This window comes from Pelodiscus sinensis, chromosome 7 (assembly GCF_052426305.1).
Source record: "Pelodiscus sinensis isolate ZL-2025 chromosome 7, ASM5242630v1, whole genome shotgun sequence".
Taxonomy (NCBI): Eukaryota; Metazoa; Chordata; order Testudines; family Trionychidae; genus Pelodiscus; species Pelodiscus sinensis.
Genome location: NC_143058.1, coordinates 49,955,764 through 50,099,942, shown reverse-complemented (window position 1 = coordinate 50,099,942; position 144,179 = coordinate 49,955,764). Strand labels below are relative to the sequence as shown.

The following is a 144,179-nucleotide window of genomic DNA, read 5'->3' as shown; positions in this document are numbered from 1 at the left end:
TTATTATTATTTTGCACATTATAATATACTTAAGTACTGTGCTAGCTCTTTTAACAGCTTCATCTAGATAATCAATGTCGCCATTCCACTGAAGTGCTATCTTCCTGCTGTGAAGAAGCGCAATCCCCCTCACTGCCATAGCTCCCTGCTGACTTGTTTTACAACATTTAAGCAGGAAACTGTTAAACCTTCTTTCTTTCTTTTTTTTTCCCCCTGTGCAGACAGAAATCTGCTTTCCTGCTGTTTTCTCACTTGTCCTGAAACCCGTTAAAAAGTATCCTGGCTTCTACCCTCAGAACTGCCCTAATTTTAACCCTAAGCAACCGTTCTCTTCTTTTTACTCAGATTTCTAAAACTGACTCATCAGATAAGACAAAGTGTGAAAGTATCTGGTATAAGAACAAATTTCCAATAAAGCAAGGTGAAAAGGTCACTCGTGGTAAGTTCCCCATAGAAGTAAGAAACCAGCCACTTCAGTTCAGTCATTTGGAGGCCAAAGTAAGTACATTTTGGGCGTTTTCCTTTTACCATCAAGGGAGCTAAAAATAGAAAGGTCAGATCTTGAAATCTGTACGGACAATTCAGGGCATTTTTGTACATCTCTTTCTACTTCTCGTCAGCTGCACTTTTGGAAAAACAATGGAAAATGGTGACGTAAAGAGAAAACAACCTAATCAAACTGAATAGCCATCTTTAATAGATATTACATTTTACAGCTAGGAAGCTGATACAAGTATGTTTTTATAAATCCTACACTTTACTTTAACATAATGGGTAAAGTTAAAGCCTGGGGCATTTGCGTCATTATCAGAGGCTCTGTCAGCGAGAGCTGTAACCTAATTAGTTTTGATGCAGCAAATCAACAAAACCACTACTGGTTACGACCTCTGCCAAGATCACTAGAGAGCCAGACAAATGAAGCTTAAGATGTTATTAGTCGTTCTGTTGCAAAGTTCCAGATAAAATATGACAGGATGTTGTTGCTTGACTTCGGCATCAGTTCTCCAGATGGCACTCTGCATCAGCTTGTAGCAAAGCTCATCGGGATGCTGGCACATTTTCTCTGTCAAAATGAAAGTTTTCTAATTACAAAGAGATAATGTGAAGAGATGCAAACTTAATCTCCTGAACAAAAGGTTGCAAGCTGTGTAACAGCAATTGAAGGGAGAGATTTCACATAGTTCAGTTGCTTTTAATACTGCAGTTCAGGAAATCTTTGTTACCCTACATGACGAAAGAAAGAAAGAAAGATGCACTTGACCCTATTTATTAGAATGTCTTCTGCAATGTACACAATGGTTCCATGTAATTTCTCATAGCATTAATGGACTTGATTCTATAATCAGGTATACCTGGGTAAATCGGGAGTTAAAATAGTGTGAACCTATGTGAAAGGAGTGCTGAGGTTCCATGAATGTTTTATATCAAATTGCTTAAGTTGACTTGTCAAAAGATAGCAGGATAACTATTGCTCTAGCAGCTGGATGGTGCTGCTAAACAAAAATAAGCAAAGAATATATTTTCTTGAACAGTAATATATGAACTCCTTAAAGAAAAAAAAAGAATCTGTGAGAATGTAATGCAAGTGGCAGGGAGGCTACAAAACTTAAGATCATGGTAAATTATCAGCATGGTTATGAGACATTATCAAGTGGGCTGGAGATATTAAATTGCCAGAGTGACAGAGAGATAATGCTGACGTGCTAATAACCAACAACATTCAACCCCGAATAAAAATAATTCTGTGGTGATAACAGTACTGTAGGTAGAGTGCTCTGAGACTCATGGTAATTAATGTAACCCTCAGCTTGGCCAGTCTAAACAACACAGTCATATTTCCCTTTCTGTCAGTTTGTAGTTGAAAGCTGATGCAAATATGTTATACCAAAGAAATGGAACATATGCATGTCCTTTTCTGAAATGCCAGTAGGGACAGTCATAAATCGAACTAGGCAAATGTCTTTTAAAAAAGTATCATCATTGTAGATGCAGTACGAGACTGTTCTATCACGTAAAAATTTCATGTAGAATAGTGATAGAAATGTAGCTGTATTAGTCTGGTGTAGCGAAAACAAAAAACAGGACTATAGAGCACTTTAAAGACTAACAAGATGATCACCTAATAAACCATCTTGTTAGTTTTTCAAGTGCTACATAGTCCTGTTTTTTGTAAAAATTTCAGATTCTCTAAAATACAAATGATATCTAAATATACCAAATGCCTTCCACTATAATAGTGCCTTTATTTCTTGACTTATAGGAATGCACTTTGAGTCAAGCATGAGAAAATAGAAGTACAGAAAAAGAAAAATTAGTTTCTACTTTAAAGAACTTTAAAATTCATGAGATACAGACAAGACTACTTTCAGAGTTTCAAATAAAACCCCCAGAAAAATTTCTATGAATGCAGAACCTAGAATTAAAATATAAACTTAAGTATTTTTAAAAAGACAAGAGATTTATGCAATAATCATTAGTCATTTTAACTATATGAATTTGTTTACTAATGTAAAAAAAATGAATATTATGATATGGGTTCTTTAGAAGACTGAAGGGTCTTCAGCTGGCATTTAGGGCCATGTTAATCAGATGTATTTCCAGCATTTTCAGGGAAATTTGGTTAGTGTTTGGCTGGAAAAAAATATCAATGATAAACGAAGAATATATTCTCGCAAACAGTCTAAATCAGAACATTTGAAGAATTAAATCATACAAAAATATAACCAGGACCTTCAGAGCACTCCCACAGTCTCTTTTCCTGAAGAGTTAACTTCTTTTTTTTCCAAATAATGAGCATTTTTAAAAAGTCACAACATTAACATAAAACAGTCTGTAACTGCTGTTGTAATGTTCAACATCAATTTTATGTAAACTTAACTACTAAACAGCAATCACAGTGACATCCCTTAGGAAGCATGAAGGGACCTAAGTGTGTAGCAATTTTAAAACTGAGGTACAAAACTAAACAAGGTGGTAAGATGCAAAGTGTTTCCGGTTACATTCCTGTGGCACCATCTAGTGGTAAGTCTGGTCCTAGACTGACTTTCTCTGAGATGACAAACAAGAATTTATTGGGCATCAGATATCTTTATTATTATGTTTACCAGATTTTATTATTTTGTTCAAATGACTTTGATTGATTGATTGATTGATTGATTGATTGAGTTTGTAACTGAGCAAATCTCATGAACAGTACTATTAGACAAAACAAACCACAATGGCACTGTGAATTAGATCTTTTGTTTTCTCTTTACATAGCACTGTTGTGCTATGCTACTAGCAAAAGCATCCAATCCAGCCTATTATAATTCAGAATTCTATGAATACATATGATTTTTGAAGTGCAGTGAATACATATCACTTATTGCAGAATTGCAATATGTTATTTGAACTTTCACTCCTTTATGACGGAATATGTCTGGTGAATTCTAAAATATAACACATTATTTTGTGTGTGCTAGAGAGAGAAGCTAAAAGGACTGCAACAGCAAAAACGACCACTCACCCCTTCTAACTGCTGGATTTAAATGCAGAGATGAGCCTTGAAAAGGCTGGGTGAGGGCAGGCAGGCAATAATACTTGAAGAACAGGGCCTGCAGACATACTAGAAGAAGGTGTAGTAGGAAAAAAGCCTGAAACATATGCTCTGTATTGGAGGCTTGGGGCCTGTCCAAAGTAGTAGTTAAAGCTCCACTGATATAAAATAAAGACAAGCTGTGAGCAAGAGGCAGGACTTGCTCACAGAATCTGGCAAAATCAGAGCTGATATTGGAGAAAGAAGTGCTAGGCATAAAGTACACACGCGCGTGCGCACACACACACCCCAGTATCAAGTGGTACCAGAACATCCCAATATCAAGGATAGTATAAAAACATTCCTCCAGGAAAACAGGAACATGCTGGCCCCTCCTAAAAGATAAGGTCAGGATGACAGTGTGTAATAGAAATATTATGATTGAACCAGTGTGTACAAGGTGATGGGTAATAACTAGCCATGGCAGGACGCAATAAGTAAGTATATCAGAAGGGCAGTACATAACTTGTTTGTTGGGATATAAAGATGCATCTCAGAGAAAGTCTCTGAGTCTAACCTAGGGAGTAAGGGTATGTCTACACAGCAAAGTTAATTTGAAATACCAGCCCTTATTTCAAATTAACTTTAATAGCGTCTATATAGGCAAACCACTATTTCAAAATAAAATTGAAATAGCGGGGCACTTAATTCGAATTAGTTAAACCTCATTCTACAAGGAATAACGCCAAATTCGAAATAAGCTCTGTGTAGACGCTGATTTCAAAATAGGGTGCCTCCAGCCCTTCCCAGTTTCCTCTGGTGGCCACTCTGGGCCAAACCAGGAAAACTCTTCTCCTCTCCCCCAGCCCCAGAGCCCTTAAAGGGGTAGACTCTGGCCACAATGCACATGACACATCAAGGCCTTCCAGCAGTCGCTGCCCCTGACCCAGTGGCCCCAGGATGAGTTGGGCAGCCAGCGGTCCCCCACCCAGTCCCCCAGCACCCAGGAGCCAGCAAGGGGTTGTAGATGGTGGGCGCCTACCTGGACTAGTGTGGAGATCATGGACCTCATTGAGGTTTGGGGGTAGGCCCCCAATGTCCATAATCTCCACACTAGACAGGAACGCGGCTGTCTACAGCCACATAGCTGCCACCATGGGCAAAAAAGGCCACAGGCACACCCAGGAGCAAGTGCTCCTCAAGATCAAAGAGCTGCGTCAGGCATACGCCAGGGCCACTCAGGGCAGCTCTGCAGCAGGGGCAGACACCTGCCCCTATTTTGATGCCCTGGACCACATCCTGGGGGGGCAGTGCAGTCCGTGCCACCCCTGGGGGGCAGCGAGCCAGGACAAGAGGACCCTGAGCAGGGCATGGAGGAGGAGCCACTACACCAGCAGGACCCCCTAGCAGTCCCAGGAGAGGAGTCAACAGGGTCGTCCGAGGAGGCCACACCACGTAAGTGCCATCATTGTCCCCTTCCCGGGGAGGAGGGCGGGGAGGGAGACCAGGAATTATGCGCATGGCCCTTGCTTACCACGCATCATGCAGCAACCTGTGCATGTGCGAGCATGTGCCGTGCCACCCCTGGGAAGGTGGCTCCAGCAGCCTGCCACACAGGGGCCATAGCCTGCTAGCCACACATGTGTGTGACGAGACCTGACATGCTCCTGACCCCCGGGGCGGGACACAGCAGGACGTCCTCTCTTCACAAGCCCCCTCTAACCTCTTCCCCCACCTCGGCCACACTATACACAGCACAGGGCATGGGTGCGGTTTCGGGGCAGCTCCCACTCCCGGGGATAGCCGGACATTCCGACCACGGCCTCTGTGCAAGCACAGTAGCTCTGACAGTGCAGGGCATGGTTATCCTCACATAGCATGGGGGGCTGGACTTCACCCACTGTATCCCCAGGGAGAACTGACCACTTCTCTTCTTTCTCCACAGCCGCACCAGTTGTGCGTGCATGGCACCACCCTGCCTGGGACATCCTCCCATACCCGAGGGCTCAGCAGGTCCACCCGAACACTGCAGGGGTACCGAGACCAGCAGCTGGGGGCCCTGTGAGCCCTACACTGCACCATGAAGCAAAGGGTGCAGGATGACCAGGAGTTCCAGCGGGAGCTGCTTGCCCAGGGTCATGCCATCTGTGCCCATCTGCAGACCCTGGTGCAGAGCGTGCTGCCTCGTGCCGCTCCAGCGCCTGCTGCCTCCCCAGCTCCCATTCCTCCTCCCCCTCCTGCCTCTCCCACCTCAACCTCCACACCCTCCTCCCCATCCCCCCAGGGACGCCGAAGTCCCCGCACCCGCCATGCTGAGAGACACTTGGCCTCACGAGACCCCCACCCCTGAACCCTGTGCTTCCCCTACCCCTTGTTCCCCTTGCTTCCCCCTTTCAGCTCCCAGTTTTCCCCCTTCCCTCTCCCACCCTCTCTTCTCCCCTCTCCCGCCTCCTTTCCCCAGTCTCCCCAGAGTTTCATCCCCCCCCCCAGTTTTGTTAAATAAGGAGAGTTTATATTTTTGAAAATGTGTGTTTTTTATTTGACATCAGGAAGGGGGGTTAGGAAGGGGTATGTGGAAGGCAGGCAAGCAAACAGGGACACCTGAGAACCGGCTGTCTGGGGGATGCAGTGTCCCTTTAAGCACAGGCCTCAGATAGCCCCAGGCAACAGCCACACAAACACAATAATTACCTGATGCCCTAACCCTGACCTGGTTCCGGCCACCCTTAATTCCGAATCAGTGTCCACTGAATGTGGACGTGGTATTTCGAAATAGCCAAATGCTATTTCGAAATGTATTTTGTGTACTGATGTGTTATTTCGAAATAATTTATTTTGAAATAATGCTGTAATGTAGACATACCCTAACAGACAGTCTCACTATTCACTTTGCTGGTCCACAGTTATGAGCATACCTGTATTAGTGATCTGATAGAGTCTGTCTTGCTTCAGTCGAGAAGTCTGTAGGAATGCCTAACATAGTGAATGCTAGTGGGAAGGGGGTAGGTTTAGAAGATAAAATAAAAAAAAACAAATTAAAAATCATCTAGAAAAGTTAGATGCCTGCAAATCACCAGGGCCTGATGAAATGCATCCTAGAATACTCAAGGAGCTGATAGAGGAGGTATCTGAGCCTCTAGCTATCCTCTTTGGAAAATCATGGGAGACGGGAGAGATTCCAGAAGACTGGAAAAGGGCAAATATAGTGCCCATCTCTAAAAAGGGAAACAGGAACAACTCAGGAAACTACAGACCAGTTAGTTTAACTTCTGTGCCAGGGAAGATAATGGAAATCATCTGTAAACACTTGGAAGGTGGCAAAGTGATAGGGAACAGCCAGCATAGATTTGTAAAGAACAAATCATGTCAAACCAATCTGATAGCTTTCTTTGATAGGATAACGAGTCTTATGGATAAGGGAGAAGTGGTGGATGTGGTATACCTAGACTTCAGTAAGGCATTTGATATGATATGATATTCTTATCAATAAACTAGGCAAATACAACTTAGATGGGGCTACTATAAGGTGGGTGCATAACTGGCTAGATAACCGTACTTAGAGAGTAGTTATTAACGGTTCACAATCCTGCTGGAAGGGTATAACTAGTGGGGTTCCGCAGAGATCTGTGTTGGGACCGGCTCTGTTCAATACCTTCATCAACGATTTAAATATTGGCATAGAAAGTACGCTTATTAAGTTTGCAGCTGATATCAACCTGGGAGGGGTTGCGACTGCTCTGGAGGATATGGTCATAATTCAAAATGATCTGGATAAATTGGAAAAATGGTCTGAGGTAAACTGGATGAAGTTTAATAAAGACAAATGCAAAGTGCTCCACTTAGGAAGGAACAATCAGTTTCACACATACAGAATGGGAAGCGACTGTCTAGGAAGGAGTATGGCAGAAAGGGATCTAGGGGTTATAGTGGGCTTAAACTGCAGCAAGGGAGGTTTAGGTTGGACATTAGGAAAAAGTTCCTAACTGTCAGGGTAGTCAAACACTGGAATAAATTGCCCAGGGAGATTGTGGAATCTCCATCTCGAGATATTTAAGAGTAGGTTAGATAAATGTCTATCAGGGATGATCTAGACAGTATCTGGTCCTGCCATGAGGTCAGGGGACTGGACTCGATGTCCTCTCGAGGTCCCTTCCAGTCCTAGAATTCTATGATTCTAGTACCATGTTTTGTAAACAATGAATCAAGCTGGGTGCCCTGTGGTCATTGGGTGGATTGCTTGAGGTCAGCCGTATCAGCTGTCTATGCAGGGCTTCGGGTTACCATATTTGAACTTTCACAAAAGACAACACTTCTGAGAGGGAGTGTATCTGTAGCAGTATCTACCAACTCAAGTTGTATTCATCTGTTTTTATATATATATATATACACAATGAGTAACAGTGTATATGCAACATGAGAATATAATATAAAAAGTGTATGGCACACATTCAGAAAAGATACTGAATCACAGACTCACTGACTGATCTTGTTACCCCCTTTGTTCTTACCCTGTTGCCATGTTGCCCTGATGGACATGCCAGGTCCCCGGGCTCACTGGCTAAGCCTTCTTCCCCCATCACACTGCATGGCGGCTTGGCTGCACCTTACCTAGGTGCTGTTGCTGCAGTGGCAGGCAGGCTGGCTTCACCGGGGAGCCCCAGCTGCAAATCTGAGGGGCCTAAAGAGCAAAGCTTGTTATGGGAATTTGGGTGGGTGAGAAAACAAGATGTGGAGCCTTTAGGAAGCCAGAAACCATTGAATCCAGGAAGCAGGGAGCAGAGTAATTTGAGAAGTAATAGCCTCTTCCCTTTTCCCTCCCCTAGTCTCTACCCCCTGCTTTTGGCAGCCCAACATTGTATTCAGAAATAGGGAAGGGAATAAGCTGCTAAAAGGTAAGACATAGATCAGGGTCCCAAGGGATAAAGTCTCTCTCTCTCTCCCCCCTCCCTCCCCTTTTTTTTTCAGTCAGCTGCAAGTAAACCCAGGAGGAAAGGGGCAGTGGGGTAAGGAAGGGGCAAAGTGCCTCACCGACAAGTGATGCACCAAACCACATCTGGAAAAGAACTGTGCCTGTTCAGTCCAAACCAACAACAAACTCAGAGGCTTTGGCTTTTATTTAAATCAACCCAAAATACATGGGGAGAAGAGGGAAGGAATCAGAAGGGAGGCTCCAATTCAGTCCCCTCTCTTGTTTCATTGTGGGTAATTGGCTATATACAGGCACACTGCTCATGCATATATTTGCCAACATCCGTGTCATGACAGTGTTTAAAAGAATCTATTGATTCTCCTCTTTGATACCCTAAGAACATCCATAACCACTAATGGGAATTACTCCTGTGCATGAAGAGAAGAATAGGTCTCTCTCTGAATGAAATTACTTGGGCCTTATTTTGTAAATAAATGAAGGGATTATAAAATGTATATTTGTAAAGCCTATGAGTGACATTATCTTCCAAGATAATTTTACTAACTAATAAACTGCCTCAGTATTCTGGCCTACACTGCCCAATCCTTACTTCCCCTGATTCTGAGGGAACTTTTGCCAGAATAAACACTGTCACCTCATCCCCACTGTATGGAAAATAATCAGTTAAATAAAATTAGCTTAGGTTCCGCATTATTGTATCTAGGTTCTGATTCTGCTAGTTGTTGTGCATCTTCCCATTTCCTCCACTGAGAACTGAGGGCTCTGAGCATCTCTAGTAAGACTTCCGCTTCTTTCGGGGCTGGGCCCAGAACCTGTGGGCTACGTCTAGACTGGCCCCTAATTCCGGAAGAGGCATGCAAAGCAGGTAAGTCAGAATAGGGAAATCCGCGGGGGATTTAAATATCCCCTGCGGGATTTAAATAAACATGTCCGCCACTTTTTTTCCGGCTTTTCCCCAAGCCGGAAAAAAAGCGGCGGACATGTTTATTTAAATCCCGCGGGGGATATTTAAATCCCCCGCGGATTTCCCTATTCTGACTTACCTGCTTTGCATGCCTCTTCCGGAATTAGGGGCCAGTCTAGACGTAGCCAGAGGTGTTCAAAACCGGGGGTGGGTGGTGTTCATTTGAAGAGGTTTATAAGAGTATGTTCATGAATTCAAAGCATCATGCTTGTTCAGCTGGCTAGAATTTATCCTTTGGGATTTCAGGTTCAAACCACAAACTGGCCCAGGTTCTCTTGGAATTAGGTCCAAGAGAATTAGATAAATAAGGTTGTAGAGCAGATATGAAGTAGTAGTATTTTTTGTATTGCACTTGCACCAGAGACTGGTACTGCGGACTGCATGTAGCCCATCAGGGTTCTCTGTCTGGCCTGCAAGATCGTTTGTTTACCATACACACAGGGTTGCCAGATTCCACTGGTTTCTGTCCACACAGTTTTTTTCCTACTGGTACTACTAAAGCAACATGCATGCAAAGTGAAATGAATGCTAACTGCACACAACACTACCTGTGAGAGCCATGTGCACCCTCTGCAGCCAGTCAAAGCATGGCAATGGTTCAATCAGCACATCCTGTAAATTCTAAGTACACAAGCGCAGTTAGCAAAACTACCCTAGTCTGGTCTTGATTACAACATCCTTGCAACCCACTGAGATGTGGGAGGCTCCACTCATGCAGCCCACTCACTAGCCTAGGTTGACCATCAGTGCTCTGCACAGGTGGATATGGAAATCAGATCTTGGGAGCTCAAGGTTAATCCTGAGACGGTTATGATTATTGCATTATGGAGCAGCCACAGCGTATCAGCCCCCTAGCCACTATTGAGTATTTGGGGCATGTCGGTATTGGTAAAGTTTCAGGAGAGATTTGAAGGATAATGGATGCTGTGGGCTTTTACAGGGAACTTCATGCATAAAAGATGGCTTGAGAGAAAACGTGGTGCTATTTGTAGGAAAATTTGCCAAACAGGAAAAAAAGAGAGCTTAATACGGTATGGCTGTGTCTAGACTGGCCAGGAAAAACTTTTCAGCCATTTTTCCGGAAAAACTTGTCAGCTGTCTACACTGGACGCTTGAATTTCCACAAAAGCACTGACTTCCGACTGTAAGAAATCAGTGCTTCTTGCGGAAATACTATTCTGCTCCCATTCAGGCAAAAGTCCCTTTTGCACAAAGTTTTTGTGCAAAAGGGCTAGTGTTGACAGCTCAGATTTGTTTTCTGCAATAAAGCCCCGATCGCGAAAATGGCGATCAGGGCTTTTTTGCAGAAAAGCATGTCTAGATTGGCACGGATGCTTTTCCACAAAAAGTGCTTTTGCGGAAAAGTGTCCATGCCAATCTAGACGCTCTGTTCCGAAAATGCTTTTAATGGAAAACTTTTCCGTTAAAAGCATTTCTGGAAAATCATGCCAATCTAGACGCAGCCTATAAGTGATAGGGGTAAGTCTACAGTAGGAAAAGTAGGGTCTTAAAAGTGAAGACAAGTATTTAGCGCTGGAGGTAGTGGAACATGGAAGCCAAGGGAGGGATGCAAAGAGAAGGATGATGTAGTCAAAGTGACAAACCGATAAGCCAATTTTGTATCTAGATATTGCCTCAAAATGGTAGTTTAAAAGACAACTAGATCAACAGTCTGACAGTATTCCAAAAGACAGCTGTTATTTAAAGTTACAGAAAAAATAGAACAAGAAAAGTATATTTTTTCTCATTGCAACAGCAAAATGTGAAAGTCTCAGATACAATGGAAACAGGTCAGAAAGACAAGAACCACGGGTATGAATAAAGAAGTAGAAAAGCAGCAGAATTAGAAAGGAAACCCAAAAAGGGTACTTCAGAGAATATCTAAAATATATAAAGCAGAACTGTGTAAAGGAAGTGCTTCCAGTTCATATAGTTGTTTGTGAGCTGCAAAAGCGGTAGTGGGGAAATAGTGTTTAACGTGGCATAAACATTTAATGAGATAATGTGTTGAAGGCTCCTCTTAGCAATTTTAGCCAGGCTTACACAAACCTTTACCTTTTAGTCACCTCAAGCTCCATAAAATTTTCCTGACTCTTGACTCACCCCCTCTTCCCAAATAACACTTGTTTCTTACTCACTTGTCATGTGAGCTGCTTGAAAATTTTCTTGAAACCTTTCATGGGAATGTATTGATTTTGTCTGAAGTTTTGACATGAATTATTGAAACATTTAATTTGATCAGATCAAAGCACTTTGTCTCAATGTTACTATTTTGATTTCTATGTTATAATATATGTCAAAATGATAACACTGAAATAAAGCACTTCAACCTTATTGAAGCAAAATGTTCAATATGTCATCAGGATGTTTTCAAAACACAATTTGTCTGAATTTTCTTTTCATGAGGAACTCTGATTATCAAATTTCCATTTCAATCTGAGATGAAAGGAAATTTTGATACGTCAGAATTTCCAGCAGAATGGAAATTCTGAATTTCAAACAGCTGAATTCAACACACTATATTAAATGAATGAATAACACAGCTCCAGTAGTTACAGAAAAGTCTATGATAAGAGACTTGCCCACAAAAAATGAGGTGTGGCAACAACTAAGCCATTGGAGGATTGTGTGCTTATGCTGATCAGTTTTAGGAATTATATAGCAATTTACAAATGTTTATTTTCTAATTGTCATATACCCCATCCCCACACCAAGAGGAAGGCAAGTGTTGTTATCTCTGTTATCTCTGTCATTCTACTCCAATCAGGAAGGAGTTAATGAATCCAGCTAAGCACAAGTAACTCCAAGCCCATGCACCTGTGAGTCCTTCTGCACTTGGAAAGGATGGCTCTTTAAAAGGATAGATGCAAGACCAGTGAGCGATAGTACTCAGAGGGAAGAAATTAGGTCACCAAGCTCTCTGGATCTATGTATCAAAGGCTATGAGAGTTATTAGAAAGTCTCTGGTGTCTGTACCCTCTAGTTGAGTAGAGGGCCCTTCTTAATTCCTCCTCAACCTTAGAGCCTAGGAAAGCCAGCCTTTGCCTCTTTGATTAGAAATCCAGCCCTATTTAGAGATGACTCACTTAGTTGTCTTGCAGGGTGAATGGGATGAATCTAGACTATTTGTGGGCTATCAGACCATTCAACTTTTCCTTCCTAGTTTGGACTGTTGCTAACTCCCATGAGGCAGAAGAGGAATTGCCTTTTTGATAGATAAATCCTTCTCAGGCTGACTCTTCAGCAGCTCCTGCTACAAGAAAAAGGTGTTGGGGATGAAGGAAGCACTTCCATTACTCTATGGGGTCTTTGAGGTAAAGCCTATGATCATCTCTATTTACAGATGTGGAACCTGAGTCACACAGAGGATAACATTTTCAATATTTAGTTGTATAAATGTAAGTATGTAAATTCACAGCTAAAATTTCCTCTGGCCACAGTGAAGGGCAATTCAGTAGCATGAGGGGCAGAAATGTGGGTAGGTCTAGGTACTGAAATGAGAACAAGAGATTCCTGAACTTTGACTGATGCAGACTCCGATGCTGTGGGTCAACTCACGTACTTTTTTTAAATTTCCCTAGATACAAAATAGATAAATATAAATAGCCCCATCTCATTGTGATTTGAGAGGGCAGTTCATGTTTGTAGAGCTTTATTTATATGTTAAAATTCACCAGAAAATCCACAGCAACTGGGCTTGTTTATCTTTAAAAGAATCACTTGGAAAACATTTTGCATGTGGTTAGTTTTAGGAGCATTCTAAACTTTCATCCCCTCCCTAGATTGCTAGCCCAGCCCTGTGCACCGTGGTGTGAACTGGGCTGACAGGAAGCAGTGACCTTGGAATAATGAGGGAGGATGACCAAGTTTGTTTCTTTGCCTCATCCAAAAAAACCAAACCCAACCCCAAAATCCCATTATGTAATAAAGCTACATACTGGGTTTTAAAATGTTATAATGATGCCAGATATCATATTAATTCAGAATAAATAATAAAATTCCTTGTGTGCAATAAAACCCACAGACTGTGCTTTGCTTAATAGGGAGAATATTAAAGTGACCATGACCTCTTGTCAGGAAATGTGCTTTTTTTTTAATTAAGCCTCTAATATCAGAATCAATTTCACATTAACTGTCTGATTTATAGATCAAAAAGCAAGGAAATGTGGAGTCACTGTTAAAACTGCTAGCTGTCACTCTGGCTGAATTTTAATTCATACATATCCAAACTTTCTTGAAATCTGGGGAATTTCAGAGTTTCACATCTGGTATTTTGGGTCAAGTCCATCTCTGGAAGCAACTAGTTGTCCCTCTAGCTACATGGTTCTTGTGGTGGATTGTAAAATACCTATTAAGCCATCAGATTTGTAGAAAATGGCTAAACTCATGCAAGGTTTCTGTGGTAGAATTTCACACTAAATGCATGATCCAAATTATGAATTATGCATTTAGTGTGAAATTCTACCACAGAAACCTAGCATGAATTTAACCATTTTCTACAAATCTGATGGCTTAAGTGCTGGTGAATTTTCACAAATATTTAGAGTGACCATATTTCCCTATATCCCGTACTGGACACAAAGGGGAGCGGCTGGTGCTTGGAGCTTTAGCGCAAAGGGGGCGGGGGCCTGCCAGCACTCAGGACTCCAGCCCCATGGTGGAGAAAATGGAATGACGGTGGGGCTGTGCCTGGGAACCGGGCTTCAGCCCCCCCCCCCCCCCCCCAGTGGATCAGGGCAACTCCCCGTGGCAGCAAAAGGCTTCAGCCCTGTGGCAAGGGCCACCTGGGAACTGGGCTGCAGCCAGTAGTGGGGGCGCTAGCGAAAGAGGTTTCACTACCTGGGAGGGCACTAGCTGTCGGGCCTTCAGCCCCATGTTCCTGAAAGCCTAGCAGACTTTCCCCCTACTTTAGGGTGCACAGGGAGGGAAGACACACACTACCACCTGGTTTCTCTCTCTGCACCCTGCCTGATTCCACACACCACGTGCTGATGCTTACTTTATCACCAGCCACAAATAGGATGCTGGCTACACTGATGGGCGAACTCGAGGACCAGCAGGGGCCATGCAAATATGGGACATTTTGCCCCTTTTTTTAAAAAAAAAGTTAGGATGCCTATGAGACAGCTTAATATGGAGCAGGCCCAGTAAAAACAGGATAGAAGGTCACCATAGAAATCTTCCATTGTTTTTTAATGATAATCACGTGAACTATACATGAGAAATATATAAACTGTTACTTCCAAAGAGCTGACTTAACTGGATTATTATGACTATTCCTAAAATAACACTAAAGAATTATTCAATGCTATATTATATTTGCAGCCAGTTACTGAAAACTATTAAATAGATTTTGTTATGAAATTGGCTGGACATCTCACTATTAACATCTTCACAACTAAATGATACAATTCATGACACCGACTCACTAATTGATAGTATCTGCTTTCAATGTATTATACATGTATAGTGGTTGCGATGCCCTCTGCTGCGTGAACAACAAGGTCGAACACTGTTATAATAAAGAATGATGGAAAATCATTGTATAGCATAAATTTATTAATTTAAAACCAGTTATGTTTAGAATATTTTTTTTCTTTTCTTGAAATTCTGCTTAAATTAAAACTTACACGATAGCAAGCTTGCTCTATAATCTTGTTAATAATCAAACTTGGAGTTTACAAAAAATCATCAAACCTACATGGCTGTGTCTAGACTGGCCAGTTTTTCCAGAAAATCAGCTGCTTTTCTGGAAAAACTTGCCAGCTGTCTACACTGGCCACTTGAATTTCTGCAAAAGCACTGACACCCTACTGTAAGAAATCAGTGCTTCTTGCGGAAATACTATTCTGCTCCCGTTCAGGCAAAAGTCCCTTTTGCACGAAGCTTTTGTGCAAAAGGGCCAGTGTAGACAGCTCAGATTTGTTTTCTGCAAAAAAGCCCCGATCGCGAAAATGGCAATCAGGGCTTTTTTGTGGAAAAGAGCATCTAGATTGGCACAGATGCTTTTCCGCAAAAAGTGCTTTTGCGGAAAAGCGCCCGTGCCAATCTAGACGCTCTGTTCCGAAAATGCTTTCAACAGAAAACTTTTCTATTAAAAGCATTTCCGGAAAATCATGCCAATCTAGACGCAGCCCATATGTTTAATTAGTGAGCCAGAAGGCAAATTATACTAATTTTCTTCATTTAATAGCTAAGAGGATATTGCGGGTGTGTGTGTGTGTGTGAGAGAGAGAGAGAGAGAGAGAGAGAGAGAGCTCCCCCACCATTCATATGTGATGGTAGTACTTGTGTCATATATTGAGTACCCATGTGAAATAGACCAGCATTTCTCAAACAGGGGTCTGCAGTCCCCTAGGAATTTCTGGGGGGGTCAATGGGTCCCACTGATCAGCTTATCCTGTATCTTCTTTCCCTGATGGGGCCAAGGCAGGCTCCCTACCTGCCCTAGGCACACAGCCAACCAAGGAGGCTACAAGCGCTGCCCCCTCCCGTGTGCTGACTCCACAACTCCTATTGGCTAGGAACAGTGACAAACAGGAGCTGTCGGGGTGGCAACTATAGGTTCAAGGACAGTGCAGAGAGTATCCCTAGTCAGCCCCATGTCTAGCAGCTGCAGGGACCTAATGACCACTTCCTTGGAGCCATGGTAATTACCATATATCACTATATATCACCAGGACCTTTGACCCTAACCCCCTGCCTCAGCCTAGAGTATCCTGCATTCAAATGCCCTTCCTAGAGCCTTTAGTTTTGCACCCCTCCCAATACCCTATCCCAGCTGGAGCACCCTCCTGCACCCCAACTCTTATTCTCTGGCCCCATCCCAGAACCCTGTCCTCCCTGCCCCCACCACATGCCAGCTCTCTGCCCCAGTCTGATGAAAGTGTGTGAGGTGAAAGTGAGAGGGGAGAGAGGCTCTGGGAAGGGATGGAGATAGAGGCCCCCAAAAATTTAAATTCAAATGGGGGCCCTTGCATTGCTAAAGTTTGATTACAAAAGCACATGATATATTTTGTTTCATGAAACTTCAACCTTCTCAGCTGCACTCTACCCACAAAACTAGCTCCCCAAATCTATTTCTAACATATCAAACCAGAGGAATTTCAGGCAATTCCTATTTTTGTTTAATGACCTTCAAAAGATCTCTTTTCCTTCTAATTGTGGAATTTTCCCCTAAAATGATCACCTCATCAAAGCCCAGCACAAGAATATACAGTGACACTGGAACATGGATAGATTTAAGATCTGACATTTCACAATCCTTCATGGCTAGACTAATTATAGTATTTGAAAAGAGATACTCCAAGCTTTCCAGTGAGAGATTTCAGCCAAAGAAAATCCAAGAGATACAGATCTTAAAATTATCACATTTTTTTATGAATACAAACGCTCTTTTAGGTAATTTTTTTAGGTGTTTGATTTCTTGCAGTTGAATTGATAGTAATTAAGATTAGCACTAAGGTGTCTCAAAGGTGCACAACAAATGTCCCAATACAGCTCTATAAAATATGTAAAGTAATCTTCCTAAAATGTATGTGTCTATACAGAATGCATAATTTTGTGGTCTTGCATAAAAGTTGTTACCTTTTATATCAGGGCCTATCAAATGCTGGGATGGTTGCTATGGAAGAATTATGAAGTGTTTATTGCTGGCATTCATTTGAAATACAGTAACGTAGATAACTCATGCTTTGTTGTGAGACTGGGTGCCCATCTCAGATTCAAATTGCCAAAATACATTATTTTTATTTTAAATACATGACAGATGTTTATTGCAATATGTTCCAGCTATAATATTTATATCTAAAAAAATAGTATGGGGATAAGTTAGTTGCATATTTATATCTGCATCCTATCTAATAGCAGTTGAAACATTTAATGTTGTATACTATACCCAGCAAGATTTGACAAAAGTATGTTTTCACTTTCACAATAGAATATTTATAATATTCTATATAAATCAGTTATGTTAAATGAGACTTTGCAGTGCACTGTGTCTTAGCAATACTTTCCAAAATGTTATGTCCTTGTGATTCATACCACTCATCAGTGACTGACTGCTTTTGGGCCAGGTGAGCCTCAAAAAAGTCAGGGAATTGGTTAGGAAAAGCATCCAAAAGTCTGGACACTCATCCAAACTAGCTGAATATAGTGGAGTTGCAGTATTGGGTTAGAAGTGATTGTAGAGTAGGATTGTAAAACAGGATGTCACATAAGATTTGCCATGTAGTGCCAGGACCAGGAAGCACTGTTTACTCATGACCCTGCACTATTTTTTATTTCAGTGTGGGGGAAAAAAATAAGCTGAATCTAATTCCAAAAAATGCTTGATTTTTAAAATTTGGGGGAAAGATGTGTGTCACATCTGTCTAAAACAATTTGTCCACCTGCAGGACTCTGACCCAAAGGTGAAATTCTGACATACATTCCTGTAAGTCAAATAGCAGTCCCCCTTTACCCATTTTTGCATGTTCCAGTTTCAATGCAGCACTTTACTCTTCAAACTTGAACACACAGGATCAGAGAATTTCTCATAAAACACATTACAAAATTATTAATGTATTCAGTGACAAAATTCTCATAGCCTAATGTTGTATCTCTCTCTCCACATGTCAGTGGTATATGCCAAAGAATGAAATGCACAGAGCTGTGTGTCCTGGAACAAATGGGAAAATGTGCATACAACAGCAAACAAAAGGTAAGAAAGACACAGCATATACTGACCTCCATTCACTGGAACCTGCTTTCCAGTTTCTGAAAGACTTGGGAATTCACTAGTGAAAATGCTGTGTGCTGAAAGGCCAGAAATGGCTGGAAATAACAGCCATACATATGCTTCAGGGAGAAATTCAAATTCACTTTTGAACTTCAAAGACACAAATTTGACATAGACCAAAGACAATATAGAATGACTTACAACAGGCTTCAGAACAGGTGTCACACAGTAAAGCTGTGAATGAATACACAATTCATGTCCCAAAGAAAATAAATTACAGTTGTTTCCACATACATTCACTAAAGGGATGGAGGAAAAACACACATGCTTAACTTTTTGCGTGAGTTGTCCTATTGAATTGAATACCATGGTTTTTTAAGTACCGTCTTTGAACTTATGTTAACAAATCAGGAAAGACCAATATATACTTGATTATTAGCACACATTACTACTACTTAATTAATGCTACTTTGTTAATACAAACTGTGCCTTCACTAGCAAAATAAATCTGTGGCATTCATTGCTTCAGGAGATTGATATTAGGCCTGTTATGTCATTTCAAATTCTGCACAGGTTGGCAATGTCTCTTAACCATGGGCAGGTGAAAGGAACATATCAAGTCAGGTCCTCATCTGGTGTAAACTAAAATAATAGTAGTCTCCGCACACTTGGTAGCACTCCCTGTGCAGTGGAAGGTGTTAACTGGAGACTGACCTCTCACTGCAGCAAAAGAGCCTCTGGATCAGAGCCGAAATACAGCAGCGATAGTGTGTGGGAAAGGAAGCTTACATTCTGGCTTGGGCTGTGCTTGTACTGAAGTGCACAAGAGGAAGTCAGCCTCCGGAGTAGTCAATCAGACTGCTGTCAGCGGCACTAAGTTTAGTTATATAAGTTACATATTTTAAGGTGCGATGCATGGGTCTTTTTTAACGAGTGAAGTTAGTGTTCATTGAAAAAACTATCGGACAGGCTAGATAACTGAATTCCTTTGTTTGTCCATACAAAGCCTACAGCATGGATGATGGTGCAAAGTGCCCCACATCACCACTGCTGACACTCTTTGGAAAGCTTGCCATAGTTCACTCTCCATGTCCATTCTGTCCTTTACATCTCTGCTCAAACTGCCCACTTAACAAGGCTCCTCTTAGTGAGTCAAGGTCTTCTAAGCATGCACCCTTATGTCAAGACTGTGCTGGGTGCTTACCAGCACAGATGTGCAGGGCTGAAGGTGGGGGAAGTCCCTATTATTTGCTCTGTTTGGTTTTTTTAATCATGTGGCCAAGCACATCTGCCTTTTCTATTTCGACACTGATTTTGAATGAAATGCATTATAGAAACGGGGAAGGGGGAATTCTCCACTTTGTTACCCCAGCCTAATGCCACTAATTTCAGTGGAATTCCTCTGGCATAACAAAGTAGGCCCATAAGCATAAAAGTCCTCCCCAGCAGAGAGGAGCCTGGTCATTTGTTTGTTACCCATTTACAATCAGTTGATTGTTTGTCATTTTTTTGTAAGTCCAGAAAAGATGCCATTCATTCAAAACACCACATCCATTTCTTAGCACAGGAGGCATTTCATAGATGCATAGCAAGCAAAGCAATTGCATACAATGTTTTGTTTTATTGATTCTGATTTAACAATAGCAGATCTTAGCCTTTATCTCTGACAGGGAAAGGGCCCAAATCCTGTGGTGGTAACAACTTGATCAGAACTCCCATTGAAGCTGATGAAAGTTTTGCTTGAATAGAGGCTGGGGAGTTTTACAAGCTAGTATAATCATGCCATTGTGAACAGAACAAACTATCTTTGCTAATTTTTTAAAAATTCTAACATGTATTGTTTTTTCCTGTCTCTCTGTCTTGTACAATTAGATTCATAGTGACTGAGGATGACTGGCTCTAAAGAGTATGAAAGTGAGAAATCTAGAAGTGCTAAAATACTTCAAAAATAGGTCATTGATTTTTGAAAGCCTCTAATGCCATAGCTGTAAAGCATTTATTTGCACTCTTTAAGAATGAACAAAGTCACCAGAACTTGGGCACCTTATAGTGTATCAGAGCATCACTTATTTATATTGATTACATCCATATGTTGTCATGCTCTTTAGAACTGGTTTCTGTACTTCTCAAATGCTCTTGATCCATCCTAAGTATTTTCAGGGCACCTATCAGCATAAGATCCACTTGTGCCCTCCATTGTACTCTGATTTGCTACAAAGAACTCCATTGTCACTAGTGGGAGCTACTCAGTGCCTGTTTCAGACTCAATAACTGTGGTTGACTGTTGGTTTTCTCTGTTATGATGCCTTGTCTTCTGTCATTGTAGGGAGTCTTACAATGTGCTCTGAAAATGATCAGATGTCAGCTCTAGTTTTATCCCGTCTGGTAGGTCATTGCACAGTCAAGTGTCCTTTCCTGTGTTTCATGCCAAGCACTTGGCAGCAGCATTGCCCAGAGGAGCAGAGCTGTCACGGTGGGCCATGAGTGAATGGCTGATTGCTGAAGTAATTTGGTCCCAACCCATATAGGACCTGAAAGATTAATACCAGAGCCATAATTTAGCACCAGGGATGAAGTGAGAGCTAGTGACGGGTAGAGAGCCTGCATGATGTGTGTTTGTCACTTTCTTTCCTACTAAGGAGGCAGGCTGCTGTATCCAGCACAAGCTTCAGTATCCATTGTCTTCCCTGCTTATCTGAAGGTTCACCTAAGTTACAATAGCCCATCCTGGAGGGGGTGCATGAAGGGATTGGTATGACTAGGGTCTCAGCCAAGAGAAAGGAGCGGAGCTTCCTAGTAGGAAGGAGGTGAAAAAAGGTATTTCCATTGTTGTTCAAGATGTAGTTCTGAGTCTAGCAAGCCCTAAAGCTGAAGTGGTAGAGGAAGATCAGTGTCCTGACTAGATTCCTCCATGACCCTGTGTTATACACCTTCTTACCAGCCACACTTTTGAGCCAGCTCTTCAGTCATCATGGTGTTAATCTCATTCAGGCCGGGTGACATTATTCTGATGCTGCTGAGCACAACTGCAGGGCAGGAGATTTACAGCTGCATTTCATCAGAGCTGTGTTGACAATAAAGCTTGAGGTGTCTCAAACCTTTGACACTGAATTATAAGCAGAGGATGAGAATAAACACCTAAATAAAACATGCACTGAGGTTCAGATAACAAACATCATTGAGCTGCATACTACCGCATGCTCAGTGGAATCGATAGGAAAATATTTTGGCCAAAATGTGCAGACTTGGGTGCCAAAAGTTAAGCTTCTAAATTCCGTGTAAATACATGGTCCATTTTTCCAAGGGTTCTGAGCACTCACTGCTCCCATTACTGTCACCTTGCAGATTAAGGGCCACATGTTACTCTCAGATACATTGTTATACAACAGAAATGAATAGATTCCTGTTCCCTCTTGTATCCCTTTTGTAGAACTCAGGTAAGAAATGGAACCCCAACCCAAATATTTAGTCTAAGAACGTGTGTGATATGACACTTAGGCCATGGTTCTGATCCCACAGTGATTTAACTCCAGCAGTTGTGGTTGGGTTACTAGTGATTTAACATTTTGTAAGTAAGAAGAGAAACAGCTCCACAGGTCCAAAAATCTGTTACATTGTTGTAAACTGGGCAGTATTCCCTTGGTTTCAGCCTCACACCAGTGTAAGTTGGAGAAAATGTTTGCCCTTGAAGGCTGCAAGCTAAGACTGAAGATGATAAGCTCTCCTCATTAGTTGGGATTGGTCCTGCGTTGGACAGGGGGCTAGACTTGATGACCTCCGGAGGTCTCTTTCCAGCCCTAGGATCACTGTTCAGAAACAACTCGTACTTATGTGATGTGGGAGTTTAGGTGGAGTAAAGGCAGTAAATTGCTCATAATATGTATATGCATGACAATACTTACATTTGCATGATTATGAGATCTTGATCTCATTTGGAGTCTAACACCATTGGCAACCTGAATTACTCTCAAGTAGCAAAACAGAGGAATTTCACCACGAACCATGCACTCTGCTCAACTTCCAGACCCTGTCCCCCACAGTGCCTCCTGCCTAACAGTGGGCTCCACCAATGAGCTCCTTCCCCTCTCTCCCAATGTCTTCTACCCACTATGGCTCAGCTATTCAGTAGTGTGTAGGAGGTGCCGGGTGGGGAAACAGGGCAGGTAGTGGCAAGGTGCGGGGCTGGAGAAGGGGGTGGAGTGTTGTAGTGTGTGTGCATAAGGGAAGACTGGCAGCATGAGGCATAGAATGCCGCCTAACATTGCTAGGCATGGGTTGAGTAGGGGAAGCTGCCTTCAGAAAGGTTACTGAGCATGTGTAGTCTATGTGAGCATGCTCAATACAAGCCAAGCAGCAAATCGGGAGGGCAGTGGTGCAGAGAAGGACAACAGCATGGACCTGCATGTTCTGCTCCCACATGTTGGCTCTGGCATGAGGATGATGGAGGGGAAAGGGGGTTAGCAGGTGTGTGCAGGGCTCCGCTGATGCACTGACTCCCCGGGTGCTCCAGGGCTGAAACTCTGAAAAGGTCTTCTCTTGCCCAGGATAAAGAGGACTTTTTGTGCCAAGAATGGGGTCCTGGGGACTGCAGTGCTTTTGGCTTCCTTTCCTGACTTTGGGGATGTTTCTAGGCTTACTTTTCTTTGCATTAGCATGTGGTGAAGGTTCACAGAGCTGAGACGAGACAGATGATTGGCCTGATAATATAGTGAAGCTTTAGGTTGCCAGGTCTCCAGTTTTAAAAAGCCCCATTGAAAAGGAACCCTGATGGCTCTCGTTACCACCAGGCAGTTAAAAGTCTGGTCAGCGGTGCAGGGGGGCTAAGGCAGGCTCCCTTCCTGCTGTGGCTCCATGCGGCACCTGGAAACTGTGGCACATCCCACCCCCCACCAGCAACTGTGCTGCCAGGGAGCGCTGCACACTGCCCCCTCCCAACTGCCAGCTCTATAGCTTCTATGTCTGGGAATCACCACCAATGGGAGCTGTGGGGTTGGCACCTGCAGATGGGGAAGAGCACATAGACACCTAACTGTGTCTCTGCATAGGAACCTGAGGGAGAATACCCCACAGTTTCAGTGAGCTGTTCCATTTAAATGCTGCCTGGAGCCTGCCCCCAAACTCACACCACTGCCTGATTCCCCTCTTGTCCCCCAAACCTCCTGTCACAGAGCATCCTGCTGTACCCCAACCCCTCATCCTCAGCCCCACTCCAGAGTCTGCACCCCAGCTAGAGTCCTCACACACCCCTGCATCCCAAACTCCTACCACAGATCTGATCCCTCCACACACACTCCAAACCCCTCCATTCCTGCCCAGAGTACCCTCCTCCCTCCCAAACCTGTCATCATCTGCCTCACCCCAGAGCCTGCCACCCCCAGCCAAAACCCCCTCACCTCATTCCTCTTCCCCAGCCAGGTGAAAGTGAGCAAGTTAGGGTTGGGAGAGTGAGCGACAGAGGGAGGGGGGATACAGTGAGAGGGGTCAGGACCTCAAATGTAGGGCAGAACCAGGGTGTTTGGTTTTGTGCAAGTAGCAAGTCGGTAAGCCTAATGCAGTTGTGTAAATTCTAGTGCGAACAAACCTCTATGTAGCAGCTTCAAAGGTGAGCAACTACTTTGATTTGATTGAATCCTTGTTTCCATGATGTGCAACATTTGAAGGACAAGGGACTGGTGCGGTTTTTTCTGTCTCAGAAACCACACAGAGGAAAGGAGAGAGAGGAAGGATGGATATGCATTTGATCAAGGCAATGGAATACCGTTTTAGGTCTTCCAAGATAGCCAAAAAAAAGTAAAGTATAATCATATTTAACCATTGTGCTGCAATGTTTGAAGGAGAGTGTTACTTTAGTAAGATCAGTACATTCACGTCAAAAGGAGTGGGGATCAAGGAAAATGACGAAAGCCAAAAGAAACTAGCGGCATAATCAGAATCGCTGGCAGCACAACCGCATTACCATGAGATGATCATTTTAAGCCTGCAGTTAGTCTCATGCTTTTTACAAAATTGTGGAGTGCATGTGCCCACAAAGTGTCAGGACACAACCATTCTCCAACCAAGCCTGAGCCACAAGTGCCTGCTATATAATTCAGTCTCTCTAAACCTACTATGCCCGCAGGCATGCTCTGATTTAAAAGAGTTTCTCTCCTAACAGAAATAAGGAACCATGATCAAGTTGTAGATTACATGGCTCGCTGCCCACTGGATTTTTCTGACAAATCCCTTGATATGCTCTGTCTCAACTAGAAAGTCTTGGATCCTTGCCGTGCAATTTGTGGGACTTGGCAGTGATTCTGTAGGGATCCCAGCAATTTTGTAGTGCTATGTTGGACCCTGGGTGTAAATTTGAGCAATTTGCATGGATTTATCACTCTTTGTAGTTTGAGTCTGTAATTGGCTCCAATAAAGACCCCTTAAGGCAATACCTTAAGACCTTTGCAGTTTAATAGTTTCACTCCAGGTTCCTAATGTAAATTAATAGGTCAAATAAAGCCTGTAAGTGTGCAATGATGATTACATAGGTCTCACTTTTTAAAGGAATTCTTGCACTATCACATTTAGACAGTCTTCAAAGTATGTGAATTACAGTGCAGGTTGAGGCCTGAAAAATCAATGACCACTTTAATCATTCAGTTAAAACCTTTGCAAATCATTAGCTCTTTGGTATGTTTAAAATATTTAACCTTGCATCATAAGTCAACTTATTACTTTCTAGTATGACAACTGGAGAATAATCCATGACAGCTAAATAAGCAAGTATATCATCAAAACGGAAAGCACTTGAAACCTACAAGTCACCTATGTCAGCTTTAGCTGATTTATAACGTTTAGCTAAGGTCACTCTTCTAGTAACAAAATATAAGTGCCAAGAAAATCCCTATTCAATTACATAGTAACAGTTTATCATGACTTTCACTGATTAGCATAAACTCTTCCAAGATTTGAGCATTGGAACAGAACAGGGAGAATAAAGCATAAAACAAATCCAATGAAAGACAAACTGTTATTTAAATCACCTTAACAGCTATGTTCCTGACTAATTTCCAGATGGCAGATATGCATGAATGTGCATTAAAAAAAAAGAGGGGCTTTCAATCCCGGCAGTCTAAAGGAGTAAAGAAGAAAGCACTGAGCACTGTTACATATCATGTGAATGATAGCTATCTTTTGAGATTCCCTCCAAGATCTTTTCTACTTGGCTTAGCCAGAACACCTTGCCCAGTTCTGAGAGAACAGTTCATCCAACTCCCTGGAATCCAAAACACTCAGTTTGACTCTGGATGTCACCAGGTTCCTTTATTTTACATATAGCAAAAGTGTGCTGAGTTGATCATATTCAAGTGTAGGGGCATGCGTGGCTATTGAGCTTATCGACACATCCAAAATTACAAAGGCAACCTTTTCCTTTATATACATTTACAAATTGCATCACATTTTCTATGCATTAAAGCTTTACAATTTTGGATTGGTTTTGGTTACTTTACAGGAACCTGTCCCAGCCCAGAATGTTCTGTCTGTGTGCTATTTATGTGAAGCTTGATCTTTACATTCCAGGTTTGTGCATAGATCCCTAGCTTCAAGGTGTTGCTGCTTATCTTAGCTAGCCCAGACATCCTTACTCCAGCTAATGGTTTGTCAATCATGCTCCTATTTACATCTCAGCCTTCCATTCACCTTTCCTAAGTGTGCCCACTAAGAAATGAGACCAGTTACTTCTTGTCAAGCCAGGCTTACAAGAGCCATCTGCAGAATGTTGACATCAATAAGATCAAAATCCTTCTTGTCTACATTCAAGTTTCCCTTCTCTTTCGTTCTTTGCCTTGGCTGTTGTTTCAAGGCAGTTGTCTTTCAAACTAGACTATTATTTATCTGATATCATTTACTTTTTATTAGTACTGCTGCCAGTTGTCAATATTCCTGTGATGAGGTATACTAGACAAGCTGAGGCTCTCTGCTGGAGGCCCTGCTACCTCCTTTTCCAGAAAAGGGCAGTGGAGAGGGTCCGCCAAGCTACCTAGAGTGTCTGAGTGGACAGAGCCAATCTGGACAGTCTAACATAAGAAGAGCTGCAGGGCCAGTGGAAGAGCAGTTCCTTGCTGGAGCATGGATGGTGTGTGGGTGGCTGGAGCTGCAGACCCTCAGACAGGACAATGCTGCCAGAAGCAGGGGAGAGTGAGGAGGAGCCCGGAGCTGGTTGCCAGAACTCCATTAGGTTAAGACCATAAGGGTGAAGACAGTGCAAGGAAGTGGTCCAGGGAATTAGGGCAACATAGATAAAGGGACTCCGCAGAGGACTGCTGCTCAGGGCTGAGACTCAGAGTAGTGAGTAGGCCTGGGTTCCTCCCCCTCCCATTAGTCACTGGGGAAATTGACCTGGACAGTAAGTTACCCCAGAGGGAGAACTGAACTATACTGGCCCATCTGGAAAGCTGAGACTAGAAAGGCCCCAACATGCTGAAGACAAAACAATGTCACTGCTCTGAAATAGACCGGTGACCCCCGGGCTCCCTCCCTGCAGACAGAGTGAAACATACACATATGGCCAAGGGACATTTGTAAGAAGCGAGTGCACCACATAACAGTTCCAAATTTACTTTCTCTCTTTTCTGGAATAAAGATATACCCAAAGCGGATGGGTACAGTGTTTGGGGGGAGGGGAGTGTATGGCCATAGACTAGTACCCAAAATGTTTTGGGTCTTTCCCATCGTTCTTAGGTTCATAAGAATCATATTTACTCTTGTAGGTTTCAAACCTATATTTACTCTTATAGGTTTTTATGCATTTGGGTGAAAAATTAGTATTGTGCTGGATGCCTCTGTTTAAAAAGGCTGTAGCAGGTCTTCCCATTCTGAAGAAATTAAAATTAATACTTTTAAAGTGGATTTAGTGGTTATGGAAGATGGCAGCCAGGCAGCAATGAAGAACAAAACTTTGTTTACCAGAAGGCTGGGTAAAACAGAAGTGACAGGAGTACAAACATCATCATATTGTCCTACCAATAGAGCTCAATGCTGCTTTGGAGAGAGGTCCTCAAGAAGTCATTCAGTTTCCATGCTCGTTCTTTCTTCGGCATGTCTGCTGGTCCTGACAGCAATTGCGCTTGTATCTGTGCCTAGCAGGAATTCAGTAGAGCCAAGCTGCCATACAGCCAACATATGGAAACAATTTCCAGGCAATGCTTACTAGTTATCATTGAACTGGTGACCTAAGGGTGAACCTTGCACTATCCCCATTACAAATTACCTGAATCCCCAGCCTTTTATGGGCAGCTTTTCCTTCTAAAGTTATATTTCATATCCTATTTACAAAAAGGCATTTGGAAGCACAGCCACGTAAGCACAAGTACCTTGGCTTTTACAAAGCACCTTTCCAGCAGAGCCAGTGTGTTACATAACTTCAGGTGCTGTCGAGTGTATGGCTCTAAACTGTGTTACGCTGACATCTAGTGGAGATTTATTTAATCTTACATGATAAAGCTGCCAATTATTCGGCAGGAAAAGCTCTTACAATGTGATTAATCCCAACAAAGGGGAACCTCCAGGGAAAGCCTATTCTGAACAGAGGCAAACCCTTCCAATCTTTTCCCCACCTGTTAAACAACTACATAACCAGAGATCTCTTATCGCTTCCTGACTTAGAGAAACCAAGAGCAAATGGGAGGATTATTCCCTCTTCCTCCTCCCACTTGTACCCCATGTTGCATAGTTTCTGACTCTTCCCTTTTTCCCTGCATGTATAGTGGGGCCATAGGGTCATCCTTCTCAGCCCAGCACCCTTAGCATTTTTAAGAGGAAGAACACGACTTGGCTATTCAAATTCTCCCTCATGAAAGTCCAAGGGATTGACAGGACCATAACGACCAATGCCTCCGTGTTTTTGATTTGTCCTAGCTTTATTTTTTTAATTAATAGTTCAGCTTTTTTTATCGTTTTTCACATAATGGCTAGCTTCATATTTCTTTTGATTCATGTCAGTGCAAATCCATAGCAAAGCAAGCAACCTTTGGATTTTTCTAGCTGTCTAGTGAGTGTATTAGGCTCCTTCTGACACCATTCATATTCAGGACTGTAAAATAAGCTGTCTCCAAATCTGTGACAATAATATAGCTTAAAAATATAGAAATCTAATTTGACCCCTTCTGGATTCACTTAGTACTTCTTTCTTTAAAACAATCCAGGCTTTTTGTTTGTTTTTGTTTTCCTGAGATGGTTTAGAAATGCTTGGCTCGAATATTATACTGTAGGCAGTACAAAATTGTCTTTGCTTTCTAGGTAAATTAGTTGCCTGTTATACACCAAGCTCGCATCTTTGGGAAGGGTGACAAATAGCATAATCATTAAAGAAAACCACTATGTAATTTTGATTTGTGCTCCTAATGTAAGGAAAATAATTCCGATCAGATTCTATTAAGCTTTCTACTAAAACTATTTGTGCAACTTAAAAGGTAGATTATATGAATGTGTTTCTTACTGCCATTAACTCCATAATTATAAAAAAAGTTAACTGGATATTAATAGTAGTACAACTGTATGCCTGAAATGGACAACTCTAAAAACAACTTCAGAGATGCAACATTTTATAATTATCTGATTTCCTCTGACAAAGATTACTTAAGTACTGTAACGTAAGTACTGTAGTATATTTATAGATGAATAGAATCCGGTCTCTCTCTCTACAATTATTGTCTTCAGGGCTATTGTATTACACGTACATAAAAACTGCTTCTCCCACATCTATCCCCAGTAGTCAGGCTCTAGAGTAGAAAAGCAGGTGGGTTGGAGATGTGAAATTCATCCTCCAACTCACAGCCATGATGTGAAACTGAAAATAGAAGACACTAGCAGCAGAAGTAGAATCCAAGGAATTCTGAGGACCCAGGATTACTGTAGAGTGCAACTTGAGTTGCCAGTTCCTTGGTCTTCTCTGTGGTGGCCTAGGCAGGATCAGCAGGAAGCCCTATGAGGGTGCAAAGATACACCAGAAACACATTTTGTTAAATCATAAATCCCTTGAAGAAAAAAGGTGTCAAGTGCTGTCAATGCACCATTATAAAGTGCCCGCAAAAGGCAGGATTGCATCTTCAGAAATTAGGGTATCCACCTCACAGTACAGTCACAAAATGGGGGGTGGAACCTCAGGGGTTGTAAGTCACACGTGCGCGCGCGCGCGCACACACACACACACACACACACACACACACACACACACACACACACACAGAGGCAGGTGGTCAAAGGACAGAGCCTTGACTCGACGCTGTGTGATGCCATATCAACATAGCTGAGTCAGTGCATAGAGCAGTGGTCAGCATCCTGTGGCCCATGCCCCCATCTGCTATCCTCCTCCACATGCCTCTTGTGCACTGGAACCCCACACTTGCCTACTCTTCCTCCTCCCTCCCAGCACTTTTGGAGTGCCATGAATCTTCTGATTCATACTCTTTCCCCTTTCTCCCAGAGCTTGAACACCGCAAATCAGCTCTTCAGGCTTGGGAAGTGGATGGAGCGCAAATTAGCATATTTATGGTGCTCCAAAAGTGCTGGGAGGGAGGGGGAGAAGTAAGGGTACGTCTAAACTACATGGCTCCATCGACGGAGCCATGTAGATTTGTTTTTTTGGAAAAGGCAAATGAAGCCGCGATTTAAATGATCGTGGCTTCATTTAAATTTACATGGCTGCCACGCTGAGCCGACAAACAACTGATCAGCTGTTTGTCGGCTCGCGCGCTAGTCTGGACGTTCCCCCTGTCGACATCAAAGCCCTTTGTCGGCACCCCCGGTAAACCTCATCCCACGAGGAATAACGGGGCTGCCGACAAAGGGCTTTGATGTCAACGGGGGGAACGTCCAGACTAGCGCGAAAGCCGACAAACAGCTGATCAGTTGTTTGTCGGCTCAGCGCGGCAGCCATGTAAATGTAAATGAAGCCGCGATAATTTAAATCGTGGCTTCATTTGCCTTTGCCTATGTGTCTAATCTACATGCCTCTGCTGACAGAGGCATGTAGTCTAGACACAGCCTAAGTGTGTGGCTCTAGTATCCCAGTGCATGAGAGGCATGAGCAAGGGAGCAAAGAAAGGATGTGCAGGCTGCAGGTGAAACCTCGGTGGGCTGCAGATTGCCCACCACTGCAGCCCACTGACACAAAGTAGGGCCCCTTGTGTGGCCTACTCTCTAGCCATGGTTGCCCATCGCTGTCATAGAGAATGAATCTGCACTTGCTAATGGGCTAACACACGTGTCTTCCTAGAGGGTGGGAGGAAGGAAGCAGATTGCGGCTGTATGCAAATTCAGTCTCAAGCATACTTGTGAGGTGTGCAACTCCGGGCTGATTGCATTCCCACAATCCAGCCTCACGTGGTTCCCTCCTCTTCAAATGACGTAACTGTGATACTCACAGGGCATTACTGTGTTTGATCACATCCCTTTTAGCTAGCTGATGTTTTACAAAGATAGCTAGCGCAGACCAGGAAACTGCTGCTCTACGAATAAGTCAGGAGCTTCTGTACATATACAGATAAAGATCTATTAAAATATCAACTGCCTTCTGTGTCTTGAAATAATCTATCATTCTTCATAGGAAACTGAATACTACATCATTTAAAGCAGGCAGAGGCTGCAATGGGCAAGGAGTTGGAAGACTGCAAACCTTCATTTGCCCTGGCATATACCTTTCTTTCCCTCCCTGCCCTCCAACAAGCTCCTGATGAAAAGGGTGGCACAAAGCTCTCTGTGTAAGGATTCCCTGTGATGGGGAATCTTTGGCTGCCCTGTTAGCTTTCTAAATGGTGCAAAAGAGCTAGAGCCAGACTTGCCAGAATGCTAGTTGAGTGCATTGTTTGACCAACATTTCTGGAGAGGATAAAATGACCCAGCAAAAGAAGAGGAGAATTGCAAAACTTGTTTTTTTGTCAATGTCATGCTGACATTTTCCAACTAGCATGAGTCAACTGGAGACAGGAAATCACAGAACTGGACTTTTAATAAAATAAAAGCATGCGTCGCTACACTGATTTACCAGCAAGACAATATTTGCACTCTGAGAGCTAAGAAAATGGATTGTTATACATTTCAACTTCTCTTTTGATTTAGTATTTCAAATTAGATTCAGGAATCCTTGGATATAGTCAGGATTGGAGAAGATTTCTCCGATCCCCAGGGAAACAGACACACATGATTATTTAACAACTAATTGATTTATTTAACGATACAAATTTTGTTCTACTGCTTGGCTTAGCAGAGAGAAGTTGAGAAACAAAATTAGCTCATATTTTTAAAGTTTAAATGTTTACACAAATAACCTTTACTTCAGTAAATATAAAATTTACACACAAAAACTACATTTAGAAAGAACAGATTGACAAACCAACAAAAGGGATGGTAATTGTGTACAGGATCTGAATGTTTACGAAGATGAGAATGGGGCAAGGTTAAGGTGGCATCCCACCTATACATCTAGGTATCTGAAGTCTGAATGATGTGAAACCAAGTACATTAAAAGAAGAATTACATCTTTTATTTTATACCATGACTTTTTACTATAAATATCTGAAAATTCGGCAGGTCCCATATTTAAAATGTGAAATATATAATTTGCCCCTTATTGGAAATTCACTGAGGGTATGTCTACACTAGCCCCCTAGTTCAAACTAGGGAGGCTAATGAGGGTGACCGAAATTGCAAACGAAGCACGGGATTTAAATATCCCGCGCTTGATTAGCATGTTCCGGGGCGGTCGCCATTTTGGAAACTGACTAGCCCGGAATAACTGCCCGCGTCTACACGCGGCAGTGAAACGGGATTTCGAAGTAAACCCCTAACTCGAATCAGCTGTTAAACCTCATTCCACGAGGAGCAACAGCTAATTTGAGTTAAGGAGTTTACTTCGAACTCCCGTTTCACTGCTGTGTGTAGTCATGGGCAGTTATTCCAGGCTAGTCAGTTTCCAAAATGGCGACCGCCCGGGAACATGCTAATGAAGCATGGGATATTTAAATCCCGCACATCATTTGCAATTTCGGTCACCCTCATTAGCCTCCCTAGTTCAAACTAGGGGGCTAGTGTAGACATACCCTGAGTGTTGTGAATGTGTTTTTCTACATATGGTCATCAGAAAGGTCTCTCCCTTGTCTTGTCCTTTGTATGTAGCAAAGTTACTTGGTTCTTATAAGCATGTTTCTTTGCCAATATATGTTAATTTCTCACTATATGCAATTCTGCAGTGAGAAACTGAGGTGGCTTTATTCACTTGTACTAGTTTATTACCACACTAAGGTATCTCTTGAATCTGTCAGTTCCCTACTTGTTATTCCCTTTTGACCTTCACTGCCCAAGCTCCAAATCTACCTCACAGCTCCTACCCAGAAATATAGAAAATACAGTCTTTTTCAGTCACTGTGAGGAAATTATAGAAATAGTTGGAGGGCAAATGACACATGCTAAAGGCCAGCTGAACCGAGAACAATGATTTATAAGTCATACTTAACTTTAGATATCTTTCAATTGTGCTGCTTAGATATTAAAATATTGAAATTCTGCTCTCTATATATTTAATGTACAGAACTTCTTAATAATGGAAGAGCAGCAAATTATTTTAAAAGGATCAATAACCCTTCAGTTATATCTGCTATTACTGAAGTGTCATCACTATAGTTATCAACACCTTAACGAGAAAATTAGTGACTGTACTTTTCATAATGTACAGAATACACATATTTGTTACACACAAAATTTCATGGGAGGAGGGGAGTCTAAAAGTCTTTTCTAATTTTTAGTTTCACCTAAAATAGTGCATGTCTCCACAACTGTTTCCAATCTCTTTTATCATAACATAATCTCAGGTTAAATCTCTTAACACTTTCTTGCTCAGAGCTGACAAAGCCTCCAATCATGCTTTGGAAGACTCTTTTCAATGAACAACTGCAGTTCTCTGGATGGGTGAGTCTTCTTCTTGACTCAAAGCCTCAAGCTATTGAAAGCCTGGCCCTGCTCCAGTTGAACAAATTAATGGAAAACTCGTGTTGACTTAAGGATTCAGGATCGGGCCCATATCATTTAACCACAATAACTGCCATTGCAACCTCTCACTGAATGCTCTCATTTTAACTGAAAAATACCAAAATAAACAAAAAACCTAGGTAATTTTAAAAGAGTAATTGGTTTTTTAAAAAAATCCAGAGGAAAAATTTTACTTTTAAACAATCCACAAGTATACATTAAATATTTAATAGCAAGCCTTAGCTTGTGTATATTCATTTACCAGAGATCCATTAGGACCTGATACAATAGTGTTGCATCACTACTATATATCAATTCACTCAAATACTAATTTAAATTAGGAAAACAAGGAAACTTCTCCTTAGGGAACATGTTTATTGTGTTTGAGATGATACACTGGGTGCTCTCTGAGCTACAAAGGGGAAAAGGAAATCCTTTCATTACAAACTGACAAAGGTAAAAGTTAAAACAGTTTTCACAACAGCATGTACCACATATTGGAAATAGATCTGGGTTTAATACAAATGACATAATTCCTAGTAATCTACAGCTACCTTTAATAACTTCATACAGATAATGAATTAGGCTAAAATGCACTATAATATTTGGTTGACTTCAGGAACAGTATCCTTAGTACATCACAAAATACATTTTGATATCCCAAAGAAGCAAGACTTGCAAGTAGGCTTTTTAAACATAACTAATCTACAGCTACAAAATTCTACTCCTGATAGCATTTACCTTTTTTAGGGGGCAGTATCCCAGTCTTCAAAAGGATAAAAGCAGAGAGTAGAATCAGTATAACATATACACAGAAGTCCGTATTGTAAAGGCTATAAAGATTTGTTGCACACTGTAAAGTTGCCTCCTGCACCTTCACAGAGCACAAGTAGTTTATGTCATTTATGTTGCATATCTCTTGGTCCACTGTCTGGCTATCCTGTCATGTTCTGCTCTGTTGGTCAGGTACTGAGTGGCTATGCTTCCGACCAGAGGATCAGCTGTAATGGTTTGGGGTAAAACGAGAGGAAGAAGGGGAAGAAAAATAACATGAGAAATCATCCTACTAAAGAAGGCAATATTTTTAAAAAATATTTTGCTTCCCAATACATCTTCTTGCTAGGCCAGAAAATGCTAGGCTAGGCTAGCTTTGTAGAAGAGGGCTTGACACACAAGATATGTTCAAGAATAAATACCTGAACCAAAATGAATAGGAACAATTTAAATCTGTTTTGATCATCTACAGAAGCCAACATGCTGTTTATTTCAAAGACAGACAGACATCTGTATTAGAATTTCATAGCTTTTCATTTTAGCTGACAATCTGTAAGACCCCCTACAGGTGGAGAGTTGTGTAAAACTAGAAACAGCCATTTGTATTGTGAACCATTTGATATTAAGCAACACACATAATATTTTCACATTTTTAAAATATTAAACTTGAAAAAGATATAACCCTTAACAAGTTACATGGGGTCAAATTACTCCTATGCAAATTAACACATAGCCAGTTAGAGGTAAAAAAGTCATGACAGGTGAAAGATTTCCTCATTATCCCCTCAAAAGAACAGTTGGTTACTTCCAAGCATATTAAATACCACATAGTCACCTCAATTTTCATACACTCGCACCAGACACTATTGCTTCAGCTGGAAGCCTATAAAGAACCTCCTCACAGATCCCCCTTAGAATACGCAAACACTGCAAAAAAAAGCCCCCTGTAGTGAGTCACAGGCTCGCACTTCCGGGCTAAAAATAGTAACGTTAATGCTCCTATTTGGAGCCTGGGCTCTGAAACCTGCAAGATCTACACTGCTATTTTTAGCTCCAGTGCATGACCCTGAGTCAGTTGTTCCAGTTGCTGAGACAAGCTGCTGCAGTTTTCTAAGGTTTTTAGTTTTGATTTTTTGCAGTGTAGACTAGTCTTTAAATTAATCCTGATGGTCCTTGGTCAGAAGAGACCAGAGGAGCATAGATTAACTAAAAAATACAGCAGGTACACACTTAAATCTTTTTGCTTCTGAGAAATTTTATCAAGTCTAGTGGAACTTCCAAACATGGATAGGGAAACTCTTCGAAAACAGCAAAATACAGTATTCAAAACAGTTAAACTTGCTAAAAGTGCACTATTTCAACTTTGTCTCAAGCCGTCTCTCGCTGTCTCTCTTCATACACAGATATTCCAATTTGTTTATTGCAACTGAAAAATCTCCAGATGAGTCCATGTTTTTCTGAAAATAAAGTTACTAAGCCTGGACACTATTCAGCTGTTTTTCAAACTGTATGGTGTAGCATGCCCTCCCTGGAAGGTTGATGGCTGGGGGAACAATGAGGTTACAGTGGAGTGGACTACGGCTCTTTCAGTCTCACTACATTTCTGCTGTGGCTCCCTGTCCTGTTCAGCTTATTCCCCATTCAACCCCTTTAACAACCTTGAAATAAAAAAGAAGAAAAAACAGAGGAGATGAAATTTTGTTTGTTTAAAACAAACAGGATACACCACCTGCATTTCACCTTCTTTCTCCCTTCCCTCCTCCCCATGTATATGGAAACATCAGAATGTAGCTTCAAATGAACAAACATGAAACTAAGACGTTTCATATAATAATTGTGCATGCTAATTTACAGCATTTTCATGAATGCAAAGTGCTAGATTCAGAGCGTAGTGCATACTAACGAATTCAAGGTACTTTCATGATAAAGCTCTGCACCAAACCCAGAATAAATCTATTGATTTATTCCAGATTTACATTGGTGTAACAGAAAACAGGATTGGACGTTAGTCCATTTTCCTGGAGTTTTTTGAAACAGTTGCCTCTTAAACTGAAAATTCATATTTTTTTAACGCAAAATATATTTAAAGAGGCAGGATAGGAAGTTGTTTTTTTCATATAATGGTCCAGTGGATAAGGCCATGGACTGGGAGTGAGGAGATCTGGGTTCTGTTTCTGGATTGGCCATTAACTGTCACCTGTGCTTGGGGCGAGTCAAGTCAACGGAGGAGGAATATCCTTTTCTGCCTTCTGTAAAATGGGATAATGCTAATTACTCTCATTAGGGATGAATGAAAAGAACCATACAGGAGCGCTGGATTTATTTGTTGATGTGGTGCTGACTGCTCAAAAACTAGAAAATATATTGTGGTGAGAAATCTTGCCATGATACATATTGAGATGGAATTAAATAAAAGAGGGGTTAATGAATCACTTTGCAGCAAAATGAGCAGGAGTTCATGGTTGGTAAATTAGTATTTGCTTACCAGGGTTGCAATCTGTCAAGAGAGAACAAATAGACAGCAAAACCTTTGAAATAGTCAAAGCAGGGCTCCAGTTGTCTTTCAGAATATCCAGACAGATGACTCCCTGACTGTTGATGTTGCAGTGATAGATTCTGGTACGGAAAGTAACCTAAAGTTACAGACAAAAATCATTACATGCTACCTATGAATAGCTTTTTCCTACTCTTTGGATAGCAGAAGTTTTGAAGGGTGCACTCTGAAAGAAGGATAACTTCTGCAGAGATCTATCAGGTTCACTGCATATTTTGTAAAATGCATTTTGCTTCATTCATTGTAACCCTGTAGGATCCTTGACCTCATTCACTGCACATCTGGTAGGTAAATCACTTTTATATAGACTTTTGGCCAAACACACAGTCATACATAGTCTTACAAATACAGTGTATACTCTGTATAAATATTATATTGTGTTTGAGTAACAGTTTAATTATCAGCAAGAAGTATAACAATTATTGCATTGCATATGAACAAATGGACAGGGATTGACTTGCATGTGCAATCTTTTTCTCTTTTCCTTACTTTTCAGTACCTAATAGCCTTTTAAATTTGCTTTTTGGGGAATTTATTGCTACTGTCATCTTCAAAGCATTTTACAAACTAAATCCTCATCACATCCCCATTAGGCAAGCATTACTATACTTATAAACATTTCTAGTGCAGTAAGTATCACCATCCTTCTGTTTTAATTGATTTCAGATAACTATTTATATAGCATGGAAATTGTTTCTGTGCATAAACAAAGTATGAGAGAAATATTTCAATGCATTATTTGCAGAAGGCACAATTTATGGCAGAGATGTATAAAACATCCATTTTCATTTATACTCTGGAAGAGAAATCTGAATGTTTGAGGAAAGTCACCCAATTCATATCTATCTATTTATTTTAGAAACGTGCATGTCTGTCTTTCTGTGAGTCCGTTTGTTCAAGAACTCCTCCTAAGCAGTAAGAGTTAAGATCACCAAATTTGGTATGCAGCTTCCTCTTTTCCTAACTTACACAAGGTCAGGGTTTGGTTGTGCCAGGAAAATGAAGTGCCTGGAATGGGACTGTTTTCCATTATATGGAAAGGGAATGAGCTGTTCAAAGGGATGCTATACTGCAAAGAGACCACTGGAGGCAGCCTCATCACCAGCCCTGACACAACCCCTCCTCCCCTCACCACCCTCGCAGCCCTTGGCTGCAGCACCAGACTGGGGAGAAAGGGAGAAAAAAGGCCCCTCCCACATGGGGGGAGGGGAGGAGAGGGAAAAAAGGCCTCTGTCGGATGGAGTAGGGGAGAAAAAAGGCCCTTGCTGGAAGGGGGAAGGGGGAAGGAGGAGAGAAAAAAGGTCCATCAGGGTGGGGGAAGGCTCTGCTGGATGCAGTGGTGGAAAGAAGAGGCCCCTGCCAGATGGAGGAGGGGAGACTCCTTCCCTGAGTTTCCCCTCCTCACAATCCCCTTCTCTGATTCCTGTACCCGCACTTCCTGCCCTGAGTTCCTCCTGAACACTCCTCCCTATTCCTGCACCTTCCATATCCTCAAGGCCCTGCTCTGACTCTTGCATCCCCCAGACCACCAACCCCCTGCCAACGCTGGGTAAGTCTTCTCGTAATAGTTTAATCATAATGTGGCATTAAAAATATTATGTCAAAACTCATCATTTCATGCAAACATAAAATATTATGTCAAAACTCATCAGTTACATGAAAAAACATTGTGTGTTATGCTTTCTGGAAGTCTGAAAATGCATTAATTTTTACGTTGTAATGCCCTGAGCAGCTAAAATAAATAAAACAAGACACTTCAGTGTGCAGTGGCAGTCAAAAAAGCAGTAGAATGTTAGAGACCATTACACAAAGGATAGGTAATAAGACAGTAAATATCATAATGCCACTACATAAATGGTACACCCTCACCTTACATAGTGTGTGCAGTTCTGAGTACTCCATCTCAAAAAAGAAATGTTAGCAAAGAAAGAGATACAGAGAAGGGCAACAAAAATTAAGGGTAAAGAACAGATTCCATATGAGGAAACATTTTAAAGACTGGGACTATTCATCTCAGAAAAAGGTGTCTACGGGTGAACATGATAGAAGGTTATAAACTAATGAATGGTGTGGAGGATATGAATAAGGATGTGTCATTCACCCCTTCACATAACACAAGATTTTCAGGGGACTTTTTAAAGGGATAAAGTATAACTGAATTAAAAACATTTAGCAAGTTCATGAAAGAGAGGTCCCATCAATAGTTATTACCCAAGATAATCAGCGATTTAACCCCATGATATGGGTGTTCTAAGCCTTTGACTGCTAAATGCTGGGACTGGATGCCATGGAATGGATCCTTTGATGATTGTCATGTTCTGTTCATTCCCTTTAAACATCTGGCATTGCCATTGTTAAAAAACAGGATATTGGGCTAGAAGGACTATTGATCTGACCAGGCAGGGCCATTCTTATATTAATGACTGTAACAACAGAAGTGGCCAAAGCATCCACAGACTGCAGAAAATATAGGGTGGCAGAGTGTTGGAAATGTTAACAGTGTCCTTTCTGGTAATACTGACAAATTTATGAAACTCCACGTTTGGCTTTATAAAGGGTTTTGAATTCCTAATCCTCAATATCTGTTAGTTAATTTTGATTTCTGAACAAATAACTTATATTGGCATAAATTTTCATAGCATTCTGAGAGCAAGCCCATGAAATTTTCAGCTTATGCTTCAGTTTATTTTGAAGTGCATGTGTGTTTAATATGCTGTTTCTTAAAAATGATACCGAGTGCCGATCTAATCAATTTTTCAGATACACTGTTATTTTGTAATAGACACTGTCATAGGATTCTTAGCCAACTGGTGGATATAATGTTACATTTTAGTTGAATGTGTTCAGCTCTAATACTCTTTCCTTTTTCTTATTGCTAAAAGACACCTTTGTGTAAAGAGAAGCTTTCTTTCATTGGAATTTATTTTTCATCTGTTACTCCTGACCAAGTACTTCAAAATTGTTACTCAATTCATCACTAAGAAAGTTGGCAGAAGCGGGGAAATAGTATGGATTATAAAGTAGACATACTTCTTGAAAATGCTTGCTAAGATTTTCAAATGTGAGTTTGAAGCATTTTTAGGACATCTTACGGGGGCCTGATTTTCAGAAAAAGCTGAGCACTCACCATGTGAAAATAAAAAAAAAAATCACTCAACTTTTAAAAAAAATCTTGGTTGCTATAAATAAAACCTTATCCTTACCTTTGGTGGCTTGAATGGATAATCCGATGAAAATGTGATATCCAGGAAAAAAACACCTCCTTCATACACAGACCCTGGGGGTCCAAGTATAGTTGATCTCCATTCATAAATGTTATCGCCTTTAGGGCCAGCACTATTTAAAAACAATAAAAGAGGGAGAGAAAAATCAACTGTATCTTTAAATAACATTTGCAGTGATTACCTTTTTAACCCCACTTCTAATACCAATCATTTACTTGAATTCAGCAGGTGCCAACCTTTCGCAGACTTCAGTGGAAGATTTTTGTTTAAAACTACACATTGTGCATAGGTACCTCGCCGAATCAGGACTTAATGCTTTTGAATGTGTTGGCAATGGAATGGATTAAACATTCCATGTAATGGCAATGTAGTGGTTTCACTGGACTATCACCATATTAAACACAAATCCCATCTTTTATCCTGGAGTATTTAGCTGCAGTAGTGTCTGTGTTCTGTCTTTACAGTTACATGGAACATACATATACAAAAGAAATTCTCTCTCTCACTCTCACTGACTCTAGGGCATTAGAAAAAAAAAATCCCACAGTCACACTTTGTTTGAGGCGCTTGGTCTCAAAAATCCAAAACCAAACTGCTTCTCCATCAAGCAGACACTGATTAAGAAAATATAAGTGTCTCCAAAAAAGTAAGTCAAAGTAATATTTTGATTTTACATCTGCAGATTCCTCTCTTTACAAGATGGAAAGTAACATAGGTTGAGAGCTGGGCAGCCTGAGCACACATGTCTTACTATAAACCAGCTGCTTGTCTGCTCTCATACTCAGAAGGCCATGATGTTTGAGACAGCCAAATGCTGATTTTAATTATGAATTATCTTCCAGTTCTAATTCATAGCTTAGTCATGATGTTTGCTAATCAGTCACTGTTTTATGTACTAAATAATTAGTCTGTTTCAGGCATTTTCTTTATATGACAAAAATAATCAGGAACTCCAGCTAGCATTTTTAAATATATTTTTTAAAAAATCTCTGATGATATTGTAGCTATATTCCCTTTTGCTTATCTTAACTTTGTTAAAATAAATACTACAGATAAAGTCTGGACCCGTAAACCTTGACCATATTCTTTTGATTTGTAATCCATGTACTAAGGAGTTAACAGAAACCACAAATAAATGTTAGAAGTGAAAACTGTGTAGGAGGATGCCAAGCAATAGTTCTTAATGTTGCAGTAAATTGTTTGTACTTCACTTCGCTACTGGAGATTATTCCATTCATGTCTCCTAAAAAGCAATTAGCATAAGAACTAAAAATACTGGAACAATAATGATAATATTTAAAACCCACACATGCCACTGAAAAGTTTTAATTAATTCTTGATACTCATCGGGCTTATGGCTAATTAATATTATGCTTGGAAACTAACTTTCTATGAAGCAATTCAATTTCAGTATTAGTTGTCCTAATGGTTAGTTTATAGTCTAATGCAGAGGTTAGTGTTTTTGCTTCATGTCAGCTACCTTCCTTTCATACAATTCTAATGTCTGGATGGCATTCAATCAGATTAATGACATAGCTGAATTATAATAGCCACATACAGTATTAGAGCCAAATGAATCAGTCACAATTAAGTATTACTACAGCATCTAGCTTTGAGTCAAACTAACTAGTAATTAAGCACCATCTCGGAACAAGGCACCTATCAGTTAACAGCCCAGCATCTAAGTGCAATAACTTTCCATGTAATTATTTAGTGTTATCTTCTATACTACTATTAGTCCTATGTAAATGGATAAGATTATATTGGAGAAAGAGAATGCTATTTTAAAAGTTAAAATATTCTCTCCTTCATAAGCAGATAGAAAATGCCTTATTGGTACAATATTCAGCATCCCTTCTCTCAGTTGAGAAAACACTGCCACAACTTCAGAAATAAGATACAAATAGAACAGTAAATACACTCAAATAAAGGAGAACATTGTTCAATAAAAGGTCGATCCTTTCATTACTTTTAACTGAGATTAAGGAAATTTGTTACAACAGATGGAACAGTGCCCGATTCTCTAATGGTGTGAGGGATACTTTAGCTTCACTAATAATTATTGATGACTGAAGACCAGGCTAAAGAGTATAACACCCAAGACAAGATACCAGGCTACTTCCAGTCAGTTTTTTTCTACCACACATTCAAGGATTAAATACAGAACAGCAGTTGGCTAAATGTATCAAACTATACATTTTATTCTTTTCTCTATTGGTGGAACAAGTCAATGCTTACTTCCTCACAACTGATGGGAGTGTCTCCTCGTGTCAAAGCACCAATGTGCATAGTGTGAAACGTGTGTCGTTTGGGATGAACAAAAGGGTCTTTTTCACACTCATGAGCAATGTAAGTTAGATTGAATTAAGTGGTAGTGTAGATCTATCCTTAGGCCAGGTCTACACTGGGGGAGAAAGTCCACTTAGGATACACAACTCCAGCATAGCTGAAGTCAATGTACCTTAAGTTGAATTTCTGTGGCATCCCCATTGGGGGACTTCCTTTACTCCCCACAACCCGTGAAGTATCGGGGTTGCCATCTGTGGTCAATTTAGCAGGTCTTTACTAGACTCACCAAATCAACCCCCAGAAGATCAATCTCCAGGGTGCTGATTTCTGGGTAAGTATAGACAAGGCCTTAGGCAACTTCAGCAGAACCAACGCATCTCTATGAACCCATACTTGGAATTATGCCACCCAGTTTTTCTGCTAAGCATAGGTTTCTCTTGTCAAGACAGGAAAAGGAATATACACATTTCTCAGCTGACTGACAAATAGCAGCAAACAGGACCTCAAGATGAGTACACATGACCAGGGCTTGACAAGCGGCGGCAAGCCCTGTTCGCCAGCCGCACCGTTTGGCATGCTGCTCATGCGGAGATCGTGCTGCACATGCACTGATCACGCTGTGGTGCCATGCCGGGCTAAAATCTACTCACCACAGGTGAGTAGATTGCCCTAATTGTTGAGCCCTGCACATGCCAATCAGGTCCTATGTAATCCTATTACTGTAACCACTGCTCTCCCATACTCCTCTCTCCTGGCCATCCTTTTCTTGCTGGGAATCTACAATTAGGGCCTGGTTATATTAGTTTTTTCTTTCTAAAATTTCTCATGACTGCTAAAACCAGTGCAACTCCACTAAGGAGCTCTAGTGTAGAAAATGTGCCAGCAATTTATTTTCATATCTTCTCAATCTGCTCTGAATGAGATGACAATGAACAAAACCTCTGGAACCTGCAGACCCATCTAAACCATCACTTCCATCAATGCTGTCCTCATGAAGTTGTCACATTGGTTGCAAAGGTGGACAATTTCAAGGGAAAAATGTTTGTGTAGTCCTATCCCTAGACTCTTATCCTGCAATGAGCTTCATGTGAGCGTAGGGGAGTGTCTGCTCAGAAAACAGCACTGTAGTGTAATGCTTGGTCCTACACAGCTGAAATCAATGGACTCAGTAGCAGACTACTAGCCTGTAAGCTCTTGGTCTTTTCATATGATTCTGTAAAGTAACTCGAATATTAGGGATAAATTAAAAATAAACAAAAATAGTCTGATTTTTGGTCTGAGATTTGTAGCACTACAAGATTGGAGAAACAAATACCTTCCCTTATACATAATTAAGAATTGGTACAAAAGCTTGTCCAGAAGGTGGACTGATCCTGAGATTTCAACAGGAGCTGCCCATGATTGTATCTGTCTTGACAAAAACTGAAAACAAAGCCGACTTTGGTCATTTCTTTCACTCTTTTTAGGACTCTTCCAGTACAAAAGATAGAACCATAAGAAGCTTTCTGCCATCAAAGGCCCAAAATATTTAGACAAAATTTGGCCAAGGATTGTTCATCAATACTGTGGCACACTTGTTTTGTAGAAATTTTCAATGGCACATTTTTACAGACCACCATTCTGTCTTGACTAGTCATAATGCCTTTTTTTTTTAATTAAATACAGTTTGTATGTACTGGTATCATATTAATTTGGTCAAATTCAACAGTTTCTTAGGCACACAACCGTGCAAATCAGGAAAAAATATTCATGTACTTGTAAAAAATATGCTAGAATTACAGCATAAATGTTCTAATTGTAGGGATAACATATTAATGTATTGAAAATGATTCCTCCAAATGGAAGTGACTTCCCATGATTTGTTCCCCACAACTTAAAGTGTTTAGATTTATTATTAATTCTTATTCTTAATTCTTATTATTATTTGTTAAGATAGTTAAATGTTTAGATTTATTATTATTATTGCCCCTTTGGAATATAATGTATTAGGTCATGTAACTTAGAACTGTTAAGAATATAATCCTATGTAACCAGAAACAGCCCCCCCTCTGTGCCCCAGGGCATGCTCAAGCTTGTGCAAGGGTCTGCTTGAAATTGACATTGCAGAGATACATTGTAACAATGCATTGTCAAGCCACTAACTCTGCTATGGGAGCCAAGCCCTGTAATTGACTAAGGGCATTGTTACATAATTGACGCCTGTTCTCTTTAAAACATTGTAACTTTACTCAGCACTCAGAGAATGTTTTAAGCAATACCACCCAGAAACTTTTGTAACTACAACTTTTATTATTATACAAAATACTGTATGGGAAACATTAATTAGGGAATATATGTAAGAGAGAGAGACAGTGCTTGGACGATGAATGAATGGTTCTGAGAGGTGCCAGCCTGAGAATACAGCAACAAAGGGCTGAAGAAGGCATCAGGTGCCAGTGCAACCAAAAGGTGTCAAGTGGAGAAAACCAAGTACTGGAGGTCCACCCAATGAGATCACTGATGAGCACCTGGCAGCTACCCTGGAGACATCAGCATGATGCAGCAATTTCCATAGACTGGCATAGGAAAAAATTCCTATAAGATCTGGACTAAAAAACTATGGAATCAGAGTCCAAGGTTCTGCTGCCAGCCTACCAGGAGCTTCAGATGCGCATCTGATCAGGACTTCGCTCCCCACTACCATCACTTGTGTACAGAGTACCTGGCCAGTATTCTGTCACAAGCAACTTCCAGGCTGGTAACTATAACAAATACACAGAACCTGAATGAATGGATGAATGAATGTTTATATGTATAAGGGTTAAGTAGTTAAACAACGTTGTTTGCTTCTATCTTTTCTTTATTTTTTTATTATTATCTTTACAATAAATGTGGCTTTTTGCCTTATCCCCCTCATAAGATCCTGCTTGCTTTTATTTGGTACAACATAATGTGCTGCACTCTACCTCTCTAGCTTTTACTACTTCTCTGAGTCTAATGATGAGGATTCCTCAGTACAGTTCACTAAATGCATTCAAACCATTTACTGTGGCCAGCTGCAGGAGAAGAATTACTAACTTATCTGGTACAAGTGACAGTAAAATACCATATATTAGTAAGTATTCTTCCCCTGCCAATACTACTCATCTTGAATAATCAGACCTAAACTTGAGGTACAATTCATAATTTCACAGTGGTAGGGTAAATAGAAAGTAGGAGGGATGGGGATTGATAGCCACTTTCACAAAGTAAATTCTGTGTTGACCTTTATTATGAAAGGTAATGGGAGGAGGCTGTAACAAACAACAGCAATAATGAAATGTAATAAAGGGAATAAAAATTAGCTGAATACCAGGAAAACTTCCAAACATCTGGATCTGTCAGCTTCCCAAGTTAAGTACTTAAAATTAGAATGGACAAAAGGTAACTGAAAAGACCTTTTTTTATCTCTGACTTCCCAACCAGGGCACTGAAAAGTTAAAAAAAAACCCCACAATAAACCATAAAATACTACTCTATAGCCTCACTATAACTGCTGGAGTAGTGCAACAGCCATAATGCTGACATAAGTGGAGAATGCACCCAACATATGGGATTTATGGAGTGGCATAAAGCCACTTTCCTTTTGAGGCCTGGATCCTTTCACTTTGTATAAAGTGGCATGTATAAAGTAGTTCCCATTTGGGGATTCCCAAATGTCAGAAAGGCCCCTCAGAATGCTGGGTAGAGGTTAGAGTGAACTTAAGACATTCTCATTTATTGTGGGGAATGGCCTAGTCCCCAGTCAGGTTCCAGACTGAGGAGGGTGGGTGAAAAAAGAAAAACAGAAAAGGCACAAGAGTTTAAGCTGTACTGTACAAAGCACTACTTAGACCCCGCTCCTGGATCGTTTCTATGTTTCTAGCCGAGCAGTGTTTGTTGCATGCATACTACATGCTAGCAGGAACTATATTAACTCTAGAATAGTGGCAACACACCTGGTATATAAATAACTAATAATTAGTATTCAAAATAGGAAAATAAGATTATCGTAATTGTGGTTCTTGGGGAAGAATGGCAATTCAGAATGCTCCTCTCTCTTCCTTTAAGTACAAATGACTTTAATTGGTATCAGGTCAAATGTTTGGGAGCTAAAGTTCAAATAACTAAACCTTTTCCTGGTCCCACCCATTAGGACTGACAACTGAGCTTCATCAGGTACATCTCATAAAAGGAGCAGACAGGCAGCTGGGCTCTATGCAGCCAGTCACAGCTATCCAAGCCAAAACCTTCCTTCATGGAAAATCTATCTTAAGGTAGATTCCATCTCGGAGAAACTCCTAAATCTTTTTGTCGACTATTCAACCATGCTGTGTCACCATGGTTAATGCAACGCAGAAAGTGCTGCCAGTGTAGTCAGTGCTTTACAGCAAGTCTAAGATATTTCCCCTACTTTACCTACTCCTGCTGAAGTAGAAATAAAAGGAAGCAGTACATGTCTGTGCTGCAGCATGAGCTGTAATTATATATCTAACACATCCAGCACACACTTCTGAGAGCCAGCATGTAAATCTTTACAGCACACTAGCAACCTGAAAAAGCTTCATTTTGAGCTGTAATGCCCAGATGGGAGTATGATAGGAGCTCTTAGTCACTGTAATCACGCAGTAGGAGTGTGATTTTTGGCACAACTGGCATTACACTTTAACAAGATAACCACAGAGGGACATCCGCACCCAGAGCCAAGTTCCTAGCATCTCCCTGCTGTTAGGAGCCTCACAAGCAGCCTGCAATGCCCACAAAAATGGCAGCATTGAAGGATTGTGGTGGCTACTGCTGTAGGGCTCTGAGCTCGTTTGGCAAAATACCCCTGCTGTTGGGGCTCTTAAGAAAACCCCTCCTTGAATATTTAACAAACCCATGAAAATACTGGTGCTTCAAAGGGTATTCTGCTTCTGTCTAGCTATAGATATACTGCTCAGTCACGTTAATATGCAAATATAGGCAGTGGGGCTGAAAGCCAGCACCATGCACAAGGCAGGGGAGGGCAGCTCTGGGCCCCTGGAAGTGGCAGAGCTGGGGCTTGCTTCCCCCAGGCACCCTCAGTGCCATCTGGAGCACACTGCACCTACCCCAGGCAACCCTCTGTGCTGCCCAGAGGGTGCTGGACAGTGATTTAAAGGTCTTGGGGCTCCAGTCACCACTGTTACTCCAGTAGCAACGGTGGTAGCTGCAGCCCCAGGCCCGTCTCAATCATTGGGCTCTGGGACAACTGCCCCCCTTTATCTCTTCACTCTTGTTAGCAGGCCTCCGTGTGGGCAATTCACCCGCTAGTGGATGCAGAAAGAGTCTCTGTTCTGCCCAGAGTTTCAATTCCCAGGTTCAGATGCGGAGGACGATATATATAGCTAAGATACTGGGGACAAAATATACTGAAGTAGAATCCCTCTGTGGGCAGTAGCCTGTTCTGAAATGGGGTGTGTGTGTCTGTGAATTTGAATTTAAATTCTTGATTCTATTAAGTGTGTATGTAGTTTGGAAGCCACAAGAAAGGGATGGATCTGTAGTTACTTAAGGCCTGTATCTTGTTATACGTGGCCCTCAGCCAATTTGTAGAGTAAGCTGAGCATTAAGTTGTGCACCAGGTATTCGTGAAGGAAGATGTGCTAGTGTCATTCCTGTAGAGCAGTAAAAGTTGGTCACTCAAAAAGAGGTGTCATTTTGAAAGGTATAGTCATTTAGGCTGCTTACCTTCCCAATAAGTTACAGAACCTGACCTGGAGATAGAGTAGCATAAGGGTAGGTTAGCCATGAGTTAAAATCCTAGAGTGGTATACTTACATCACAGGCTTTCGTGCATATGTTTGAGAAGGAAAGGGAGATAGGAACCCATGATGTACGGTTTAAGCTAGCAGGCCTAAGAGAGATGGGTCTGACTAGTAAGACTGAAGGACAAGCTTAAAGAAGCAGGGAATAGAACAGTAGGGTTGCTGTAGTCCCAGACCTTAGCTGCTCGATGTAGGGTCCTGGACCTGAATCCAGAGTAGAGGGCAGATTTGCCTGAGTCACTGTAGAAGTGACATAGGGCGTCAAGTCTGTCAAGGACTGAATGACGATGCTTGTGCAGAGAGACTCTGAAAGCATTCCCTGGAAGGGAGAACCAGGATGTAACCTAGCTGAAGGCTCAGTCATGAATCCGCTGTATTGCATCTCCCTGAGTGACAGGAGAATAGCAATGGCTGGAGTGGCACTGACCTAGGCAGAGCTAATACCCATATTTGCCAGAAGCAGGTGCCACTGAACAGTGAGAAGAGACCCCTTTGGGGGCAAGAGAGCCCTTTTTTGAAGCCTCTGCTATGTTCTTCAGAGTCTATAAGTGCTGAAACTGTAATGTGTCAAAGTAAAATTTTCATGAATTTCAGCCCTGAGACACTTAATAAGGACCCAGCAGGAATGGAAATAAACTACTATGGATTTCTAGAGTAGTTATTATCATAGTATAAGCGTTCTTATGTCTAGAGTTCTCCATGGATACAAAATTTGTATCCATGTTAATCTGCAAATTATGGTCCACAGATAGCTGCAGATTTGCAGGGCTCCACTTACGTCCTCTATTCACCAAATGTTATATGGACAAAGACACACACACACCACGCAATTTTAACTCTACTGCAGACAAATTTTGAAAGACTGTCAGTTTCTTGTTCCTGCCATAGGACACGTTTTTAGGGAAGCAGGAGGTATACAGTAATTTCAGAGTTAAGAACTAACCAACCAACCATACACCTCCTTTGGAACCAAAGTATATAATCAGGCAGCAGCAGGGTGGGAGGATGGACAGATGGGAATGGAGGGAGGCGGAGGCAAACAAATACAGTGCAGTACTGTGTTAAACATGTACTACTAAAAAAAAGAAAAGTTTTTAAAATAGACAAATGTAAGGAAACTGTTTTTGTGCTTTTTTCATTTAAATTAAGATGGCTAAAACCAGCATTTCTGATCTGCATAGTAATGTTTTAAACTTGTATTCAGTTAATGTTCAGTTTAGGGATGTAACTGACTAGTCGAGCGACTACTTGACTACTCGATCCCCTCCCTCTGCTGTCTCTGCATGAAAGGCAGCAGGGGGCAGGGAGGGAGGAGTGGGAAGCAGGAGTTAGTGCTGGGGAGAGCGGTCTTAAAAGCTGGTTCTCCCCAGCACTCTCTCTGTGGTGTGGGGGGAAGGGAGCAGGGGAGGCAGAGCCACAGCAGTCCCAGACGCAGTGCTGATCTGCGGCTCTGCACTTTAAATGTAAGGTAATGCAGAGCCACATTGGTGGTAGCGAGCTCCCCCTCCCTATCAACTAATTGAATAGTCAATGGAAATTTCATTGACTACTCAATTAGCTAATTAACCATTACTTAAAATCCCTAATTCATTTGTAAATTTTTGAAAGAACAGTCATAACGTTTTGTTTAGTTACAAATTACTTCCATTTCCAAAGTATTCAGAATTCTTAAATTCTAGTGTATATGATGAATCTAATCAAAGTGCCTTTTGATAATGTGTATTTAGGAAATGTTTATGCTTAACTTGTTTAAAAGTTCCAGTCCACTGTGTTCTTTATATATCTGTAACTGTCATTATTTTATAGCTTATATTTTAGTGACAAATGTCTTTTGCCTAAACAAGAAAGTTTATTTACTGCTCTAAAAGAACTATAAAGACAGCATGTAATTGAAGAGTCTAGTTTACTACACAAACTCTTGTTTCTGTCACTCCTTGAGTATATCACACCCTTAAGCCTAAGGTCTAGAAATTACTGCTGGAAAAGCCTATTTCTTTGTCTTATGGATCTCCTGCTAGTTCAGGCTTGGTGGTGAAGTAGCATAGGACTGATTTCTGAGTATTTTAGCACTGAATACAGAAAATCCTCCACTAAAGAACACAGCATCATAATAAACACAGCTGGGTAATTTGTTAATCATTTGATACTGCTGTCAAAGCTACACTATGGAGCTATCAAGTAAAGTATTTTGGAAGGCTAATAGTTTTTCTCTGCCAGGAGACATAGGACAAAGACTCATTCAGATAAGTATTTCTACTGTAGTTCTGCCTTATTTTCACATTTGTATTTTGATCTAGTTTTTAATCACATCAGGACCACCACTTGCTAACCAAATTCAATCTCTTTTTCCAAAACACTTGTAAGAAATTCATAAACTTAGAGTTCTTGCCATTTTTCTGTTGCGTACACAATCCTGAAAAAATTAATTTGGTAAAATACAAAATACTGAGTTCAAGACAACAAATGCATTCCCTCATTACCACTAACAAGGGATACAATATTCATATTAGTCTACCTTCCAAAAGTAGACTTGTAATTAAACTGATTTACCCAAACAGTATATACAGTTTTATAATGCTGATAGGATACTTATTTGAATGTGACAGAAGAAATCCAAATCATGGGATTTATGGACATTCAGAGACCTACACCAAATCTGAACTTTGACAATTTAAAAAAATAAATCAATACTAATTTACTCCAGTAATGCTACAAGCACGTTTATAGTAAATGTCTTAAAAAATAATTTCCCCTCAAATCTAGTTTAAACAGAAAAACTATTTCCCGCTTTTTCAAAACATTTTTGTAATGGTTTAGTAGTTGACTCTGCTTAAGCAGACAATAAAATATTAATTTCGATGTCTCCTTACTATCAACCCACTTAACTATTCTGAAATCATTCTCTATGCAAGCTTGTTAAACCCTTACACTTAATTCAGTGGTATTACTCTATGTGGGCATTAACTTTTGAATGTAGCATCCAATCAATTCCAAAGCATGTTCCAGACATCAATGGTAAGCATCCCCTTGATACGGGAGATAACTGGAAAATGGAGTGAGGAAAAATAGGGGACAAATGAAGTCCCTGCCAGCAGTGTTCCCTTTAAGCTGAGTGTTTGGGCAGCTGCCTGAGAGATTCAAAGGCCGTCCAGCTGATTAGCAGAGCAGAGCACTCACATCTGGCAGCATGTGTTTCTGTTGATGGTGCACATCTACACATGCCTGGGTGCACATAAACATTACTCCACATGTGGAAAAATGAAAGGGAACATTGGCCATTAGCTTATGGATGAAACAGATTGATGGCATCCATGCCTTCCAATATTACAATATCCCTACCTCATCTTTCCTTATTCATCCAATAGAGTTGATATCCTGAATATCTTGCCTCTGAGTGAGGTTGACAATTCTGGTTAGATGTATTCCTGGAGGTGTCTTTGCACAACATAATATTTAATTAAAGATTAAAAGAGGGGTAAGGCTCAGGGATTTGTGGGGAATAATGGGGGGATGCAAAGAGCCCCAGATGTGAGCAGTAAGCTCAGCCTACAAAAAGATAGGAAGTGTGGGGACTCCCTCCCATACACACAGTCTATTCAAATGGGACTATTCCAGCAAGGAATAAAAATAAGAAAGATAATGTTCTTAGGGTGTATTTTTGTGCCTCTAAAATACTGGTAGCTGCAAAGTAGCTGCACCAGTGGAGACATATTTTTTTCATTTTTCCTTCTTCAAATGTGAACCCCACTTACACTTTGTCACCCACAGAAATTTTCTCTGCTTGGAGAATTTTATATTTTTCCCCCACTCGCCATTATTTGCTGAATACCAAATGTGCAGTGTTCTATACTTCCCTAACTACAGATCTCGAAATCTTTAATGTATTTCTCCTTAACACTCCTGGGAAGAAATGAAGTATGACTATCCCAATTTTTCAGATGGAAAAATGAATCACTGAAAGACTAAAAGACTTCCCCAAGGTCACACACGGCAGCTGTGGTGCAGCAGAAAATGGAACCTAAGTCTCTGAATTCCCAAGCTACTTCCCTAGACAGAGAGGACCCTGCTGGGATCTGAATCAACAACTCAATGGAGTTGCAAGGCAATAGGGAAACACTGTTGACTACAAGCATGTTATGCCATCTTCATTATTACTATTTATACTACTAGGGTGTGGGCCCCTACGGTGTGAGGCACCATGCCAACAGAGAACAAAGAAGCCATTCCTGCCCCCAAAGAGCTTACAAACTAAGTAGATGACAAAAGACAACAAATGGATCTACAGAGACTGGAGTAAAAGAAACTGAGCTAATATTTGTCTGATTGACAGGTGGTGGTCTCAGTTCAACTACTGGTTGAACATCCCAAATCCAGGACTCTCTGGTCTGGCAACACCTGTGGTCTGGCAGGACCATGGGTGTTGCTGACGAAAGAGCTACAGAGGAGGTGGGAGCAACGGGCTCCCAGCTGGGGAATCTTCAGCATTAGCAGGGCCAAGTGACGGGGGAGTCCCAGCCAGCTGGGGGACCCTTGGCTATAGCGGGGCTGCCTGCGGCCAGGCGGCCCTGGCCATGAATCCCAGCAAACCCCTGGTGGCAGCGGGGCGGGGGTGACTCTGCCGGGGAACCCCTCAGCTGAAGCAGGACTGGCAGAAGCAGGTGGCAGGAATCCCCAGCAGCAGCAAGGCCTAATATTTCTGCCCCCCTCCCCGCCACCCAGGAATAATAGCACAACATTCAGGCAATAACAGGAAATTCAAAACAACTCTACTCATGAAGATAGTGGTTTCAACATAAGACCTGCACAACTTATTACACAGTCACCCTAGATTATAGTTCAGGTCCAAAGGCTGGTTCAAGGAATGAATATCTGAAAATCATTACTATTGTAGAAATACAACCCTTTATCCTGACAAGGAAAGAAAATGCAATTCAGTGAACAGAATTTATTTTGGGACTTAGTGAAGAAACAAGAAAGGGAAAGTCACCGTGTAGTCACTTTCTCTTAAATTTATATGTATGTAGCTACCTGTCAGGAAACAAACATTTTCAGTTCTTGGTAGTACTGAAAATGGATTGTGCTACTCTGCTTTTGTAATGTTGCAATGTCATGTGGATACAAATTATTTAGCTCTCCATAAACAACCTTTATCTTCAGCAAAGCATCTCTATTTTACCCTTAGAATCAAATGTTGGCCTCATCTCAGAGCTTGCCTTCACTGCGCTGCCGTTTGGACTATGAGAGTGTGAATAGCAGCAGGCACCAAAGCGCTGCTCTGTTACTCCCCCATGTGGACACAAGCTAAAAGGTTCCTAGTTCATATTAAGGTAAACCTCTTCAAACAGGAGTACATCAATGCAAACTAGGAATGTTTTAATTAGCACTTGAAATGTCCACATGGGGGAGTTTCAGAGCAGCACTTTAGTGCATGATGCATAGTCCCAAGCCAAGGTAGCTTTAGTCAATTATTGGTGTAGTCTTCTTGGTCATGTAGGGCACACTTACATTTAAGTTTAATTCTATTCTTTTGAAAATGATTCTTTCTACTCTCCCATACTCCCCCCCCATTCAAGTTCCAAGACTAAGCATGGATGAAGTCCATGTCCAGTTCTGGGCGCCACATTTCAAGAAAGATGTGGAGAAATTGGAAAGGGTACAGAGAAGAGCGACAAGAATGATTAAAGGTTTAGAGAACATGACCTATGAAGCCAGGCTTCATGAACTGGGCTTGTTTAGTTTGGAAAAAAGAAGATTAAGGGGGGACATGATAGCGGTTTTCAAATATCTAAAAGGGTGTCACAAGGAGGAAGGAGAAAATTTGTTCCTCTTGGTTTCTGAGGACAGGACAAGGAGTAATGGGCTTAAAGTGCAGCAGGGGAGGTTTAGATTGGACATTAGGAAAAAATTCCTAACTGTCAGGGTGGTCAAATATTGGAATAAATTGCCAAGGGAGGTGGTGGAATCTCCCTCTCTGGAGATATTTAAGAACAGGTTGGATAGACATCTGTCAGGGATGGTGTAGACGGAGCTTGATCCTGCCTTGAGGGCGGGGGGCTGGACTTGATGACCTCTTGAGGTCCCTTCCAGTCCTATTATTCTATGATTCTATGATTCTAAGTTAGGGAAACAGAATAAGTAGGATCACAATTCACTAGGTAAATCCCTTGAGGCTGTAAAAAAGTGTCTCAGGGTATGTCTACACTACCCTTCTAGTTCGAACTAGGAGGGTAATGTAGGCATACCGCACTTGCAAATGAAGCCCGGGATTTGAATTTCCCGGGCTTCATTTGCATAAACCGGGCGCCACCATTTTTAAATCCCGGCTCGTTCGAACCCCGTGCCGCGCGGCTACACGCGGCACGGACTAGGCTTCCTAGTCCGAACTACCATTACTCCTCATTCCACAAGGAGTAACGGTAGTTTGGACTAGGAAGCCCAGTCCGAACTACCTAGTCCATGCCGCGTGTAGCCGCGCGGCATGGGGTTCGAACGAGCCGGGATTTAAAAATGGCGGCGCCCGGTTTATGCAAATGAAGCCCGGGAAATTCAAATCCTGGGCTTCATTTGCAAGTGCGGTATGCCTACATTACCCTCCTAGTTCGAACTAGGAGGGTAGTGTAGACATACCCTCACTGAATAGCAATAAAGGACTCGACTTGTCAAAAATAAAATGCTCACTCCAAGCAGCAGGCCAAATGGCCTTTACCATCCATTCTAAGAGCTATTTCCCCCAGCTCCATCAGCACCTATGCCTCAGTGAAGCAGCATTAGTTCAGTCTTTACAAGGATTAACACAGCCTTGATAGAATAGTTTTTGAGAAATCATTTTCTTGTAGAGCTCTTCCTTGTACAATATAACCTGCAATAATAGATTAAAGGAGGCAATTGTATGGGAATTCTGAAGTACAAATCTTCTACCCCTTTTGAATTCACTTAGTGTTCAACTATTTGAGGTGATAAGTAAGGAGATGTGAATTTCATCACATACTCGACCCTTTCTACCCTCTACACAATCTTCCTTATAGTCCTTCTGCTTCCCCTGTTTACAAATCACCTATTTTATTCCATGAACAGATAGGTTGTTTAAGTTTTACAAGTTACTGAGTCGGCAATTTTTCATACACCTATTATACATTTCTGAAGTAGGAAAGAGTTAGTTTTCCCGCTCCAAATCCTAATCATTGAAGCCTATATCACTAATGAAGAAAAACAGACAAAATACTAAATAGGTGTCTAGGGTTAAAATAGTAGAAAGACATGGGTAATAATAGCACAGCATAGCTATCTGATTCCCTCCAGGTTACCTCCTAGAATCTGTGATGGGTATCCACCCCACATAGGATTGGAAGGGATTAAGATGCCCCAATCAGGTCAATTAATCCTACAGGCTGCACCTGGGGGAGCAGTCCAGGAGCAAGTAGCTAACTGAAAGCAGGCACCAAGGGGCAGGAACAGATGAGGCCTATAAAGACTAGTAGTTGGCAATGAAATGGGGCTGTGGCTGGGATAGGCAGCCACTCTCTGGGAAAAGAAAGGCGGGTTTGGAGCTGGTGCACCCAGAGAGAGGAGGAGATCCAGAGCAGTGCGAAGCAGTCCAGGACTGGGGCAGAGAGTGGAAAGACCAGAACTGCTGGACTGGAACTTAGAGAAGAGGGCAGGCCCAGGTTTCCTTACCAGTTATGGAGGGCATCGTACGGCACAGGTGGGGCAGAGAACTGGAAGACTGAGTCCTTTGTGGCACAGTGACTCTCAGACAAAAGACTGTACTCTGGAAGGGGGAACATGGAGTGATCTAGCCAGAGGGCTAAGTCATGAAGAGGATACTGTGGTTGTTGGAGTGAGAGAGCGGTTACAGACCAGAGAGCTAATGATGGTGTATACATCATGGAAGAGCTAATCCTCAGATTGCCCAAGAGTATGTACCAGCCCAGTGAGTGAAGCACCCCATCACTGGATCAGACCTGTTGCAGTCTCTGTTAGGGATGTTAAATAACAGTTAACTGAATAGTCAATTAAACTCATGAATTCTTATTGGTTACTCGACTATTCTATAGTCCCCAGGGGGTGAGGCCGACAGCCAGCACGCTCCAGCCCCACTCTTGTGGAGCCCACTGCCACTCAACACTGCTGTCTCTGTCTCAAGTCAGCAGCATGAGGTGCCAGGCGGGAGCTGGTCTGTAAGGGAAGCCAGTTTAAAAACCAGCTCCCCTTGTGCACCCGCTACCTGTCACCACATGCTGCTGGCCAGCCTGCTAAAAGTTTACTGGTGTGTGTGGGGGGAGGGGAAGGAGATGTGTAGTCTATAGCATTAACCTATACGCTTTTGCTAATCTGTTAATTGGCTACACTATTGCATCCCTAGTCCCTACACTAAACTGTTCTTCCTTCAGCAAGAGAGCAGGATGGAACTCTGCCAGCACTGGTCATGGATGATGATTGTTGCAGTGACCCAAGATGTCATCATTGTCCTCCCTCCTAGCTTCTGAATGAACTAGCTCAACGCTTGCAGCTTCTGTCATTCTAGAGAGCAAGTCCAGACCAGGAAATTGGCAAGAGAACCCAGGTCTTTTGCAAATTTGTGCAGAGCACTAACCTAAAAGCGAAACCAAACAGACCCTTAGTGACCCAGCAAACCTGGACATTCAAATGAGTGCGACGATTTTTCACCAAAACTGAAAAACACTTGGGGGGGGAGGGGGAATCTGCATCTGGTTGGTAACCACTGACAAATGGCTCAGCTATGGTAACTGCAATCAAAGGGAAATCCAGCTGACAATGGTAGAGTTGCCAGACATCTTTTGAAAAGGGACCATGGTAGTAGCTCCAGCTGGCAATGCTGACTAGGGATGCAAAATCCCTTTTAATCAGTTAACCTATGTGGCAAGGTCAATCCTGGGTCCCAGACCCCTGCTCTGTCCAAAACCCTGTAGTCTTACTTGTCCTTTCCAGCATTTTGGGCTTCTGTTCCTTGGCTAAATGGGTGCTGGGGCAGACACCCTTATCAGCCTGGGCTGCGTAACCAGGCCTCAGTCAGCAGCTGGGCTCTCAGGCCTTAGGGAAGGGAGCCCAAACACTTATTTGCCTTCCCCGCCTACTCTGGCAGTGCTGGCATTCTGTTTATCAGCTTCTCTGTCTTGTTCCTTATCAGCTCTCAGGCTGTCTCTAAACTACATCCCTTTTTTGATAAAGGGATGTAGATTAGGCATGTTGATATTGCAAATGAAGCCAAGATTTAAATATCCAGCGCTTTATTTGCATAATGGCAGCTGCTGCTTTTTTTTTTTTTCAAAACGGGGCTTTTTCGGAAAAAAAACCTGGCAGTTTAGAAGGGGCATTTGTGACAGAAATGCCCCGTTTTGAAAGATCCTGTACTCAAAGCCCTGTTTTGAGAAAAGCAGCAGCTGCCATTATGCAAATGAAGCACGGGATATTTAAATCCTGGCTTCATTTACAATATTGATGTGCCTAATCTACATCCCTTTATCGAAAAAGGGATGTAGTTTAGACACAGGCTCACTTCCCTCTGCCTTCTCCAAACTCTTCCCCAGCAGGGAAGGCTTTTTATTTAAAACAAGATCGCCTAGCAACCTTAAGTAACATCAGCAGGTCCATAATTGATTTATAGAAGCCCTGCCTAGGCCATTCTCACCCCACCCCTGGTAACGCCAAGTGAGCTGTTCCTGGCTGCCCCAAAGTAGACTCCAGCTAATTAGGAGAAGGCATTTTCTGCTTTTCAAAGCTGTTTCTTCCTCTTCTAATCTAGCCCCCTAATCTGACCTTGTCACAGCAGTAAAACTTTGTTTAACCAGTTAACCACTTAAATGCAGGTAGGTAGGTGTTTTTCCAGCCTGGCTGGACCCACCTTGGGCAGGCAGTTGCTCTGGCCAGGCTGGAGTGCTCTGGGACTCAGCTGGGCTCGCTGTGGTTGGGGGCTGCTCCAACTGGATCGGAGCTCACCCTGTTCGTTGTGCGGCGGGCTGCTCCAGCTCGGTCAGGCTGTTAGTTAATGGTAACGGGTAAGCCAATAACCCAGGAAAGTGCGCCAGCAGGCCCCTGAAGCCCCCAAGCACATAGGTAGCCTGAGAGCCTCTGCGTGCTGCCTCTGCCCCAAGCACGGGTTCTGTAGCTCCACTGGTTGGGAACTGCAGCCCGTGGCTGCTGTGAGAGCAGCACCTGCAGGTGCAAGGGCAGCACATGGAGCCCCCTGGCCAATTATGTGCCTAGGGCCACAGGAACTTGGCGGCTGTTTCCTGGGAGTGACAGTAAGCACCACCTAGACTGGGGTTGGGAACCTAAGGCCCGGGGTCCAGATGTGGCCCCTGGCTTGCCTGCCTCCGGCTCCTGAGTTTTGGGTCTCTCCCCGCAGAACTGAGGAGACTGCACTGGCACACTCTCCTCCCATCCCCTACCTTTGGCAGGGCTAGAGCACACACAGTCTACTAGCTTGGTCCCCCCTAGGCTCTGATGTGCGAGGGGAATGTGGGGAGTGTCTTTCTCCTTCTAAGTCGGGAGGATGTCAGTGAGGGGTTGTTTTTTGCTTCCCATTTGTGTGAGGTCCCTGACTAATTTTTCTGTGGCCCCTGACTAAAAAAAGGTTCCCTATCCCTGGCGTAGACCCTGTACCCTGAAGCCCTTTCTGCACCCCCAACTAGGGTTGCCAGATGGTTTAACCAAAAATACAGAACACCCCTACCCCCCAAAAAAAATTCCAAGGGGAAAAAAAAAGAGGGGGGAGAACAAAAAAAACACCAAAAAAAAAAAATAAACCCAGCACGGACCCTTTAAGAAATGCTTTTGAGGCTTTTTGGCCCTAACAGATCTGCCATCTTGTCCCCTAGCTCCTGTGCAGAATCAGGTAAGCACCCAAGATTTTTGCTTCCTAGCCAGGAAAAAAAAATCAGAAAATGCCAGACATTTTAGGTGTCCAGTATTTTCTGAATGTTTTTTACCGGACAGGAGGCAAAAATACCAGACTGTCCAGGTCAATACCAGACACTTGGCAACTCTAACCCCAACCCTTGTCCCAGCCTTGAGCCCTCTCATGCACCCCAAACCCTTCATCCCCGCTCCCACCCCAGAGTCTGCACCCCCAGCCGAAGCCTGCATCCTCCTCTTGCAACCCAACCCTCTGCCTTCAGCTCAGTGAAAGTGAGTGAGGATGGTGGAGAATGAGTGATAGAGGGAGGGATAGAAGATGGAGTAAATGTGGGGGAGGAGCCACAGGAAAGGAATAGGGTAGAGGTGTTTGGTTTTGTGCAGTTAGAAAGCTAGCAACCCTAGACAATGGAAATATTGCAACTGGTGTGACTACAGTAAGAATTCACTGTGTTTTAATCATAAAAACAACTTACTTATTTACATATTTATCAGATACAGTAGCTAGTGTCTAAGTTTAAGCATAGGGAAATACCATGGGTCTCTCTGGCACCAGGAGGCAAACCACCTTATCAAAACAAGAAAACAGAAGTAAAAAACTAACACTTAAAATAATAATACAGCACAACCTTGTATACCTCATGAGGGTTTTTATGAAGATAAATACACTTTGGCTGTGTCTACATTGGCAAGATTTTGCGCAAAAGCAGTGTCAACACTGGCCGCGAGTATTTGCGCAAGAAGACTGACGTTGTAATGTACGAAATCAGTGCTTCTTGTGCAAATACTGTGATGCTCCTGCTCAGGGATAAGTCCTCTTGAGCAAGTGTTCTTGAGCAAGAGGCCAGTGTAGACAGGTAACATCAATTTCTTGCACAAGAAAGCCCGATGGCTAAAATGGCCATCGGAGCTTTCTTGCACAAGAGAGTGTCTACACTGGCATGGATGCTTTTGCACAAAAGCAAATCTTTTGGGCAAAGGCACATGCCAGTATAGACGCTCTCTTGTGCAAATATTTTTAATGGAAAAACTCTTCCGTTAAAAGTATTTGGGCAAAATCATGCCAGTGTAGACGCAGCCTATGAGATCCACTGCTGTAAAATGCTATGTAACACCTAGGCATTATCACTTGAACAAACAACAAATATCAGCAGCAAGGAACTCTATTGAACAGGGACAGGCCAGACAGTAAGAAAGCAAATTCTTTTGCTAACTCTGCCCTTGATCTGTCATGTGATGCTAGGCAAATAATTTCACTTCTTTCTGCCTCTGTTTCCCTTCCTACCCTTTGTCTGCCTTGTCTATTTTTAGACTGTAAGATCCTTTGAGCAGTGCCTGTCTCTTACTGTGAATTTGTACAGCGCCTAGCATAATAGGACCCCAGGCTTAGCTGCTTCCAGAATACAAAATTATGAATAATGAATTAAAACTGAAAAATTCTCCAACTATCTAAAATTATTGCACATTAGACATTTGAGAACATGAGCCCATTTTGTATACAATAAGGAATATCTGGGTTAGATAAATGTCTATCAGGGATGGTCTAGACAGTACTAGACTGGTCCTGCCATGAGGGCAGGGGAGCGGACTCGATGACCTCTCTAGGTCCTTTCCAGTTCTAATATTCGATGATTCTATTTTATAATTCTATGAACTTTATGCACAGCAGGCAATAACATGAACATAGGATATTGAGCTACCTGGATCTAGTATGACCATTCTTGTCTTCTGACAGTGGCCAATACTAGATGCCACAGAGGAAATGAACAGAACAGGGCAATTACGAAGTGATCCATCCCCTGTCATCCAGTCCCACCCTGACTCGGAGAGAGGCTTAGGGACACGTGAAACATGGAGTTTCATTCCTGACCATCTTGACTAATGATGGACCTCTCCTCCATGAGCTTACTTTTTAAAAAATCCTGTACAGTTTTGCCTTCCAAACATCACCTGGCAATGAGTTCTATAGATTGTGCACCATGTGAAGTACTTCCTTTTGTTTTCTGTAAACCAGTTTCTTATTAACTTCACTGGGTGACCCCTAGTTCTTTCTTTATGTAAAGGAGTAAATAATACTTCTGCCTTCACTTTCTTCACACCATGATTTTATAGACTTCTATCATACCCCCTCCCCAACAGTTGCCTTTTTTTCCAGAATGAATAGTCCATTTTTTTAATTCTCCTCACAGGGAAGTTGTGTCAAACCCTTACTCATTTTTATTTTCCAATTCTAATATAACTTTTTTTTGAGATGGAACAACCAGAACTGCATGCAGTATTCAAGGAGAGAGAGTATGATATATTTCTATAGCATCACTATGATATTTACTGTCTTATTATCTATCTCTACTGGTTCCTAACTTTCACTTAGCATTTTGAGTGCTGTTGCACATTGAATGGATATACAACTTAAATGTATCAAAAATAAAACCCCCCAAATATTAATTTTAAAACTAAACCATTACTTTTAAAGTGATTCAAGAAAGTTTTATAGATAGATAAGAGTAAATTAATTTTTCGCTACAAAAAATGTTCTGTGTTAAAGGCACGGGGGAAATTAATTGTCCCATTGCAGATGGAACACTGTCTTGTTCAGAAAAACATCATTTAAGAAAAAGAAGTCTAAAGAAAATGTACCTTCCTCCCAAATCTTTGAGTTCTTTAACAGTGTTAATTTAATGACATAGCTCTTGGAGGTGATTGTTCTATGTTGGGGCAGCAGTTCAAGTGCACCACACTGAATACTACATATTCAGTTAGGCATGAAAGCAGGGCTTCAAATACAGCAGGACTCCACTGAACAGCTTGCCAGCCACAGCAGAGCATCAAGAGGCACTTTCAACAGCTAAGAAGTCAGTGGCCTACAGAGAACGTCGTAGTAGAGCTGTCATTGATGGCAAGGGACCAAATGCCCTTACACATTCATTTCACCTTCCCTGTGTCATGAAGTGAGGCTATATCAGTACAACGTATGAATTCTGATTGAGGTTGTATTATTAAAAACGGCTGTGTCAGGAGTGTTCACCCAGGCCCATTAGTGCTAACTCAGCCTCCAGCAGGCACATACCAGACAGACACATGGGGAAATGCTTATTACTGTATTTAGTGCTATCTTTGTGAGGGCTAAAAGATGCATTCCAATTTTAACTTCACCCTCCAGCCCAAAGTGGGAACTTACCGGTGACATCAGGGGACCAGGAAAGGGGATAAAATAAAGAAAGACATAGGATCAGGGTGTCAGATGGGAAAAGAGAGTGCAAGGCAGGAGAAAACAAGATCATACTCAAAAAGTAATAGCAAAATATTTTTTAAGTACATCAGAAGCAGGAAGCCTGCTAAACAACCAGTGAGGACACTGGACAATCGAGATACTAAAGGAAGACTCAAAGATGATAAAGTCATTGCAGAGAAACTAAATGAATTCTTTGCTTCAGTCTTAATGACTGAGGATGTTAGATTCCTAAATCCGAGACGTTCTTTTTAGGTGACAAATTTGAGGAATTATTCCAGATTGAGGTGTCATTAGAGGAGATTTTGGAATTAATTGATAAACTTAATAGTAACATGTCACCGGACCAGATGGCATTCCCCTAAGAGTTCTGAAAGAACTCAAATGTGAATTTGTGGAACTGTGGTTTTCAACCTATCCTTTAAATCAGCTTCTTTACCTAGAGACTGGAAGATAGCTAATGTGATACCAATATTTTAAAAGGGCTCTAGAGGTGATCCTGGCACTTACAGACCAGTAAGTCTAACATCAGTACCAGGCAAATTGGTTACAACTTTATTAAAGAATAAAATTGTCAGACACATAGATGAACATAATTTGTTGTGGGGAAGTCAACATGTTTTTTTATATAGGAAAATCATGCCTTTCATATTAGAGTTCTTTGAGGGGGGTCAACACACATGTGGACAAGGGAGATCCAGTGGATATAGTATACTTAGATTTCCAGAAGGCCTTTGACAGGAACCCTCACCAAAGGCTCTTAAATAAAGTTAGTGTGTCATGGGACAAGAGGGAATGTCTTCTTATTGATTCATAACTGATTAAAAGACAGGAACCAAAGGGTAGGAATAAGTGGTAATTTTTCAGAATGGAGTGAGGTAACTAGTGGTGTCCCCCAATGGTCCATACTGAGACCAATCCTATTCAGCCTATTTATAAATATTCTGGACAAAGGAGTAAGCAGTGAAGTGGTAAAATTTGCAGATGATACTAAACTGCTCAAGACAGTTAAGACCAAAGCAGACTGTGAAGACCTTCAAAAAGATCTCACTAAATTAAGTGATTGGGCAATAAAATTGCAAATGAAATTTATTTTTGATAAATGTAAAGTAATGCACATTGGAAAAAATAATCCCAGCTATACATACAACATGATGGGGACTAAAAAGTGCATATATTTTTGCTGTCATTCTGGATCCGTGGTCACCAACAGATCAGCCAGTCGATCACGAGGCATCCTGTCTGCCCCGCTCCCATTTCCCTCCCACCCCGGAGAAGCCCCACTACCTACCTCAAGTGAAAATGGAGGTAGTGTTGGCTTCCCGGGAATGGATAGATGTCCCGCAGCTTAGCGCCACTTCTGGCGATTCCGGAAGTACACTAGCTGCTCTGCCAGGCGTACTGCAGGAGGGAGCATCGGCTCCCTGCACTGCACAGGAGGGGTGAGTCACCACGGGGCAGGCGCACACGAGGTTTCCATGCACCGGGGGTGTCAACTTCGGGGCAGGTGTGTGCGGGGCTTCCCTGCGCCAGGGGGGATGGGGGTGAGTTAGGCCCGGAGGAGGCACGCGCTGGCTTCCCGGCCCGGGGGGGGGGCGGGGAGAATCTGGAGAGGAGGCACATGCAGGGGACTCTAAGCCTCCATTGCCCCCCTGCCTCCTGTCCCCACTCCCCCATTCCCACTGCCCAAGTTCCCTCTCCCTAGCCACAGAACTCTGTCCCCACTCCCCTGTCCCCAGCTACAGAACTGTCCCCATTCCCATCCCCTGAACTCTGTCCCCACTCCCCGAACTCTATCCCCACTCCCCTGTCCCCAGCTACAGAACTCTGTCCCCATCCCCACTCTCTGAATTCTGTCCCCATTCCTCTGTCCTGAGCCACAGAACTCTGTCCCCACTGGCACCCTGTCCACTGCCAAAGCACCCACTAGCACCCTTCCCCAGTACTATGTCCCCTGTTCCCACCAACACAGTTGGGGCCACATTAGTGAAGCTTGGGGTGGGGAAGGGGTAGAGGAGGGATTTTTTGCATCTCACTTGTGTGGCCCCAAATGACTTTTCTTGGGTCAGTGACCACTGACTCAAGACAGGTTCCCTGCCCTTCTCAGAAATAAAGACAATGCAGAAACTTTTTGTTTGACACAATATTTTATTTAAAAATAAAGCCTGGCCAACCCCAAATTGGGGTTAAGAACCCATCTGGCCACAGCATCATAACACTCGTGCGCTCCCCTTTACCCCAGACCCTACATCAGAGCCTATCATACACTGGAACCCCCTGCCTGAGCCCCTCACATACCCAAATACCTGAACCCTCACATCCAGAAGTCTGTGGCTTGCTTAGTACCCTAACTCTACATCTGACCCCAACATTGCCCGGCCTGGCACCCTCTCCCTGAGCCAGTGTCCCCTTATCAACCTTCTCCTGCATCCAGATTTCCTCCCAGAGCTTGCACCTCTCACCCCTTCCCACACCCAAATCCCTCATTCCCACCCCAGAGTCTACACATCCTGTCTCAACCCAGCAAGGTTACGGCTAGACTGCAGGAATTTTTCAGGATTCCGGTGATATCCCAGAAAAACTCTTCTGCATCCAGAGATGCATTTGTTCTTCTACTTCTTTTAGTGGAAGAGCAAACATGATCTTTCCATCACCTCTATATTCCTCTTTCCATGAGGAATAAGGGGGCTACCAAAAGAAGGGGTTTTTATGACATTTGGTCCAGTCTAGACAGGCCAAATGTTGGAAAAACTTCTTCCTACAGAAGAATTGGGGAAAAGAGATAGCAAGTGATGGAAAGGAGAAGAATAGAGAGGGCGGAACTTCAAGGAAGGGGCGGGGCTTCGAGGAAGGGGCAGGGCGGTAGATCTTGGCTTGTTTTGTCATTTAAAAAGTGATCTTGGGTGTGAAAATGTTGGAGACCACTGCCATAGAGTTACACACGACTGCGCTGTTTGTAAGCGCGGATCACGTTCGTAACTCGGGGTCCGCCATTTATGACAGCTTCGGTCGTAAATGCAAACGGTCGACTTACAACCATCTGCAACTCAGGGACAGGCTATACATTTAAAAAGCAGAGGCGCAACGGGGGGGTGGGAATAGGAAGGGGACCGGGCACAAGCTGGGAATCAGCTGATTCCTAGCTTGCACCGTACCCCACCCCCGTGTTACGGCTCTTAATACATTTTGAAGGCAGAGCAGCAACAGGGTTAGCTCCCCAGCTGGAAGCTAATACCTTTGCAGCTCTGCAGTTTCTGCCCTTATTAAGTAATCAAGTAGTTGATGGAGTTTCCATCAACTACTCCCTTAGCTGATTACCCACAATTTAACATCCCTAGTTCAAGAAACTACACTCACACATTTCCTATAGAAGTACCAGAGAAGGGTGGTCCTAAATTGACAGATTTAATTAGCAACAGCGAAATGAAAAAGGAAGGGTTTATTTCTTGCCTTAATCTTAATTTCAGGAAATAAACAAGTAGTGCCTGAAAAATACAACAGACCATACTGTCTTCCCTGACTATATTACCCTTTTTATCATTCTTGTGGCACAAAGGTGGCAGAAACGCCCATATTTCCCCCAGCAGATGATATTCACCAGCTTCATGGCTAGTGTAGCTACTTCCAGCACCAATCCTAAGCATAAAGGCACTTTGATATGAAAAAGTGGTATGATTGCAATGCAGTGCTCTCCGGTTATTCCTAGTTGGTGTATGGGGGTATGTTTTCACTGCATTCCTCTTTCGAGAGAGGAATGCAAATGCAGCTGAGCGAAACTGCAAATGAAGCGCGGATTTGAATTTCCCACATTTCATTTGCACAATCGTGTCCGGGCGCTATTCGAAATATCCTATTTCAAAAAAAGAAAAGCTGTCTAGACGCAGTTATTTCAAAAGAAAACCCTTCTTTCGAAATTACCCTTACTCCTTATAAAATGAGATTTAAGGATAATTTCGAAAGAACGTTTTTCTTTCTAAATAACTGCATCTAGACAGCGTTTCTTTTTTCGAAATAGGGTATTTCGAAATAGCGCCCGGACACAATTGTGCAAATGAAGCACGGGACATTCAAATCCACGCTTCATTTGCAATTTCTTTCACCTGCATTTGCATTCCTCTCTTAAAAGAGGAATGCAGGGTAGACATACCCCCAGGGATTGCAGCAGGCTGTATACATTAGAGCAAATGATCTCACTAAATGGGAAAGTCAGGTTTAGTGTTGCTGAAGAAGCAAAGAACCATCCACCTGAATCACCTTTTTCTGGGAGCAGACTGGAACCAAATGGGCTCTGGGCATAAGTTATAGTAGCTACAGGCTTGCTTTACTTTAAAGAGCCCCTTAAGTATGCTTTGTCTACTCAGAATCACATTGTTCCCTGTCTTTGCCCCCTCCTTGCTCTGGAATATCTAATGCGCTGAGGAGTGAAAGCAGGATTGGATTATGTTCTGAGGTCCTACCATACCATAAAAACAAAGAATTTACTATTTTCACAGAAAGGATATTGCCTATATAAACACACAAGCTTTCTATTCTCACAGGAAAATGAGAGGATTTTTTTTACACCATGAAATGAGGAAAATTATCCTTTTCATATGAATAAATGTTACAAAATTGATTAATTCTGTTAGGGAAATACAAAGTTTATCCAGATTATATAAACAAATGTTTATTCTGATGTTTTTGTTTTGCTACAGAACAATGAATTGTTGGAATTTTTCTTTTGCTATACTATATAAATACAATTAAGTTTCCTGAAACTGACAGAGGGAAGCCAACACAAATGTATTCTCTTCAAGATGCACTCAACTCAAGTCTATAAGACTATTACCTGCAAACTCAGTGAAGCATGAAGCAGAAAGCAGTATGCACACTAAAAAACACAACCATACACATGTATAGATCAAAAGAAGAAAACACACTAACACTAACAGCACAAAGAAGAATAGGAATGAAGGCACTATATGTCTGAGTTCACTGGACCGCAACCAAAAGATGGCTATTACCAGCCAAGGGGTGACTCTAATTATGAAGTCACTACAAGGACGAGTCCCATACAAGTATGAGTTGGAAGGATTGCTTCACAACACTGCCATCTCCAACCTTATATTTTACCTAATTTTTATCAGCAGTGAGACTGTTTATTTAATATTTAAGTAAGTTATGAAGGCACAGTCAGAATTTTACCACGGTCAACAAAAGGCTGCCTTAGGAGACTGAGAGCATGCCTATTGATAGAAATACTAATTTTACAAGTGCAATTATCAGTTTTTTCTCAGACCTGGCCTCCTGCCTGTTAATAATAATCAATTTGTGATGGGTAAGGGTATTTACATAGCCAGAAATGTATATTTTTGTCATATTTGAATGAAAATGTTTATATTGAGAGAGAATCTTGTTTTCCCCATATCTCCTTTAGTTATCAACCAATTTTGATAAAATATGAAATGGAGTCAGTTTCTTCTTTTTTAGAGATTCCTCACACTGTAAGACTCTAAACCAGTGGTTCCCAAACTTTTCAGCTTCACACCCCGTTTTTGATTTTTGAGAAACCCTCACACCCTCTCCCCTCCCCCAATTGGCAGCAAAACTTGTTGAGAGAGAGAGAAAAAAAAAAGGAACTGACCGGGCCCAAAAAACAAAAATAGCAGCAAAACTTGGGGAGGGGGACGCTTCGTGCCCCCCCTGGAATTTCTTCATGGCCCTCAGTTTGGGAATCCATATTTTAAACTGTAAAGTTAGTTATTTTATTCCTTAATCAGGTACTGAAAAGGAGCTAGCTAAGGACTCTTTTGTGGTGAAGAATCTTTAACTGCCTAATTAGGACAGCTGAAACACTGCAAAAGAGTGTAACTCTAGGCAAATAATCTTGAGCACTGTATTTTAATTTTATACACTGTATAGGCATGTCATACAAAGCAGTTTGGGGAGAAAAAGCTTAGTTTTTACTTCTGTGCTATGGATTTTATTGCATAGAAATACATGTCTCAAGTATTCAAAAACTGAACATTGGCATTGATGCTGAATTTCCTATTGTTAGCACATAATGCTCTGACATGAAAGGTGTATTTTGCAAGTTAGTACTAGCATAAGTGCTTAAAATACTGTTATCAGCAGATTACACTCCAGAGAATATTCAGAACAAATCAAGCATAACAGCCCTGCCACTCTAGAATGAATGGTTTTCCCAAAAACCAGGAACACTTAGACGACAATCTTCATTTGAACTGCCATTGCTAGTAGAAGCCAAGGTAAGCTGAAATAATAAAGCAATATTAAGCACAAGCCTTCTACTGCTGAAAGTGTGCCATTTTCTGAGAAAATACCATTACAGAAGAAAAAATGTCCCACTGAAAAACTGATTACTTATGAGCTGGCCCCCTGAACAGGGGCACACATTTGCTAATAAAAAAAGGATTTAAAAATTCTAAATTTGTCTAAGTGATCACTTTGGTTTCAAAATAAACCCCAACAATACAGTGTAACATCACATTTCCTCAATCAATAAAGTATGCAAAGGAAGGAATGGACAAGTAAACCATTTTGTCTGAGAAGAGAATTTTTTGCTGTTCTGCATCTTCAAAATAAAAGCCTTGAATGGGAGCTGTCACAAAAGGTATTTCACAATTTTTCTAAAACAGGAATTAAAGTGTTTTCATTTTTTGTTGTTCATAAATTCTAAAATATATATTTTAATTTTTGTAAGAGCTTGTTTTCCTTTTTCCCCCCTCATGATTTCACCATTTCTCCCCACCAGAAAATGAGGGACACAAGGTTTGTTTGTTTGTTTGTTTAAATAAATGTTTGAGAGTGAATGTGGGAATAAACTTTCACTTGAATATTATTTATCCAACCTTTTTTTACGTAGTAAAAAAGGGGTGGCAGAATTTGAAAAATCTTGCTTCAAAAAATGCACAGAGGAAAAATAATCTGATGAAAATTAAGTCTCTCAAAGTTTCCACCGAGTCAAAAAGCAAATTCTGCCCAATAAACTACCATAGGATGGGAAAATTACAGCCTGGATACAGCTCAAGCCAATTTTGTTACAGCCAGCATAGATGACTGTGCCACTTGTCTATCCACTCCAAGATTAAGGCTCCGTAACAGGTTTCTCATCTTCTGTGTCTTCAGATTCCACCATTTTGTGACTTACTGAAACTCTAAAATAACCCCATCAGTTCAACATTTCTACGTCTAAACTTTCTGTGACTTTGTACCCAAATATCTTTCTCTCACAACTCAGTCCATGCCAATGAACATTTTGTGGTACCTTAAAATAAAAAGTATAATGAGCACCAGCAAAACAGAGGATTCTGTTTTCATCAAGGGTATTTTCCTCTGCAGGCCAATGAAGGATTTCACTGTCTTTTTTTTTTTTTTTAAACAAATAAGCATGGTCTTGTGACCTAAGGTACCACTATATATTTTCTATAAATTGCAATCTCACTAATTAAATAGCTGCAGGGGGTAGCCAAGTTAGTCTGTACAGGATAAACTTAAAAAACAACAAATGGTCTGGTAGCACTTTATAGACTAACAAAACATATAGCTGGGTAGTTTCCAAAGCCTCTTGATGACATTTATTTAATCTCTGGAGAAAGTTATCCAATATTGTTAAGCTAATTGATACAAAGGCAAATAAGTGATACAGGTTACACTTAACTCCTTTAATTCAACTTTGCTAGCCAGGTAAAGGTGAACTCCATTTAGAAATATCACTCCTCTTTTATACAGTATTTTCCATGGTAATTCCAAATGTTTGAGAACATCACAGTAATGTAATCCAGTTCTCTGAAATCAAAATTTAACATAGCTCACATAAAATGCATTATGATGTCCATTATACTGAATTCACAACTACAGGCTGCACCTCTATAAACCAAAACTCTCTGGTCCCAGCATGCTGTGGAGGCACCAGGAGCCTGATGGTAGGGAGGTGGGGGTGATGTGCAGCCCAGTTGGGCTGCAGGGGCAGAGGGAGGGGGAAGGGCAGGAATCAACACACAGCTCAGCTGGGCTGTCGGGGGAGCCAGGAAGCCCAGTGGTGGGGCATTGTGAGGGGGGGCAGTAGCAAGGTGGGCCAGAAATGATCTCCACTGGTCCAGAAAGATCCCTCATTCAGGACCAGTCAGGTCCCAAGAGTGCTGAATTATGGAGGTCCAACCTGTATTCTTTAAGCTAGTAATCTAAAATATCACTGAACTGATCTATGGCTGATACATGGCGTATCAATACAGATGCTATTAAATGATCAATAAACTATCAAACTTTTAATGTTTTCATTAATGACCCTATACTATATTTCAGTCTCCATATATGTTAGGTTCAATGCTATAGCATGGTAGTTGCTCAAAAACTAGCAGAAGTGAGAATATATTAATTGAGGCTTGGTGTAAATTTAAAAATTAGATTGACCTAGCTGAAGTGCTCAGGGCTGTGAAAAGATTGTGCTGTGAATGCTATGTAGATCCAACTGGACCCAACAGAAGAATTCTTCTGTCAAAATGGATGCTGCCTCTTTGAGAGATGGATTAACTACAATGGCAGAAAGCCCGCATCCATTGATGTAGGAAGCATCTATGCTACACAGTACAGAAGCCTGATCTTCCATCAACATCGTTGTATCTATACTGGAGACTGTCTCAGCATGGTGATGTTGGAAAGGAATCTAGTTTTTTCCCCACCCATGACTAGCATAGCTATGCAGATTTTACTCTGGGCTATTAAGGACCTTTTTAACATTGTTAACTGTAGACATTTATGTCACTGTCTATATAGTATACCTTATCCCAACTCCACTGAAGCAAATGGGTATTTCACTACTAAATTCAGTAGGCTTTAAATCAGTTCCTATAAGTAAAATGTTCACCTGAATCATATGGACTTCCAGTTGGACTCAGATGTTTTTCAAGATGAGACATAGGTGCCTGAGTCATTTAGAAGCCTAAGTGTCAGAGGGTATGTCTACACTACCCCGCTATTTCGAACTAGTGGGGTAATGTAGGCATACCGCACTTGCAAATGAAGCCCGGGATTTGAATTTCCCGGGCTTCATTTGCATAAGCGGGGAGCCGCCATTTTTAAAACCCCGCTGGTTCAAACCCCGTGCAGCGCGGCTACACGGGGCACGAACTAGGTAGTTCGAACCAGGCTTCCTAGTTCGAACTACCATTACTCCTCATTTCACGAGGAGTAACGGTAGTTCGAACTAGGAAGCCTAGTTCGAACTACCTAGTTCGTGCCCCGTGTAGCCGCACTGCACGGGTTCGAACCAGCGGGGTTTTAAAAATGGCGGCTCCCCGCTTATGCAAATGAAGCCCGGGAAATTCAAATCCCGGGCTTCATTTGCAAGTGCGGTATGCCTACATTACCCCGCTAGTTCGAAATAGCGGGGTAGTATAGACATACCCTGAGATACTTTAGAAAAATTTAACCAGTATGCTTACAAGTAACTTGTGTCACAATTGTAAATAACAAAGGTATGAGTTAATAGTCAAGTGTTCTAACCGGTAAAGCTCAGTGAGAGCAGATTGGACACCTCTGTCTTGTACATTCTATTCCTCATGCCTTCAGAAGTAGAATGAAAGATTGTGTCTGTTATTGAAGCATAAAGAACAGTGTAGAACATTTGCCCTTTTTCATAGAAGTAAAATTACAGCATAGGAAAGAATGTGCTGTTCTAGCAGTACAAAAATGTGAACTTGTCACTTATGTAGGAACATCATATGAGCCTTAAAAGTAATTCTCAGACAGCAGCTATGTTTTTTTTCCCAGTTGGATAAAAACATTATGCTGTTTAAAATGTATTTTCAGAAGAGGGACACTGTTAAATCTGGTGTCCCTCCTAAAGTGAGAACCAAAGCTGAGACAATGATACTGTTTCCATGTCACTATTTTTTCTACAGTCACTGAGAATCTCATCTGTCATTTCTAAAGAGCCCTGTGGCAGATGGGCCATTGTGTAGTGTCCCCTCATAAGTCCGATCAAGGAACTGAAGGCATTTCCTCCATCCATCCACTTGCTGTAGCCATGAGCTTGGCATCAACCTGTACCCAACTCAATAACAGTAAAAATAACAAACCTTTAGTGTCGCCAGCCTGCATCTTTAAATAAACAAATAACAAAACACAACTCCAAGTCAAATGCCCATCCAAAGTGCTTGAGGGCAAGACCTGGACCTGGCCATGAGGTCCTGGTTTAGCAATGAAGAGCTCTTCCAGTGTCCCAGCTGCATCCTGCACCAACCTGAGAAGCAGCAGCAAGCAAGCCTTCTTTACTAAACTATTGGCCCATGATTCATCAGTATTTTCCCCTAGCTCTTCTAGGCCTCTGGATGACTGGTTTGGTGGTAACCCTGGGGAGTAGATTTTCCTTCAACAGGAGATGTCAGGGCACCAGTGATTCACACAGAGCTCTGAAGAGGCCTGACAGCCCCTCCCTATGGTCTGTAGGCAGATTAAAGAGAAAATTAAAAAATGTATAATTTGTCTGCAATGGTCTCTATTCTCAGTTCTTCCTAGAACCAGTCAACTGCTTATTTGAGGGTAGGCACATGTTAAACCACTACAATGTCAGGTAATGCTTTGTTCAGCCACATGTTACTGGTAGGAGACATTGGATGAGTATGGCACCATACTGTACAAAAATGGTCAAGCTTGGACTCTTCCACCTGAGAGTAAAAAGCAGAGAACCTTTCATCCAGATGGTCCTACCCAGCTCTTGGAATTCTGACCCCAAGTTCCCATCTCAATCCTTTGTTCTTGTTCCTAGGCAACCCTGGTCTCCTTTCCATCTTCCTTTGTTCTGCAGCTGGTCACAAATGGCTGGCTTGCTGCAGAAAGAGCTCCATCCCCAGTCTTTAATTACAAGGTAGCAGTTCCCCTGGCCACTGATGCGGAGCAGACCCCAGACAGCTCCGCATCAGCTACACCTGGATCTCTGGTTCCTTCCAACTGTTAAAACATGCAGCTTTTAGGGAAAACTGAGGCATGCAAAACTGTCACCCAAAATATTATGAAAAATTCCCAATCCATCGCAACCTATTGATACTGCATATTTTAAAAAATAATTCTACTCAAAGCATCCATCCCAAGCTTTAAGTATCCTTTCCATTATTTAGTTCACAATCCTAAATAACTGCACTTAAAATAAATTGCTGTCCTTCCTACGTATAGACACGGGCAGACTTACCCAACATTGCCTAAATCCTTCGGGTCATGGGACTGGTGGAGTGGGAGGTGCAGGAGTCAGGGCAGGCCTCTGGGAATGTGGAAGAGGGAGAGCAGTGCAGTAGGGAGCGGATGGGGGAGTGCAAAAGTGAGGGGTTGGGGGGTAAGGAGGTGCTCAGGGCAGGGGGTTCCCATCTGTCACAGGCTTTTTCTCTCCTACCAGAGGAGCATTTTTTCTTAACCCTTCCCTGGCACTGTGGCCAAGGGAAGGTGAAAGGATTTGGAGGGGGGCGGGGGTGTGACTACAGTCCAGCATTTTAGCAGGCTAGATGGTGGAGCCCCAGTCCTGCTGGCCACTCCCTTGGTGGTATGGCTTCCCCAGTGGACACTCTGCAGAATAGCTCTGCCCTGCGGGATCACTGACCCCACTCACCACTCTGAACCACAGCCCCTCCCTTTGCATGTAATAGAAAACAGTCCCTTTTCTGGGCCTTCCAATTTTCCTGGCACAACCACACCCTGACCGTGCTTTAAGCTAGAAGAGGAATTTGGTGGCCCTAGCTCTTACTGTGTAGGACAGGACTGGACAAAATACGGCCCAGGGACAGAATCTGGCCCTCAAAGCCACCGGATCCAGCCCATGGACCACCCCTGAGACCCTTAGGTACACAGCTGCCACAGGTTTAAAGCTCAGTCTGGTGGCTCTCTGCTCTGGAGGGAGGGGGGAAGCTGCATGTGATCTCCCCGTCCCCAGCCCAGTCCTCAGCTCCTTTGGCCAGAGACAACCAGCTACAGTAGACTTCCGATAATCCAGCACCCTTGGGACCCAGGTGGTGCCGGATTATCAGAAATGCCGGACTATCAGGACGTACTCTGGCAGGGGCGGGTCTCGTCGGAGGGGAAGCGGGGGAGGGGGCAGGGGTGCGCCAAACCCTCCCTCCTGCGGCAGGGAGGCAGAGCCTGCGAGCGGTGGAAGAGGAGAGGCGGTGACAGGCAGGCAGCCGCATTCAGGACGTTCTGGTCAGTTACAGTCACTCCGGCTGGATCCACAGCCGACACGCAGTTAATGTAATTTTCTTCTCTACTGCCGGGAGGAGGGGGGGCAGGGGAAGGTAAGGGTCGGTGGGAGGGGGAGGGGAAGGAGGAGGGGGTGAGTTAAAGTACATTAACTGCGTGTCGGCTGTGGATCCAGCCCAAGTGATTGTAACTGACCAGAACGTCCTGAATGCGGCTGCTTTGGCACACCCTAGCCCCCTTCTCTTCCCCCTCCCCCTCCCCCTCCTCCTCTCCCTCTCCCACCGACCCCTACCTTCCCCTCCCCCCCCGGCAGTAGAGAAGAAAATTACATTAACTGCGTGTCGGCTGTGGATCCAGCCGGAGTGACTGTAACTGACCAGAACATCCTGAATGCGGCTGCTTTGGCACACCCTCGCCCCCACCTCCACCCCCTCCCCCTCTCCCACTGACCCCTACCTTCCCCTGCCCCCCCCTCCCGGCAGTAGAGAGGAAAGTTACATTAACTGCGTGTCGGCTGTGGATCCAGCCGCAGTTAATCAATTACTCTAACAACTTGAAGCAGCTGCCGGAGCACTTCCGGGTTGCAGTTGGTGCCGGACCATCAGGCGTACCGGACCACTGGATGCCGGACCACCCGAGTTTTACTGTAATAGGAATTAACCCCAGCCAATCTCTCAGCTCCTATTGGCTGGAAACAACCAACCAATAGGAGCTGACAGATTGGCCTGGGGAAAGGGGGCAGCGCAAGCCTCTTCCCCCTGCCAGAGCTGAGAGCTGCATGGAGGGAATAGCCTGCAGCTCTAAGTGATCTTGGGCTGCAGCAGGCAGGGAGCCCAGCCTGCGTTGAGTGTGCTGGCCAGGAGATGCTTAGATAAATGCCTCCCAGTCAGAGCCTGCCTCTGGCACTCCTACCCTCCCGCACCCAACTCTCTCCCCCAAGTCACCATCCAAACTCTCTGCATGTCTTTGCTCCAGGTCACAACTCCCTCCCATGCTCTATACCCTCTCCTACACTAATCCTCTCCTACACCCAAGCACTCTCCCAGACCCTGCACCCCAACCCCCTAACCCAGGTCACAACCCCGTCCTTTACCCAAACTCCCTCTCTAACCGCACCTCCTCTCCTGCACCCCAGTCCCTTACCCCAGGCACCCTTCTGTACGTAGCTTCCATCCTAGACACTGCATCTCCTCCACAGAAAAGTGAGGCCTTCAACATCTTTCCAACATCTTGAAGTTGTTGAAGATCCCTGCCCTCCCACCAAAAATTATTACCCACCCTTGGTTTAGGAGGAATTCTCAAAGAAATGGACTTGCAGACAGACGCACTCTAAAATATATAGAGAGAGAATGTAATCCCACTTCAGATCAATTATATTGTATTTACAAATACACCCACCGGCTCACCAAGGAGGAAAAGGAAGAACTTTCATAGAAAGTCTGGGAGAGTAACAAAACCAGGCTCTGGCAAACCAAGGGAAGGAGTGCCCCTCATGGAGAATACAATATATTAAGAAAACCAAAGTAAACTTCACTGACTGCTGTTGATGTATTATCTAACAAAGAGAGAGGCAGGCTCCCTGGTAACCACATCCTAAAACCTTTAAGACTTTAAAAGGTCAAACATACCACGATGAAATCCACTTTGAAGCCCAGAGGTAGTTTGTGGAGCTGCAGAGTTATGAAAAGTTCAGTTGAATAGTCACACACTAGATTTCAGCTTCTGAATGGCCTATAGCTATAGCTCTGAGGAAAATGTACAACATAGCCAAGCTGAAATATCCCAAAATAGCTATTCCACGTCTATTGAAAAAGCCCATTATTTCGACATAGATGTGGAAATAATGGAAGATCTATTCCGATATCATGGTAACCCTCATTCCACATGGGTTAGTGGGAATTTTGGAATAGCGAGTTATTTCAAAATTTGGTGCTACTTAGACAGTGACAAATTATGAAATAAGCTATTTTAAAATAACATCAAAATAAGCTACACAAATTGCGTAGCACAAATTGCGTAGCTTATTTCGAGCTAAGGGTGCTGTGTTGATGCACCCAAAATGACAAAGGTAGAGATGAGTGTAGCAAGAAGTTTACACTCAGTACACCAAGAACAAATAAAACTAGGTCTTCAACTAGGAATGTTAGGCAGTGGGCAATAGAATAGTTGAGTAACAGAATGAATTTTTATCAGTTACTCAACTATTCTATAGTCCTGGGGTGGGACTGGCAACCAGTGTGCTCCCAGAGAACCCTCTGCCACTCCACACTGCTGCCTCTGTATCAGAGGTAGCAATGTGGGGTACCAGGTGGGAGCTGGTCCATGAGGGGAGCACAGGGTAGCAGCAGCCTCTGTCTGTGGACAGCTCACAACTCCTGCAGACAAGGGCTGCTGCCATGAAGCAGCCTCTTCCCACAGTAGGCCCAGCCTTGCTGCGGACAGCAGAGCAGACTTCACTGCCCCCCTTCTGTCATGCTATTGCCTCTGATAGAGGCAGCAGGTTGGGAGGGCAGGCAGCACCACGGATCCGGTGGTGGGGGGCAGCTGGCGTTTGAGCTCCCCCCTCCACTTGCTGCCTCTGATACAGAAGCAGCAAAGGGGAGAAATTAGAGTAGTCGTGAAGATTAACTGATAAGCCTAGGCTTATTGGTTAATCATATACTCAATTATTCATTTACATCCCTATCTTCAATACCACTACCACTTGCACATCAATGGAAGAAGACACTTAAATAGATAACCGGATTTACAAATAATGGCTCATCTACATCATTTACTAGTTATAACTAATCTAGTTTTGAAAAACTCCTCCAGGCTAGCTCCTTTGCACCTCTGCACTGTCCCAGGATCACACTCATCCCCCTGCTTCCTGGCAGTCTGATCCACTTTCTTGAGCGCTCCTTTCACACTCTCCCAAACATCACCTCCGTTTGTTCACATCCTAATCCCTTTTAAAAACACAATGCAAATGGACATCTTTTGTTAAAACCTCAGGCTTGCTCTGCCTCCCACATGTCACAATTTTCCCACAGTTCCTCAGACATTTCTTTCCCTCTCTTGCATTCCCTGTCTCAGTCACATGGTCTTTTATCTGATCCTCTTCTCAGCTTAGGTGTACTTTTCCTTTTCACTTGAACATGCTCCCCTGAAATACTTCCAGGTCACTACTGTTCTTCCAACAGGTTTCCAGAGCTGCCCGTGAAAACAATCTAATTTGGCGATGATCTAGGTCTCAGCAAATATTCCCACACCCTTTAAGAACAATAATCAAGCTGGAGTACCTGATCTGTGGCTATCATTCTATTCCATTAAAGAACAAGCTACCTCTTGTTGACAGTTTAATCCTTTCCTATTTGTACTGGCAAGATTCGGTATAAAAAGCCCTTTCTTTGAAATACAAAGCATACCACATGTATTTGACACTTCTCAAGGGTTCCGGGGGGGGGGGGGGGGGGGGTTTAAGGCCTCTTACCACCTGCCTTCAGAGTGAGGAAGTCCTGTCTGTGACTGTGTCAGTGCCCTAATAATACTAGTCTCTGGCAACACAACTATGCCCTTCCAGCCCTCCACAGGCCTCACTCTCTCTGTCCAGGCTAGTGATAGATATGCCCCAATCCCTGAATCCTCTGAGTGTTCCCTGTAATATTCAGGCCTCTATTCACTGAATACTCAGAATTACCAGGCTTGCTCTTCTCAAAGAAAAAGTATATTGCAGCTTATGACTAAATTAAAAATTTTAAATTAATGGAGATTGCCTATCTCCTAGAGTTGGAAGGGACCTTGAAAGGTCATTGAGTCCAGTCCCCTGCCTTCATAGCAGGACCAAGTACAATCCCTGACAAATTTTTGCCCCAAATAGCCTCTGCAAGGATTGAACTCACAACCCTGGGTTTAGCAGGCCAATGCTCAAACCACTGAGCTATCACTCCCCTCTGATCTTAAACTTCTGAACTCAGCTTCACTGACCACACTGTACTTAGATGTATTTATAGTGAAAACAAGACTACATTTATTATAAAAGAAAAAATGCAAATTTTAGTGAATAAGAATACTGGAAACAAATGGTTCCATTAAAACACAATGATAACATGCTTTCTAGGGACTGCATTTCGCTAGAAAGGTCCCCTCCTGTCTCAAGAAGTTTCTCACTCAAAATTCTCCTTAGTGTTTTCAACCAAGGCTGGCTGAGACTCCCGTTTTTAGGAAGTGAACTTGTCAGTTTGCCTCCTAAGTGAAGGACCCTCAGGTCTCTTTGAAGTGCTAAGTATACCAGCACAGATCTCTGATGTGTACCTCAAGACAGAGACCTACTTCTGCTCCCCCATGCACCCGTTGTTTACATCTTCCTGTTTCATTTCTCTCTCTGAAGATTTCACAATCCTTCATTAACCTTTAGTTCAGATTTGTGAATGGATGCTCACTGTGAACCTTACAATACCTATTTTACAAGTAAACAGGCAGATGGTTAAAGATTTCTTGCATGAAAGAAAACTTTCACACCTTTGCTGGTGACCAATCCCTAGACACAATGCTAAGAACATAATGTTTGGTGACTATACATAACTCTTTAACAACATTCACACATGGGTGTTTGCAATAATAACAATGTCCAGTGTGACACAGGCTTTCACTAGAGCCCACGTGTCACTCGGTGGGAGAGCTAGAATAAAGTGCTGTAACCCTTAGGCACTCATGCTGTCTACCACTTGGCATCAAGGGGTCCTTAGGTCACACCAAAGTTAAACAAGTCAATTTAAATAATTAGAACTAGAAAAATTGTTGCTTATGTATTCCTGCTCAAGAATATGCTCCTCAACATTAAGCAGTTTGCAATATATGATAGTCATAATCTGTCATGTGTTCACTATCAAATAAATAAAAAAGGATCAAGCACTGCCTGCGACTGTTTTTTGTTGTCAACCAAGAGTCTGTTTTTGTAAGTCTGATATGGTTACCTGAAATACTTTGTCCTGGTACAGAATTTGCATTTTTACTGACATTTATTCCCTCTTTAAGTCCTTCCTTTTTGGTATAGAAATACTTCAATTCCAAGCTAAGGGAACATTAGATATAATGGGACTTACAAAACCCACAGAGAGCACATGCAGAAGAGACAAAAGTCTCCCCTGCTTACAGGTGACTTGGCTGCCCAGATCTCAGCACAGCTGCCAGAACTGACAATCCTGGAGGCATGCATCAGCAGCTGGGATCAATGAGGAAAACAAGCCCAGCTATAAAGGAAGGAGAACAAAGCTATGGAGGCAAAAAGGCCTGAAATAGTAAATGAGTAGCAGCTATATCATGCTGCTTAAAAAAAAAAGAAAAGACAAGAAAACAGGACCAAACAGGGAGATATAGTCTTAGGAATTGCAGACTTTTTTTCAGGGGCTGATAAACTCATTTTAGTTGTGACTGATTGATAGACAGGCTAAAGAGGAATGAACAGGAAACCAGTTAGGAGAAAGCTAGGACCTCTACCTACAGTGCTTTAGGACTAGCTGACATAAGTTTACGTGACTAAGTCTTCAGAAACCAGAAATTGTTAAAACTGCCTGTGCACCACAGCTGTTCTTAATTATATTAATTTTATTATCACATACTGTCTTGCCAACATTTTTCCAGGTTTTGATACAAAATCTTCTCATATCTTCCAGTTTATTCCACAATCCACAACAGTTATTTATATGAAGACCATTCAGTACATAGTTTTTACACAACTTCCTAGAGATTAAATGCATGCAAACAATAGTGAAAATCTGATGTTTCCTACAGATGACTTAAATTCCTACAGATGCAGTTAAATTAGTTACATAGTTAACTGACTGAGCTACAGAAATGTGCTTGAGGAAGAGTGGGCTGCTATTGAAATTAATTGCTTAATCCCAACAACACATAACAAAATATACCTTGAAGAAACACATGGGGGGGGGGGGGGAGAGAAGCTCTATAAATCAAAGATACACTTATAACATAAAAACACTATAAGCATACAAGAAGGAAAAGATTACAAAATCTGTGTTATGTTGGGGGAAGAACAGTAAGAGCTGTTTGAGAAATATGTAATGAAAGTTACTGTTACTGTAATACATACACATTCAACAGACTAAGGTTGTACATACAACCTTGTTTTAATCATTTCTTTAATATTATCTTAAATTTACTACAGAACACATGTCTTTATACCCTAGGACAAATATTTAGTTTGTTATATACAAGATAAGAGATCTTACTGCACAGAAGTCTTTAAAAACAAATAACTTATGTCATTTTTGGTTCATTCTACTCATAAGCACAGACAATTACATAAATTTTGGAAATGCTAGGGTATTTATTTGTAACTGAAACACTTTTGAGTTATATTTGTGCAGAAAAGCATCATGCACACTTGTGCTACAACTAAAAATGGCTAACCTGTTTAAGCGTTTGCCTAAAGCATTTTGGTATGAGTATTAGCAACACAGAATAGGGGGGCTTTAAAATAGAAATGCTACAATAATTTTAAAACACTGCAGGGAAATGTGATTATCATTTCACAATAGTGCTAAACCTGAATTTGTTCATTCACATACACTATTAATTGTTTTATACTCATTTGTTCAGTGACCCTGCAAAGTTCAACTTTTTTCTAAATATAGATTTGTCTGCTACTTTGCAGTAAAAACTGAACAGTGACAAGCCATTTCAAATCCAGCTTCCACCACTGCTCACACACTGAATTTATAGCCAAATAATATACAAAATGCTTGCTCTTATTACCCTGGTCATTACATATTATATACCTGATAAGAGTAGGAAATTGTTCCTTCCTTTCTCTTTCTTTCAGCACATACACAGAGCCAAATTTTGCTCTGGCCCCTGGCATGGTCTTCTCTCTCTCTCTCTCTCTCTCTCTCTCTCTTAAGTATAAAAAGGTTTAAAGACAAATGAAGCCAGGGAGCTGGTCTGAGACAAAGGGATGCAAAGACCTTGTTCAGTCCTGTCAGGGATGCTAAGGTGACAGATGGGAATAAAGGAAAAAAGGCTATAGGTTGCACCTCCCTAAAATCAGGACTCTCTGCAGGATCACAGATGTTCCTGGGCCAGGGAGCCCCTATAGCCAGCAGCAGCCCGAAAGAATAAGTGGGGCTGCAGCAGCCAGCCAAGCCTGGGCCAGCGGCAGGCAGCCTGGCCAGAGCCAGGGGCAGGGTGACCAGCTGGGGCTGGAAGCAGAGCTAGTGGTCAGCAGGCGGCTTCTTCTTGTCCAGTAAATTCCCTTGTTCAAAACTGGTCAGGTCACAAGGGTACCATACCAGGAAGGTCCAACGTGTACTTGGTATGGCTACTCTGTTGTCACAAGTAGCAAAATTAGTACTCAATTTGTTCAAACATCTTAAGTCAGTGCTTATTAACACCAATATCAATTATCTGCAATGAAAACAATTGATCTAGTAAAATTTAGCCTGCACAGATGCAAGTGTGAAGCTGATAGCTGCTTCTGCAAATAACTAGTCTCCCCTCTTAATTCAAAAGTGAAAATTGCTTCCCCATTTCCTTTTCAAAATGTTCCATGTTTATTATCTTCAGAAACAAATGGTGAGAATATTACCTGATCATCGCTCTCCTATGTTATCCCACCAGGCAAAAAATGGAGTCTGGAGAAAAATGAGCATTGATCATCATAGGGACCTTCACTGGTCTTCTAATCCAGTCTTGCACCCAAGGCAGGACTAAATATTTTCTAAACCACTCCTGGAAGGTGCCTGTCTCACCTGCTCTTAAAAATCTCCCTTGGTAGAGATTCCACTCCTTCCTCCCCACCCCTTCCAGCACAAGCAACTTATTCAAGTGCTGAACTCCCATGCCAGTTAGGAAGTTTTCCTAATGTCTAGCCTAAATCCCTCTTGCTGCAATTTTAAGTCCATTGCTTCTTGTCCTATTCTCAGATGTTAACGAGAACCATTTTTCTCCCTACTCCTTTTAAAAACTTTTGATGTACTTTAAAACTGTTATTGTGTGATATATATGTATAACACAATAGTTGCATCTGTGGATGTGAAGGAAGTAATTTGTCTGTAGACAAAAGGTATGTCAGACTGTATTAGTAAGACCTTTGATGATGAAGGACCTCACATGAAACAGAATGTATACAGAGCAGTTTCAAAAGTTAGGCTGCAAAAAGGGGACCTTCAACTATGCAGTGAAATCTGTTCTTGTCTTTGAGTCTATTTTACACTTACAACTATACCTCAAGTGGTGGCTTGAGAAATTTTTGATTGCTTTCCTTTAGTTAGAAGCTCATGTTATCTTAACTGCAGAAGTTGTCCCCACAGAGTTCATACCAAAAGAGATCCTCTTCTACAATAATCTGGATAAAAAAAAAGATGTGCAACCAGGCAGAAATTCTGTTTCTGGGATAGAAGGACTGTCATTTGGACCAAAGTTCTAGCATTTCATTTTTTGTTCTTTGCAATGAATCCAGTTCCAATTTTTTTAAGCACAGTAATGTAGGCAAATCCAGTAGTGTTAGCTGAATACAGTACATTACATCTGTTACTTGGGTCCAGTTTTGATGTGAGTCATTGATGTTGACAGCTTCCTTCTTTTCCCAATCCAAAAACTTCTACCCGCCATGTCCCCTAACTATTGATGAATAGCATTTATAAGCATATGTGATCAGATACTTTTTAGTTTATGTAATATAGGACTCCATAGAGCCACTACATCTGTATAGTTAATCCACTGGGGGGAGGAGGGAGGTGTTAAAATAAACCAGTAAATAAGCATTTTTTAATAATAGGGGTGCGGCAGGAAGCATTGCCCTGTCCAAACAGGAATCCTCAGTCAGAACAGAATTTACTACTACCCACAAACCTGTGGTCCTAACAGGAGCTGCCCTTCCCAAATACAGAAGTCAAACTGTGCCTATGATTTTTATGCATTTTCTTCTCCCCCCTCCCAATCATAAAATCATCAAGTTTAAGATAAAGGTGGGATTTGTTGCATTTTCCTGAATCTAACACACTTTTGTTTTCATATAGACATTTCTGCCACTTTTGGATACGCATGGAGTCATGATGACAAGCTCATGACATCCTGAGATAAGCATAAAGTCTGAATTCTCAGTCTGACAGCAGCTCCAAGACAGTAGTGAAGTTCTGTTTACCTCAAAGGGGGTATGAACTTTGAAGTTTAATGATGATCACTTAAATTTCAATACAACTGCTTCACTGCTGAACAATGTATCAAAAACACATCTAGGAAATTAGTTTGTTCAGTATAGCTAAGTATGCACACTTGGCATTGCCGGACGTTCTGTTCATTTGAATGGTTCCAGAACAAACACAGATTCAGAAACATTTACATAATTTGGAACAGCTGACTCCAATCTTGATTTTGACTTATAAGAACAAATGTTAAAAACGTCAGCCAAAAAAATAAAAATCACATATTAGGGCCCTACTTACAATTAAAAATTCATCCATTGATGGTAAGTTTGACCCAAAGGGTTCCCATTGGATAGCAAATGGTTGTACTCCTAGGCTGTGTCTACATTGGCACCCCTTTCCGGAAAAGGGATGCTAATGAGACACTTCGGAATTGCAAATGCCGCGGGGGATTTAAATACCCCCCGCGGCATTTGCATGAACACGGCTGCTGCTTTTTTCCGGCGCGGGGTTTTGCCGGAGAAAAGCGCCAGTCTAGACGGGATCTTGAAGAAAATAAGCCCTTTTCCGGAAGATCCCTTATTCAAGTAGGGATCGCTTTCAAGTAGGAATAAGGGATCTTCCAGAAAAGGGCTTATTTTCTGCAAGCAGACCATCACTTTCAGCACAGGTACAGAAGTTGAGATTGAGGCTTGGTTCTAGTGTAGATGGGAGCCTTGAAGTCATTAATACCACTTCAGTGGTCTAAACATAATCAGCAATAGATTTTGGCAGATATTCAGGTGACGTACTTAAACAGATGTACATTTAGCCAGCATAAAAATGAAAACAATACCTTTCGTAAAATGTTCATACAGCTATTTAAAATGTTTTTACCCCACTTCTTCCTAAATATTTACACTGTTTGTACTTGATGGTGCCATGTAAACAGAACCAAAGCTTTAAAACTTCAGCTACACTTAACTTGGATATTTCATAAAGAATTTCCATTGCTGTTGATGCTGCGTGAGTCATACCATATACAAAATTCCCATGGATGGTTTAATGTTTTAGTGTGGTTAGTTAACATAGTGGTAATAAACAGATGACGACAAACCGCGGTGAAATCCACTCGCCAGTCCTGCACCACGCATGTGCCAGACCCGCATTGCGCATGCACGCGCCGCTGGTGAACTGGGTGACCAGATGAAATCTACTCGCCACAGGCGAGTAGATAAACTGATTCGTCGAGCCCTGATAATGAAATAGTGGAAGTCACTAGAAACCTGTCTGTGCTGCAGTTCTCACTGGTTATAGTCCCGGTCAAGCTAAACCAGTAAAGATGACAGATGGTTTCAACAAAAATACCGGACACACTTGACATTGCATCACAATCTACATTACGTCTTATTTAGAAAATATCGGACATTTATATTTTCTCATTTATATTTTCCTCAATTTGTTTCCCGAAAAGAAAGCTCAAATACTGGACTGTCCGATTCAAAACCAGACACCTGGCAACCCTATAAACCAGTGGAAACTTTTCCGTAAAATGTAATGGTGTGGCCTTGCATATAGTGACAAATCCCCGTCAGTGCTACCAGGAATGCTGCAGTCAGAAGTGAATATGTCAATATATTATACCACGAAACTGCAATTAAATGAGAAGGCCACTTAGTCATTTCAAGTGACAAATCCTAATATGAAAAATTGATCAATATGCATAATAATTAAAAAACATGAAGGAGTTGATTCTACAGATGTGGAAGACACTTGCCTGGGTAAGCTGCTTGCTTTTCATTGGTGGGTGGATTTTTCAAAGTCAGTGTTATTGCCATTCTGGCTGTAAAGATAATCTGTCAAAGCTGGCATTAGCCAAAACCATGTGGTCTTCCTGTATCTGCATACAACTAGTCCCATAGACTTTCACTGCTGTTAGGAGCATCTTAAACAGCAGCAAAATTGACAAATTGGATCCATTTTCCTCTGAAGCTCTTTGGGAAAGCTATGAGCAACATAATGGAGGAGGCAAGCAATAGGATTATTCATTGGGGAGAGTGACTCAATAAAGCCTGCACGTGGGGGAAAGAAATAGAAACTTGAACTTGGCAGCAGCCAGAGAGCTGTGGGAAGGCAAGAGTAATAGAAATGCCACTCTCAATACTGTAGCAGGCAGGAGGCTTTGGACTGTATGAGGAGAGGCAGAAAAGTGGGCTTCATGTTTATTAGATGTCTAGCAGCTGAATGCTGATATGAAAGATGGAGCCCGCAAGTAGGGCCCAGGGAAAACATATTATAGGAATCCCAGCTGGAAGAGTTGGCTTCTCAACTGATCATTCTTGCCTGGGCCATGGTATCCCTTCATCTTTTAAATTAATCTTTCACTAGTGGGCTTTATTCTCTTATTATTGGTTAACTTGAAAGTTTCCAAGCCTTAGGAGGGTGGGGCAAAGGAAAAGGGGAGTAACAGAGGTGTTAAAATAGAAAAAAAGTAAAGCTCAAGCCTGATATTATATAGAGATTTTTTGTGAGAGAAAGAAAGACGGAGAGAAAGAGAGAAAGAAAGAAGAGATTATGTAATGCAGAAAAAGAATATAGGTATTTTAAAATCAGAGCATAAAGTAAAATAGGAGACAACTGTTTCATTCCATTAAATTGCATGCAGTGTGGCAGGCTAGTAATTTTTTGCCCAGGTTTGTATAATTCCCAGTGCTAATAGGTATGAGAAACATCTTCCTTATCCTGGATATGTAGAGAGGTATTAAGACTTAATATGACTATTCCTGTTCAGCTAAATTCTGCTCTCATTTACACTGGTATAAGTCCTGAGTAAAAGCACTAAGTTAATGACTTTCCTCCAGATTTACACAAGTGTAAGAATAGATTTCCCCCCCATTACCTCTTGCAAACGCTTAAATTAGTTTAAAATAATCCAGTACAGCATTCTCTTCATGTGTGCTTTACCTTACATCTAGTGAACTAACTGGCAGTGTAAAAAGCAGATGACAAAAAATGAAAATTAAAATAAACAGATCTACCTTAATTATGTAGATGATTATATGGTCTAATAGCCCTTTAGATTTAATATTAGTCTTAAAGCAAAATGAAGTTTGAAATCTTTTAGAATAAGATGATATAAAATATCATCAGGTTAATTTACTGTTCTTTTGAGCAAAAGCAAAACTGCAAATCTTATCCTTTTGAGTGTTCAGTAAACAGATTACATCCACAGATGCAACTACTGTGTTATTCATACATGTCACACAACTGCTGGCATACTGCTCTAGCAGAGATCGCACACATTTCTGCGCCAGTTAAATAATCTTTCCAGAAATAAACACATCTTTTCAACTACTGCAAGCTATAAAATGGTTCAAGAGCCCTGCAATAATGTTTTCATTAGTCTGTGATGCTTCAATATTCAAATATTGAAACATTCCATATAAACCTTATGAAATAGGAAGAATATAAATACTCCCCATTTCCTTAATGAAGGTGCCTAATACAATTTTAAACCAATTCTCCTAGCTACCAATATAATATGGCAGAGAATGAGATCTTCCTTTTCACTTTTATATATTTAACATTAAAGCTATGTCTGCTGAAACCTTTTCTGGAAGAAGAAGAAGAAAAAAAAAACCAACCCCTTTTCTTCACACACTTGCCTTTTTATGTTATATCAGACTTCCACCCTGCCTTGTAAGCAAACCAATCACTTTACTGGGTCAGTTTTCTAAGGCTATATTTGCAGGGATTAGTTCTGGATCCCGTAATGTTCATCAGCAATTTAGCTAACTACATAGAAAGTACACATAAATTTGGGGATGATAGTACCTGGGAGGGGTTCCAAGTGCTTAGGAGGATAAGCTTAAAATTCTAATGATCTAGTCACACTGGAGGAATGGTCTCGGGTAAATAAGATGAAATTCAATAAGGACAAATGCAAAGTACTTCATTTAGGAAGGAACAATCAGCTGCACACATACAAAATGGGAAATGACTGCCTAGGAAGGAGTACTGCAGAAAGGAATCTAGGAGTCATAGTGGACCTCAAGCTAAATATGAATCAACAGTGTGACACTATTGCAAAAAAAGCAAACATCATTCTGGGATGCATTAGCAGGAGTGCTGTAAGCAAGACATGAGAAGTCATTCTTCTCTACTCTGAGCTGATAAGGCTTCAACTGGAATACTATGTCCAGAAAAGAGGTGACCAAATTGGAGAAAGTCCAAAGAGCATCAAAAATTATTAAAGTTCTAGAAAGCATGACCTATCATGGAACACTGAAAAATTTTGATTTGTTTAGTCTGGAAAAGAGAAGAGTAAGAAGCCATTTTCAAGTATGTAAAAGGGTGTTACAAGAATCAGAGAGAGCAATTGTCCTCCTTAACCTCTGAGGATAGGACAAGAGATGATAGGGCTGCCAGGTGTCCGGTATTCAACCAGACAGTCTGGTTTTTGGGCCCTCTGTCCGGTAAAAAAAAAATTCAGAAAATATCAGACACGTGCACTGTCCAGTATTTCTGGTTTTCCAGCTGGGCGCCCAACAGAAGCCTGGTGGGGGTGGAGGGAGTGGCTGGGAGGGGAGGGGGGGGGGCGTGATTGGGACTGGGAGCCTCTGGTTGCATCTGACGTAGGAGTGACGCCTTGGGGAGGAGGAGAAGCCCTGTCCATGCTCTTAGAGTTCAAGTGCTGTTCAAGTGCGTTGTGGAGCCATAGCCAGACTTCCTCGCGCTTCACCAGGACCGTGCGCAGGACAGGCAGCCCCCTGGGATCTGAATGTGCCCGGGTCAGTCCCGCTCCCCACTGGCCAATTCTCTCCCCCCCACACTTCCCACCTCGGCCAGCCCTGCTTCCTGCCGGCCCTCCACCCCGACCCCGATCTCCCCTGGCCAGCCCTGCTGCCCCTGACACTCCCTCCTCCCAGCCAGCCCCGCTCCCCTTCCGGCTGATCCAACCTCTCCCCCTCATCTTCCCCCCCCCCCCCCCCCCGATCCAGTATGTCTGGTATTTTTTCTGAAGCTACCTGGTAACCCTAAGAGGCAATGAACTTAAATTGCAGCAAGAGAGGTTCAGGTTGGACATTAGAAAATGTTTCCTTTCAGTGCGGTTAAGTATTGGATTCTCCATGATTGAAGATTTTTAAAAACAAGTTAGACAAACACCGGTTAGGGATGATCTAGACCAGCGATGGACAGCCTAGGCTAGTGAATGGGCTGCATGAGTGGCCATTCTTCACCTCAGTGGACCATAAGATTGAGAGAGATTAGTTTTGCTAACTGTGCATGCATACCTAGAATTTGTGGGGTCCACCAACTGAATCGTGGCAGCACTTTGATTGCACGCAGAGGGAGCACATGGCTCTACAGTCAATATTGTGTGCAATCAGCACAAACCTCACAACGTGTCCTGGCTTTAAATGTGTATCACTTTAGTAACACCAGTAGGAAAAAAACTACATGGATGGAAATCAGTGTAATCTAGCAACCCTGCACAGGCAATGGTAAACAAAATGTTTCACAGGCCACACAAAAAACCTCAATGAGCTACATGTGGCCCTCGAGCTGCGGGTTGTCCTCCACTGGTGTCTAGCTGGTGCTTGGTCCTGCCATGAATGCAGGGGACTGGACTATATGACCTCTCAAGGTCCTTCCAATCCTACTATTCTATGATCTGTACTACAGTGCCATAGTACAGATGTTTCCTACAGTGATGGAAAGAGCTTTTCTTGTCGCTGTAATTAATCCATTGCTCAGAATTCTTCCATTGTCCTAGCAATGTCTACAATGGGGATCAGGTTGACTTAGCAGCATCTTTTTCACACATCCAAGCAAGGTAGTTAGAGTTCATAAATGTTATGTGTTGATCAGGCCTAATAGTGCCACAATAATTCATCTTGCATTCAGTTTGCATTTACAAAGTGGAGTTTTTGTGCTTGCCTCAGATTTAGGGGGGAAAAAATCAATACCACCAAACTTCACAGCAGAACAGATCACCATAAAGGAGAATGTCCTTTTTTAAGGATGACACGTACGCAGCTGTGAATGCCTGTATCTGGAAGAATCAAGTGCCAGCCTTCCTCAGTGGGTTTCAACAATTGAAAATCTTAGCAAAAAGGCTTGCATCATTTGTGGTTTGTAGGCTACTACTCATTGATAGTTTACTGACCATCCTCCCCCTTGCAAATGTGGCTAATTTCAGTTCCTTGCTCTAAACAGTTGGTGTAAAGGCGAAACAAGAAAGGAACCAAATGTGTTTAGTACATGTAATCCTGGTAGCATAATACTTTCCAGTCTCTAAGGAAAGATACCAGCTGTCTTGCTACTTCAAAACTCTGCTAATCCATACAGTGTAAAAAGACACACTCCAGGCTGCCCCTATAATGGGACATAAACAACTGAACTATTGCACATGAAGTTCATATCAGACAGTATTTTAGTGCTCACCTTTCTCCCTTCCTTTACCCACCACAATTGCAATTATGTTATTACATACATGAGTTTTAATATTTATGGGAAAGGTATTTTAAATGTATATACCATTTCAATTTTCCAGTGGTGTTTTTGGGGGGAGTGTAAGGGAGACACAAATGGGGGTGGGGCAATAGCTCAGGACTTTACCATTTCTTACTCGCGTGGGAAACCAGCCATAAGTTGCAATGAATAAATCTCTACCTCAGTATCTCAGTTTAGTGCTAAGTGCATTCTTCCTCAATGCACTGTGGCTTGAAGGTGATGTGTGGAAGGCAAAAAGCTCCCTGGTCCTCTGCCAATTGGCCCATAGGAGAAAAAAATCCTTCCTGATCACCTAAGCAGGGATCAGTTAGACCCCCAGCATCTGTCTGCCTGGGTTCTCATTCCTAATTTGGCTGAGTAATGCGGGCTGCAGGAAGAGAGCCAAAAGGGACTTAATGTGGCTATGTGGGGCTAAATCCTGGGTGCCAGGGGATGGTGGCCAATTGGAGCCAGACTCCCAGGGGGAAGAGCTGCTATTGTTCCTTGGCAAGTGTCTCCCTTTCTTGCTATTAGGACATTCACTGCCGGGCCCATGAAGTTCTCCCTTCTGCTGAACAGGTGGATGGCATTTCTTCATATGCCAGTCCTGTCAAATTCATTTTGTGCACTCTCCCAGAAAGGGAAAGAGGGTGGGGGAGACAGTTGTCAAAATGCCACTTCCAAGCTTACTGGGTGTCTTGTCTCAGTTGTACGTGATCTCCAGCATACAAATGGAACTCCTCTTTTACATTCCAACCATATTTGTGTAACTCAGTCAGCAACCTTGTGGGAAAAGTTAGGTCAGCTGGTTAATTTTTATCTTATTCACTCTGCTGTAAAGTCTTCTACTCTGACAGTTCCTGTAGCATGTTTAATCAGCACTAGCAGCTTGCCTGCAAATTGACTGGTCCACCTAGCTTCTCTTTGCAGCACAGTAATGTGAGCAGTTAAGCAACTCAGCCACAAGTCACTCACTCTGGCTATGTCTACACTACAGAGTTTTTACAGAAAAACAGCCGTTTTTCAACAAAAACTCGCAGAGTGTCCACACCTCAAGTGAGTTTTTCCACAAGTAAATCGAAAGAACAGAGGGGTTTTTGTGCAATTGGTAATTCTCATTCTACAAGGAAGAATGCCTTTTTCCGCAAGAGCTCTTGCGCAAAAAGGTGTGCGTGGACAGGAAAGAGGGCTTTTTTGCCCAAGAAGAGGAAAGAAGAAAAAGCACAGGTGCCCTGGTGGCCATTCCATCCATAGCAATCACTGCTTACTTGTGAGAGAGCATCCAGGCAGTCTGGACACTCTCTTTCACAAAAGCACATCATATAGCAAAGGCGCATTGAAAAAGTGGATGCGCACTTGTGCACGTTTTTTGCAGATGATCTCTTTCGACAAAAGCTTCTCGCGCAAAAAGCCTGCAGTCTAGATGCATCCTCTTAGACCTGCCTTAGACTGCTGTTTTATCTTCACTGCGGGTAGTCATATTCCAGTTTCTACCAGTGCGTAACTCAAAGAGGAAGGAAGCAGATTCCAGTAGCAGCCACATGGTGTACAAATATATATGATATTTCTCTTTCCTCTAACAGAACAGATACACTTGCATTTAGGCTCTTCCATTCTAGAAATTGCAATTAAGTGGTACTGGCCCAGTGGCAATTTCAGAAAAGTATGTTTCTGGTATTAGGAACAATCTGAAGTTTACCTCTTGATATAAGTGTAAGCAGAAATAGACACATGCCTGATATCAATATCTGAAATTAGTAAAAAGATATATTGGAATTAGAAAAGGTTAAAAAATGGGTAACAAAAATGATTAGGGATACGGAATGGCGAGATTAATAAATTTGGGACGTTAGAGCTTGGAAAAGAGACAATTAAAAAGGGATATGATAGAAGTCTATAAAATCATGATTGGTCTGGAGAAAGTAAATAAAGAAGAGTTATTTACACCCTTCCATAACACAAGAAGTAGTTATCACCAAGGTTTAAAACAAAAACAAAAAAGGAAGTATTCAGTCACACAACAATCTGCGGAACTCTCTGCCACAGGATGTTGTGAAGTCTTTAATGGGGTTCAAAAAAAGAGAGAGGGAAATTAATGGAGGATAGGTTCATCAATGGTTATTAGCAGTGCTTTTTTGTGATGGTACTGCCTGGTACGCAGTACTGCCACCTCCAGATGCAATACCAGCACCTCCAGTCAGAGCTCAACAACTTTTCCCCTGGAGTACTGGCACTTTATTTTTATTTTTTTTTTATTTATTTTTTACAAAAAAAGTACTGGTTATTAGCCAGGGTGAGAAGGAAAGGTGTCCCTAGCTTTTGTTTGTCAAGGATGGGAATAGATGACGGGACAGATTGTTTCTGTTCATTCCCTCTGGGGCATCTGGTATTGGTCACTGTTGGACGATAGGATACTGGACTAGATGGATCTTAGATCTGACCCAGTATGGCCTTTTTTTATGTTAACATTTTATGTGCTATCCTGACAGCCAACACTCTACAGAGTAGTTAAATTACATGTGCAAGATGAGAACACTAGTACTGATTTAAACTGCTTGTAAAACAAGTTTTGACCTTCTACTTTGGTCTCCACATACCCACTAAAAATCTAACTGCTACACCACCATCTGATACCTTTTCTACCAGCACAGAAATATTCAAGTTAAATTAACCTCCAAGTCTGGTCTCAAAATTGCAATGTTTTACAATGTTTTAAAATGAAAAACTGCTCAGGCTTTGATAGAACATCTGGAGTAGAAGCATCAGTCCAGCGCCCAGGGAACAGAGACTAGAAGAGTATTAGCAGTGATGCAAGGCTGAGAAGAGGCAAGGAAAAACTGATAATAGGCTGGGCAAAATGTTGTGGATGGCAGTAAAGACTAAAGCTGGGAACTAGGCACTTAAAGATTGGGACTTAGAGGCACTTAAATACATCTGTGGATTCCCATTGTGAAGCTCCACGATTTAAAAGTGTTAGTTTGCATACTATACTCACAGCGTGCATGTGGTCTATCTTAATTTGTGGCTTGTTCTGCCAGAAGTTTATCAATAGACCAGCACTAAGATTTAAGTTAAGAAATAAAACAAATGCAATCATACCAGCCCCACCTCTAGAATATGTCACAGACTTATGGGGATATTGGCAATTTCAGTGGTTTGAGGATTCTGAATTACATACCCCTTTAAATGAAGAACAAAATTTTAAAGAATTCCTTTAAAAAATTAGTGGATTTTCAGCATCTCTGATGTTTAGAAGTGTCTTTGTAGTACAGAGGAAAGTGTATGGTCTAGACAGCAATACCTTCTATAGGGCAGCCGACAGCCTCCCCAGCTCCATGGACAAGGGGTGGGGGGCAGCACCACACTCCTGGAGGGGGTGGGGCCTCAGACAGAAAGGGAGGGACCAGGGTAACCAGCCCATAGGGCCCCTGGACTACAGTATGCCCATTTCTCCCATTTCACAGCACTACTGTGCGGTGCTCCAGACGCTATTTAAAGAGGCTGGGGTTCCGGCTGCGACTGCTGCTGCTGGGAACCCAGCCCTTTTGAATAAAAAGTTGCCCCTTTTGCCCCCTACGCACATTAACAGGCCTGACCATCCAACATCCTTGGGTTCCTGGCCCTTCACTTTCCCTTCTGTACACACACATCTGCCTGATGTCTCTTCAGCTTTTACTGCTGACTTTGCTGGCTAGCACCTTGTTGGAGCATCTGGAGAAGGATACACTGGTGATATAATGCTGGCATTAGCATGAGGATGACATGCCAGTGCATGAAACAGGAAAATAAAATTATCCATTAACAAACCAATGAAGCTGACCATATACAGAATGCTGCCTAGCACACAAGGTACAACAATTGTAAAAAGTACTGTTACTAAACTTACACTGTCCATAAATATAGGTACAAACATTTTACATAAGTGTATAGTGTCCCTTTAAGGGATATAACTGTAATTTTAAAAGTCTAGTATACTTTGTATAACTGTTTCTCTAGTATTTAGCTATAGGATCAAAAGAAACCACAAATATCTTCATTAAAAAATCAAAGCAGGAAAAATACTGGCTTAGTTTCCTCAAAGAGATAGTAACACTTTGTACAAATTGCTTTTGAACAGGTACGCTGAGTGTATATATTTTGGTTCAGGAACGCTGCTTCCCAATTGAAACTAAGAAGTTCAATCTTGAGTGAAGTGATTTTATGAAAGTGTTAAACAAAGCAGAGAAGGAAACATGATACACAAAAGTCAATCAATCTGGAAATCAACCCAATTTGTTTCCTTAGGAATCTGTACTAACTGAGAAGCTCAATTAAAGGAGATGGTCTCTCTCTTACTCATAGACTCATAGACTTTAAGGTCAGAAGGGACCATTATGATCATCTAGTCTGACCCCCTGAACAGTTCAGGCCACAGAATCTCACCCCCCCCCCCCCCCCGCGAATAATCCTCTCACCTATATCTCAGATATTGAAGCCTTCAAATACTTTGAAGATCCCAAGATGCAGAGAATCCTCCAGCTGTGATCTGTACCCCATGCTACAGAGGAAGGCGAAAAACCTCCAGGGCCTCTGCCAATCTACCCTGGAGGAAAATTCCTTCCCGACCCCAAATATGGCGATCAGCTAAACCCTGAGCATGTGGGCAAGACTCATCAGCCAGACACCCAGAAAGTTCTCTATTGTAACTCCTATCATCCCTCCACTGACCTATTCCCACTGATAATGAATGGACAATTAGTTACCAAGATCATGTTATCTCATCAAACCATCCCCTTCATAAACCCATCTAGTTTAATCTTGAAACCAGATAGATCTTTTGCCCCCACTACTTCCCTTGGAAGGCCGTTCCAGAACCTCACTCCTCTAATGGTTAGAAACCTTCGTCTAATCTCAAAACTAAACTTCCTACTAGCCAGCTTATATCCATTTGTTGTGTCCACATTGGTATTAAGCTTAAATAATTCCTCTCCCTCCCTGGTATTTATCCTTCTAATATATTTAAAAAGTGCAATCATGTCCCCCCTCAGCCTTCTTTTGGTTAAGGTAAACAAGCCAAGCTCCTTGAGTCTCCTTTCATAAGACAGGTTTTCCATTCCTCGGATCATCCTAGTGGCCCTTCTTTGTACCTGTTCCAATTTGAATTCATCCTTCTTAAACATGGGAGCCCAGAACTGCACACAGTATTCCAAATGGGGTCTCACCAATGCCTTGTATAATGGCACTAACACCTCCTTATGCCTACCTCGCCTAATACATCCCGAGATTGTATTAGCCTTTTTCACGGCCATGTCACAATGGCGGCTCATAGTCATCCTATAATCAACCAGGACTCCGAGGTCCTTCTCCTCCTCCATTACTTCCAACTGATGTGTCCCCAGCTTATAACTAAAATTCTTGTTATTAATCCCTAAATGCATAACCTTACAATTCTCACTATTAAATTTCATCCTATTGCTATCACTCCAATTTACAAGATCATCCAGATCTTCCTGTATGATATCCTGATCCTTTTCTGAATTAGCAATAGCTCCCAACTTTGTGTCATCCACAAATTTTATTAGGACACTTCCACTTTTGGTGCCAAGATCAGCGATAAAGAGATTAAATAAAATTGGCCCCAAAACTGATCCCTGAGGATCTCCGCTAGTAACCTTTCTCCAACCCGACAGTTCACCTTTCAATATGACCTGCTGTAGTCTCCCCTTTAACCAGTAGCTTATCCACCTCTCAACTTTCAGATTAATCCCTATCTTTTCCAATTTAACCAATAATTCCCCATGTGGTACTGTATCAAATGCCTTACTAAAGTCGAGGTAGATTAGATCCACTGCATTTCCTTTATCTAAAAAATCTGTTACTTTCTCAAAAAAGGAGATCAGGTTGGTTTGGCACGATCTACCTTTTGTAAAACCATGTTGTAATTTGTCCCAATTGCCATTAGCCTCAATGTCTCTAACTACTTTCTCCTTCAAAAATTTTTCCAGGATCTTACATACTACAGATGTCAAACTAACAGGCCTATAGTTACCCGGGTTGCTTTTTTTCCCTTTCTTAAAAATCAGAACTATATTAGCAATTCTCCAGTCAAATGGTACAACCCCTGAGTTTAGAGATCTATTAAAAAATTTTGCTAATGGACTTGCAAGTTCATGTGCCAGTTCCTTTAATATTCTTGGAGAGAGACAGGGAAGGTAATAGGCTTTTTAGAAGGAGAAAAACAACTCCCACACGTTAAGATTTCAACATTTTGGAAGTGTTTCAATTGTCTTATGAAAATAGTTAATATAGGTTGGACCTCGGGGCCTGACCAGTCCTGGATGAGCGAATTTTCTGAACCAAGAGAGGTCCCCTGCCACCAGCTCCTCAGCCTGCCGCCCCTTCCTCCCCTCTTTTGGCCCCAGCAGGATTGCCTGCTGGCCAGTCCCTGCCGTAGCCCCATTCTGGCCCTGTGGCCAGACTGACCCCGCCCCACTGCCAGGTTGTACGCAGCCCCAATCAGGCTGCCGCAGTGCCAGCTCCATTGCTGGACAGCACATGGCCCTTGCCAGGCTCCTGGGATGCCTCATCCCTAGCTCCAGATGGGTTGCTGTAGCCACAGCTCTGCTCCCGGGCTACTACGGTCCCAGCTCCACTGATGGGCTGCTGTGGCCCAGCCCCACTGCCATGGCACCAGCCCCAATCAGCCAAGCTGATGGGTAGCACGTGGCCCTGGCTGGATTGCCAGGCTGCCCCAGTCCCAGTTGGATTACTGTGGACCCACTCCATGGCCACGAATCCAGCAGGCTGCCAGGCTGCCCCTGTCAGGCTGCTACTGCCCTGCTGCTCCCCAAGCTGACCTGGCCCTGGACCCACTACCACCAGCCTCGCCAGACTGTGCTGGGCTCCCAGCTGCTGGCCCTCTTGCTTGGGGGCTCTCTCATCCAGGAATATCCATGGACCTGCTGGACAACGGATGTTGCCAGACCAGAGAGTCACAGTTTAGGGAGCTGAAATTTGTAACACAGTTGTTAAAGTAATAATGTGAACAGAGTACAAGCATTCACACCTCAAGCTTTGTTAAAAGATCAGTTCTTGTATGAAATCTAGTGTTAGGGGAGTTGTTGATATATGTAGTATAACATAAGTATAACATGTAGTATAACCTGTCAGCAACTGGCATTCTTCAGATGTGTGGCTCATCTCCATTCAACAGTAGGTGAGCACACACACCTAGTGTACGTCTAAACTACATGGCTCTGTCGACGGAGCCATGTAGATTTGTTTGTTTAGCAAAGGGAAATGAAGCCGCAATTTAAATAATTGCGGCTTCATTTAAATTTACATGGCTGCCCCACTGAGCTGACAAACTGCTGATCAGCTGTTTGTCGGCTCAGCGCGCTAGTCTGGATGCTCCCCTGTCGACATGAAAGCCTTTTATTGACCTCCTCGGTAAACCTCATCCTATGAGGCATAATGGGGAGGTCGATAAAAGGCTTTCAGGTTGGCGCGGGAGCGTCCAGACTAGTGCGCTGAGCCGACAAACAGCTGATTAGTCAGCACGGCAGCCATGTAAATTTAAATGAAGCCACGATTATTTAAATCGCAGCTTCATTTCCCTTTGCCGATCAGCCTAATCTACATGACTCCATCGATGGAACCATGTAGTTTAGACACACCCCTATTGTGGAATGGACATGAGCAAGAACTCAATGAAGAACCAGGCCTTGTGAACATTTTAAAAGTAAAAATCCATATCTTTGTTTGGTTAAAGGAACTGAACCATTTCAAGTTTAAGAAACTAATTTAGGTAACTTACAGATCAGCTTTAAAATCTACATAATAAGGGGACATATGGCAAATTTCATGAACCCCTTTCAAAAAACAATAGTTGCAAAAAGCCTATTATACATAGCAAAGAATGCACATGCTTTTTGGCGTATTTTTTGTGAAAACATGTATTATTAGAAGAATTTAGGCATCGTTACATAGACCTTAAGCTACCAAAATTTTTTAAAAGGGAACTGCAAGTTCCACTCATTGCCTGCTCTGAGAGGTGAGACAAACACCAGTGCCTCCAGCTAGCTGTAATTAGCTGCTAGTGGAAGTTGCCAACAGCAGAACTACAAGTTTACATTAATTATTCTTTCTTTTTATGAGAAAATTGGAGTGTCACATCTGCAGTCTACTATGGTGAATCTAAGAGCCAATTTGACAAGCTGGGAAAGTGTTCTTTTCTGTTGTCAATTTTAACTATGAATGTGCTGAATATATTTTGATACGGTATTCAGGTTCTCTTTTCCATTATTAAATCACAAGACAAATAATGGGAATAAATAATTAAAAGATGGGAACAGTTTTCAGCCCTAATTATTTTCCTTTCACTGGCATGGAGATGGAAGGATGGATAGGACAGGTAGCAAGGAGAGGAGATATGAATAAAGATAATAAGAGTTACAGAACTTGCATCAGGAAAAGGTGTCTGAATGGAGGGAAGCAAAACATACCACTCTACATATAACTCATTTATTTCAGGCTTCACTCAAAGTTCCCCAGGTTCTGTGAAACTTTGCTCTTGGGGTACAAACCTGTCCTTCTCAAGTAAAATTTCAGTAACTGCTGTATAAACATGAAGCTTTCTCCTGCTCTGCTTTATAGTCTAGGAAACAGAATTCACCTAACCATTGTTTTTTAATCAACATTAGATTATCCTGATATCCAGGGCTACACTGTCCTGTGATAGAGAACTAGTATCTTTATCAAGCAGACACTAGCTGTTGATCTGTGAAAACTAACTGTCATCACTCCTTGGCCAATGCTGGTTTGTGGGAGATAGATAAACTCTGGACTCATCAGTCTGGATGCAATTGAACATCTTGGTCTACGGCTTCTATGGATACTTGCAGACTTGGTATTGCCAATGTGTTTTCACTGCAATGTAGTTTCCCAGGACTGTCTGTAATATGTAGTGAAAATATGCAACACTTGGTCCGTAACTCGAACTGTTCGTAACTCGGATCCCATAGAGTTACATGGCGACCGCGCTGTTCGTAAGCGCGGTTCGCTGTTCGTAACTCGGATCCGCATTTACGACCGCTTTGGTTGTAAGTGCAGATGGTTGTAAGTGGAGGTGGCCGTAAGCTGGGGAGCGGCTATACATATTTTAATGGGCTATTTATCTTTCTGAAATGGCAGCTTCTCTGCAAGTGATTTAAATATAAAACAGGGGTGTATCTAAACTCTCTCTCCAGTTCAACAGCTGTATGCCAGCCTATCCACCATGCCCATATGAATGTAAACAGAAACAAGTTTCTATACAGCTTAGGGGATGTCAACGTTTAGACAACTACACAATTAACTGATAAACCTGAGTTTATCGGTTAATACTGTCGACTACACACATCCCTCCGCCTTGTTTCCTCTGTATTAGAGGCAGCGGAGGGGGAGGTGGGAGCTGATATGTGTGGGGAGCTGACTTTTAAACAGCTCTCCGCACGTGCCTGCTCTGTGGACCGGCCTGCCCCTCAAGCACCGGCTACATAGTACTACCTGCCACTCTCCTCCCCTCCGTGCTGCTGCCTCTAAAATTTAATGTGGTTACATAACTATTCAGTTACACGCTATCTAACATCCCTAGTACAGCTACCCTTCAGCGTCAGCATCATGTGTCCATTATGAAGTTCAGCCAATGATAAACTTCACACTTACCCAAGAGCTAACTGATTTGGGGAATGTAACACCCCACACTAAGGAAACGTTTATATGAAAGCTTACTAGAAGAGGGCAAAGTTCAGTCACGTGGAAACACTGGCATGGGAAAGTAACCTTTTCTGACATTAGATGGACTGGTCACATTGTAAAACTCATGTAGATCTTTCTATAATAAAGTGTTGCTGACTACTGTTGTGCTGCACTTCCCAACCAGCAGCTCACAACAACAGCACAGCAGAACTGCCATAATCGCTCAAACTCCAGATGTCCTATTTACCCACAACCCCCAAATGCCCTTTCAACATCCATTTCTTTCCTTGTTAATGTTAATTTTTGAAATGATACAAGGGCAGCAAGGCGTGATTTGTTTCAGAATACTTCACTTTCCTAGCAAAAAAAATAGACAACTTAAAACAAATAAGAATACCCCCCCCCCCCCCCCCCCCCCACACACAAAATTTTTAAAGTCCATTTGGTCATTATTCTTTTCTTTAAAGGAAGAACTACTGTGAGATATTGGACGGTACAGGAAAAAAATTGTTAAAGAATCCTGTCTATTTTCATAAAGACACCAGTTAATACTTAAACTATTAGTATGGGGAGATTTGTACAAAAATGGGATCATTGTTTAAGGTCCCATTGCCTGTGTTGTTTACTTGGCAACTGAAATTTTAATGCTATGTTTCATTTCTCTCTTTCTAATATAGTCATTACTCCTACTAAACACACAATAGGCCAAATGGCGCTCTTTCATTTAAAAGAAGTAGAAGAGGAAAACTACATGGAGTCTGCTGAAAACTATATGGATCAGCTACTTAGTTGATATACACTGCCACAGCTCCTACAGCTAAGCTGATTTACATCAGCTGATGATCTTGTCAATGGGCTGAAATCCTTCCTGACAAATGCTCCTTTTTAAGAGCTTAAAAGTCACACAAAAGGAGAGCAGGAAAAATGTCCTTAAATTCACACTTAGCCCAAAGATCCATAGAAAATGTATGCCATATGTTGTGGCATCCATTTGGGATGCCTGGTCCTCTGACATATCTTTACTTCATCCAGTTTGCCTTCAGTATCATGGCTGGCTCCGTGGGACTATAAGCCACAGGTCAGATGTCAAATGCTGCTGTGAGTAACAAAAGCCCAGTGACTTTTCAAAGAAAAATACAGGAGTTGCCAATATACTCCTGTAGAGAGACTATGCCTTCTTATGCCTCACTGCATTCAAAATGCTGTTGACCCGCCGTCAAAATGCCATTGACCCTCCGACGTACAGCTTTCTCCCACATGATGTCAGGGATAAGTATCCCTTCTAGGCTTTGCTGTTCTCCTCTGGCTTTTCAGTATATGTGTTTGCTGCCTTCTAAAGGGCAGAACCAAAGGATATATTTTGGTCCATTGTTTGAAATGCATTATTTAAATGAGAAATTACAAGGAAATGTGTAGCTTTAGTTAATCCAGCCCAAGAGCTAAAAGATGTCAGAATCATATGTTTACTACTTTATCTTGAGCATATGTCATAATGACTAAAGTCTGCATGTCCATCTCTAGCGGAGAAAACTGATATAATTACCAACACTTCAAGCTCAACAGATCATCTCAAAAAGAGAACATAAATTCTTATGGCACTAGTTTACATTTGAAACATTTTCAAAATATTGTTTTAGCTGGGTATAATAGACCACCATAAGATCTGATACACAGCAAACAAAGTGCTTCAATTACACATCTGGCAAAAGGCCAGAAAAAGATAACAGCCCAGGCTCTCACTTGCTAGACAATATATATGGTTACTTTAGCAGTCAAAACAGAATGTGAAAATTAAGCCATGACACATTTTTAAAAGCACAATTTTAAAAGGAAAAGATTCCTGAGCACTAAAAAACAGAAAATATTTTTGATGTGCTTATATCAATCCAAGATGCAGACGTAATGATGGAATTCGATTGATTACATTTCAATTGTTCATCAAGTCACAGATTCCAAGACCCATATGGTTTGCCTTCCTATATAGTATGGCCAGAGAAATCCCCCCAAATAGAAGATCTGTTAGAAAAACATTCAGTCTTAATTTTAAAATGGTCAGTGATAGAAAATCCACCACAGTCCATGGTAAACTGTTCTAATGATTAACATGTATTCCTTATTTCCAGTCTGAATTTGTCTAGCTTTAACCTTTAGTCATTTAATCACATTAAGCCTTTTTTTGCTGGGCTGAGGAGCCCTATGAAGGGATTACGGAGCAATTTTGGTGTCAGGAAACCCTGCCTAGACGAACCTACAGAGCCTGCTCTAGCTGGAGGTGGAGCTTAAGAGAGCCAGAAGGGTCCTGACAGCATAGGGTGAGGGGCCTACACTGAGGGCGCCTAGAGATGGGTGCTGGCAAGAAGCATCTGTCTGCTGAGCCCAGAGGCGCTGACAGCTCAATTATTATCTTTTTTTTTTTAAACTGCTTTAGGTACACTGTGAGCTGTTGGGAAGAGATGGGGTGGTAGGAAGTAAACCAGGGAGACAGCCTTATGGCTCTCCTAGGTGCTGGACATAGATACTTCTTAAAGGGGCCCTGGGCAGGAGCCCAGTAGAGTGGGAGAGCCAGGGCTCCCATACCAACACCGTTGTTAAGAAGGGCACAAAAAGCTCATTTCTAGATCTCCTTTAGGGCACAAAGGCATGGGTAAAGACTGGCTGGAGCTAGACTTCCATGGGGGTCCCTGTATCTTCCCTGGAACTCTGTCACACTGGGGAGAGAGAAGACCGATCGATGACCTGACTGGAGGGTTGGGTCAACCCCCATCAAAAGACAGACTGCCCCAGGGCATGATGGTGGCATTGGGGATAATCAAGGTTGAGGTAAGCAGAGGCCTAAACCCATAGCCCTGAGGTGATGCTACCAGAAAACACTGCCCATCACAAGTCCATTATTATATTTGTTCCCCATGTAGCCAGACCATAATCAAATCACTCCTTCACCTTCTCTTTGTTAGTTAAATCAACTGAGCTCTTTAAGACTATCACTGTAAGGCAGGTTTTCTAATCCTTTAATTATTCTCGTGGCTTTTCTCTGAAGCTTTTCCAAGTTATCAACATCCTTCTTGAACAGCAGGTACCAGAAGCGGACACAGCATTCCAAGAGGAAAATAACCTCTTTAACTCCTACTCGAGAGTCCCCTGTTTATGTATCCCAGGGTCGCATTAACTCTTTTCTGTACCACATCATACAGAGATCTCACATTCAGCTGATTATCCACCACCACCGCTTATATCTTTGTCAGAGTCACAGCTTCCCTGCATCTGTAAGTATGGTCTACATTCTTTGTTCCTAGATGTATACATTTACATTTAGCTGTGTTAAAATGTGTACTGTTTGCTTGCGCCCAGTATACAAAATGATACAGAACACACTGAAGTAGGGACCTGATTTTGTCATTGATATACCATTCCCCAATTTTTGTCATCTGCAAACTTTACTCAGTGAAGACTTGTTGTTTTCTTGCAGGTCATTTATAAAAATATTAAATAAATATGGAGATTTTCTCATAGAACTAGAAGGGACCTTGAGAGATCATCAAGTCCAGTCCCCTTCCCTCCCGGCAGGACCAAGTACCATCTCTGACAGATGTGCCCCATGTCCCTAAATGGCCCCCTCAAGGTTTGAGCTCATAATCCTGGGTTTAGCAAGCCAATGCTGAAACCACTGAGCTACCCCTCCCCTAGTGTAGGGCACGAGGCTCACACTCTCTGAATGTGAGCCTTGTATTGGCCAGAGCATATTTGCAATTGGTCTTGGGAGACCCAGTGGCCCACAGGGAGAGAGGGGGAGACTTGTCCAAACCCATCCCTCATGCCATGCCCTTCCGGCCCCTCCCCACCCTCATCCTCAGGGATTAACTGGAGGGCCTAGTGCAGTAGCAGAAATTGGGGGCCTTGTACTCTCCGCAGCAGCGTGAACTACAGAGAAGCAGTCCACAGGAATACACCTGCTTGAAACAATTCTATATTTGGAGTTCCGTTTTGAGACTCATCAGTTAGTCAATTTTTAATCCATTTAATGTGTGCTATGTTAATTTAACATCATTCTAGTTTTATAATCAGAATGTCCTGATTGGGTGTTTTAATCATCCACATACAATTAAACATAAATGTAGGTATAAAAGCCCCTTAAAGAGAAATTATCAATGCTGTACCTTCAAAACAAGATATACTTTCAAAGGTGCACAGTATGGGTTTTTTTGTTTTTCAGAGCATTTTCATGTTAATTCAAAGACTAAGATTTTACACAGCTGAATTACAATGCAAGTGAACTTGATTTCAAAGTAAAGGGGGGAAAAGCTACAATCTTCCTATATACTTTGATTACTAAAATAAAAATAATTTATGAACAGAATACATTTATCTCCTAAATCACCTTTCTGCTACAAGAGAAAATGACTGCTCTGTTTAAAACATAAAGTACACTATGATCCTTTGATAGTAATAGCTGTTTAGAAAACAAAGCCCAAGAGCTTTACATTTTGTAAGCAACATTCAGAAATTGCACTCAGTGTACTCATGGTTTTATTAATTCAAGGACATAACAGCAAACAAATGCACTGAATAAAGACATGATTTTATATTAACACCAAAAAGTCACATACAGACTCTCTATAACTGAGCTCAAATTTACATGCTGAGACTGATGCATTTCTTTCTTGAATAAAGTAGTCCGAAAGCTTATCCTTCCTCAACCCCACTTTCAAACCAAGCCTCAGAATTTAAGGTAGTCTATGACCTACAACAATAAACATATGGCATGATAGCTACATTAAGCTACGAAGTGCTTACCTCCTAATCGCACTCTAAACTGCACTAAAAATGTGTTCAAACAATCGAAGTTCATCATATGCATTCTCTAACAGCAGGGCATTGTGTACAGTAGAGAAATGTAACACCCTCTCCTCCTCCCCCCCCCCCCCCCCCCCCGACACACACACCCCTTGATATCTATTTTTTCAGTTTCAGTCCCACCAGTGTTATCAACAGTAGCTCTAAGTGGTACAGCTGGGCTCTGAAGTCTCCCCACAGTGCTAACCCCAATGAAGTGGAACTGCTTCAGGTGACAGTGAGCAACTTTCAAAATGATTCCCTAGAACATATTAGAATGACATCTCCGACCCCCCCCCCCAAAATCAATCAAGACACTGACATGAAGACCAACTTCACTTCTGACATCCCACCTCTCCACTGTCCTTAGCCCCCAAGCTGCACAGACTTGTTCCAGAACCAATTCCCTCCTACTTCTAAACATTCAACCATTAGTAACATACCTCATACCCAACCAACACAAAGGCTAAAACTGCACATTTATAATAAGGCCAAAATAAAGATTTCAGACTGTCTTATGTGACTTAAAGTCTACACACAGCACAAAATTATAAACATGTAATCTCCTTTTTACAGTATAATTAAAAAATACCTTTAATGAGATTGATACAAACCTCAGTGTCAATAATAAAGGAAGTGGGAAAAGATCAGACATGGATTCAGAATATATATTTTTGCCTGTTGCTCTAGGAAATGTATCAAATTTTATCCCTGAAGTATAATTGACTTTTGAGAATGTCCAATACATATCAACAAAAAGGCTTTTTTTAAATTAGTCCTAAGATTTTTTTTTCAAAGAACTCTCTTTTAAGAACACCAGCTTGAAATACCACATTTTCTATAGAAAATGTTGGATCCACAAGGATAGATAAAAATCAATTACAATTAATTTAAATCAGATTTATGGAGTTTATTAATTGTAAGCTTTTCATTAAAAAATGGTTTAAAATAAATGACAAAGTAAATGACTTAAAATAAATAACTACTCCCCGGGCACTGCAGACAGGGACTGCTGCTGGAGCTGCCTCTCCTTCCCTCCGCCTGCCCCTCACCCCACTACCTCTGATAGAGGCAGGGGGGCAGGAGCAGAGACAGTGATGAGAGGAACAAGCTTTTAAGCCGGCTGCCCCCAGCACCAGCTCCTGCTTCTTTCCCCTTGCTGCCAGAGGCAGCAGGGGAAAAGGGGGAGAATGCGAGTAGTGGACTAAACGACTAATCTCTTAGGGTATGTCTACACTACCCCGCTAGTTTGAACTAGCGGGGGTAATGTAGTCATCCGCAGTTGCAAATGAAGCCCGGGATTTGAATTTCCCGTGCTTCATTTGCATGAAGCTGGCCGGCACCATTTTTAAATGCCGGCTAGATCGAACCTCGTGCCGCGCGGCTAGACGCGGCATGGAGTAGCTAGTTCGGTGCTGTACTCCTCGTGGAAGCCTAATCCGAACTAGCTACTCCATGCCGCGTCTAGCCGCGCGGCACGAGATTCGAACTAGCTGGCATTTAAAAATGGCGCCGGCCGGCTTCATGCAAATGAAGCACGGGAAATTCAAATCCCGGGCTTCATTTGCAGCTGCGGATGACTACATTACCCCCGCTAGTTCAAACTAGCGGGGTAGTGTAGACATACCCTTATATCTCTAATTAACACCCTTTCCTTCCTTCCCCACCATGCACAGCAAGCAGGCTTCCTGGGGGCGGGGGAGGCTTAAAAGCCAGTTCTCCCAGCACTGTCTCTGCTCCTGCCTCCCCGCCTCTTTCAGAGGTCGTGGGGGATTAGGGGAGGCTGCTCCAGCAGCAGCCCCTGTCTGAGGGAGTCCCAACTTCCTGCTGGGACCCTCCATGGATAGGGGCAGCTTCATGGGCAGCAGCCCCTGTCTGCAGAGCTCCCAACAGGGAACTGGGACCCCTGGCAGACAAGGGCTGCTGCCGACTGGGCAAGCGCCCTGCTCAGTCCCGGCTTGCGCTGGGACCAAACCGCACTGCAGCTCTGAAATATAAAAGGCAGTAAGAGCAGCAGCCTGCCTCTGTTTTAAATTGCAGAACCACTGCAAGGTTTGGTCCCAGCATGAGCAGGGCTGCCTTCCCTTACTGAGTAATCACGTAGTCGATAGAATTTTTATCGATTACTCGATTACTAAAATAACCTTAATTGAACATCTCCCTAATGTTGATGTCAGGGTGCCCTTCTTCCCCCCTTCTCGTACCCATCTCCACACAGACAGGGACAAGACAGGGCTCGGGATGGATGGAACTTACTGGTAGGTGCTAGTATGTCTGAATGAGCTTAGCATACTTAAAGGGGCAACGTGAATCTCTGTCACCCACACACTGTGCGTATCTCTGTCACTCAACCCCTGTCTACACTAGCGAGCTATTTTGAAATAACTCCCCTTATTTCGAACTAGCAAGCAGAGTGTTCACACTAACAAACCCATTATTTTGAAATAAGGGGCTGGTTATTTCAAAATAATAATTCCTGCTTTGCACAAGGCATAATGCTTATTTTGAAATAGTGGTAGTGTGGACACTCCACTGCTGCTATTTCGAAATAACTACTCCCTGGAGTCATTCACAGTAATTACTCCCCAGTGCTTCCTGGGGCTCTAAGTTGAGGTAGCGTGTCCACATTAAGGGAGGCTGCCTCAGATTAATGTTGAGGCTTCCCTGTAGTGTGGACACTCTATTTTGAAATAGTTATTTCAGGGGTTATTATTTCAAAATAATTTCCTAGTGAAAACATTTCCTCAGACCAAACAAACACATTCTGTCTTTCACACACACCTCACAACCCTGCACATACTTGTATCATTGTTGTTACTTCTTTTAAAGCGTGCTTCTTAGATTTTTGACTGGTCCATGAATTCCATAATTTTTATTTCTCTCTTATGCTTAAATGTAATTCTTTGAGTAGCGAGTTCTAAAATGCCTAACATGTCATGGCTGGACTAATCATCCCTGTTTTAATTTTTTTTTTAATATATATTATATCTAGGGTTTTGGTTTCTACTGGTGGTGCACATCTGCACAGTACATAGCTATTGATGCACATAACAAAATTCATTCTTACTATTTTTTTCCATCCATGTACAGAGTTTCTGCTGAAATTGGACTCAATCTCCTGGATGTTCCTGTAGCCAAACTGGGAGATCAGCTGCTAAAAATCCATCAGCACAGCGGTGTTTAAGCAGACTCCTCCTGCCCTGGCCTTATGTCACTCTTGGAAGCATCTGGCTCATCCTGCAGCCCTTGTTGCCTGCAGGCATCACCGGCGCAGTTCCTATTGGCTAGGAACAAGAAACCACAGCCAACAGGATGTGTCGGAGTGTTGCCTGCAGATGGATGGGGCAGCATGCAGAGCCATCTGCCGTCTCCCCCAAGAGTCATTGCTGAACAGGAGTGTTGCAGGGTCAGGGTGGTTATGAGCCTGCTTTCACCCCACCGTTCTACCACCCAGAAGCAGTCTGAAGTAGATGGTGCCCATCTGGAGTCTGCATCCTGAACCCCTGACCCAGCCTTGAACCTTCTCCTGCAAATCAACTCCCTGCCTCAACACTCAGCCTGTTCTGTACCCAAACACCCTCACAGAACCTGTACCTTGAACCTCCTGCTGCACCCTAACCCACTGCCCCAGGCTCAGCCTGGAGCAACTCTGATACTCCAGATTCCTGATCCCCAGCCCAGAACTTCCTCCTGCACCCCAAGCCCTGCCCTACCCGGGTTAAAGTGAGCAAAGATGGGAAAACAGGGAGGGATGAAGTGAGCAGAACAGAACGGCCTCGGAGAACGGGTGGAGGAAGGGTGGGAAAGGAGACAGGTTAGGGATATTTGAGTTTAAGGTAGATATTGGATTGCTCTTAAATGCAAAAAGTGATCTTGTACTTAAAAAGGTTGGAGACCACTGATGTGGAACATCCCTAAAAGATGTTTATCTAACCCGCTCTTAAAACTCTCCAATAATGGAGATTCTGCAACCTCCCTAGGCAATTTATTCCAGTGCTTAACCACCTTGACAGTTAGGAAGTTTTTTTTAATGCGCAATCTAAATCTCCATTGCTTCTTGTCCGATCCTCAGAGGTTAAGAAGAATATTTTTTCTCCCTCCTCTTTAAAACAACTGCTTATGTACCTTAAAAGGGTTATCATGTCTCAGTCTTTTCTTCTCCATACTAAATAAAACCAGTTCTTTCAATTTTCTCTCATAGGCCATGTTTTCCAGACCTATAATCATTTTTGTTGCTCTTCTCTGGATCCGCGTCAGTTTCTCTGCATCTTTCCTGAAATGTGGCACCCAGGACTGGACACAATATTCCAGCTGAGGCATAAACAATGCAGAGTAAAGTGAAAGAATTACTTTTCATGTCTTGTTTACTACATTCCTGCTAATACATCCCAGAATGATTATCTTAAAATCTATTTTAAATCATCTAAATAAAAAATAAATAAAAGAACTATGCAGAGTCCATTAGACGTTATCAAAAACTGAGCTGAGGACTTCTTTTCTATGTAAGAAAAAAAGAATCACAAGGGAAAAAAAATCTAATTTTTGAGGTCAAGCTTTATAAGATAGGACAATAGATCAGCCCAAATAACTTAAGAAACTCTCTCATTTTCAAGAGGCTTAGTTGAGCAGGAACTTAAGTTCCAGTCACTTTCATGGGGTATATTAGAAAATTTTCCCAGGCTGACCCAAAATAATCAGTTTAATTTAGGAACTACTACAATTAATCCATCTGTTCCTTTAATAAGCCATTTTGTTGTAAATGTGAAATATGTTTTGATAATAGCAGTGAATGTATCCAAAACATTTAAGTTTGTTACTATAAATGTATATACAGTTGTGTTTAATTAAATTCCAGTTATCATGCTACTGCATCTTGACACAAATCATGTGCAAAAAATACCTAGTAAATAAGCAATATGTCATTCATTTTCTAACATACTAGAATGTACAATTAATACAAATCTGAAAGTATTAAGCTACATAATTGCTTAAATAAACGTACAGAGAAAGCTTTGTTATCTGGCACTCATGGTTTATTTAACAATTAATGCATTTTTTTTAAAAAATCAAGTTGACAGCAACCTTTTAACAGCAGGAACCCACAAGCATGATTGCATCACAGGGGAAGTGGTGGAGAGTAACCCAAATGGACAGATGTTTGTGATACTACAAAAGATGACTATCACATGAAATTCACTAAATTCAAACAGCTTTCAATTACAAATGCAGAACATGGTCATGCAGAACCATGGAGCAGGAATTTACTGTACTGGTACACATGCCCAAGCTGGCCAGTTGAAACAGACCAACCATAACAGTAAGCTCCAGACCAGGGGTTCTTATTAGGGATGTTGTATATTATGTAATTGAATAGTCGTGTAACCACATGAAATTTTAGCAGTTACACAACTATTCGATAAGCCTGGGCATTGGCTGCTGCCCCTGTGGGTTATTGGTTAATTGTTTACTCAACTATATGCTAACATCCATAGTTCTCAAACTTCATTGCACCATGTCCCACTGCTGCCACCAAAATTACTGTGTGGCCCCATGAGGGTGGACTGAAGCCTCAGCTTGTCTGAGCCCCAGCAGGGGAGAAGGGACAAATCTGAAGCCCAAGGGCTTCAGCCCCAGACAAGGGACTTGTAACCTCAACATTGTCCCCAAAGCAATGAGGCTGAGGCTTCAGTCCTGGACCCAAGCAAGTCTAACACCCGCCCTGGTAACTCCATTAAAGTGAAGTTGTGACCCACTTTGGGGTCTTGAGCAAGGTTCCTGCTAAGCTGTGCAACAGCTTGGTTCCGCAGCTGCTTCATGCCACCCACGGAGCTGCCTGGCTGAGGGAGGGATACTTCTTCCTCAACTACAGCAGCAGCTCCCTGCTGAGGATAGCCACTGCCTCTCCCCCAGCCAGGCAGCTTTGTACGTGGCAGTGCTGAGCTCCTGGACGGGGCACATTAAGCAGCTGTGGGGCTGTGCTGCCATGCAGCTTACAGGGAACTTGCTCGAGACCCACAATCTAAGAACTGCAGCTCTACACTGTAAGAGAGAGTAAATGGTTAAACTACTCGACTGAAATAAACTTTCTGTACATTCTTGGCCTCCCTCCAGAAGAAGAGAGATCTGCTCTGCTATTTTGATCTGCTCTGCTACTTTAAACAATGGCTGCGAAAAAGTGACAATCTAGATATGGAGACTGACTCAGGGTCCATAGAAATAATGGGAAAGGCCCTTTACTAATAGAGAAGATGTAAAACCTGAGATTATTAAAGAATGTTAACAGCTGACAGGAAAAACAAGTGCTAGCAGAGCAATAATTTTGTTCTTCCTGGATTTGGACTCCCCTCTTACTAAAAGAGAATATCTAGCTGAGACACGTACCTCCTTGGAATTAAATATGATTATTCACTTTTCTAGCTAAGTAGTCTGTAGACTGGAGAAAGCACAAAGGAAAACACTTTCAGGACAGGAAAGGAAAAAATGCTACACCAGCCTTACTGAGTGAGACAATACATGAGGAATGTGAATAAAGCTGTGCTGGGAACAGGTCAAAGAAATAATCGATAAATACTGCAATTGAAGAAGAATGTGAATTTAAAAAATGTTAATAAATTAAATCTATTTTGGGACCAGAGTTGTTCTTGTTTTGGCCATGTTCATTCAATACTACATTTGGGTTTTTGTTCTAGTCTTTAACTGCTATACAGACTTGGTCTCAAAAATACAAGGAACTACAGTGTGCAATAAAGCAAAGTATTCAGTGTTCAACAGCATTTGTAAAACATATGTACTGGTATCCTTCCCTCCCCATAATCTGGAATATGTCAGAGGAGATTACAACACATTCAGAAGTGTAAATCCTCTCTTCAGGATTCAGATTCTGGCTGGGTTTCCTGGTATTTTACATTTATCTAACTGAACACTAATAATCATCATCATAAATTTAGACTTCCTTATTTCTTTATATTTAACATTTTAAAAAGAATACCCCTGCAAGAATCTTGGTGCTCTCTTACAATAATTAAATTTACAATCCACATAGCAACATTCATTTATGTGTGTGTTGGAATGAACTCTGAAATCTAGAAATGTTAAATAATCAAACTGAGGTAACAATTTACATTGAATAGTAAAAATGAGAATAGAGAACCTGTAGTAAAGCTTCTCTCTACCAATCATACCCTGGAACAATCATACTGAGGAACATCCTTCTTTCAAAACTCTGTTGTAAGGCATTCATCTCAATTATCAAAGCACCATGTTCAGTGTATTATTAACCTTTCTACAAGAAGTTGAGAAATTGGAGCCCCTGTTATCACACTTTCACTTCTTAGTCCTTTCAATTTCATATCCTGTGGTACAATGTAGTACAGCTTCTTTGCATTATCTCACTTGCAGAATCTGGTCATGGAGCTAGCATATCTGTATCACCAAGATCACTTATTAGTGAGATACAAGTTCATAGTAGACCCTGTTCTGTGCTGGTAGTGTTAGAACATGACTATAGGACCCCTAGAACTCTCTATTACATCACTGAGATTTCAGATCCAAGGATCATGAACAGCTGGTGTAATTCAGACCATCCCCTCTAGCTGCTCTAACTTTACACAAGTGGGTCATTTCCGTGTACAGTGACATCAGAATCAGAGTGGAAATGTGAGCTTCTCTGCACTTTTCTAACTAGCTTGTGGTTGCAGTTTGACTAGCCCTCAGAGTCTGATCTTTCAAATGGCTCAAACAGTATTTCCATAGTGCCATAATGATTGATACTGTTTTACAATTTTCTAGCATTCCACACAACTAGCAATCCCTATTGTACAGATTTTACATATTGAAGTTATGAGTGGGTACAATAGAAGACTTATTATAAACACAGCTTGTCAAATTACTCATTGCAAGAAACATCTGTTGCAAATCTAGCCCTATTTGACTTCTTGTTTATCTGAACAGAGCACACTTAGAAAAAACAAAAACAAACTGTTTGCACAATAGTTTCTGGACTGTTGACTACCTTATTTATTAAATGTGCTATGTGATTGTTTTTGCTTTATAACTGGACTACTGAAGGTTTCGAAATTAAGAAATTTCTAGAACATATTTTTGTATGAACACTGATACATACAAAGATTTGTGTAGGGTTACCATATTTGAACGTTCAAAAAAAGATATTAATGTGTTATATAACACATTAATACAACATGAGTTGGTAGATACTGATACAGATACACTCCCTCTCAGGAATACCCTCTTTTTTGAAAGTTCAAATGTGGTAACCCTAAATTTGTGGAAACTTGTGTTATTCATGAATATTTACTTAAATATCTGGGGGTATGTCTACATTACAGCACTAATTCGAACTAACTTAATTCGAATTAGTTAATTCGAACTAAGCTAATTCGAACTAGTGCATCTAGACCTAAAAACTAGTTTGAATTAGCATTTTGCTAATTCGAACTAGCATGTCCACATTGAGTGGACCCTGAACCGAGGTTAAGGATGGCTGGAAGCAGTGCCGGCAGGGCATCAGATTAGGATTTAGAGCTGCTGTCTCAGGCTAGCCGAGGGCTGTGCTTAAAGGGACCCGACCCCCACCCCGGACAGACAGTTCTCAGGGGTTCCCCGCATGCAAAGCAGTCCTGCCTTGGAGTGCCCTGAGTGCCCACACTCGGAACATCACAGCACTCGGCCATCAGCCCGGCTGCACTTGCTGCAGGCTGCACTTGCCATCCGGGGGGGGGGGGGGGGTAGTCAATCGGGGGGCTGCAGGAGAGCTTACACCCTGAGGAGCCAGTAGAGCCACCCCAGTCCTCCCCATTGGGAGCTCGTACCCCATTCCTCCCTCACCTCCTTCCACTTACCCCTCCCTAACCCCCCCTTCCTGATGTACAAAATAAAGGACATGTGTGTTCAAAAATAGAAACTCTCTTTATTGAACAAAACTTGGGGAGACTGGGAAAAGGAGCTGGGAGAGGGGAAGAGAGAGGGTGGGAGAGGGGAGGGCAACTAAAATGATCAGGGGTTTGGAACAGGTCCCATATGAAGAGAGGCTAAAGAGACTGGGACTTTTCAGCTTAGATAAGAGAAGACTGACGGGGGATATGATAGAGGTCTATAAAAGCACAAGTGGTGCGGAGAGGGTGCATAAAGAAAAGTTCTTCATTAGTTCCCATAATAGAAGGACTAGAGGACACCAAATGAAATGAATGGGTAGCAGGCTTCAAACTAATAACAGAAAGTTCTTCTTCACAAAGAAAATAGTCAACCTGTGGAACTCCTTGCTGCAGGAGGCTGTGAAGGCTAGAACTAGAACAGAGTTTAAAGAGAAGTTAGATAAAGTCATGGAGGTTGTGTCCATGGAGTGCTATTAGCCAGGGGGTAGAAATGGTGTCCCTGGCCTCTGTTTGTGGAAGGCTGGAGATGGATGGCACTAGGCAAATGGCATGGTCATTGTCTTCGGTCCATCCCCTCCAGGGTCCCTAATGTTGGCTGCTGTCGGCAGACAAGCTACTGGGCTAGATGGACCTTTGGTCTGACCCAGTACGGCCATTCTAAGCTCAGGGTCGGGGGTCTCACTGGACCACCCTGATTTTCATGCAAACCTGCTCCTGGGTGGCCAGGCTGGCAGCTATCCTGCCCTAGACGGCCACTTTCCTGTGCCTAGTGCAGAGGTTGTAGATGAGGTCCACGATCTCCGCACTAGACCAGATGGGTGCCCCCTCTTGCGGACCTGGGCAGGCTCCCGGGAGCTGCCAGCCTGGTCCCGGGAAGAGGCGGAGGGCTGGGTGGCAGCGGACGGCTGGTTCGTGCCGTGCCAGGTGCAGGGTCTGCTGGCTGGGTGCTGGCAGGCTTGCACCTGGCATGGGCACCGTAGCCAGACCGTGCCCCTTTAAGGGCTCCGGGGCCGGAAGGGGTGCAGACGAGTTTCCCTGGTGGTGCCCAGAGTGGCCACCAGGGAAAGCTGGGATGGGCTAGCCTCCCACTAGTTCAAATTAAGTGGCTACACAGCCCTTAATTTGAACTACTTAATTCAAACTAGGCATTAGTCCTTGTAGAATGAGGTTTACCTAGTTCGAATTAAGCGCTCCGCTAGTTCGAATTAAGTTCGAACTAGCGGTTTGCCTGTGTAGCGCCTATCAAAGTTAATTCGAACTAACATCTGTTAGTTCGAATTAACTTGGTAGTGTAGACAAGTTACTACTACTCTAAACAGTAACATTCATGGGTCTTGCAAGTTCAGAAAACTAGTCTCAGTGCTTCTATTTTGTGAATCAGCCTAGAAAATAATTTTACCACCACAAATGCTATGTAAAATAATCAGAGGTGACTGGGTGATCATTGTAACTGCAAGGTTTCCCAGATTAGTTGGCTTTTTGGGTGGATTTTAAATGGGAGGTAGACAGCTTACTTCAAATATGGAAGTAAAAACATATTTAATGTCACTCTTCTTTCTTCACCCATACCAAGAAAAGTGTAGGCAGAACCTAATTCTAACCGTTCAGATCATAGAGTCTATTATTCAGTATCTGAATGAGAAAATGGTTAGTCTTCCAAGAACAAAAGCTGAAAATGTCAGTTGTAGTAGTAAAGTTAAAGAAAAAAATTAACTATAGCGAGGGTTGCCAGGTGTTCAGTATTGACCCGGACAGTCTGGTATGTTCACCTCCTGTCTGGTAAAAAACATTCAGAAAATACTGGACACCTGAAATGTCCGGTATTTTCTGATTTTTTTTCCCCTGCCAGAAGGCAAAAATACTGGACACCTGGCAACCCTACGACACACTCAGCAACTGGGCCCAACCCACGGCCCCCATCCCCAGGCTTCCTGCTTACCTGGTTCCGCAAAGAAGCTCCCTTCTGGCTCGACCAAGAAAACAAGATGGCCACTGACAAAAAGCCTAAAGACCCGAGCAAGGGGAAGCAATGCCTACCCTGGGTCTTGGTGCTCAACCTCTCCTCTTCCTCTTCCTATCCCTATTCTGACTGCACGCACTTAAAGGGGATATGCTGTTTTATTTTATTTATTTATGCATGTATGCTTAATAACTCTTGGGGTCCCCCCTTTTTTTGATCAACAACTTTGGTCTCCCCCCCTTTTTCCCCCCCTCAACAAAATTTTTTCCCTGTTTTTTTTGGGGGGGGGGAGGGGGTTGTTCGGTATTTTTGGTTAAACCATCTGGCATCCCTAACTATAGCAAATACCGCTGTAAGGCAGTTTGAATCTATTCTGGCTAAAAACAGTAGCTAAGATCACAAAGCAGAGATTACATCTCAGTTCTGTCCAGTAAGTGGCAGTTCTTTAAAACTTACATATTAAACATGGTCCATTCCTCCATTAACAACACAGAAGAAATAGAAAACAAATGGTAAGAGATAAACATGGATAGAAGGGCCCTGCTCATGCTGTAAGGGTGTGTCTACACTACACCGTTATTTCAAGATAACTAAAGTCATTTCAAAATAACAATGTGAGCGTCTACACAGCCATTCTGTTATTTCAAAATAATTTCGAAATAACAGAGTTTATTCCAAAATCTGTAAACCTCATTCTACGAAGAATAGTGTCTATTCCTAAATAGCTATTTCAAAATAAGGCATGTATAGATGTTCCACTGCTACTATTTCAAAATAGCCCCTCACCGGGGCCATTCTAAGTTTTCTCTCCCCAGTGCCTCCTGGGGCTCTAAATCAAGATAGCACGTCTACATTAGGGAGGCCTGCCTCGGACGAATTTTGAGGCTTCCCTGCAGTGTAGATATGCTATTTCAAAATTATCAGGGATGATCTAGACCAGCGTTTCTCAAACTATGAGCCGCGGCCCGCTACCAGGCCGCACGAAAAGAATACCAGGCCTCAGCGAGGTTGCCAGGGTGTTCCAGGCTCCCGGAGTGCCCGTGTGGCACGGGGTCCCCCAAGCCCTCGGCCAGCCTGGGCAGAGTCTGCAGCCGGATGTTCCGGCTCCCGGCAGAGGCATAACTAGGGAAGGTCAGGGGAGGGGGGAAAGAGGAGGAGGAGGGAAGAGCTGGCCACCGGAAGCAGCACTGGACGGGGGCATCAGGGCAGGCCGGGGAGATTGGGGGAAGCCGGCAGAAGCAGAGCTGGCAGGGGGGCAGGAGGCTGGCAGGGGAGATTGGGAGGAGGAGTAGGGGAGAAGTGGCCGCCAGAAGCAGGGCTTGCCTGGAGCATCAGGGCTGGCAGGGAGAGATTGGGAGGCCAGCGGAGGCAGGGCTGCCAGGGGGCATGAGGTTGGAGGCAGGGAGTTTGCCGGGGAAGATGTAAGGGGAAGAAGGAGAAGTGGCCGCTTGAAGCAGTGCTGGACATGGACAGCAGGGCTGGCCAAGGGAGATTGAGAGGAGAAGCGGAGGAGAACTGGCTATCTGGGAGGGGGTTGGGGGAAATGGGGCTGGCCGGAGGCGCAGCAGCGAGGAGTGGGGGGGGGGGAGCGAATTGCCCGGCGAGGAGCAGGACTGACCTGGCCATATGCAGATCTCAGGGCACTGCCCCTCTTTCCCCCCACAAACCACGAGTGAGTCCGACCTGGAGATTCTATTGTACCCCCCACACACCTCCTCCAGTAGTTGCAAACTGTCTGGCTGGTAGACACACTCATGCAGCCTGAGCGCATTTAGCAGCCAGGCAGTTCGAAACTACAAATGGATACATCTAGTAATAATAAAACATACCTAATGAGAAAATACCAGACATATAACATGTTATATGTCTGGTATTTTCTCAGTTTGTTTTTTATGTGTTTATATTTTTGGGCTGCAAAAAACAGTACTGAAAAAAAAAGGGTTCCAACTAAAGTAAAAAGTTTGGGAAACCCTGGTCTAACCAGCTTTGTCTGTCTGTCTGTCTGTCACACTCCATGTATCCAATCCATATTCCTTAACTTGCTGGCAAGAATATCGTGGGTGACCATGTCAAAAGCTTTGCTAAAGCTGGCACTGGGGGAGGACCAGAAACAACTTATCTGAATATTCATCATTTGATTAATGAATATGCAAATGAATGTTACTGGTCCTCCAAAAGTTCGTGAATGGATTTACTGGTCCCCGTGTCAAAAAGTTTGGGAACCCCTGGTCTAGACAGTGCTTGGTCCTGCCATGAGGGCAGGGGACTGGACTTGACGACCTCTCAAGGTCCCTTCCAGTTCTAGTATTCTATGATTCTAAGCTATTTTGAAATAACTATTGCAGAATAGCTTATTTTGAAATAAGCATGTAGTGTAGACGTACCCTAAGTGATTATCTGATGGTGTGGAAGGAATTCAAACTCCTCTAGTCACTGAAACACCCATAATTTTGATTTGTGAGCATGGGGATGCATCCCATCATTTTGTCATTCTTTACTCTTCAGTCTCAAGATATTTCAGTGGGAATTTCTACATGTGTTCAATGGCAAGACATCACCACTTTCCCAAGAATTCAGCAGCAAAGAATCTGGCATATTCTACCACTAAACTGTATTCCAGAATAAAAGATTTGTGTTTGTAGGCTTCTAGCCCACATATTTGTGAAGACAGCCTAGAAAACAAGACCCAAGTACAATGATGTAATGTATTTATGTGAGTCTGCAGAAAGTCTAAAAAAGTCTCAGGTGTGAATTGCTAACACCTTCACTTCAATGGGTTGAACTGGAAATCACAAAGTGGAAGTTTAAATGTCAGTTTCACTTGCTTATCATTTAACTGACCCATGCACGTGACATACTTATCCTTCCACTCCTCTACCCTATCGCAAACTTGGCTCCAACTCCCCATGTGCCAAAATCTAAACTGTCCAAGAGCTTCCCCTTCACCAAACAACTTCTTGATGTAACTATGCTGTCAATACAAAATCTCCTTCATAATGTGGGTATGGTATGGCATACTGTAAACTGAATTCAATACCAAGACCAAGCTTCCTTCTAAAGCTCACAGCTGCTTAATGAGCACTGCCCAGATAGGGGCTCAGGACTCAGGGCCGCATTATGACTTTCGTGGGCCCTAAGCACTTTTGCCTTCGTGGGCCCCTTCCTCCATAAAAAAAAAAATATTTTTGATATAACTTTAAATACTTCAACATTTTTTTTCTGTTTTAGGCAAAATTTAATAGATTTTAGTGGGCCCTAAAAGTTTCATTTTTTTCTGATGTGAGAAAAAAATTAAAACATTTTCTTCGACCCTAAAAGTTCATTTTTTTCTTCTGATTTTAAAAGAAATTAAAACATTTTTGTGGACCCCTAAAAGTATTGTGGGCCCTAGGCACTGAGCCTAATGGATAAGTCGGCCCTGTCAGGAGTCCCGCACAGAGCTTCCTGGCTGGGGGAGGGGCTCTTCTCTCTCAGCAACAGCAGCAGCTCCCTGCTGAGTACAGAGCAATGAGTCTCTCCCTGCCCATAGGGACGTGTCCACTTCCTACTGTCTGGGAGAGAATCACTGTGCTGTCCTCAGCAGGAAGCTGCTGCTATTGCTGAGTAAGAAGTGCCCTTCCTCCACTCAAGCAGCTCTGTGCGCGAGTCCTGAGAGTCAGGCTGGACGGAGCTCATTAAACAGCTGAGGGGCTGTGCTGCCACGCAGGGAACTATGACCAAGACATCTAAATTACTGAAGCAATACATTTTTAAAACATTTAAATTAAACTTCAGATTATCTTCCCATCAGCCTCCCTGCTATAACATTCAGGCATTCATGGCTGCAGAATTTAAGTCCAACTATAGGTCTAACCTATTACAGGGACCCTTGGACCCACAGACATCATAGAGGGGCTCTCCAAACCCAGAGATTGAATTAAATATGCAAGTGCATTTCTCATGAGAGCCAGCCTCTACGCGGACTTTTAGCAACAGACCTTCACATATATCACACAGTATTCCTTTCTCCCCTGCTGCCACTTTTAGCCACTGGAAAAGACACAACAGGATAAATGAAACCATTGTTAGGGGATTTTGAAAATATTAGGCTTCTAAAATAAAAGCTAGTTTATATAGGATCTACAGAACATTCCCCAAAGATTAAAGAACTGACAGAAATACTGATCTCCATATGATGCCCCTGCATGGAGCTTCTTTATTGCAACATAAAACTAATGCAGCAGAAGGAGAAGAGTACGTTGTATTTAAAATTCTTTAATTGAAAATACTTTTGAAAGGGCAAGATAGAAGTAATTTGTATATTAGTCAGAAAAGTAAATTCTAGTGGTTTATATACTTCCATACATTTAAAGAACACTTAATATTGGAAACAGTCTTATGTCCAGTAGACAAAAATTAAGTACAGCCCCTATCCTGCAAACTCAGACAAATAAACTAAACCTCACACCCTCTAGGACAGGGGTGGGCAAAAGGGCGTCCATGGGCCGGATCTGGCCCACCAAGCGGGTTGATCCGGCCCATGGAGGTCCTGCCGCTCCCCCGCCCCCACACCAATTAGAGCCTGGGGGTAGGGGAGTGCATGAAACTTCCTCCCGCTCTGGCAGGACCACGTAGCACTTTGAAGTGCCGTGTGCTGCTCCCAGGGTGGGAAGAGACTTCACGCGCTCCCCTGCCCCCAAGCCCTGATTGGCCTGGGGGTGGGTGTAGCATGCAAAGTTTCCTACTCCCTGCAATGAGCGTGTGGCACTTCAAAGTGCCATATGCTTGCGCAGGGCTGGGGCAGGATGAAGGAAACTTTGCGCAGCTCCCCCGCCCTGATTGGCCTGGGGGGAGCTCAGGAAGCCTCCTCCCACCCTGCAAGGAGCTTGTAGCACTTTGAAGTGCAGCATGCTCCTCGCAGGGCAGAGGCAGGGTAGGAGGAGACTTCATGTGCTCCCCCGCCCCCAGGCCCTGATTGGCCAGAGAGGAGTGTGTGAAGCCTCTCCCCACCCTGCCAAGGGCATGAGTACCTAGTGGGAAGGGGAGGTAAAGGGATTTCCCCACCGTCCAGACCAATCATGATCTGTGGGTGGGGTAGCACAGAAGCATCTTGGCTCCGCCCCTTCCAGTTTATGCCCTACCCCTTCCGGGGTGGCCCCATGCCAAAAAGTATTGCCCACCCCTGCTCTAGAAGGTTCACACTTTGTGCTGGCATCCACCCATATATACAAGTTTGCAGGACCAAGGCCTGCTTTTACATCATTCCAGGAGGTGCAACATGAAAAGAGCCAGCCCCACTGAACTTATGTCCCATATTTCATCTGGTTTACAACAGCTAGAATCTATTGGGAAATGAATAACTTACTTTTAACAATATTTTATTCTTTTGCAAACATAGAAGCAATAGTTCCATGAGAGCCCTACTCAACTATGAAAAATTGTGATGCATCATTAGCATAAACCGCCTACCACCACACTGCATTGCTTTCAGGGAAAAATACTTTACACTAAACAAGAAGTCCATCACACACCAGAAGACTTCTCTTTGAATTTACTTGACTCCTATCACAGCAGGTTTGGCCTCTTATAGGAATTTTTTCCCAGCATGCTTTGTGGGAGGCTGGCCCTTTATATTTGACAGAACCAGCCAAATGCAGGCCTAAAATGGCCATTTAAAACTAGCAACTTCTAACTGCACCTTCCTTTGTGGAATTGGTAAGACCTTCTTATTACAGGTTCTTTTTTATTGCTAATGCAGCAGATAGCATTTGTCAAATGGCAAAAATGACTGGAACTGATAATTATGTTCATCTGCAGAAATTACAAACAGTGAAGAATAAACATTTATAACATTTTAAGAATGCAACTTCCTTCCAGAATATTATTCTGAACGTTACTTTTTCAGAGACTATTTGCTTAATTTGAATTTTGAATTATTTTGTGTTAGCAGTAATGCTTTATACGACACTTCTGCTTTTGTATTGCTCATGTGTATAAATGAATCAGAGCTATTTTTCTGCTTTGCTTTGGTGAAAGGTTTTCTCCCTTTTAGCAATCTGCCTTTTATATGCAAAATTCAGTTACCACACTTGGGGCCAAACTAACAGCCGGTGCTGTTAAAGGCAATTCCACTGAGAAACTCTTACACCAGCAGTGAATTTGGACTCTGGTTTTAAATATTAAAATATTATTCAGACGATTAGCTAGCACTTTCTGCAACTGAAAGTCACTTTAAAAAAATCAGTCGTGTTATTATTTTATACCCTCAAAATACTATAAAAGCCACACTAAAGACTTGAGAGAGGAGGAAGGTGACACTAGTCACTGTAGCAACTGCCAAAAAGTACTATGTACACAGCTGGAAGAAAACTACTTTTTCTAGCAAAGAGAATTGTTTGTAGTCATCTGCTGTGTTTGCACTTTAATGTTAAGCTTTCCCTGAAATGTTTACTACCCAATAGCTGTTGCCTGCATAGTCTCAGACACTACAATATTTTTCCTTTCATGTGAGAAATTGTGTGCCCACTCAGGAACCGTATTTGGCATGCAGCAGGTTGCATTCACCTACATTCTGTTTCATGGGAATACAGCATTGGTTACGTGTCTCATTATAGATGGATTCTATTCTAGTAACAAAGACCTCATCTTCACTTTTCCTTTAGACTGAAAATAAAGCTGGAAATCATTCAAGCAAGCCCTCTGTGCACAGAGTTTCAACCATAGAAATCAGAGTGAGTTTTGTGTACTGAGGTTTGTTGGATTGGGTAATTTGGTATACACATTTTAGCCTCCTCCTGTGTACTACAATCCATATGAAAGTCTGCAAAGAGACGATGAAAAAAAAAAAACCCACTAGTTGATCACCCTTTGCTTAAAGAGGAGCTATGCCAATCAAAAAACACCAGCAGTCAGAAATGTATCTGTATCTCCTTTTCTCCCTTTATATTGCTACTAATTATATTATATTTGTTCAGATTCATTTTTTCCTCACAGCATTTAAAATCCAAATTTTGCTTATGATTCAAACCAAAGTATACATTTTTCCATTGATTGTGAGGAAAATATCAAACCTGGGTTATCAGTAACACTACTACAAAGCAGAAAACAATAGGAAAACTTTAGTATACACACAGTGTTAGATTTAAAAAAAAAATCCAGCAAATGCAGCTACAAATTATCTACCTTAACATTCTCCCCTAGTGGAGAATCTTCTCTGAATGCTAATGCTTCTCACCTGTGAGATGATTCTCCTCAATAAAATTAGAGCTACATTCCCCCCACCCCCTCCCAAAAAAAACCCAAAAGCAATGTAGGGTTGGACATCTCTTCCTCTTCCCTCCCCCCCCCCCCAAAAAAGGGGGGAAGCAAAAAGGAACAAAGGTCAAAATTACCCAGAAGTAACCGATTGAGTATCTTAAGTTCTTAATAAGGAAGGCAGGAATTATTCTGGTGAAGCTCTTTAGCCTGTTTTATACAGGAGGTCAGATTAATCACAGTGGTCTCTTCGGTTCTTGGAATCTGTGAAAAGAGATTTGCTGCATGCTGTTCCACGGTGTGATGTAAGGATTTGAAATGTATCAGAATAATTGTTGAGGTAGTTTTTAAATTATAGGACTTTGTTGCTGAATGATTATGCTATGGATGTGTTAATAAATGTTGTTGTTATAGGAAGGTTAATAAAACAATACTTTGTTCCTTTGATATGCTAGTTTAAATCCTAAACACAATGAAAATATTCTTTACTATCTCTGGTTAGAAGATCCTTTAAAGTTTAGACAATCTCTTTGGGTACCGCTACACAGCAGGGCTAAAGTCGAATTAATCTATGCAACGTTAGCTACGTCAATTGCATAACTTCAATCAAATAACTTAATTCAGTTTTTGGCACTGCCTACACACATTCTTCCTTTGACTTCCCTTGCTCTTCATGAAATGAGGGTTACCATGAGTCGGAGTAAGCAGTCCTCCAGTTTGACATTATTTCGAAATAAAGGCTTGTAGCGTAGACGTGCTCTTTATTATTTCGGAATAATGTCAGTTACTCTGAAATAACGTTGCTGACAACTTTTAAATCAAGACAGGATGTTCTAAAAAATATGCTGTTGGGAAGTTCTATGGCCTTTGTTATATGGAAGGTCAGACCAGATGATCTCAATGATCCCTTCTGGTCTTTGAAATCTACAGTCTCTGAAGTAGGGATGTCAGTGTGTAGATGACTACACGATTAACCAATAAACCTGGGCTTATCAATTAATACACACATTTCCTTCCCTCCTCCTCTTCGCTACCTCTGTAAGCCTGAGCCTGTCACAGACAGAGGCTGCTTCTTGGTGGCCTCCCTTCCTCTCTCCCCATGCTGCTGCCTCTGATTGAGGCTAAACTTTGATGTGGTTAGACGACTATTCAATTACATGCTATCTAACAACCCTACTCTCAAACTTCACTCCTATAACTGGTCCTCCTAACTTTTATATGTCTTCAGTTTATCTTAATTCACTATTTCACTGGGACTATTCATATGAGTGAAGTTAATCATATACAAATCTCTTTAGAGGATCTTGTTTTACCTTGCAACATACTAAACAAAACACAAAAAGTGTTCAGAAAGGGATTTTGTAAAATAGTTGTCATTGCCAACCCTAGGCACAGAAGACAGTTAAAGCAGGAAGAGACTATGAAGTTTTTTTGTTTACAAGAATAATGAACTTTTCCTTAAGAAAAGTATTCCTGAAAACATAATGCGAGGGGTTCTTACTGCTATATTTTGGAATCCTCTTCCACTCTCCAATGTATCAAAGTCCACAGTTTAGCTATAGATTACATATTTACTGATACTTCTTCCTCAGATCCTGATTGTGTTTTATACTTTGCTGCTTATCTACTCCCATTGACTGCTCTCAAAATGAGGTAACAGCTGTTCTGCATGAGTAAAGGTAACAGAATCAGACAGGTAATAGTACAAATGGGAAAACCTATTTAATTTGTGATAGCTGCACTAAATTATATCACTCTTCACTGGTTTAGCCTAAATCCTCGAAAATTGAGCCATTGTTGCAGGGAAAAAGTAACAAAACACAAGCAATTCCTTGACAAAAGTAGTTACTAGAGCTAAATTAAGGTTATCTTAAAATGGGTGCAGCCCATTGATTTACCTTCTGAAGAGATTAATAATGAAGAAAGTATTTCAGATGGAACTGATAGTATATCATTAGAGCTGGACTAAAGCTATGAGTATTTAAAAATTTTTTGAATAAGAACTCAGTGTGTTTTGGTGGGATTTGTGACTCCTCTCCTTAAACTGTTGCATTTGCAGAAGCAAAATGTTTTTGGTAAGAATGTATCCAGAAATACAGTGTTGGAAATAATGTACAAATAGATATGCACAGAGCTATATTGAAAGCTCTGCTTCATATCTCTGTTTTTCTGGTGCCCAACTGGTATTGCACAAAGGGTGTATTTTTTACAGTGGTAAGGAAGTCTTCCCTTTGGATGAAAGGCATTGTATAACGGGTTTTATATTAGCTTCTGGCTGCTATTTCTTTCCACAGAGGATCCCTAACTACGAGGATAGGCATTTTTGTGGCTCTTCCCATTACACATTCTTACATGGCCTAATCTACTCCACTCGCCACTGGGAGCTGTTTAACATTACAATTCAGGTTTTCAGTGCCAAGTGGTATTGACCAATGTCATACATATAAACGTAAAAACTTTTGCCAATCAGATGAAAACCAACATAAATGCAAAATTAAAGGACAGCTACTGTATATCTAGGCAGCAGCATGACTGAGAAGGATGACAAAGGATAATGGGTAATAACTAAATTAGCTTATAGTGTAAAACCACAGCCTTCTCCCCCAATCCTGCAAAAGGTAGTGCTATTCTGTGATACAACTCTCTTCTTTATTCACACACGAAGTACTAGTGCTGTTCTACGGAGTCTTGCTGTGCGTGCACCTGGACTATTCGCTCCAGTCTCACTATGATATGTAGGTAAACTAAAGAAAAGATAAAACAGGAAACACAAAAATGGTACAGGGATTTGGAGGATAAAACATAGGAGGACAGATGCAGGGAATTTGTTTCACTGAGAAATAATACAACTTGGGGGAACTGATCACAGTTGATAAACAGCTTCAAGATAATATACATGAAAGAAAAGATTTATCCATAGCCTCTCAAGAGAGTAGGATGAGTATGTGGAGTTTAAGATAAATATCAGGAACATATTTAGCATTAACAACCCTACTTGTTTTAGTCAAGGCACCATGACAATTGGCATTTAAGCTTGATACAGAAAATATTAATGGAAATTATATAGGGCCAACTTACTCTGTTTGTAGCCATCTTTGTCCACACATTCCAGTCCTAGGAGACTACAGGTTGAACCTTTCTTGTCCAGCACTCCATGTGTCTGGCAACATCTGTTGTCTGGCTTGATTTTAGTTACCCAGATGTCCACTTATCATGGCCAAGTTTCCCGCAGTCCCATAAAGTTTGTTTACAGGCACCAGTCCTGGCTGTCAGTGTTCTGTGCTGTTATTTAGTTCTAATTTACCCCTAAATGTCTTCTAAGAGCCCAGTAAGTAGTGGAAGTGTTGGTAATGCTGCTAGGCAATACTGACTTCCCATGGCTTGGCAAATTCTCTAGTTTGACCCCGGTCAGGTCCTGAGAGTGTTGGACTAGAGAGGTTCAACCTGTGCCAACAGCTCTAACGGGCCATTACAGCTGCCAACCATCAGCTTGGGTAAGGGAGCCCTGGCAAGGTTTCCTAAACCAAAAGTCAGGCTGGTCGTGATGGCATTGTGCTAACAGATCAGGAATGGACACTTCTGAAAAATGCACTGAGGAGATCAATCCCATGGGTGTTGCCCTACTGTGGGTGGATCCTACCTTTCACAGATACCTTTTGTACTTTGACAACACTTGTCATACCAACAAGGCCTTACTGAATTGAGTGCACAGAGCCAGCCACAATGGCACACAAGACAAAGTCCCCTATAAAGGTCCATGAGAATTCCTGGTAGATCTCAGTCTGTCCCAGAGCAGGGCAGAACAGAGTAATCCTGGAACCAGGATTCTGCTCTGTTCTGCTCACTCATTTAGGATGGGAGCTCTTACTGGACTCATTAGTTCTTAACTGGCAAGTTTTTAAGCTCTAACAGAGGGACAAAGGGTGCCTGACAGGTAGTAGTACAGTATCGAAATATCAAGTCACCTTTTAGCCACAGGCTGAAATACTTGGACACACCAGAGTTCTGCAGAGCTCCACTGCAATGCATGCTACATACTACCATTACACTAGCTAATATAACAAAACCCAAGTCTCTTTTCAGGAGAGCCAACAGCCACGCTGGGCCCCAGGGCAGGGAAGAGAGTGGCTCCATGTACCTGGAGGGGCAGGATATCAGCACCGCCAAAACCATGCCGTGCATGGAGTCGACCATGCGGTACCCCCACCATTGGGCAAAGTAGGCGGGGAAGGGCCTAGTTCCATGTTCCCAGCAGTGCATGGAGTCTACCATGCAGTGCCCATGCCTCCTCAAGCAGCCCTCTCAGCCACCTAGAGCACAGCGTGCTTTGCCAGCGATTTAAAGAGCTCAGGGCTCTGGGACCTGCCCCTGCCACAATAGCCAAGCCCTGGGGCAGTTGCTTCCTTTACCCTCCCATCAGCAGGCCTGTCTCTTGTTACTAATTGTATAGTATGAACCAAAGGCAGGTTTTGGCATTCAACTCCCCTGTTTAGAGACACATGATACTTGTATACTGCAAACTGCGTAGGCTGCTGTTAGTTTAATGTAGTCACACCTATGTTCACAGATACGAGTTACATATTACTCAACTCAACCAGATAAAGGCAGAGACCATATGCAAATTTGCTTCTCAAAAATCCTTTGTGGTTTAGAACATGAAGTTTATAAGCTAATTTAAAGATAACTATATAAGCAATATAACTGAAAATAAGTGTGGAAAAGCTTATTTCAAGGGAGGTATGAGTAATGAAGTAATCATAAAAAAAAAGATAACTAAGGAAAAGCTTCATTTTGAAACAGCACTTGGACAAACCTCAATGCAATTCTGAACAGTGATAATTTGAAATGAACAACACAGAAATGATTAATCTAGTTGCAAATTAAGCAGGGATAAGGGCAGTTTTTGTTGCAACCTAGCACACGGTTCTTGTATCAAGATATTGTTATTGGAACAAACAAAACTTAACACATAGAGCTTTAAAAATCTATTTGTACCAGTGATAAGTATGAATTTTCTCTGTGAGTGTCCAACAGCTTTTACAGAGACCTTTCATTTAAGTTGCTGGCCCTGCTATTGCCAAGAAAACCCTCCAAAATGTGAAGTGTGTTAACTACTGCGGTGCTGTCTTCCCAAGTCTGCAGAAAGAGTTTCCATGCTGCTACTGCTGTTGCTTCTTAAGAGTTTTCCCATGAGTGAAAACTGTTAACACTAAGAAAAATATGGACATCAGTGAAACAGAGAAATTTCATTCTGATACTGCTTGGGAAAATATAATATGGGCACCAGAGTTGTTTCCAGAGATGGAAAATTGAGATTGCACAGGGTAACAGACCCACTATTCAGCTTCCTTAGACAACAAATTTTGGGAAAGGCACGGGAACAGAGCTCCCCTGACCCATGCCTACTTTTGTAGCAGCTGTGAGGCACTGACATGGATACATAGGAAAAATGCACTTGTTCCCTTCCAGCAGCTTATCGATGAGGTTTCAGATTTAATCTGCTGTCTAAGAGTACGTCTACACGTGTTCCCTAGTTCGAACTAGGGATGCAAATGTAGGGGACCAAAATTGTGAATGAAGCGGGGATTTAAATATCCTGCACTTCATTAGCATGATCTCACTGGCGCATTACTCCTCTCAACAGCGGATTCAAACCAGGAAGTGCATGCCCGGACGTGTTAGTTCAAACCAAACCCCTTGGTTCAAACTAACGTTACTCCTCATTTTTTGAGGAGTAACGTTAGTTCGAACTAATGTGTCCTGGAGCGCAGTTCCTGGTTCGAATCAGCTGTTGAGCGGAGTAATGCACCGGCGAGATCATGCCAATGAAGCGCAGGATATTTAAATCCCTGCTTCATTAACAATTTCAGTCGCCTACACTGTCATCCCTAGTTCGAACTAGGGAGCAAGTGTAGATGTACCCTGACACTCAAAAACCCATACAAAAGATGATGCCTTTAGCAGATTACACAGAGAGCATCTTGGTGAGAATTTCCCAACAACTGGGAAGGGAGGAGCTGACTGATTTGGGCACTGTCCTCGGACACTTCCATTTGCAGCCTTTGCCTCCTATGTTTAGGCCTCTCGCTATCAGTTGTCTAATAAAATCTGTAAGCAGTGGGTGTGAGGACTATGCTAGAAAAGTAATACAGAGTTCTGAGACTAGGGCATGATCTATACAGAAAGGTATAACTGTCTAAATTAAATCTGTTTTTAAACCCATTTACTTAAACTAGGACAAACCTTTGTGGTGGACCCTCTTGTTTTTGTATTTTGCTTCATCTTAAATCTGTTGCCAGTAAACTGAAACCAAATGCAAAAAAACAAACAAACCTGTTAAACTGAACTAAATGTGGCAACATGGGAGCTTGTGTAACTTTGTCAGACCCCATCGCGGGCAGGCAGAATTGAACACAAAAACTTTGAAGCTTAGTGTATGAGATCTGCTTCATAAACTAAAAGGCATGTGGCTTTTAATTAAGGCTATAGCAGACTCAACCTAGAGCTGGGTTAGATGCCTTTAAAGAAGGACAGACATCAAGCAAGCATGGGTTACGCTTGCACCAGTATAACTAAATCTGCTTACATTCAGATGTTAAACCGGGGCAACTTTCTTCCACAGACAAGTCCTGATTAATTTTGGAATGGAAAGCAGAAAAATAAAAGAAACAGGAAAATGTGCACTCCAGCTATTCCGGACCAGCAGAACAGCTCATCAGCAATGTGGGAAGCGGTTGGAATTTACAGTATCCTGGGGAACTGCTCTAAATTGTGCCAAGCAGCAGCCAGAATCCAGTGTCACAAAGCCAACCTCCTCCCATTCCTTTCAGTGGCAGCTTCTGAGCCGCACACCTCAGAACTGCAGCCTCATCCAAGGAGAGGCAACTTCCATTCTGCAATAACCTCCACCGTTATTCTGACATGCGTTGAACCTCATTCAGAAAATCTTGGCAGCATGGATTTACGATGCATTATGCGAAAGGACCTTGTAATACTTTTCTGGGTATGTATAAAGGTGAGATTGGGCATACTTCCATGCCTTGCAGCAGGTTGGAGCACTTGGGCATGGTTTTAAATAGATGCATTGGGGGAAAGGGCCTTTTTTAGCCTTGCTTTATAGTGTGAAAAACAAAAAGAGACATTAAATCCAGCACGCTGCTCAAGCAGTAAGGCTCGGAGATAAGCCAACAAAAGCAAGAAAATTTGGCATTCAGATTCTCTATCTGACTCTGTCTTGTAGTATAACAGTATATGTTGGACAATAAATCACATCTAAGACTCCTGTATTAGTTAGACACAAGAGAGGTCTTAAGGATAAAGTGGCATTTAATTTCTTTGCCTTTGTTGTTTAAACCTGATTCTTAATCATTGCACTTGCAAAGTCAGAAGTTCAGTGTGTGACATGAACTTAAGTAGCATGATTTAGCAGGGTACAGCTTTTACCAAGTACCTTAAATAGAAAGCAAAGGGCAACCCAGGGCACCCAAGTAATGTGGATCTCACATGGGACTTTAGTATATTTACAAAACAGATGCTGTAGATGTGCTGTAGGAACATGCACCAGCCATGAGAAATCCATATTTCTCTTGTTTGTGAATTGGCATCTACCCATCAGTCAGATATAGGTCTAGCTACAAAGGGTTAGTTTTCTTAAGCTATTTTTTTCTTTAAATTTGTAATTTTAGTGCATTTCATACTTTGTACTTAAATAACTTTATTTTACCCAGTGCTTCAAATGGAACAAAAGTGTATTCTGGTTTGTGCTAAATCAAACTGACGTATGCACCAGAGGTTGATGTGCTAATACCTAAAGCCATCACCCTTGCTGTAACCCTGTACTGCTGATAGATCTGTGACAAATGGATAAATGTAGACCAGGTAAATGCAGACCAGATTTACTTATTGAAATTCTCAAGTGTCTGCTGAACACTGAATATTCATCAGCTAATACAATTACACTTAACAGAAGTTACATGCTTTAAATGGCATGAAAAGCAGTTTGTACAGCTTAGGTTGAACCTCTTTAGTCCAGCACCCTGGGGACCTAACCTGTGTGGAGCCAGAGAATTTATTGAACCACGGGAGGTCAATGTTGTCTAGCAGCATTACCAACACTTCCACATCTTACTGGGCCCTTAGAAGACATTTAGGTGTAAATTAGAGCTAAATAGCAGCGCAGAACACTGAGAGTCAGAACTCGTGGCTGTAAACAAATTTTATGGGACCACAGGAAATTTAGCCATACCCATGATAAGTGGAGATCTGACTAATTAAAATCATGCCGGACCATGGCTGTTGCTGGAGCAGACTAGAGAAGTTCAAACAGTACTATGCTCATCGTAACTGAGCTCCGCAGTGTATTATGTCCCCAACAGTTTTTAACAAAATTATTACTACATTACATAAAACACATCACACAATGGATAAATACCATTCAACTCCTGTATTGCATCCTGTTAAACAAACACTACTATTATTTTCTTTCATGTGGTACTATCACCTTATTAGAACTAAGGAATTTTACAAATCTAATTTATTTTTACCATTTATGCATTTTTTGCTTGGACAATGAGTCATTTTTATACCATTCAATTTCTGTTCTAATCTGTTCTGCCATGGTCCTGCAACATTATGGCTGCACATAACACAGGCACATTGAAAAAAAAAGTCATTAACATAAACATCTTCCAAACATTGTAACGAATAATTAATTTCTCGAACTTAAAAATAAACACATAAACATTTATTTTATAGGCCTAAAACTGACATTGTTCTTTTATTGTCTCCAAGAAATTATACTTCCCTTAAATGTGTTAGAGGTGCTATAGCATTTTGTCGCTTATTAAATGCAGAACGATGGAGGTGTATCATGCACACAATAGATTAGTTTGTGCTGCCAAATATCTGCCATAAGAAGGATTGTGAGGTAGGGCTGTAAAAGAGTAGTCGATTAGTTGACTACCCGATAAGCTTATCGAATCAACTGCTCACCATTTCCCTGCCCTTTGCTGCCTCTATGTCAGAGGCAGCAAGGAGGAGGGGGAGAGAAGCCAGTGCTAAGGGGAGCTGGCTTAAAAGCTACTCTAGCAGCAGCTCCTGTCAATGGGGCATCTCAGAAGGGAAGCTGGGACCATAGTTTCCAGCAAGGCATGTGGCTGCATGGCCACGCACAAAAAATTCTTCCCCTGCCCACCTCCTCCAGAGAGCCACACAGCAGCACTCGCGTAACAGGCAGCTTCTCCGGCAGGTGGGGCTGGCTGAGACAGCATAGTGAGAGAGCCCCAGTGCTGCAGCTGCGTGGGGAGGAAGGCAGCTAGGAATGGGACATGCTGCATGGTGGGGGCGGTTTCTGCTCCAGCGGCCAGGAATGTGTGTGTGTGTGTGTGTGTGTGTGTGTGTGTGTGTGTGTGTGTGTGTGTGTGTGTGTGTGTGTGTGTGTGTGTGTGTGTGTGTGTGTGTGTGTGTGTGTGTGTGTGTGTGTGTGTGTGTGTGTGTGTGTGTGTGTTAATAAATTGAGTGCCACAGCAGCATTCATCCAAACCAGCACACAGAACCTCAATATTGACAGGCAATCCAAAACTCATTCCGCTCTTGGTTGGAAAATCTTAGAGGGAACACTGCTTGGGACCCTGCGCAAACAGCAGCTTCTGGACCCAGCATGAGCACCGGGACTGAGGGTGCCAGGACTGAGTAAGCCCAGTTCAGTTCCGCCTCATGCCGGGTCCAGGAGTTACCCCTGCTGCAGTTCAAATATAGTAGGAGCCAGGCTGTCTGCACTCCCAGTTCTTACTACATTTCAACTGCAAAGCTGCAGCAGGGGTAGCTCCTTCTGAGCACCTTCTCTTATTGAGTAATCGTGTAGTCGATACAAATTGTATCAACTACACCATTACCCAGTTACCAGCCTCTTAACATCCTTAATATGAGGTCTTCCACTTCACTGTTTCACATGCAACAAAATGCTGAATTCATTTCCTAACATTAGAAAATCTTTTTGTTAAACAGCAGCTCTGTTTTGAGTTCCAAACCATGGTACTCCCAAACGGTTCATCCCAAAAATCTGACTTGTCTACAGAGTGATGCACATGTCTTTTTAACACATATTGCTGATCTTACACAAGAGAGATGGTATTTGCCAAATAGCTGCACTGAGGGAAACAGTGCATTTCCTTTGTTAAAATATAATATGTATGAGACACATAGGAACAGAATTATAGATTTCTCCAGTGGCCAAAAATATTTTTTCTGTAATCTGAGAGAAATTCAAAGAATTTTAGACTTTTTTAATGTTTCCCTAGTTTTTAACAATGGTCCCTGTGCTTTGGTTAGTAATGTCTACAACACTGAAGACTTTATCTATGCAGATATACGTAAGCAGATACCAGAGGAGCACATTTTCCCAGAGGCTAAATATGCTTATATCAGATGTTACAGCAGAGGGTAAACATTTCTGAAAGTCAACTGTAATGTAATATGCCTAAAATGGGTACTGAGCAACACACGCTTTGAAAGTAATGGGTTAAGTTCCTTTGCCTTATTTCCTTGTAATACCTTTTCTCCTAGACCATGCAGCCTTTTGGTCTCTGACAACACTAACATGAAGGGCTGTAGAACTGGAAGACCTTTCTGCTTTGATCGGGGAAGACAGTGACCATACATACACATACTCATCAGACTGTTACAGAGCATCCATGGCATGGGCCTCTCTGGATAAGAGACACCGTTATCATAACAGTTAACTAAAACAATCAGGTTGTGATTAATTCTAGTCATCCAGATACAAATATGAAAAAATAAAACCCTTTGCTGAGTTGTAAAAACTCCTTTTACCCAAGTCTTCCAACTACTCAATATACCCAAAAAGCAAAATAAAACTCCAGGACAATTGCAGTATTCTCGAATATGAACAATGCTGGCATTACACAATATCCATTAAACTAAGTACACTGTATGCACATACAGCTGAAATATGTATAATAGAAAGGTTACATTAAATTAGGCATCTTGTTTAAATCTAAAAAGTTTACACATTTCAACATTAGATGCTTACAATCAACATGAATTATTTTCTTAAAATAAATATGTATCCAAGCTGAAATATTTTCAGCAAATTTTAAAGATAAAAAGTTAGTTTAGTCAATTATATTACTGTTTAAGTTTCGTATGGATTATGCATGAGAGTAGTCTTAATTTTCTTCAAGAGTGCATAATTTCATGTTCTAAAACTACCATCTCCCACTGAACCAAAGAACTTCCTTAAAATACCATGTATCAAGATAAGACAATCTCTGACCGACAGAAACTTTAAATGTAATACTTCAGATTTCCTCTAAACCACTTCACTATAATCAGATGAAAAATGTAAAGTACACCACACGCAGTTCCTTATCCAAATGTTAGAGCATCATAACATCTCTTTTTATAACTCAACTCTTAAAAGGTAAGTTAAAATCATGTTCAAGAAGTACAAATAACTTCAAAGCTTGAGTACATTTGGAAGTTTATGTAACACTGACTGTTTAAACTACACAATGAACCGCCACAAAAAATATCTACTGAGACACCTGCTACATGTACTTGAAAATCCAAACTTTGATACATTATCAAATGTTCCCTGCCAATTTTCAATTTACCTTACACAATGTTTGTATTATAGTTCCACTTACTAACATTATAGTCTGTCTGTTTTGCTGAGCAAGTATCTTTACCCATGTTAATTTCCTATCACTGTCCACAATTTAAAAAGTTGCTACATACCTGCAGTTAGGAGGAGGATCAAGAGTTATTTCAGCTAGCTCCTTCTGAATTCTGTGGGTGAAATGAGAACAGACACAAAGCACTTGAGAGAGTCTATAGAATAAAACAGGAATTACACTGCCCTCTACCACCATGCAGTTAAATGCAAGACTGGCTGTGCCTTCAGTAATGCTAACATGGCTGCTTCCTCTTTGTTCTCAGAGGCATAACCCAAATCCCATAACAGAGAAACTTTGCAGCTTTTTTCTTACTTGATACAATAAACAGACAGAACATTAACACCTGAGCTACATAGGAATATCCCACAAGTACTCATAAAAGTAACTATTATCCATATCTAAATGTTTTTTACCAGAAAGATTTTCTTTTCAAGCTTATATGCAAATGAGGGAAGGGAGGGGAGAGAAACTACACCAGCGTATTTGACAGTGACTTTAAACCAGTGTAACACAGCTGTAACTGAGGCTGCATTAACAAGCTATAACATGAACAAATACATGTTTTTTACAATACTTTACCTGCTACTTCAGACAGTATTTAAATAGAAAATCTGTAAATTTCCCAACCTGCTTTTATTACTGGAATAATCCATGGAGAATCAACTTTGCTTCTGTATACACCTTGTGCTACACCTCTTCACCCAACACAATACAATATTTTTGCTATTATTTATATAATATTAGTAAAATAATTATCATCTATGATCATTTCACTGTCCCCTTTGATAAAGTTCTAAAAGTGTTAAGATCCAAAATATTTTCTAAACTTTTTTTTGCCAATTTAATAAGTTATCCAGAAAAAAATACACCTGGTTTTAAATATATTAATTACTTTTAAGTCTGATGGAATTTTATTTCTTGTTATTAATTATATGCAAACCAAGACATAAATACTTTTTAGAAAAGAGGGCCCATAAAAATAAGACCAACCAGTTATCAATATGCTAATGTTTCCAATTTAAATGAGATAAACAGAACCTGTTCCTGACAGACCTTTCAGGAATAGTCACATTAAGTTCAATTAGATGATTCAACAGTATGCAACAGAAGTGGAATCTGACCCCATTATGATTAAGGGAAGGAAAATCACATGGAAATATTCAGAGGTGATATTTCCTGTACAATACATCTCAAGATTTTTAAAAGGGTGGCAAAAGCATTATCTTAAACATAACATACTGCAAGTTATAAAAATAATATAACACTTTAGCTTCTTTTCTGAGGGATGCCCACACTACAAATGGTACCATTGCAGCGTGGCAAGTATACACTTTTACCACAGTGACAAAATAAGGGTATCTGTCAGTGCAGTAAATCGATCTCCTCAAGAAGAGGTAGCTAAGGAGATGGAGAAGTTCTCCTGCTGACCTAACAAAGTCACATGGTGCAGAAATTTTCACAGTCTGGCACCTGAGCAATGGAGCTAGGTTGACCCATTTCACTGATAGAGCAGGACTAATTTAAAGTATCTAACTTAGATACTATTATTTTGGAGCTCTATTTCTTTACAAGTACAAAATCAGTGGAAAATAGGTAGTATTTACTGTATGGCTAATGCTTTAACATTCAGGGAACTGGAATACCAACTCCTCTCTCAGGTCTTTATAAAAGTTTGAGCCATGCTGAATAAGCAAAACACATAGTTGTGCAGTAGAGAACTGACTCTGAAGTTAAAATATGTTTTTCCACTGTTACTTTTCAGATCTATTTGCTATTGGCTATAATGTAATATGTATTCCTAAAAAAAAAATGAATGTAAGGTTTAGCAAATTGTTTTATCTCAGAAGACCCTTGCATATGAAAGGATTAAAAGTCTGCCTGTTTCACATGGCTGAAGTTAAAAAAACGCTTCCGTGTATACCTACTGAAAGCCAGTCTAACATACATTGTAAATACAGACATTTTATCAAATAGACTACAAGAGGTTTGTGAAGCTTTTGACACTTAAAGATAGAGGGGATATATTCATCTCCAGAGTGATTTTCCAGGCCCTAGTGAAGCAAATGTCCCACTGAAGTTGGTTATTTTTGCAGAATAACATGTTATATTAGGATGCATAAAGGATGTACTGTATGTTGGCATGCAAACAAAGTTATAAGTACAAACCCATCTATTTCTGTGCCAATAACATTTTTATAAATATTTTTATATTCAATAAAACTGATTGTGTGAACAGTACACACAATCTATCGAAATATACCCTAAGGATGGTACTCTACCAAGAAAGAAAAGGCTAATCTTTTGAACGCAGGTGGAAACGATGTTTCTAATTCTTATATTACTTGCAAGGATAAAATTCATATTGGTGAATAAAAGCTTTTAGAAGCCAGTATTTTCATTTTACAAGTTATAATGTTCTTAAGCATCTCTCCCAAAGAAATGTGAGAAGCTTATTTAAAGGTTAGCTTACTGACAGTATCATTATTGAAGCTATTGAATGACAATCTCATAACTCAAAAAAGTTTGTAATTCAGTAAATGACTCCCTAACACAGCTTTCATCTGCATTAAAAATATAGTGCAAATATGTCTCTCAGTCACTCTTATAGTTATTACCTTTTAGCACTAGTAGATAACTTAGCAGTAGTTTTGCTGGATAGTTTGGTATTTTTCTTCTGCTGGGTTGCAGAAGGTTTCCTTTCTTCTTGTTCTTCAGGTTCTGGTGCTGGTGGGTCCCTTTGATCTGCATCTGAACTACCACTGCTGGTACTTGGACTTTCATCATCTGACCTTTGCCTATCACTGGACATCGTGGTGAACTTTGGGAAAGAGGGACAAAGGAAAAGGGGGTGGGAAGAATAGAAAAGCAGAGTTCACTTTAGGTTGCAGTTTGACAGTTACAAAGTAATATTTACACTTTTTAAATATAGAAAGCTCCAGTTTTTTAAAGCCCAACTACATTTTTTCATACTTTAGACAATATATCAATTGTTTACTTTGTTCAAAGCCATGGGACAGGGGTTTTAGAAGGGTCCTGCAAGCAATGAACATTAATAACTTATGACACATTGTAAATAACAGACCTTGCTAAAAATGTTGTTTAAAAAGTCACTAATACCCTGCAAATATTTACACTGGAGCAGAGCATTTTATTAGGTCCGAGCAGCCAAATTACCCCCCTCTCTGAGACAATATATTGACAGTAACAACACTCCAACTGATTTCAGATTGAAATTTACACTCACTCTGTCGCTTTGTATTTAAAGGGCCGTGAGGAGGAGGTGTTTAAAAAACACTATACATTTAAAACAACCCAGAAAGCAGAAGCCTCGGTTATTTACATGACCAGCAGCAAGAATTGCATTTTGCTACCACAAAGCTGCTGGAGGGGGAAGAAGCATAATTAAAACTGCACCTTCTGCAAAGCTTTCAACGCCACCGATTCTTGATCAGTTTCTACAAAACACACCGACATTTTTAGGGGAAAAATATATAGACACACGCGGGAGGCACCCAAATTGGAGGAGGGGTGCTGAAAAAGAAAATGAAGCTCCTAGTAGGAAACTGCAGTAGGGTTGAAATGCAGCTTTGCACACACACTCGCCCCCGCCCCCCCTCCCCCCTGCTCGGGCTGGCTTTGTGGGGCGAGATCGAGCTCCCAGCGAGGAGGGTATGGAGGGGTTGTTATGGTAGGAGGCTCTCCAGGATCAGCATGGTATGTGTGCACCAAGTGAGGCGTGAACTCAGTCCCGGCTCCTCTCTCTCCCGGCCACCGACAGGCAGCAAGCGCTGAAAACAAGAACAAAGCTCCCTCTACCAACCTCCCCCCCCCCCGCCTCCTCCTTCTCCTCCTCCCCCCACCAAGCTCGCCCAGGCTCCTGCTGCAGCCACCTAACCCGCTTCTCCTTTACCTTGCAGGCGTCCTGTCCCGGTGTTAGGTCGGAGGGGAGGGATGGAGGGGGGAAGGGAAGGGGATATGGTATCTGTGGAGGGGCTGGAGGAAGCCGGGGGGATATAAAGCAGCAGAGGAGGCTCTGTGGCCGGGCAGTGTGGAACATTGAGAGTCGGAGCAGGGGGGAGAGACGGGGGGAGGATGCAGTGCGGCTTGATGGCCGTAGGGTGGTGCTGGCGTGTCCCCTTTTTGCAAAGCGGGCTCCCACGGTGGGGCAGGGGGTAAGAGGAGAGAGAACGCGATCTTCCCCTCGGGGGAAGGGCGCCGGATGGAAGAGAAGAGCCGAGCGTTCTATCGCCTCCGCCCCCTTGTGTCGCTACGTTCGGATTCAGAATGTTGCAGTCAGCAAAGTTCCAAACGACATGAGGGCGGGGGGAGAGGGCGCTCGCTCCCTGACTGGTAACACCCCCCCGCCCCCCCCCCGGCTGGGGCACGCGCACGCTCTCTCGCTCTTCTACCTTTGCAGGGTGCGTGCGTTCTCCCGTGCTGGCCAAGGACAAAGAGTTGGTCCCTGTGCACCCCCCAGGTTGGTCGCTTGGCCTTTGCTTGTGTCTTACTAGTGGCTGGTTTCTCTCCTGCCTCCCCCCTCCTCCCATACAAATACCTTTCTCGCAAGCTTGCAACTCTGGAGCAGTCACTACGGGAGGGGGAGCCTGAGATCCTGAAATTACTTCAGTGCCATGCACAAGTGTGCAAAAGCCTGCTGGGGCATAGCCAAAGCAAGGAAACTGATTTGAAAGTAGCTCTGCTTTTGCCCATTCTTTCTGTCTCTTCTTACTGCTGTCCATAAGGGTGGTCACTCAGGAGTAAATATACTTAATCTGGGCACTGGTCGTGGCTGAGTTGGGTTGTGAGTGCCTTAACATACAGCATAGCGATTATGAGTGAAAGTTGAATCCTGCCAGTTTTTGTCCCAGCACCAAATCCCACTCCTCAGTGGGTAACATGTTCAACCTTTCTTGCTGCACCAGCAAAATCTGGGCCCTCATTCATGTGCCCCAGCACAAGATCACCTCAAATATCCAGATCCTTCTGAACCTAGCCAATTTTTGGACCCCCAGGCCTGAAATTAAAAATGCATAAATAGAAAAGATGTTTAGCCACTCTTAAAATTCCAGATCTTGATGTCCGATAGAAACTGATCTGGCATGTAGATCAGTCTCAATTCTGACAAATAATGGCCACATACCCAGAATCTGTGCCATCAAAATAGACAAGAAGTGCTGCTACTATCTTACTATCACTAGTAATAATAATAATAAATAATAATAATAACTAGGGGGCTGCTCCTTGTGTTTGCTTCACTTACCAAGCCCCTCTCAGTCCGCTTCCATGGCCCAAGAACGTGAGAGTGTGATAACATCATTCTGTCACCCGTCAGGAAAAACATTTTTAGAGAGATAGAAATGTAGCCGTTAGTCTGGTGTAGCTGAAACAAAAAACGGGACTATGTAGCACTTTAAAGACTAACAAGATGGTTTATTAGGTGATGAGCTTTCGTGGGCTAGACCCACTTCCTCAGATCAAAAAGTGGAAGAAAATTGTCACAATCATATATACCAAAGGATACAATTTAAAAAAATAAAGACATATGAAAAGGACAAATCAAATTTCAGAACAGAACAGGGATGGGGAGGAGGGGGAAGGTGAATGTCTGTGAGCTAATGATATTAGAGGTGATAATTGGGGAAGCTATCTTTGTAATGGGTAAGATAATTAATGTCTTTGTTTAAACTTTAAACCAGGAGGCAACCAGACAACTCTCCAACACCACATTTTACAAACCTCTCTCCTCTGATCCCACCTCGGAATACCAAAAGAAACTACACTGTCTCCTTAAAAGCCTCCCTACAGCTACTCAGGAACAAATCCACACAGAAACACCTTCTGACCCCCAACCAGGATTGTTCTATTTGCTTCCCAAAATCCATAAAACCTGGATACTCCGGACATCCCATCATCTCAGGTATCGGCACACTCACTACTAGTTTATCCAGCTATGTAGACTCTCTTCTCAAACCCCACGCAACCAACACCCCCAGCTATCTCCGAGATACTACTGACTTCCTAAGGAAAATACAAAACATTGATAACCTCCCCAATAACACCATCCTTGCCACCATGGACGTAGAAGTTCTATACACCAACATCCCACATGAAGACAGATTACAAGCAATTAGAAATACTATCCCAGAGGACACCACTGCCAATCTGACAGCAGACCTATGTAACTTTGTTCTCACCCACAATTACTTCCATTTGGGAACAACTTATACCTCCAGATCAGCAGCACAGCCATGGGTACACGCATGGCCCCACAGTACGCTAATAACTTTGTGGCTGACTCAGAACAACATTTCCTCAACTCCCATCCCCTTTAACCCCTTCTCTACTTACGCTACATCGATGACATCTTTATGATCTGGATGCATGGCCAAGAAACACTGGAGACATTCCACAGAGATTTTAACAACCTACACTGCACCATCAATCTCAGCCTGGACCATTTTACAGAAGAGATCCATTTCCTGGACACCACAGTACAAATCACCAATGGAAAATTAGACACCACTTTCTACAGAAAACCCACCGACTCATACAGTTACTTACATGCCTCCAGCTCCCATCCAGAACACACCATACGATCCATTGTCTATAGCCAAGCCCTTCGATACAACAGCATCTGCTCTAATCCCACTGACAGAGACCAGAAACTTCAGGATCTCTACCAAGCATTTATAAACCTCAACTACCCACCCGGAAAAATAAAAAAGCAAATTGAAAGAGCGAGACGAATACCTAGAAACCATCTACTTCAAGACAGACCCAAGAAAACCAACAATAGAACACCACTTGTCATCACCTACAGCCCCCAACACATTATCAATGAGCTACAGCCTATACTGGAACAGGATACTAAACTCCAAGAGGCTCTGGGAGACAGACCCGTAGTCTCCTAGGGTATGTCTACACTACAACGTTAATTCAAACTAACAGCCGTAAGTTCAAATTAACTTTCATAAGCGCTACACAGGCAAATCGCTAGTTTGTACTTAATTCGAACTAGCGGAGTGCTTAATTCGAACTAGGTAAACCTCATTCTACGAGGACTAACACCTAGTTCGAATTTAGTTCAAATTAAGGGCTGTGTAGCCACTTAATTTGAACTAGTGGGAGGCTAGCCCTTCCGAGCTTGCCCTGGTGGCCACTCTGGGCACAACCAGGGAAACTTGTCTGCCACCCACCCGGCCCCGGAGCCCTTAAAAGGGCACGGTCTGGCTACGGTGCTCGTGCCAGTTGCAAGCCTGCCAGCACCCAGCCAGCAGCCCAGACCAAGAGGCGGGCGCCCGCCTGGTCTAGTGCAGAGATCGTGGACCTCATCCAGGTTTGGGGGGAGGCGTCCAACGTCCACGACCTCCGCATTAGGCACAGGAAAGTGGTTGTGTAGGGCAGGATAGCTGCCAGCCTGGCCACCCAGGAGCAGGTTTGCATGAAAATCATGGTCCAGTGAGACCCCCAACCCTGAGCCCTGAGCTTAGAACATAAGAACATAGGAATGGATGTACTGGGTCAGACCAAAGGTCCATCTAGTCCAGTAGCCTGTCTGCTGACAGCGGCCAACACCAGCTACCCTGGAGGGGATGGACCGAAGACAATGACCAAGCCATTTGTCTTGTGCCATCCATCTCCAGCCTTCCACAAACAGAGGCCAGGGACACCATTTCTACCCCCCTGGCTAATAGCACTCCATGGACCCAACCTCCATGAATTTATCTAACTTCTCTTTAAACTCTGTTCTAGTTCTAGCCTTCACAGCCTCCTGCAGCAAGGAGTTCCACAGGTTGACTATTTTCTTTGAGAAGAAGAACTTTCTGTTATTAGTTTGAAGCCTGCTACCCATTCATTTCATTTGGTGTCCTCTAGTCCTTCTATTATGGGAACTAATGAAGAACATTTCTTTATGCACCCTCTCCACACCACTCATGATTTTATAGACCTCTATCCTATCCCCCCTCAGTCTCCTCTTTTCTAAGCTGAAAAGTCCCAGTCTCTTTAGCCTCTCTTCATATGGGACCTGTTCCAAACCCCTGATCATTTTAGTTGCCCTTTTCGGAACCCTTTCCAAGGCCAAAACATCTTTTCTGGGGTGAGGAGATCACATCTGTACACAGTACTGAAGATATGGCGTACCATAGTTTGATACTTCCCCTCCTCCTTCTTCCCTTGGCTTCCCCCTTCCAGCTCCCTCGTCCCAGGTTTCCCCCTCCCCTCTCCCACCCTCTCTCTTCCCCTCTCCCACCTCCTTTTCCCAGTTTCCCCCAGTTTTGTTAAATAAAGAGAGTTTCTATTTTTGACCACATGTGTCCTTTATTTTGTACATCAAGAAGGGGGGCTAGGGACGGGTAAGTGGAAGGAGGTGAGGGAGGAATGGGGTACGAGCCCCCGATGGGGAGAACTGGGGTGGCTCTGCGGGCTCCTCGGGGTGGAAACACTTCTGCAGCCCCCCGATTGACACCTCCAGATGGCAGCCTGCGGCAAGTGCAGCCGGGCTGATGGCCGAGTGCTGTGATGTGCCGAGTGTGGGCACTCAGGGCATTCCAAGCCAGGACTGCTTTGTTGTCCCTCATCGAGGTAGACAAGCAAGCAGGGAACCATGAGAACTGTCTGTCCGGGGTGGGGGTCGGGTCCCTTTAAGCACAGCCCTTGGATAGCCTGAGACAGCAACTCCATGCTCTAAGTCCTAACCTGATGCCCTGCCGGCACTGCTTCCGGCCAGCCTTAACTTCGGTTCAGGGTCCAGTCAATCTGGACATGCTAGTTCGAATTAGCAAAATCCTAATTCAAACTAGTTTTTAGGTCTAGATGCACTAGTTCGAATTAACTAATTTGAATTAAATTAGTTCGAATTAGTGCTGTAGTGTAGACATACCCCTATAGACAACCACCTAACCTCAAGATGATTCTTACCAACAGCCACAGGACATACCACACTAATACCAACCCTGGTACCTTCCCTTGCAACAAACCCCGTTGCCAGCTTTGTCCACATATTCACTCTGCTGATACCATTATTGGACCTAACCAAGTGAGTTATAAGATCAAGAACACATATTCCTGCACATCCAGAAATATAATTTATGCTATCATGTGCCGAAAGTGTCCATCTGCTTTGTACATTGGACAAACGTCTCAGACACTTTGCCAAAGAATCAATGCCCACAAAACAGATATTAGACAGGATCACAAAGAAAAAACAGTTTCTTGCCATTTCAACCAGAAAGGACATTGTCTCAACGATTTGATTACCTGCATCCTGCTTCAAAGACCTTTTCAGACCACACTTGAAAGAGAATCCTCTGAACTGTCATTCATACTTAAATTCGACACTTTACGCCTAAGTTTAAACAAAGACATTAATTATCTTACCCATTACAAAGAAAGCTTCCCCAATTATCACTTCTAATATCATTAGCTCACAGACATTTACCTTCTCCCCCCCCCATCCTCCTTCTGTTCTGAAATTTGATTTGTCCTTTTCATATGTGTTCATTTTTTTAAATTGTATCCTTTGGTATATATGGTTGTGACAATTTTCTTCCACTATTTGATCTGAGGAAGTGGGTCTGGCCCATGAAAGCTCATCACCTAATAAACCAACTTGTTAGTCTTTAAAGTGCTACATAGTCCTGTTTTTTTAGAGAGAGAAAGAGATTAAATAATTAATAATCTACACCCCAGTACAAGAAAGTTCTAAAAACTTTTGACACCTGTGTCCTGCTACATCTAGACAACTTTTGGCTGCATGCCCCCTTTCTGTATATTTAAAGTACACAGCTTCTCTTAGGCCATATTTTAGGGCACACAGGGGCTCGATCTTCTGGCATTTGATTTAGTGGGTTTATTAAAGACCCACTAAATCAAACAGTGAGGGCACCCCTGGTCAGTATCGGTACTCCTTGCACTTATGAGGCGAAAGGGAAGCTGATGGGAGCATTTGTTCCCTTTGGCCTCCCACTGTGAAGACAGTGCCAAGTTCAGCTTAAGTATGTCAACTCCAGCTGCGTTATTTACATAGCTACAATTGTGTACCTTAAGCAGATCTTTGGGGTCTAGTATAGACCTGGTCTTAGAGCACTAGAATGATCCAGGCCTTAAGGTATTACAGTGCAAAAGTTCTGCAAAAAGAGGTGGAGATATACATACCAAATTCATAGTCCATTTTGGTCAATTTCATGATTGTAGGAT

The 144,179-nt window shown here is 42.2% G+C and overlaps 1 protein-coding gene across 4 annotated transcripts; it reads right to left on the bottom strand.

The window, feature by feature from the left end:
* Positions 1 to 33,479: 33,479 nt before the first annotated feature.
* UBE2E3 (ubiquitin conjugating enzyme E2 E3) lies at positions 33,480 to 138,508 on the bottom strand. 4 transcript variants are annotated; one of them, XM_006121691.5, is made up of 6 exons: positions 138,392 to 138,508; positions 136,598 to 136,800; positions 134,044 to 134,094; positions 39,656 to 39,788; positions 36,384 to 36,531; positions 33,480 to 34,125 (listed from the first exon to the last, which is right to left on the bottom strand). In XM_006121691.5, exons 2-6 carry the CDS (start codon positions 136,789 to 136,791, stop codon positions 34,028 to 34,030), a joined length of 624 nt encoding a protein of 207 aa, XP_006121753.1. In that variant the 5' UTR covers positions 136,792 to 136,800; positions 138,392 to 138,508; the 3' UTR covers positions 33,480 to 34,027. The 4 variants fall into 4 exon arrangements, with proteins under 4 accessions (XP_006121753.1, XP_006121752.2, XP_006121751.1 ...); XM_006121690.3 differs by lacking the exon at positions 138,392 to 138,508 and adding an exon at positions 137,893 to 138,219; XM_006121689.3 differs by lacking the exon at positions 138,392 to 138,508 and adding an exon at positions 137,397 to 137,770.
* Between the last annotated feature and the right edge of the window lie 5,671 nt (positions 138,509 to 144,179).

Coding starts and splice junctions, on each gene's coding strand:
- UBE2E3 (XM_006121690.3), bottom strand. CDS start 138,039: ATGTTCCACACTGCCCGGCCACAGAGCCTCCTCTGCTGCTTTATATCC. Junction 134,095..136,597: donor TTATCTACTAGTGCTAAAAG/GTAATAACTATA, acceptor TTTCACCCACAG/AATTCAGAAGGAGCTAGCTG. Junction 36,532..39,655: donor ATCCATTCAAGCCACCAAAG/GTAAGGATAAGG, acceptor CTGTAACTTTAG/GTTACTTTCCGTACCAGAAT.